Source organism: Vigna unguiculata, chromosome 3 (genome assembly GCF_037176805.1).
Source record: "Vigna unguiculata cultivar grain cowpea cultivar isolate G323 ecotype 2 chromosome 3, ASM3717680v1, whole genome shotgun sequence".
NCBI classification, from domain to species: domain Eukaryota; kingdom Viridiplantae; phylum Streptophyta; class Magnoliopsida; order Fabales; family Fabaceae; genus Vigna; species Vigna unguiculata.
The window spans coordinates 12,757,731-12,901,909 of NC_140794.1; the positions used below are offsets into that span (position 1 = coordinate 12,757,731).

At 31.0% G+C, this 144,179-nt stretch overlaps 12 protein-coding genes, 1 long non-coding RNA gene and 2 pseudogenes across 38 annotated transcripts; 8 read left to right on the plus strand and 7 right to left on the minus strand.

Moving 5' to 3' along the window:
* Positions 1-6,054: 6,054 nt before the first annotated feature.
* LOC114179348 (hyccin) lies at positions 6,055-7,890 on the minus strand. Its single transcript, XM_028065667.2, has one exon. It carries the CDS (start codon positions 7,547-7,549, stop codon positions 6,452-6,454), a length of 1,098 nt encoding a protein of 365 aa, XP_027921468.2. The 5' UTR covers positions 7,550-7,890; the 3' UTR covers positions 6,055-6,451.
* A 5,366-nt stretch (positions 7,891-13,256) lies between these two features.
* On the plus strand, positions 13,257-14,943 carry LOC114176047 (uncharacterized). The gene is made up of 4 exons (XM_028060952.2): positions 13,257-13,536; positions 13,629-13,689; positions 13,788-13,932; positions 14,232-14,943. Exons 1-4 carry the CDS (start codon positions 13,323-13,325, stop codon positions 14,481-14,483), a joined length of 672 nt encoding a protein of 223 aa, XP_027916753.1. The 5' UTR covers positions 13,257-13,322; the 3' UTR covers positions 14,484-14,943.
* Positions 14,627-15,956, minus strand: LOC114176046 (chlorophyll a-b binding protein CP24 10A, chloroplastic-like). Its single transcript, XM_028060949.2, has 2 exons — positions 15,599-15,956; positions 14,627-15,455 (listed from the first exon to the last, which is right to left on the minus strand). Exons 1-2 carry the CDS (start codon positions 15,823-15,825, stop codon positions 14,906-14,908), a joined length of 777 nt encoding a protein of 258 aa, XP_027916750.1. The 5' UTR covers positions 15,826-15,956; the 3' UTR covers positions 14,627-14,905.
* Positions 15,957-51,179: 35,223 nt separating this feature from the next.
* On the plus strand, positions 51,180-52,885 carry XYP1 (Bifunctional inhibitor/lipid-transfer protein/seed storage 2S albumin superfamily protein). Its single transcript, XM_028059796.2, has 3 exons — positions 51,180-51,620; positions 52,088-52,117; positions 52,528-52,885. Exons 1-3 carry the CDS (start codon positions 51,278-51,280, stop codon positions 52,704-52,706), a joined length of 552 nt encoding a protein of 183 aa, XP_027915597.2. The 5' UTR covers positions 51,180-51,277; the 3' UTR covers positions 52,707-52,885.
* Positions 52,886-59,405: 6,520 nt separating this feature from the next.
* On the plus strand, positions 59,406-60,144 carry LOC114176914 (uncharacterized). Its single transcript, XM_028062115.2, has one exon. The coding sequence runs from the start codon at positions 59,489-59,491 to the stop codon at positions 60,041-60,043; it is 555 nt and encodes a 184-aa protein (XP_027917916.1). The 5' UTR covers positions 59,406-59,488; the 3' UTR covers positions 60,044-60,144.
* A 1,337-nt stretch (positions 60,145-61,481) lies between these two features.
* LOC114179324 (uncharacterized) lies at positions 61,482-63,487 on the minus strand. Its single transcript, XM_028065625.2, has 3 exons — positions 63,002-63,487; positions 61,987-62,062; positions 61,482-61,881 (listed from the first exon to the last, which is right to left on the minus strand). The coding sequence occupies exons 1-3, from the start codon at positions 63,299-63,301 to the stop codon at positions 61,757-61,759; spliced, it is 501 nt and encodes a 166-aa protein (XP_027921426.1). The 5' UTR covers positions 63,302-63,487; the 3' UTR covers positions 61,482-61,756.
* Positions 63,488-66,256: 2,769 nt separating this feature from the next.
* Positions 66,257-78,026, plus strand: LOC114175040 (F-box/kelch-repeat protein At1g22040-like; annotated as a pseudogene).
* On the minus strand, positions 70,432-75,235 carry LOC146887480 (uncharacterized). Of its 13 annotated transcripts, none has more exons than XR_014994039.1 (8): positions 75,081-75,235; positions 74,852-74,943; positions 74,661-74,730; positions 72,615-72,787; positions 71,936-72,146; positions 70,922-70,991; positions 70,762-70,832; positions 70,432-70,684 (listed from the first exon to the last, which is right to left on the minus strand). It is a non-coding gene; the product is annotated as an uncharacterized LOC146887480 (long non-coding RNA). The 13 variants fall into 13 exon arrangements; XR_014994038.1 differs by having other exon boundaries at positions 72,615-72,805; XR_014994033.1 differs by having other exon boundaries at positions 71,936-72,473; positions 72,615-72,638; positions 74,840-74,943.
* A 1,056-nt stretch (positions 78,027-79,082) lies between the features above and the next one.
* LOC114176320 (BRASSINOSTEROID INSENSITIVE 1-associated receptor kinase 1-like) lies at positions 79,083-84,287 on the minus strand. Of its 2 annotated transcripts, none has more exons than XM_028061327.2 (11): positions 83,745-84,287; positions 83,498-83,630; positions 83,309-83,380; positions 82,377-82,520; positions 82,028-82,099; positions 81,873-81,944; positions 81,668-81,744; positions 80,987-81,121; positions 80,550-80,891; positions 80,047-80,441; positions 79,083-79,737 (listed from the first exon to the last, which is right to left on the minus strand). In XM_028061327.2, exons 1-11 carry the CDS (start codon positions 83,839-83,841, stop codon positions 79,417-79,419), a joined length of 1,860 nt encoding a protein of 619 aa, XP_027917128.1. In that variant the 5' UTR covers positions 83,842-84,287; the 3' UTR covers positions 79,083-79,416. The 2 variants fall into 2 exon arrangements, with proteins under 2 accessions (XP_027917128.1, XP_027917130.1); XM_028061329.2 differs by having other exon boundaries at positions 83,813-84,286.
* Positions 84,288-88,037: 3,750 nt separating this feature from the next.
* Positions 88,038-95,009, minus strand: LOC114175041 (BRASSINOSTEROID INSENSITIVE 1-associated receptor kinase 1-like; annotated as a pseudogene). The gene is made up of 13 exons (XR_014994028.1): positions 94,727-95,009; positions 94,482-94,614; positions 94,290-94,361; positions 93,958-94,032; positions 93,557-93,670; positions 93,405-93,476; positions 93,116-93,192; positions 92,417-92,553; positions 92,169-92,320; positions 89,526-89,715; positions 89,185-89,194; positions 88,711-89,098; positions 88,038-88,165 (listed from the first exon to the last, which is right to left on the minus strand). The product of XR_014994028.1 is annotated as a BRASSINOSTEROID INSENSITIVE 1-associated receptor kinase 1-like (transcript).
* Positions 95,010-97,506: 2,497 nt separating this feature from the next.
* Positions 97,507-103,351, minus strand: LOC114176318 (BRASSINOSTEROID INSENSITIVE 1-associated receptor kinase 1-like). Of its 9 annotated transcripts, none has more exons than XM_028061324.2 (11): positions 103,068-103,351; positions 102,473-102,605; positions 102,327-102,398; positions 101,939-102,082; positions 101,681-101,752; positions 101,510-101,581; positions 101,114-101,187; positions 99,959-100,093; positions 99,528-99,869; positions 98,672-99,066; positions 97,507-98,127 (listed from the first exon to the last, which is right to left on the minus strand). In XM_028061324.2, the coding sequence occupies exons 1-11, from the start codon at positions 103,168-103,170 to the stop codon at positions 97,819-97,821; spliced, it is 1,851 nt and encodes a 616-aa protein (XP_027917125.1). In that variant the 5' UTR covers positions 103,171-103,351; the 3' UTR covers positions 97,507-97,818. The 9 variants fall into 9 exon arrangements, with proteins under 9 accessions (XP_027917125.1, XP_027917124.1, XP_027917126.1 ...); XM_028061323.2 differs by having other exon boundaries at positions 102,327-102,410; XM_028061325.2 differs by lacking the exon at positions 103,068-103,351 and adding an exon at positions 102,799-102,912 and having other exon boundaries at positions 102,327-102,410.
* Positions 103,352-110,367: 7,016 nt separating this feature from the next.
* On the plus strand, positions 110,368-114,180 carry LOC114178706 (beta-xylosidase/alpha-L-arabinofuranosidase 2-like). The gene is made up of 7 exons (XM_028064761.2): positions 110,368-111,110; positions 111,390-111,677; positions 111,762-111,931; positions 112,277-112,374; positions 112,502-112,852; positions 112,954-113,364; positions 113,459-114,180. Exons 1-7 carry the CDS (start codon positions 110,688-110,690, stop codon positions 114,028-114,030), a joined length of 2,313 nt encoding a protein of 770 aa, XP_027920562.1. The 5' UTR covers positions 110,368-110,687; the 3' UTR covers positions 114,031-114,180.
* A 19,071-nt stretch (positions 114,181-133,251) lies between these two features.
* Positions 133,252-138,105, plus strand: LOC114175630 (uncharacterized). 2 transcript variants are annotated; one of them, XM_028060396.2, is made up of 3 exons: positions 133,252-133,424; positions 134,344-134,498; positions 135,511-138,105. In XM_028060396.2, the coding sequence occupies exon 3, from the start codon at positions 135,848-135,850 to the stop codon at positions 137,759-137,761; it is 1,914 nt and encodes a 637-aa protein (XP_027916197.1). In that variant the 5' UTR covers positions 133,252-133,424; positions 134,344-134,498; positions 135,511-135,847; the 3' UTR covers positions 137,762-138,105. The 2 variants fall into 2 exon arrangements, with proteins under 2 accessions (XP_027916197.1, XP_027916196.1); XM_028060395.2 differs by having other exon boundaries at positions 133,367-133,545.
* Positions 138,081-141,648, plus strand: LOC114175632 (uncharacterized). 3 transcript variants are annotated; one of them, XM_085671009.1, is made up of 5 exons: positions 138,081-138,252; positions 138,554-139,171; positions 139,887-139,922; positions 140,975-141,031; positions 141,109-141,648. In XM_085671009.1, the coding sequence occupies exons 2-5, from the start codon at positions 138,563-138,565 to the stop codon at positions 141,418-141,420; spliced, it is 1,014 nt and encodes a 337-aa protein (XP_085527135.1). In that variant the 5' UTR covers positions 138,081-138,252; positions 138,554-138,562; the 3' UTR covers positions 141,421-141,648. The 3 variants fall into 3 exon arrangements, with proteins under 3 accessions (XP_085527135.1, XP_085527136.1, XP_085527137.1); XM_085671010.1 differs by having other exon boundaries at positions 138,107-138,248; XM_085671011.1 differs by lacking the exons at positions 138,081-138,252; positions 139,887-139,922 and having other exon boundaries at positions 138,276-139,171.
* A 168-nt stretch (positions 141,649-141,816) lies between these two features.
* LOC114175631 (FAD/NAD(P)-binding oxidoreductase family protein) lies at positions 141,817-143,636 on the plus strand. Its single transcript, XM_028060399.2, has one exon. It carries the CDS (start codon positions 142,154-142,156, stop codon positions 143,585-143,587), a length of 1,434 nt encoding a protein of 477 aa, XP_027916200.1. The 5' UTR covers positions 141,817-142,153; the 3' UTR covers positions 143,588-143,636.
* Positions 143,637-144,179: the final 543 nt, after the last annotated feature.

A 144,179-nucleotide genomic window follows, 5' to 3' on the forward strand; every position in this document is an offset into this window, starting at 1 on the left:
AACTAAAAAGTTTCATTCATAAATAGTATTGAAGACCCATCTAAAATAGCTAAGCAAAGAGTAGGAGAGTGAGAATGATAGAAACTTTACAGCATACATAATCACTTTAAAGCCAGAAACTGTACCCTACTCTACTCATCAACGGTATAAGGTGTCAATGACACTTGCATGAACACGCAAAGACAAGACAAGACTCAAAAGAAGCCTCCATTTGAGAAATTTCTATGCAGACACAGACACTAATAAAATTTATATGGTGAGAAGAACATCGTAATACCCTGTGAGTTATAACTTGGCACTAACACAAAAAAGCGTTATAACGTCACTCCTATAACGTCTGCTAAAAAAAAGTCCAACTTTAAAAATGACCGGTGGCATTTTTGTAAATTATCGGACTTTTTTAACGTCTGTCTATTCCAGGTCAGACGTAAATTAACGTCTGTCTGTTCCAGATCAGACGTAATTTAACGTCTGCCTAAAAAACCCCGACGTCATTTAAAAAAGGACGTCAGACTGGTTTTCCCCCGACGTCACTTAACGTCGGACTCCTTCACCACTGACGTTAAGTTTTACTTATCTCTACGCGAAACGCAGAAACCCTACGCTGTTTCACTGTTTCCGTGAGCGTTTTCCACCGGCGACCCCCATTTCGACTTTATGTAGGTGAGTTTCGAACGTTTTTCACCACCAAACTTGTTAGGATTTGATTATGAATTGATTTTAGGCATTTTGAACCGAATATTTTACGTTTTCATCTCCATTTGCAGCGTTTTGAGATTCGTCTCACTTGCTCTTCATCCCCATTTGGCTAACAGCGTGTAGAGACCTTAAAGCCACCTTCTCCAAGTTCGTCTTTCATTTGCTAGAAGGGGTTAGTTTTTCATTTCTAAATTTAGGGTTATTACTAAATTGAGCGTTAATTGTGATTACAATGGCATGATGCATATTGTAGGTAATTCTTTTCATATGTGTATGATTATAAGAAGTGTACCAAACACTCTCATGTGGATTGCCTCCTTTTAGACTTTTAATTATGCATGCCGTTTGAAATTGAAATTGAATTAATAACCCGTGTATCTAATTTGGAGGGTAAATGAGCGTGATGTGGTGATCAATGTTGTGAACTCCATACGAAAATGAGTCATAATGAATTTAGGGTGGAGTGAATAATGAAGGATGACTCATTCCATGAACTATAAAGTTTATGTTTTCATTACATGAGAGTTCTTAGTATTTTTCTTTTTTATGAATGATGTTGAAGTGTTTACATTTCTTTAAACTGACCTCTAAGTTGCCTTGGAGTAATATTTAGGTGGTCACTCCTTGATCTTTAATTCTCCATTAAGAGGGGTGAGTGAGGTAAGGTTAAATCAAGGACCTCAAAACCAGCAAGTAACTGAGGTAATGTTCTTTTTCATGTCTTTTGTTTCTCTTTGGTTTGATTTTGTTATGAGACATCTCTTGTAATCTGCTAGAGTTATTTTCTTCTCTCGACATAAGATTAAGGTGATGGCATGAGGATAACAAATACCTAACAGATTTATGTAGTATAAACTATCATAGCTATGCAATATTGTTGTACTCATTTTTTTTAAAGTACAAGGCATTTGATTCAATGGCTTTTTCTAGTTATTGATTAACTAGTAGTTATGGAATATAGAAGTTAATACTCTTAAGAAAAGCGTTTAGAAACTATTATGGATTTTTTCTGATTTTCAGGTGTGAGAATGTTGTAAAAACAACAAAACTTAAAAAAAACAGCACTGTTTGACGTCTGGTAGAACCTTGACAGACGTTAATTAACGTCTGACTCTCCTGGCCCCGACGTTAATTAACGTCTGACTCTCCTGGCCCCGACTTTAATTAACGTCTGACTCTCCTGGCCCCGACTTTAATTAACGTCTGACTTTCCTGGCCCCGACGTTAATTAACGTCTGCTCTCCTTTCCGACGTCAATTTTGACGTCACCCAATACGACGTCGGTGTTTGGGCAGACGTCAAAAACCGAAAATATCAGACGTTAAAAGCCTTTTTTGTATTAGTGCATGGTTCTGTTCATGATGAAAGCAAAACACTTTGACAGAAGTTTGTTGCTTTTGCTCATCATCACATCTTCCAAAGTCTGCACTTAATATGTGGGCAAAACACCATTTTGGATTCTAATGATTAAGAAGTAATTAAGGTTGAACTGTGATGAAAGCCTAGTCAAGTCAAGGATTAGGGAGAATTATAAAGACAAATTCCATTGAACTATCAAGAAAATAGAAAAGTGGAAGAGGATAAGAATATGGAGAAGACACCACAATCAAGAATAAATCTCTTATTATCTACGCAACTGCATTTCATTGTTTATCATTTAACATTATTTTTTAAATAGTTTATGTCAAATTATTTACTTGGAAATTCTTTCTCATCCATTATTACTAATTTTAAAGAACTATCCAAGATCAATTGTGCTTTTCTGAGAAAATATTTGAAAGAAGTTTTACTTGATGACATTGGGTGATATGTCTATAAATAGATAAGGAATCTCAAAGAAAACTCAACATGATACAATAATCACTTAAAATCTCCCTAAAGACTTTGGCCAAGAAAATTATTGTTGCATAATTTACTTAAAATGTATAAACACAAAATGTTAATGAGAAACTAAGTCTTTCGAATAATAAAAAGAGACTTTAAATAAAAATATGTATATTTTAAAGAGACTTTAATATGTAGACAAAATATGTAGACAAAAGAGACTTTAAATAAGATATAAGGTACACACATTCTAAATTTTAAAGAATTTTTCCAATTAAATTTATATTTAAATATTTTAATACACTTTTAATCCAATTGCCAAATTGACATGCCGGGATACTAACTGACTTAATTTGATTTGTCATTTTCTTTAAAAATTTCATATGAAAATATTTTATCTAAATGAGAGAGTAGTTTGTTTAAGCTTATATTTAAATGAATTATGATACATCGATAATTTAACATGGGTCATGTATTTATATTTAATATTTTATCAATATTTATTAATGGAGTATCTAATTCATAAAATCGTAGTAGTATAGTACAAAAAAATCTTTGAATAGTAACCAATTTTAATGACAAAATATAATTATATATTTAGTGACCAATTTAACTACTAATTTAAAAACTTTAAATAATTGACAACTGAAATAGTTTCAAAAAATTATAAATGATCTCTAAATTGATAATTAAAATATTTTTTATTATAAATTGGTTACTAAATTGCCCACTAACATTAGCTACCAAGATTTTAACTATCAAAATAATTAGTTTCTAAATTGGTCACTAACATTAACCACCAAGATTTTGGCTACCAAAATAATTGATCTCTAATTAGGAAATTTGTCTTTAACATATTATCTATTACTCAAATTTGTCATTATTTGAGAGTTTTCTTATAGTAGTATTTTTATGATAACAATAATTTATATATTTTTATGTTAACAACTTTAATACATATAGTTTAATTTGAATTCAGACAATAACAATCATATATTTGTTATATTTTTAAGAATTATTATACATTTTAATATTCATATATTACATATTTATCACGTATTGTATTATATTATTTTTAAAATAAACATGTCAACATATTTATTTATCACGTATTGTATTATATTATTTTCAAAATAAACATATCAACGTGTCAGGTACATCATGAAATTAATCCATATAGGATATGTTTGGTTTAGCATTGAAGAATTGATTCTAACCGAATCAATTATCCAATACAGAAGCAATAATTATTTGTTTCTCTTTCAACTAGAATTTTTTTAATTTTTAATTAATTTTAAAAACTAAACACTGATTTTTGTGATAGAAAATCAATTATAATCAATTTTACTTCAATTCAACACATAACCAAATATGTGCGTAATAAAGCCGCATTCAAACCTTCAAACCAGTTAAAATTTCACACCAATCCATATTTTGAATTTTAATGGTCTTTGAGCCAATCTTGCAAGATTTAGAAATAACTTAATTAATATTCTTTTTCCCAAGAGGAAAGAGAATGATATCTGAATGAATATTTTGGTTTATTAACACCTAACGTATAACTTTTTTTTTCAGAATAATTTATAAGCTTTAGAATCAGAGGGACTAACTTTTTTCTTGTCCAAACCCTGTCAGCAAACCAACTTATTGCCTTTTGCAGGTCGCAATTAATTAGCGTTAGTAGTCAAACCAAAGGCTTACTCAGTTTCAAGCTACTAATCATAAAAGATAAATTTTAAATCTAAATAATGAATGTTTTTGTTTGTCAATCTTCCATTCCCTTCCCAATTACAAACGATTCGCTCACAAAAAGGTGGAATTTGGATCAAATGAATAATTTGTTAGAAGTGGACCGAATGAGTGGGTCAATTTGCCACAAGTTTCATTGAACATGTTACATATTTTGAACTCATCAATATCCGGTACCTTATATCAGAAATGATTGAACATGAAATATTTTTATACAGCTAAATTATATATTTTCCATCCTGAAATACAAATGCAAAGGAACATATCAGTAGCAATTTTTTTATAAATAAGTGAAGGATTGTTCTGTTTATCTCATAAGAAATTTTGATATTTTACATATTTGGTGTACAGCACAGCACTAGTTAGGAAGATTTATTTGATAGAAGAAGGATGAAAGAGGTAACGGGTACTAAATAAATGGAGGCAAAAAGGCTATTATTTTAACAAACTAAACATTTCAGATGATGATTATTGAGCAAGAGGAAGGTGTGGAGGTGTGTGCTAATATCCGACACAGGCCAAGAATATGGCCAAAGTAGCTCTTACAATAAAGACTGCCATAATCTTAACCTCCTTGAACTAGCTTTTGGGATAAGCTAGGCCTAATCCGTTTCCAATATATAATTTCCTTGTCTACAACCACCACATGCTCAATAACTCCATGCATGGACTGACTAAACTTTAGTTTATAACGAACCAAGAGATCGTATAAAGTAAAGATTATCTGATAATACATAAGCACCGAAACATTATCTGATAAAAAGGACAAAACTCTGAAGTCTCCTTCAATGATAGACAAAAAGAATGAAAAACATTATTTTGTACCAGGGTTTAGGAGCCAAATTACATTGCAATACTGAATACAAGAGTTCATCAATCTAAATATAACAGGGTACCAGAATTGAGCATATGAAGTTCCTAGTTGCAGCACAAAAAACGGTTGTAAAACTGATTACTCTCTTAAACTTTGACACTTCTAAACCTACAATCGCTAGACAGTAAGGAGTTCAAATTATCCTAGGGAGTATCATTCTACAAAATTCTTTCTCTCATTTCTTCTAATGAGTACTACTATAGATTCATTGACATTGTCAAATGTAACAATATCCTAATGGCAAGAATCAAACAAACTCTAAAAGTTATTTTTTCCATATCCTGTTAGAGCAGAAAATCATCGGTGGTACTGTATTTTTTTTAATAAGATCATATCTATTAAATGATATCCGGATAATATCAGAAATTAGAGGTAAATTTGAGTACACAAGTAGTGCCCAATCAGGAAGAAGCAGGGACAGAACAGAAAATTTGAGATTGCCTACTCTCTTCCAAACCAAAAATAATCCCAAGATTTTCTTATCCTGTTCTGTTCTCTCGTCACTTTTATTTAATTCCTGCATTCTAACCAAAATGCCCCCTTGCACACCACATACCCTGCTGCCGCATGTGCATCAAGCTGTTAAGTGGTAAGCGAGGTCACAGTTCCCTTGCTCCCACGAAGGGGATTGATTCCCTTCTAACTTTTCCTTTTATCCTAGCATAAAATACATCCCAGATTTGATGCAAAAGAATCTTAAAAGACAACCTATGATACCAAAAACCAACAGCTGCAGCAGGAAAATCGTATAACATAAATGATGATTCACATATAATCTTCTAATTCTAGGCATAACTGACACTGTCAGCATAAATTGAATAATACCAGATTACTGAGCACAGGCCATCATAATAATCAAAGGTACAAACTGAAATCTCCAGTAAAACCAACCGCAAGAAGATCACAACTCATTTGTAAGACCCCATTAATTTTCTTCAATCTTCAGAGAGTACAGCAATAAGCCAAAGGCAAGAAGCACCACACACACCACATTGAAATTACAAAATTATGATCAGACAAGCCACACACACACGCACACACATCCGAAGCACAGCATAATTCCATCAAGAAAGTCAATACAGCTACCTAATCACTCGGTAGGAAAAAATAAATTAACATACATGTATAACCTAGAAGAAGCAAAAAGAAAACAAAACAAAAATATAAAAAAAGTCGGCAATGCAGCTATGATGTTTCTATTATACAAACACGAATTCTGCTTACAGTATGAAGAAGACCTACAGTAATAGTACACAGCAGCAACGCTTATCCTTCTCCTCCTCCTCCTACTACTCATCATCATCATCACTTGGAAACCAAGAGAATCTCAGGCTTCTTGACCTTGGTGGGTGTGTTGGAATTGGAGTTGGAACCAGCATTAGCCTTGGCAGCCTCAGCGGTCCTCACATCGAGCTGAATGAGACTCCTGGTGGCGAGAATGGCCTGCGGGACCAAATCATGCGAGGCACGAGCGTACAAACAGCGGACCGCGAAGGAAGCCGCGTCCTTCACGTCCTGAGAGTTCAACGGCCCCAAGAGACAGTGTCCGAGGATTCTGAGCGAGGGTTGGAGAATCTCCCAGGGGAGAGGGATTCTCTCGCCTTTGGCGTCGCGAATCTCGTTGTGTTCAGGAACCGTGGCGTCGTCGAACTGATTGCGGCAGGGGCAGGGGGCGGAGCCGGCCCAGGCGGCGGCGAATTGGCAGAAGTCGAGCTTGGACCAGGCGGGCATGTGGGAGATCTGGGAGAAGAAGGAGTGGAGGGCGACGCCGACGATGGCGGGGCGTTTGGTGGATTTGACGCCGAGTTGGGGTTCCAAGGGAGGGGAGATGAGGCCGACGGAGGGAGGGGTGAGGGATTGGGGTTTCCGGAGAGGGGCGTGGTAGATGGAGGGGTGGGAGAGGTCAGGGATGGTTACGAGGAGGGGTTTGCCGTTGCGGGATCTGGTCTCGGCGGCGTAGAGGGCGAGGAGGACGGCCTCGAAGCCGGCGAGGGAAGGAGGCTCAGGGGAGTGGATGCGGGAGAGGTAGAGACCGGTGAGGAGAGGGACGAAGGAGAGTACGACAAGGCGGAGATGGGGGTCGGCGGAGAGGAAGGTGTCGTAGAGCCAGTGGCAGAGGGGGTCGGAGTGGGAGCCGGAGAGGGAGGCTGAGACGGCGGAGTAGGCGGCGGAGGAGGAGAGTAGGGAGAGGGCGGGGCGGTCGGAGTCGGCGAGAGAGGAGAGGGGGTCGTGGGAGGAGGAGGGGAGGATGGCGGCGAGGGCGTGGATGCGTGAACGAGCCTTGGACACTGACTCCCACCAGGAGTGCATTGGGTCGGTTGAAGGTTTCTTGGGATCGGTGGTGTTGGGTGTGGGCATGGACGAAGACGGCGACGACGATGAATCGCTGCGGTGGAACTCCATGCTCCTCTCTCACTCACCCTCACACTCGCTCTTTTCCTTCTCTCTCTACAAAGCAACTGCCACACCAAAACCCCTTCATCCCTCTATTTAATACCCACTCTCCAATCAAATCACTCATCTTCTCAACTTCCCTTTTCCTCTTTCATCCTTCTTCTATCATATCATATCACACACCGTAATTCAATTCAATTTTCCATTTCTGGGATTTTAGATTTTCGTATACAAAGTTTTCAAATTTTCATCATATATTTTATGTTCTTTTAAAAAACAAAAAATATGATCCTAACTAGATTAACACTCCATTTAGAGCAGACAAATACTTACTGAATCAAGTAGGTGAGTGTCTGTTTCTAGCTTTGTTAATCGAAGTGGGGTTTGTGGTTGAAGATTATTAAGGCTGCTCCAACTTTGTACCACTCTTTAATCTAATGTCAGTTATATTTCCCTTTTGATGTAGAAGTAGTTGGGAAGAAAGGTTTATCTGAAGTTTTGCTGCTACAAGTGATTAACAGTGGTAGCTAATTAGTCAAATTGAGTATGCAAGTTCAAATGAAATGAATGAAGATTGTTTGGTGAATTCCTTCAAAGAAGATTCAATGTGTTTGAATGGAGGAGGTTGATATTTGGTGAGCTATTGGTTAAATTTCTACTGTTGTTGTTGTTGTTGTGATTGTGGTCATATCTGAGATTATAGATGATATTTCAAACCATAATTGTAATGCTGTTTGGACGAAGGAATAAAAGAAGAGGGAGAAACGAAGGTAAAAACGAGGTTTGTTTAAATTGATAAAAGAATAATGGTATTGTGTCAATCAAATATTATGATCGACTAAATTTATGTGAATTAATTAAATAATATAACAAACTATCGAAATATTTTCTGTTAAAAATTTAATAATAATGAGTATGAGTAAAAGTTGATATATGATTAAACAAATAAAAAATAATATAAAAAAGTTTATTTATAAATTAAATTTATTCAAATAATAAGTCATATATAATTTTTGTTCGCATACCAAATTTAAAAAATTAAAATGCAATAAAATTAATTTATGTAACATCACATTTAATAAAATAAGGGTTAAATATGTTGTTGGTCGATCAAGTTCTAGTGAAATTTGAAATTAGTTCCTCTTCAAAACTTTCGAACAATTTAGTTCTTCTTCTTTAAAAATACGTGAATTTAGTCATTTTAACTAAATTTTGTTAAGTTTATCTAACGTTTTAAGCGCATTTCATGATAGTATTTGAATTTTTCACACTGTTTGACACATTTTCGCTTTAATGTTAACTCAAATATTATCATAAAATGAGTTTAAAATGTCAAATAAACTTAACAAAATTTGGTAAGAAGGACTACATCCACACATTTCTAAAGATGAATGACTAAATTGATATAAAGTTTCGAAGAGGGACCAATTCCAAAATTCACTGAAACTTGAGGGACCAAACACATATTTAACCCATAAAGTAATTACAAAACAAAACATACCATATTGATAAATCATAAGCATAGAGTACTAATATGTAATTATTTTATTACAATCATCCAAATGATATATTGATATATAGATTTATACATGACAACTAAAGATTTAGAGTTATGAAAAAGATGTATATACACGTGAATTCTAAACACAAGCTAGTCACCTCATCCTCTCCATGAACAAGTCCAACTACAATTTTCTCATCTACTCATATCAGCAAGTGATCATTGCAAATAAAAATACAAGACAAGAGGAACACAAAGAAAATGGTAAGAATGTACAAAAAGGTTAAATCATTTAAAAAAATAAAATCAATTGATCATACACAGTCAATCATAAAGTCATGAAAAAATACTATCCTAGTTCATATGAAAACTCATATATGACTCAATTATTCGGATACATGCATTGATATGCGATTCTGGCAAGTTGTGCACTTGTGGTGGCCTCTACTACTATATAGAGTCATTGCCAATGAATTTCTGATGAAAGCTTGACCACACATGATGCCATGGAAGCTTTCCCAAGACGGATCACAAGGATCATGACTAAAGGGGAGACTTCTAGTCCTTCATCTTTATCTTTATTTTGCATTTCATTATTGTGATTTCCCTAAGTTAACTTAATCTTAGTTGACTTGTTGACCTTTGGCTAGGTTTGGCTTGTTGACTAGAGTTGACTTGACTTAAGCCAACATGCTAATCTATATTTATTTATTTTTGTAGGTTAATTAGGATTAAGAAGCATGGGATAGGTGGTACAACACTATTGGAGAGTGGAAATGATGTGGAGCCTATGTGGAGGAGAGAGGAAAGACAAAAGGTATAAAGTAAAAGCAAAATGCAAAAGCAAGTGTACCATGGTGGTACATTTGGACCACATGGAGGCTTCCTTGGTCAAGAATCCTCATGGAAATGCACATAACATTCCTTTTGTTGCACCATTTTGACCTACCTTCTAGAATATAAGGTTTTCTATTTGCTAAGTCATCCTTTTGAACTTATGTATATTTCCTAGAGGCCCCTATAACTCTCTATATAAGGGATGCTCTTTAGCTTGTAAAAGGGTTGATAAATTTAAGTATTATACACTTGTTGTTCAACCAAAAACCATGAGCTTCCTCCATAGGGGTGGAGTCTTCACCTTGGCCTTATCTTGCCTAGCAAGTGGTGACATTCCTTCACTCATCTCTAGAGTTGGTTAGCCTTATGATCCCTCTATGAGTGACATGCTTCACTTCCATTCTTATCATCTTCTATGCTTTCCATTTTCTAATTTTTTTCTCTTATTGCAATTCAGTTTAAATATGCTTATGTCCATTTTGTTTCATTTCTTGAATTAATCCATTTCTCTCTTTTTCTAGAACCATTAGAAGTGAAAATTCACATCTAGATAGCTTGTTATCCTAATGTCCATTGGGGATCTTCTTTAGGTTTTTTTAAAGAACTCATCACCATATTCAAAAATATAAAAGGAACCAACTCAATCCTTCATCATTTGGTATCTAAAGCCCAAGTTATCTTAAATATGGTGTTTTTTTATGTGCTAACCATTGTTTTCTTATGTTATGTGCTTGGTAGACCTCTCAACATTCTTGGTGTTTCAAGTGGTGTGAACAAAATTTTCCACTTCACAAGAGGGTTAAGTATCTAAAACCTTGTCTTCTTGATGTATGTTGCTTTGTGAAGTGAGAACATGAAATTTGGTGCTTCTTTTATGTTTGACCAAGAGCTATCCTTGATGTTACCATGCCAAAAAAATTTCTTCACATCCTAAAAAGTGTCTTTAAATGTGTTTAGTCTTGTTTTGAGTCCATTGTCATATGTTCTTCTGAAGTTTTTTTTTTTTTTGTTATTGTAATTCAAACTATTTGAATATTGCATGAACTTTATGTCTTGTTTGGAAAATTTTGTTCACACCATTTTTTTATTATTTTCCTTGGTGTATGCATGATTTAAGACTTGATATTACATGTTCAAGTATTTTTCCATAAAGTCTTTTAATGTGTTTTTCTTGTGTTAGTCTTGTTGAAAGTTTTTGTCTCAAATTTTTCCCACTTTAGAGTTTAGCTTTCCTTGTTTTGTGCTTTTCTTGCTTGTCACTAAGTGTTTTTTTGTTTTGTCTTAGTAGTTTTCTTTTCTTGAAACTCCTTGAGTGTTATGGTCGAGTCACTTTGCTTGCTTTTAAAAGATTTTTGGAAAGTTGGTAAGGTGTTTTCGTCACTCCTTTGTGGACTTTGAGTGCTAGCCTTGCCTTGTTTTTTTTTTTTTGGAATGTGATCTAAACACTTGGGTGACTATTTTGGAAGCATGTTCGTCTCGGGTTTTACTGCATTTTAACCACTAATTGCATCTTTTTGTCTCCACTTTGAGCTTGTTTTTTAGGAAAGATGAATTTGGATCCCATAATGGAGGAAGAAGAAGAAGATGAGTCACCTTCATCATACTCTCCTCCAATTATGACGCCTATTATCCAATCAAATGACGACAAACCCTTGCTCACATCCTTAGGGAAAGGGAGATTAGTAGAAGGAAGACATTTGACCAACTAAGGGTGGATAGGAGACAAAGTGAGATCATGCTTCAAGAGCACATCCAGATACTTGAACTTAGAGAATAAAAGAAGAGAATGATGAGGTCTTCATCCGAGAGCTTTTATAATAGTGAAAGGAGGAGAAGAAGGCACAAATTTGATGGTGGAAAAGTTTGAATCTATGTTTTAAGTGATTGGGTATCGATTTTGAACTCTCTAAAACCATTTGGAATCAATAACACTAAAGGAAAGAAGTCCAATTAGTCGATTGCACATGATCAATTTTCCCCCAAATTGATGTTTCTGATGCACTGTCGGGCATCGTTATAGTGTTGTGGGACGATAGGCTACTGACTTGGTGTCATCGAGCGCCACTTCTAGACCACCATGCGCTATAAGTCAGTGGGCACCACTTTTCCAGAGGCGAGTGCCACCCTATTTTTCTATTTTGTGCCATATTCAGAAAAATGAGATTCCTTATTTGTTAACCATCGGATCAAGCTAAAATTTTGACAACTGACCCTAAACACATGATTCTTCACTTTTACTGGTGGGATCTTTGATTTCAGGTCTATAGTTAGACCAGTTAATTTCTCATGTTTGCATTATACTTTAGGTTTATTTTTTATGATGGATATTCCTATTTGATAAGTTAGTTGGTTCTTATGTAATGTTGTGGTCTTGGGTTGATCTTGATATTAAAGTACGTGGTTTAAGAATGATAAATGTGTATGATATGCAGAGTAAGTCATGTTAAGGTGTTGAAATGATGTTATTTATAATATTTGAAATCTTGATAACTCATTTGGGAAAGTTATATTATAATAACGAGTAGTGTATAAAGTGGAAATATTGGTGAAAATGATTGTGAATTCTGTTCTAAGAAAGTGTAATGTTACTATAGTCTTATCTTATAAGACTGCACTAATTTACATTATACATTGGTTTATTTGTCTTGTAAATATTTATGATGAAATGTTTTATTTTAGTAGTATTAAGCTATTAAAATAGAATATTACATTAAACTTATTCAATATATATTCAGAAAACATTAATCCTCAAAATTATATCAATCTTAATTTATTGAATATAAATAATAAATAAATAGACTTTTATTTTTATAAAAAATATATTTCTAAAAACATTTTTTTTTCTAAAAACTAATTTAAATAATAAGATATTTACATAAAACAAGAATGAAGGAGCACTTAGTTTTTACAGTTATAGTTGAACAAAAAACTTCCAACCATAAATAGCCTCCATTAGCGGTTGCATTTGTGAGATTGTTAATTCTAAATATTATCCCTAATTCATATAAGAACCCGGCCGATTATTTCTCCCTTGATATATCCCTAAGATAGATAAGATTCTATTTTCTCGAATGGTTCTGAATTAGACCCATTAAATTCTGTCTGTTCTAAAAAAAAATTTTAAATGAATACACACTTATTTAAAAAATAAAAACATTTGCACATTTATTGAATTTCTTTAAATAAATAAAAAATACAAAAGATACTTCTGAATTGATCTCATTTTTTAAAAAATTCAAAATTAAATTTGTTGATAAATAACTTAATTTCATTTTTGCATAAAATACTCTTTTAAAATTATCAAGAACTCCCACATCATTTCCGAAAAATAATTAGATGTTCTTTTTTTAAATTATGATTATCTCCACGCCCATATAACATCTTACGTAATAATCAATACATATCACACAAACATCATTTACATTTCAGAGCCAAGCTCAAACAATGACATTCTGTGCTCTTTCCAACACCTTCATCTCTCCCTCTTTCCCAGTCTCTCATCCACATCGATCCAAATTCTCATCTCTCAGATTTTCCATCTCCAGATCTCAGCCTCTGGCTACCCAGTTGAGGAAAACGATATCAGCAACACGCTTTACAACGTTTTGTTCTCTGGATGCTGCAAATGCTCCAAAACAAGACACCCCAATTGAATTCAGTACGCAGTTTTGGTTTTTTCTCATGATACTTGGATTCTTTCACGTTCCATTTTCTTACTCGCATGCTTTTTGGATTTTGCTGTTGTTATAGGGTACCCTGCATTTCCAACATCGTTGGACATCAACAAGATTCTGGCAATTCTGCCACACAGGTAAGTGTTGTTGGGTGCATCCCTTGATTGTGCCTTTTGTGTTTGCTTTATTTTCTAAACCAATCTTCTTTGGTGTTTTTGGTGGGCGTGTCATTCAGGTTTCCATTTCTTCTAGTGGATAGAATGATTGAATACAATCCTGGAGTTTCTGCAGTGGCCATAAAGAATGTAACAATAAATGATAACTTCTTTCCTGGACATTTTCCAGAAAGACCAATCATGCCTGGTGTTCTCATGGTTGAGGTGAACACTGTGCTGATTCCAGGGCCAACCCTCTCATATTCCATTTATGTGACTTGTCTTCTGGCCTGCATTCATTTTATTATGTAAGTGCAAAATTCTCTGTTTATAATCCATGGATATCTGTTTGTTTGGTTTCAAGAGCTTATGTTGCACTTTCATTAGACTTCTAGCTCATATACTTATATTCACTTTCCTGCTGCATAAGATCCAATGCAACTCTTAGAAACAGATTTTTTGTTGAGATTCATAACAAGTGTGTGTTATATTCTAAAGGTTCTGTTGAATTATACTTGATGCAGGCGATGGCCCAAGTAGGTGGCTTGGTTATGTTGCAGCCTGAAGTTGGAGGTTCCCGTCAGAATTTCTTCTTTGCTGGAATAGACAAAGTGCGATTCAGAAAGCCAGTGATTGCAGGAGACACATTAGTTATGAGAATGATACTTAGTAAACTGCAAAAGCGATTTGGAATTGCAAAGATGGAGGGGAAAGCATATGTTGGAGGTGAAGTTGTGTGCGAGGGAGAGTTTTTGATGGCTACAGGAAGTGAATAACTAAGACAAACCCACCCCAAAAAAAAAAGTTGATTCTGCTTCACTTCTTTCGTGTTTCAGGTAGTTCAACCTTAGATTATTTTTTTATTGAAGAACATGAACACCATTTGAGTCATTCGATCTATGTACTTCTCAAACACAAATTTCATGCTAAGCATTTCTCCTCATTCCAAATAAGTACCAAGATAATTACTGTCTGAAGTGACAAGTAAACCCAACTTGCAATTTTCACTCCATCTGGTTTGGAAATGAAATATAGATGCAAGTAATTCATATAACTGATATCATAATATTTATAATACACATACATGGTGAAAACATCCAAGATTAGAGGATAGAATCTGAAACATCTCAAGGGAGAAACTTGGCTCTATAGAACAATGATTGAAGTTGTCTTGTCTCCCTAGTGTACATTATTTTGTTTACAAGCCAAGAGCGCCAAGGGGAGTCTTGCCCTGTCCAGCTTCAAAGTAGAAAATAAGCATAGCCAACATTGCAATCCTGGCATGCTTTATCTCAGCCAATTTGAGTCTCTCTAGCTTGTCTGCATCAGGAATGTAAACACCATCCTTGATTGTGCCAGCAAATCCCAAAGGGTCAAAGAATTTTCCCCCAGGGTAGCCTTGATCACCAGTGGAGTTGCCAAAGTTCTCAGCAGTTTTTGACCATGGGGTAGCCCATTCCACTGACTGAGAATCTGGGTTGAAGAAATCCACCCATCTCTTGCTCTCAACCCATCCCATTAGAAGCAACTGGGTGCCCAAAAGAGAACCAAAGGAGAAAGGAGCAACAGCATTAGGATCAGCTCCAGCCTCAAACCATGCAACTCCACTCCATGCCTGCCCAATAAAGATGCCAACAACTGCAGCCATCGCCCACCTCCCATGAATCAGTTCAGCTTCTCTATACCATTTCAGGAATGCTGGGTCTTTCCCTAGTCCCAGAGGGTCGAAACCATAGTCACCTGGTAGCCTGCAATTGCAACATTCAACACCAAATGAATCCACCAAAACAATGTTGACACTTTTCCGAATACTCTTTCAACTTTTCCTTTCTCAGCATTTGTGTTTCCAACAAAGAATGTAAGAAAGAAAAGATAAATTGAGAGGACTTACGAGCCATCAAGCCATTCTGGGTCAATGAAATTCCCACCACCTTTTACAGCAGGGATCCATGACTTCTTTGGAGCAGCAGCTACTGCTACAATAAGTCTTTTAGGAGTAACAGCAGCACCAACTATGGGTCCAATGCCAGAAGCAAGCAAGGCCTCACTCCTCTTTCCTCCACACAAGAACTGAGATCCAAACCTGTTTAACACAGCACCAGATGTTGCAACTGCCATATCTCTCTTTTACCTTACTATTGCTTACTGGTGGAAACTGAGGTTAGTTTGGAGTTTTGCTTGCATGCACATACTGATATGGTGTTTATATGTGACGTTGGAGAAAATCTGAGGGAACTCTCAGAGGAGGCCAAGTAGGCCAATGAAATCTGTAGAACAAATCTCAAACTCTCATGGATAGATTTTGGACTAATAGGAACTTGGTCTTCATCCCCTTCCCTTTGTTTCATGCACCCACGTGTATCACTGCTTCACCACATATTGTATTTGGGTCCACTTTATATCTTATATATATCTTATAATATATATGGTGTCCATTATCTACTCATGAAAACAAAAATTAAAGAAATGTTCAATCTCACATTAATATAGAATTAGTTAACCGATGTTAAAATTAACCAAAGCAACCATAAAAATATAAAGACTAGAAAACCAAGAGTATGAGAAATGTAGATAAAATCACAAATCAGATTATTACTGTGGAGTGTTTTGAAATGAGTAGTCCACAATAATCAATTTTGGATTACAGATTTTACAATGCCTTCCAAAATCGAAATCTTTATTTTGAACTATATTTTTTTGGTACCCTTCCGAAATATAACTACAAAACTTTTAATATGTTTTAGATATCATCTACTGAAAGTCTACTGCTTACAAAGTTATTTTCATCATTTCACTAATCCATTCTTCTACTATTTTCTTTTGGTCGATATTCTACTATTTTCATTCATGGCTTTTACTTCTTGCACCCCTCGTGCATCTGCTAAATTTTTAAAATGATAATTTTATCCTCCGCAAAGGTGACCTTCGGATTTCTTATTTTGGAAATTCTTCAGAACAAACTTTCCAAAATTTTTGAAATAAGATTTCTGAAATGAAATTTTTGGAACACATCCGTATGAAATGCGTTTTAGAAAAAGTTTTCTGGAATACATGAAATGCATTTTGAAAAGCTTTCGGAAACGAGCTTTTTCCCATATCTATTAGTATGAAAATGCGGTTAGTAATCGTGGGAGTAGAGGAAGCAATAGCCCTCATCCATTCTATCACTTTCTTTTATGGGTTTTGTATTATTTACCAAAAAGTTAATATGTTTTTTATCTCTTAATTTTAGTAAATTTTGGAATTAGTTTATTTTAAAATTTTAAATTAATTTAATCCTTTATCTTTCAAAATACGTGAATTTAGTCATTTTAATTAAATTTTGTTAGGTTTATTTGATGTTTCGTACGCATTTCAGGATTGTATTTAAGTTGTTTATACTGTTTAACACATTTTTACCTTACTGTTAAGTCAAATATTATTATGAAACACGCTTGAAATGTCAAAGAAACTTAACAAAATTTGATTAAAAAAATTAAATCCATATAGTTTGAAAAATGAAAGACTAAATTGATCTAAAATTTTAAATTTTCGAAAACATATTTAATCCTTTACCAAAAGAGGATGAAAGCTAAATAAATTAAGACTAAACTTGTAGTGTTAAACTTAAGTTGTTTCAGTTCTACTTACAATAACCCAAACGCTATGTAAGTATTAAAATTTAATTGTTAAAAGGTTTTACCTTTTAAAGGTTAGCTCATTATGATATGATCTGTAGTGTGTTAAAGAATTGCGATATTCTCTCTAGTTAATATACATTGTTGGAATAAAAACTAATCAACTAATTATCCCACTGAATTAGGCATTTATATTTTCCGTTATTTTTATTATTTTAATCACTGGATTTGATTTAAACATAAATGGGTAGGATTTATTAAATAATTCTGTTTATGATGAACAAGAGAGGATCCAGAGATATATTTGTAATGCAAAAAAGTGTATTATTCGTTCAATCATTTCAAATCAACAACATTAACTTTTTTTTTATAAGTTTTCTTACCTTAGAGAAGTAAAGTTCGAATTTCTCCTAAGAAATTAAAAGGGTCGTTCTTAAACGCTCCTCTTTGAGATAGTTTTTTTTTTTTCTTAAAAGTCGTATAAATATAAATGTAAATATAAATATAAATATGTACAAATTGTTTTATCTTTGTTATGAGTATCTTGTATTTTATTGTAATGAATTTTAAATCAGTGTGGTATAAGTTTGCAAATATTTTATGTTGGGTGATCGTGATTAGGGCTGGGCAAAAATAACTGTACTGAAATGAACTACCAAAAACTGCACTGAACTAAAAAACAGTTCGTATGAACTGCACTGAACTCTGAACTGAACTGTTTTTCTGAAAAATAAACTGGACTGAACTGCACTGTACTGAACTGCACTGCACTATAATATGAACTGTACTGAACTGTTATAAACTGAACTGTTTTATGAACTGCACTATATTAGAACTGAACTGCACTATTTTTTAACTGAACTGCACTATTTTTTACTGAACTGCACTATTCTTGAATTGAACTACACTAATTTTTAACTTAACTACACTATTTTTGAACCGTTTTTGAATAGAATTGCACTGATTTTGAATAAACTTCACTATTTTTGAACCGAATTGTACTATTTTTGAATCGAATTGCATTGATTTTAAACTGAATTGCACTATTTTTGAACCGAATTGCACTAATTACATATGATTGTAATACGCAATAATAATATAAAGTTTATAATTTGAAAGTGCTTAGGAAATAATACTTGAAATAAGCCTCATACTTCAATACACCAAAATCAAAATATTTATACATCTTAATACATAGGTTCTTCAGTAGGTTCTCCCATAAACAACATCAAAATGTTAATACATCTTAATACATCTTCAATCATCTAAATTAATTGCACTTGAAGGTCCCACTTCGTCTTGAGAAGTTATATCTACAAAAAAAAAAATATATTTTTTAGGCTTTCATATAAAGTATCAACCAAAAAATATATAAAGTTTTCATATAAACTCACCTTGCTCAAATTCATCAAGCTCTTTAGGATCCTCATCAAAAAGTATAGAGAAAGGTGTTCCTCTTAACCAATCTTGTGTGCAAACAAGTACTTCCACTATTTTAGGCGTTAGGCAACACCGATAAGGACGAACCACCCTTCCTCCTGTACTGAATGCACACTCTGATGCTACGGTAGAGATAGGAATGGCTAACACCTCTCGAGCCATGTTTGCAAGGATAGGAAATCTAGTTGAGTTGACCTTCCACCAATGTAAAACATCAAGCTCAACTGATTTTGTATAAGGTTCAGGATCCTCTCTCAAATATTTATCAAGCTCTGATATATAATCAAATCTACGTCCTGTAGCTCTTAGGTAGAAACTCATGCCATGAGGATCATCATCTTCATCATCTAGTTGGGATTCTTGTTGGCTACTTTGAGAACCCTCCTCAATCCCTTGATATTGATCATAAAGTGCTTTTAAAGATGACAATAATTTTGATTTCAATCCACTGGCCATGCTAGATTCAAATATATAGTCAATGAAGTAATTAACAAAATCCAACTTACTCCTAGGGTCAAGCACAACAGCAATCAATAATAGTATATTAATTCCATTGGGATTTCCCCAATATTTTTCATACTTACCCTTCATCCTCATTGCCATCGATCTTATGCTCACATCACTACTCTCAGAATATTGTCGAATCTTTTTACCAATTCCAAACACCTCCTTCATATACATATGACTAGTGACATAAGAAGAACCAGAAATGCGCATGGTAGAGTCATAAAACATCTTTAAGAATGGTAGAACAGACCTCGCATATTCCCAATCCTCTTCTAATGGCACACCACTACTTTTGGCCATTTCAGCACCAAATTTCTTATCTTGCATATCTAGCAAGACAAATGCATCTTTGTACTTCAAGCTTGCCTTTAACATTAGATAAGTTGAATTCCATATGGTTTCAACATCAAGGCAAACAAGACCTTTATAAGAAATTCCCTCTTGTTCAACACAAGCCTTGAATCTAGCAAATCTAGCTGGAGAAGATTTCACATATTTAACTGCACTTCAAATTTTTGAAATTGAATCCTTTATCTCTTTTAACCCATCCTTCACAATCAAACTTAATATATGTGCACAACAACGCATATGAACATATTCTCCCTTTAAGACAAGACAATTCCATGATAACATCCTTCTTTTGAGGTATTGGACCCCAACATCATTTGCTGTAGCATTATCCACAATGACACTAAGGACTCGCTTCAACTCCCAATTATTCAAACAAGCCTCAACATGTTTAGCAATGAGCTCCCCTGAATGACCTGTTGTTTGAGAAAAATTCAAAATTTTCTTATGAAGCTTCCAATCATCATCAATAAAGTGAACTGTTAAACTCATGTAGTTTAGGTTTTGGATTGAAGTCCATGTGTTTGTAGTTAAGCAAACCCTCCCACACTGCTTTAATAGAAAAATTTTCAACTTTGTTTTTTCCTCTTCATATAATTGCCACATTTCACGCCTTAATGTAGTGCGGGATGGGACCTCAAATCGTGGTTGCAAGGACCGTACAAAGTCACGGAAGTCTTCATCTTCCACAAATCGAAAAGGAAGCTCAGATTTCACAAACATCTTCATCAACTTCATTCGAGATGCATTCTGGTCAAACTTAGAAATAGTTGGTGAAGGGCCAACACTAGCCCCTTCTGTAGTTGATGATGACAGTTTTTGCCTTTTGAATGCTTCTCTATTAGGATTTTCCTTGCATCTTATCAAATGATTCTTCATCCCACTTGTTCCAGCCAATATTTAATCAAATCACCACAGTAATTGCACTTAGCCTTCTTCTCAGAATAAGGTTTTTGTTTGGTAAAATGCCCCCACACATCTGACCGACCTTTACTATGCTCAGTTGACGATGTAGCCATACAAGGAGGTAAAGGATCAATCCCAGAAGTAGGTGGTGTGAGAGTTTCGACAGTTTCTAGCAATGTAAAATCCATCTGATCCATGTGATAATTAATGAGGGTTTGGGAACCTCTAAAGCTAGAAGTTACCCTGCTACAAATAAAAAACAATGCTACTATGATTAAAAGAATTAATTTAAAGACTTTGATTCTAGTAGAAGTTGTATGTTGTAAATTCTGGGGTTTAAAAGCTTGGGGAAGACGGATGTACCGCCTGCAACATTCTTTCTCATATCAGGACCTTTTTGATTTGTGGTTAAATGAAAAAAAATTATTGGTTTGCATTAAGCAAGAGCAAAAGTATGGAATCCTTCTTAACAAAAGAATAAGACAGAGAACAAGGGAGAGAGAATCAATGGAACAAGCTACATGATCCAACATATCTACAAGGGAAAAAAACCCAATCATAAAGCAAGGAATTTGGTTCACCTGAATTCTCCAATTTCGCTTTTATCTCTACAATTTTTGTTGCCTCCAATACTACACTTAAGACAGTAGCAGTTCCATCATCATGCTGAGTTCTTATATTCTCAATCAATGCCTACAATATGCATAGAATATTTAATTGTAAGCTTCTGACAACAATACGCAGACAAAATATTAAAAAAATAATCTCAATCAATTCAACACAATAGCTTATAAATATGATATCCATGAAAGCTTTACAAATAGTTAGATTCTACATACAAGAGCAAAAGTAAAAGGTTTTACGGTTTTGGATGATTTTTAGATGTGGTGTTAGAAATTTAATGAGTTAAAAGTTTTATATTGAACAAAAATGAATATGATTAATGTGTAAGTGAAAAGAATTGTTTAAAGGTTTTGGATAATGATGGTTTTAACTTTTAAGGTTTGACTAAAAAGTGATCTTATGATTTTATATGAACTTGTTTACTGTTAGAATTTCTCACATCCGAATGAAGGAATAATATATAACTAGAAAAATCATAAACCTATTATAATTTATAATTGAATGAAAGAATTTCTCATATGTATATGTATTCTATATGCCACACGTACACTAATAGTTAAGCTTACAGAGTAGTTAGTCTTTGACAAATTAAGTCTTTACTGTTAATCCTACTGCAAACTAATAAACAGTACTAAAAGTTACAACAGCCGAAACAGCTATTAAACATTGAATTATATAATTTTTGCCTTGCATCTAATCCTAAGCTAAAGATTTGAATTTCTAATGCTTCTTCACAAATCCGTCCTACTAAGAATTTAAGTTAACTACATGTAACTACTACTTGTGTCTTAAGTTTTCAATATTACAGAAACTTTCAACATAGCACAAAATCTATGATACAATTAACAGCAAATGAAATGTTGAATGTAGAGGGAATGAGAGCAACAGAACATGACAAACACTACAACCAATATCCCTGCAAGAGAATTCTAGAAAATCTTGATCAAACAATAAACAAGAAATATGTCAACAATATACCTTTCGAGACACCTTTTTAGGAGTTGGGTTAGCTAATCAAGCGAAGAAACCAGAGAACCTTGTTCGAATTTGGAATTAGATTTTGCAAACCCTTCAATTTTTGATTGATCCTACTCCTCCTTTGCTCTCAACAAACCCCGCACCAAACATAAAAGCCTGAAATGAAAATTACTCAACCATGAACAAAAGCCCAAACCCAAACACAAAAAAATAGCCATCATACAGTAACAAAACCAAATAGTTTTTTGGAGTTGCAGTTACATTTATTCGAATCTAGCAAATTCATGACAAAATAAATACACATATATTACAAAACTAAATACTACCCATTCCCTCTTAAACAATTCCCATGACAAAATAAATACACATATATAAAATGGATAAGAGAATTATCGAATGTTAAGGTTAGGGTTTGAAAAATACCAATTGATGCTCAGCAATAGTGAAATTAAAGATGGCAAGGTTAGGAAGAAAACCTAATAGAAGTATGTCTCGACGACAACAACAAGGAAGGCAATGAAAAGCTCTGTCTCAACAGTGGTGGTGAAAGAAGCGCAAGAATGGAGTGTTTCGTTACCTAGCTAGAAACAGAACACAAACACGAACGAAGAAAACTTGAAAAAATTATAGATGGAATTCAGTTTAGTTCAGTGTCTAATTAACTAATAACAGTGCAGTTTTTTAAAACTGAACTGATTTATGATTCAGTTCAGTTAACTATATAAGTAGTTTAGTTATTTTCAATTTTTTACAGTACAGTTAACTGTAGTTTAGTACAGTTACAATAACTTTGCCCAACCCTAATCGTGACTAGGGTAGGAGACATAGACATATTTTTCCACCGTCGGATACAATTTTACAGTTGTTATTTTTGTTTCTAATTTGATGGCTGAGATTAGTTCGAGAAATTTGAAAATACTTTTAAATATATATTAAAATGAGGTTTAAAATGTAAAGATTAAAAAAAAGGTTTTATTTGGTAGTTTCCAATTGCATCTCTATCTATTTTAATGTGCAATCCTAAGTAGTTCTATTTTTCTCCATCAATCTTCTTCTTCCTAAACTAATATGCATCCCTCTCTTCTCTTCTTCTTCCTACACCAGTCCCCTGCCCTATTCTTTATCTTCTTTTATATGTTTATTCACAAATTATTCCCAATTACAAATAAAAACCCTAAACTAGAAAATAGATTTGAAAATTTGAAATTTATAGGGAGTCCCAATTGAAAATATGGAGGTGCAAAAAGAAGCTGCCCCTTATTTTGGTGTACTATGTTCGCTTGTCCTTATTGTTATATTTTTAGTCGAGCCCATAGTACATCACTAAGCCCAACCAAGTGAAAAAAGACCAAAACCATGACTCGTAAATCCTTACTAAGCTTAAGGGCCATAGCACTCTTTCGAGCCCATAGTACATCACATTATCATTGGAAACTTCCACACCTTGCATAACATGACTTATCAAACAAAGAATACTACAAACATTTATTCTTCGTGTCTTTTAAGTGTTTTATATTAGTCATAAAAAATAGTTATTTGAGATGTTGAGAAAGGTGATATTGCCAACTTATTCACAAATTATCTATTAAATAACATTTATTACATTTCATCTACTTAGTTCTTTAATAAGATAAAACAAAATAACTTTTTCTTTTTCTTTAAAGGTAATTTTCCTTGAAGAAGCAAGAGAAAGAAAATAGACTATATTGGTTTGTCTCAACTATTGAGACTGTTTTTACTTCTTTTTCTAAACAACAATCCCAAATATTCTTTTTATGATAGTTTCTTTAGGCTTTGTACACACTCCCAATAAATAAAGAGAATATGTTAATACCCAATTCATATAAGATAAACAAATATGAAATATGAACTTATGTTTTTTAGCAAAAACACTAGAGAAAATATAATACATGGTTTTCCAAAGGTTGAGTATTATAGATATTCACAAATAGATAGGTGGTTTCGTATATTCTTCATGATTATAGTATTTTTTTTATATATATAAGTCTTTATAAAGATAGTTAAGAGAGATATAACATAAAAAGAAATATATAGTATATATACTTCAAATTATATTTTAGATACTTGAAGTTAATATATAATTATAGTTTAATGATTAAATTATAAAAAAAATTACAAAAAAATAAATATTGTGTCGTATAGTTAAAGGTAATTTCCACCAATATATTTAATTTCTCTTCAAATTACAAAAACAAACATTCTTTTTCTGTTAAACACAAAAAAAAAAAAAAAAATACTACCTACCAAACTCTACCATTCCTATCCTTGATCATAAGTGTTCTGAGTTGTAACCGTTTAAACATTTATGCAATCGTAAATGCTTCACATTTAAATAACTCTATTTTACTGATAAAAAAAAAGAGAAAATCCTCCATTTATTGTTAAATTGAGATAAAGTCATAAAAAACAAAAACATGTACAACATTTTGGTTCATTACATAACTAAAGATTTATATGATTATTTCCACCGAAAAAGAAAATAGTTCATAATATTTAGCAACTACATTATTTGGGATAAAATAGATTATCACACAAATTAGAATTCAACAATAGGGATAGTTTGACAAAATTTAAGGGACACATTTCTTTTTATTTTTTTCAAAAACATTTGACAACTATGTAACGGTCATAATATGCCTCTCAAATAACATTATTCTTGAATTTCAGAAATCACCGATTAAATTTACACTTGCACAAAAGAGAATGAGACCGATAAAGTTTTCGATATCATCATTTGGTGAGTGCAATGGACCACATCTCAATTCTAAAAATAAAATAAAAAACTTTTGTAAGAAAAAATGATTAAAATAATCAAATACTTAATAACTTTTAAACTATTCTATCCCACACTTCTCCCTTTCTCTTTGTATCTCTCTAGTTGGAAAGCTTATTGTAAAATGTGTTTTAATATAATATGTAAAGTAATAAAAATGGACCTATCATCAAACTAATACATCATCACCATCATCTACTCATGCATGGTTTGAAAATGAAGAACTAAGCCACATAATTTGAAGAATAAAATACACAACAAGAACCTTTGAACCTTTGAACCTTTCCCATGAATGATTATGGGAAGTTGCCGGTTGACAATGAAACCACTTATAATAACACAAACTCCAGCTCCTCCAAAACCCTACTTAAGCCTTTTTCATTTTCTAGCATGCATCAATGTCTACCTTTGTGTCTGTTTTTTTTTTTTTCTTTTGCTTTTGGAGCCACACAACACAAAGACACAAGGTATAATAATAAGTGTTGTGTGTTTCCTTTTGGCGAGGATGGTGGAATTTGCTTCCATGATTGTCACTAATTTTGCCTGTGCTTGTGATTCCAAATCATTATAATCATTTGCATTCTCGGACCCAGTCTCATAATTATGTGCATCTCTGCTATTTTTTCAAACACTTTTGAGTCAAAAGTTTTCAAACAAATCAACTCAGAAAAATCACCAAGTAATTACCTTTCCTTTTCATTCTGTGCAGAGTGTACAACGTACTACAAAATCTCTTATAAACCATGAAAGTCATATTCAACATATTTGAAGTTTGAACTTTCAACGTCTTTCCCTTCTTTCTCTCCCTCCATCTCTATCACTTCTGTTTCATGTCTTCGTCAATTTCTCTTTTTACATATATAAATATCTTTCACATTAATAAAAATACGAAAAAAACTCAGACTTTAAATTTAATTTAATTTTATAAAACTAGATTATAAGGTGAAATTAGCATATACTATAACTTCGTTGTTTTAGTTAATATGAAATTTTCAAGACACACGTAAGTTTGATGAAATCCAATCATATTAATTAAATTTTAATTTATTATAAATTTATTTTATTTCTAATTAATGTGAAATCTTTAACAAAATTTAACAGAACTTGATATAATTGAAGATGGATGCACAACTAACATGGAAAACATTTTAATTAGGACCAGACCAAATTATCATTCATGTTGAAGATCATCATCATATATTTTTTTTATTTTCAACAGAAGAACGTTATAGTCCTATTTTTCTGAAGTTAATGTGTATATATTATTCAAAAGTAATGTTTTTTTTTTCTCCTAATGTTTAGTTTCAAGAGAAAGTCACTATGTAAACTAATATCCCATAAGTAGTATTGTCTCTATTTAACTATCGTTTGAGGTTCTTCTGAAAAAATAAAAAGTGTTGTAGAGTTAAAAAGAAGTAGACAATGATGTGATTGTGATTGTGTCCTTGTTTGGAACGAATTCTTGAACTGTGGCAGTGGAGAGTGTCGAGGATCAAGAATGAATCCATCATGGTTTTCATACTTTGTTTTCATAGGTAGCTTTGAAATTTTACATTAAGTTTTGATGGACATAATAATGATATTCATAAGTAGGGACAGGGATTTGGTTGGAATTTATGTTAGTTCATGTTGTTGTTTTTATTTCTATGGGGCTAATTAAATAATGTAACTTTCACAACATTAATTCGATAACATGTATGGTTTCTGGTGTCCAATAATAATAATAATATATTTTCTCTTTGTAAGAAAAGATGTATATTTATTTTCAATTACATTAAACATTAGCTACACCTTCATGCTTAGCCTTGCATTTAGATAGTAAATTCATATATGTTTAATTTAAATTAATTTTCTTTTAGTGTATTAAATTTTAATTTATTTTTATTTTTATAAAATGATATAATTATTACTAAATGTAAAAAATATTTAAATATCCAAAAATTGCTAATAGTTCAAAAATATCAATATTTTTGATAATTTTTTTTAGTCAATTTTAATTGATGCTATTTTTTAGTTAAAATTTGTCAAGATTTTTTCCATTGATATTAGTGAAGCTTTTTTTTACATTGACATTGATTCGAAATGTTTTCAATTGATCTTAACAATAATTATTTACAGTAACATCAATTGAGATATTTTCATGTTGTTGAGTCTATTTTGTCGACTTTTTGGTTAATGACAGTTAAAAGATTTCTTTTGTTGATATTGCCCAAAAACAATCCTAGTTAATATTTCTTGAAAATTTTCTCAATCAACATTAGATAAAAAAAATCCTAAAAATTATTGACATACATCAACAAAAACATGACCACGACTAATATCGAAAAAATCTATTTGAAAAAATTTATCTTCATAACATTAATTGATAGAGAAAACTAATTAATATCGAATAAAAATAAAAATAAATTATAACAAAAAAATTAATCTTAATAAATTAAAAAAAAAAATTACTCGTATTAATACGAAACCTCAATTCTTTATGAAAATAAATTATCTTCCTGTGATAAAAAAAAAAAGGTTCTCATTCAAAATCACTGCCTTGATAATTTACAGCTCCATTTGAAACTTTCACTTTTTACGAATGTCCATGTCATAAATTTACTAGGTAGAGAACACGTTCTCCTCTACTCAATAAATAATCAATTCATGAACTAATTAAACACACTTAATTTAAAAAAAAAAAAACAAAAACAGTAATTAGAAATTAGAAATTACAGAAGACAAAAAGTAGGAAATCTGATAAGAAAAATTACCAATTTTAATCAATATGTAGTATCCGGGGCCATCGCCAAACACTACCATTTTTAATTTTAACTCCATCTTTCACGTATTATATGATCAAGTTTTCATCTAATTGATATATTGTATTTGGAAGTCCCACATTGCTTATAAATAATGTTAGTTTTGGTTATATAAGTGAGAGAAACTTTTACACTATGAACCAACTTTATAGGAATGGCTTATGTTTAATTTCACTTCTTAATATCATATAAGTAACTATCCTAGCGGGGTTTGGGGGATATGGTGTGTCATTTGACTTGATATTAATGAGATTAGTCTAGACATGTGCTACACCGATCCACCAGAACCGTTAGGCTAGGTTCTATACAGTTGGTTTTTAAGAACAAAATAGACGACATATTATTCTTTTATCTTTTTTATTTGTGAGAATTATAAATTTCTCTATCAAGGAGTTTTATAAGAAGTTAACAGTGATGGTTATCATAATTGTATTTTTGTTTGACGTAAAACTCTAAGGTTTATACTTACATTTTCTTTTTGTCTTGTTACGTTATTTCATTCTAACATTTTGGAGATGGAAACTTAAAGTAGAGAATGGTCTAATATTGAACTTGATGTGTTTTTCCTTTGATGATGTTAAACCGTTGAATCAAAGTTAATTTGAAGATTTTTTTTTATATACACAACCAATATGATATTTAAATTTTAGTCGTTAGACTTGTTGAATTCTTCAATTAGATTATTCTTATATCTAGAAGGGTTTGCAATTGAGTGAGAATATTGTTAAGTTTGATAATTAAATTTAAACTTCTATGTTAAATTAGCTTGGATAAGAGTTTTATATTTACCGTATATCTATTTTAATATGTGAAGATGTTTCGTATAATATTTACAATTTGATTTTCAAATACATTCCTAATACCAATAAAGTTTAGTTTATAGAATTCATTTTACTATATATCATTTGACATGTTAGACCAATTCTACTGTTTGTCTATGTCTAATTTAAAGGGTTAAATATGTTTTTGGTCCCTCAATTTTTAGTCAAAATTGGAATTAGTCCATCTTCGAAACTTTGACACAATTTATTCCTCCAACTTTAGAACTGCATGGATTTATTCCTTTTAACCCAACTTTATTAAGTTTATTTAACGCTTCAAACACATTTCATGATAGTATTTGAGATATTTACAGTGTTTGACACATTTTTGCTTTAGTTTTAACTAAAAAACTATCATGAGACGCATTTGAAACGTCAAATAAACATAACAAATTTTGGTTAAAATGACTAAATCACGTAGTGTTAGATATATTTTAATACAATTTAAAAAATAAATAATTAAAATAAAAAAACTTATTGTTACTTATGTTTTTATAGACCGTTAATTTATGGGTTAATGTTTTTTATGGCTGACGACTACATTTTTATTGCGATTTATTCCTTTGTCTACCTTTTCTACCTATAAATACCACTTAGGTGCATGGGAAATACACAACGACAAAGAATAACACACACTAGAGTTTTATCCTATGTGTTCTTCTTTTCTTCTTTATATTATCTTTATGTTATCTTTAAGACATTCGTGTTCATAAGGTTCGAAGATCATTCGTTGCATTTGATCGATCTGACGGGTTGTTGTATCTTGGGAGAGAAACACATATGATTTGAAACACATATAATTATGTATTTATTTAGTCTTGTACAATAGGAGTGTTTTCTCTATAAGGATAATGTTATGGATGTCTCAACCGAGGCTATTTCTACTTCTCACCTCATTTATTTTTTATCTATTATTTATTATTATTATTATTATTTTATTATTAATAGTATTATATATCTAATTAATATTCTTTGATTCAGATACATGTCATTATTATTATTGCTCTAATAATTATTATTATATTATTTCATATTTTGATTATTACTAGTAGTATTATTTGAGTAATATTTTTTAACACAATTTAAAATATCCCTAAACTTTTCTATATTTCAATTTTTCTTAAACATCAAATAATTCACACCAAGTCTATTTTTTCTCAAATGGGGAACAAAAATAGAGAACAAAGTTAAATTGTTAATAATGCTATTTATTGATAAGCTTAAACATGCCTGAATTTATTGTTTATAAAGAAAATAAGCCCCAACGCACAAAAAACGACATAGAAAATTATGAAAAACGAAAAGAAAATCATAATGAACTTTATCCATCAATGACAAGATTTGATCAAAGTTTCTATATAATGGAGATTTTATTTATAATTATATTTTAAATAAATAACTAAAATAATGAAATATAATTAATTGATTTAAATATTTTAAATTTATTTTAATATATTTTTATTCTAATTTAAATTTGATTTTAATTTAAATTTTTTTTTATACTAAATTATTTTTTAAAATTTATTTTATAAATTATTTTCTTAATATACTAACTAGTGTACACACATGCGTTGTCGCACCTGTGTGTACGCATTTTTTAAATATGTCTGATATTATATTAGTAGATGATGATAATGTAACGTTTTTAAGTTAATATATAAAATAAAATTATATTTATTAAAAATAAAATGAAATATATCAAAAAAGATGAGAAAATAATTGTTGATAAATAAAGAAAAAGAAAACAAGCAAAGATAGACGATTTTGTTTTAAAAAGTTTATAAAAATAACAGTCAATTTTCAAAAATTTAATAAATAATTATATTTTAAAGGATAAATTGAAAAGTTTAATAAATAATTATATTATACTAACTATTTTTAAAATACTAATTATATCCTTTAAAATATAATTATTTATTAAATTTTTGAAAAATGACCATTATTTTTACAAACTCTTTTTTTATTTATCAACAATTATTTTCTAATTCTTTTATATATTTTACTTTATTTTTAATAAATAAATTTTATTTTATATATTAACTAAGCACTACTATATTATTATTATTTATTAATATAATATTATATATTTAAAAAATAGTTACAAACAGTCGCGCCTTTGTATGCTACTTAAATATAAAGTATTTATAGTAAATCTTATACGTGTTCCCATGCCCACTAAGTCGTTTTTGCGTGTCCGCGCACGCACGCGCTTAATGTGGTGAATTTGTGTGTACACTGTTTGGTTTGGTGTGAATGCACAATCTCATCATTCTTTGTGTGGCTATGCGTGTTATAATGCATTTTTTCTAAATTCAACTCTATTTTCTAAATTATTCTTCAACAAAAAGATGAAAATATATGAATCACTCCTACTTTAAGAGGAAATTTGACACAAACTCTCACGCATCAAAATAATTTAAAAAAAAAAGTTAATTAAACCAAACAAACCTTACGTATTTCACTATCTTTGGTTTCATCCCTTTTCAGTAAAAGGGCTGTTTTTTAATTTCAAGTTTTTATTATGTTCCATTCCTAAAACGCAATAAACATAAATGAAAGTATTTGTATACAGCTTCCTCCTGTTCTAAATTTGAAATACACACAATCTAAAAATTGAAGAAGAATAACAAAATCCTTATTTTAAATATCTTATATGAACAAATTTATTTTACTATTAGAAAATGTCTTATTAACAATTAATTTTAATGAGTTAAAGTTGTTAGTCATACTTAATGTTAAGAAATAATTTTTGACAAGAAGGTTGGCTAGAGATTCATTGTAAAACACTAGCTTTGTTCAGTTGAAAATGAGAATACTGGAATATTTTTTGATTTTATGGATTTTTTTCATTACATACATAAGGGAGGAGTCGTATGCGATGTAAATCTCACATACAGTTCTGGAATGGAGATTCTTTGAACCGAATGACGATCGTAACAGATGTCAGCTCAATCTGAAGGAAATTATGCAGAAGCTTTATAGAATTATTATGAGGCTATGCGACTGGAAATTGATCCCGACCAATTTAGACATTAATTTACAAAATAAAAAATTATTGGTTGGTAAAATAGTCACTATAGTCATTGTAATTGATCTCTGAATTGGTTTCTAAAATTTAGCTACTAAAGAAAATTAGTCACTAAATATTAGATACCAATGTTTTTGCGACCAAATGAATTGGTTTCTAAATTAATCTCCAACTATAATTTTTTATTCATAATAGTGACAATTTTAGTAACCAATAATTTTTTATTTTATTAATTGGTATCTAAATTTGGTCACTATAGTGACTAACAACTTTTTTACACTAAAATTTGTTGTTAATGAGACATTTTCTTGTAATGTTTTTCAAGATTTTACATTGAAAATATAGTTTTTTTTCTTTTTTACATATAATATAAGGTGGTACAATTTTAGAATAATTTAACTTATTAAATTGGTTTAGTATATTAAAATAAAATTTGACTTATTGTAGTAAAGTTCAATTGAGAACACAAAGAAGATTGAGTTCCTAAGATATAATTAAATTATTACTCTTTATTTTTGTGTTTAGATGAGATATTTATGAGATTAGTTTCATTTATTTGGAGAATTTAAATTTTTTTGAAGTAAAATGATTTGTTTGGACAAGAAAATTGAAATTGAAAAAAATTTAATAAGGTATTTCAAATAACTAACATAAAATATTTTGAAATTTTCTCAAAAAATAAGAAAATTGAAATTCCACAAATTGTGGAATTCTTCATTGGTTACGATAAAAAAGTTCACATGTCCAAAAAGTCGACTCATATTAACTTTTAGCTCAAATCAAGTTGTCTTGACATCTAACTCGGTTTGAGTTAACACGATCTTTAATCAAAGTTGGCTCATCTCGGTCTTCTAACTGGTCAACTCAACTCGACCTTCCACCCTAGTCGACTTGGCTCAACCCTTTGACTTGGACTAACTTAGCTCAACCTTTAACACTAAAGGTCGAACCAATTCAGTTCAAGACGAAGATGAGTGAGTCGATCATGGTTGAGGGTCTACACGAGTTATTGTGGTCAAAAGGTCGAAACGAGACAGTTTAAGTCAAAGGTCGAGTCGAATCTGTCCGATCCAAAGGTCGACCAAATATTTTTAAAATAGAATCTTACCTTAAAAGATAAATTAATTTGTTTCCTTCAAACAAGAAAATTGAAATTCAAGATATATCAATTACTCTATCCAAACAAACTATTTAAAAAATAAAAAAGAATCCAATTGTAAGTAATTTAAATACCATGTATTTCAATTTCTTGAAATTGTTAAAATTCTTTATCCAAACAAACTATTTAAAAAATGAAAAGAATCCAATTGTAAGTAATTTAAATACCATGTATTTCAAATTTAAAATTGTTAAAATTCTTTATCCAACACACAAGGTTAAGGATTTATTGATGGTGTATTGTACAAACTTCCCAATAATAAACATGAACTTCTTAAGTGACATTAAAAAACTTAAAACTAGCAAGTAAGTAAGTGAATGTGTATTTTGAAGAAAAGAAAAAACCCCTATTTATATATGTGGTGGATTAGGTAATAAACCCCATTATTTATTAAGAAAACTCCATGACTTGGGGAGGAAACTCCCTAACTAAAGGAGGAAGCAAAAAAGGAGTCGAGCCATTTTAGAAAAGAGGCACAACCAATATCGATATTTTATGTATGGATTTTCCGATTCTAGAAAAGAATGAACACATTATAGAAATATCATTTTGCAATATTTTGTTTACACAATACCTATTATGTCATTTGCTATGAGTTTTTCTTGATTTTTATATTCAACACTATCGTTCTGAACACATGACGTCCTCAACATGAACAAATATATTAAAAATCTTACATCGATTAAATATTATACTAGACAATGATAATATATAAATATAATAATATATAAATGAGACAAACTTTAATAATTAAATCAATTTAGTGAAAAATAATTAACCTTAAATTTAATTCCCACTAATAAATATAAAATATTAAGGTAGACAAATATAACATAAAACTATTAAATAAAATATATTATTTATATAAAAGTATATACAATTTAGCCTCATCTATAATATTTTTCTTATTAGGAGTGGTATGAAAGAGGGGGTAGAAGGTTGATTATTGATATCTGAAATGCATTAGATTCTGGTCATTCATTGCACAATTAATGGATCACATTGGTGACCTTTAGAAATTAGAGGTCAAAGGTCTTCTTTTCCAACAAGTAGGTCCTGCCATGTGGGAGAGTGGAAAATAAGTAACAATTAACAAAAATATCAAATTAAAAGTAGATCACCAGATTTCATTTTATGTGTTGTCAAATTGATTTCTATATATATCATGAAAAAGAATAATAATAATGAAATGAGCCCTACAATTGTTTTTTTGTCAATCAAATTAGGTTATTTTTAGTAAAGAGTGGTTTAAAAAACTATCTCAAAAACTGAAAACTAGTTAAAATATACACAAGAAACTAACTAAAACTAGATAGTTATGTTTAACAAGACTTTCTATATATAACGTCTAATTTGACTAGCGTGTGGTGTTTTCCAACACGTTACTTTTACTTGGAAATCTATTTTTCAAAACGCTAGTTTTTAACTTATAACCATTTTTTTTAATACTTATTCCTTTCTTAACTTTAGACTATTTATTAGATTTTTTTCTACCGAAGTTATATTTGTTTTTTATATATATAACGTTTTATTTTCTTAAAATAAAAACAATTTAATATAGCTATTTATTTGACTCTCATAAATTTATTTTATAGAATTTAGTGCATAAAAAAATATTATTTTATCTATAACATTTATGGAAGGATTTTTGTTTTAATTATTTTTTTATATGCACCACACATTGTTATTTTTAATAAAAAATAAAAATTATTATTACTGTTATCATTATAATTATAAAATTAAGTATACATAATCTTTATAATTTTATTACAATTTTTTTATTTTGTATATAATTTTTAATTAAAAATTATTAAGTTTAAAAATAAATAAATAGAAAACGGTTAAATTTAAAGAAACAGTCACATAAATAATAAAATTGATAAAATAAGTTTTTTAATTTAAATTAACTTTTACTTAAAGGAAATGTGTACAAAAAAAAAGAGAAATATAAACACAAGCATCGTGTATGTATTTTTTAAAATATTTAAAAATTATTTAAATTTTAAAAATAGTACAAAGAGTAAAATTGGAAAAATAAATTATCTATATCTATATATATATATATATATATATATATATAAAATATTATTTAAATTTCAAAAATTATTTAATAAATTCATAAAAGAGTGAATAATTCTTTTATAAATATTTTAAATTATTGTGTAATTATTTAAATTAAAAACAGAATTACTATAATGATAAAACTGAAAAATATTTTTTTTTATTAATAGTTATTTAAATTTAATAAGTAGAAATTAGGAGGTTAAAATTGAAAAAATAGAAGAAGACACTAAAGAGAAGTATTTTTTATATATATAACTAGTTTTTAATTTTAAAAATAAATACGAATAATTTTTTAAATTTTTTATAAATATTTTTATTTATTTTGTAGATAATTAATTTTATTTAAGATCTTTATTTTTGTTAAAAAACAATTAATTTAAAAGAAAAATTAAATGAATGAAACAGTTAAATCTAATAAAATGATTACTTAAAAGATAAAAATAATAAAATAATTATTTTAAGATAAGAAAACAACTATATATTATAAGGCAAAATTGAAAATTAAATATTGAACACCAAAACAAAATAAGATATCTCTTTATACATGGATATAGATAATTACAGATACATAATTATATATATAAATTATTATAACTTTATCTTGTAGGTACTAATCTTTTGAATTAAAGTAATTATTTATAATTAAAAGATAACTTATATTATTAAAAAATATAAAAAAATTGTTTTTATAATTATTTTTTTATGAATGCTTTTTAGAAATAGTGAGACTCAATTATTTTAATATTAAAAGATTTTAGTATAAATATAATTGTTATAAACGAGTCTGGCTTCTTTGACTTCTCTCTAGAGGTTCTGCCTCTCTAGTCATCTCATTGAAGAACCGAGACCATAGGATTGATCCTCTCGGCGAGCTCTTCAAAATGGACTGATCAATTTCTCCGTTCGTGTAAGTTGAGTTTCCGCTCTCTTTTTTAGTCTTTTTCTGTTTTCTGTTGCGTGCGAGCCCTCTTTCGCTTGCATGCGACATTTCAATCATCAGTATGAGTCTCTACTGATAAGTGATCATAACGGTATGTCCTGATCGTTCTTGTGATGTTTCCATGTATAGATAGAGCATCTTGTGGAGTTAAAGGTGTTAATTTTTTAAGGCGTTGACATTTATAAAGCTGTCTAAACAGGATAACAGGTAAGGGAAGCTAACTGTTTTACTTGAATTTCTTATAGAAATCATTCTGATGACTTTGAATTGCATGATTGAGTGTTGTATAAGTGCTTGAACTGTGTAATTGAGTGTATGATTGAATTGTGCTAGATTTCTGGAATGTTGCATGTGAGTACAAATTGGGAATCTAGTATTTTCGCCTAAGCGAGCAGCTCTCACCTGAGCGAAAATACCAAAAACTCGTCCAATGTCTTTGCGCGAGATCTCGTATAGGCGAGCCAGTCTCGCTTAAGCGAGAGTCACTCTCGACTAAGCGAGACAGCTTAGCCTAAACGAGAATTCGCCCAGAGTTTAGGATGTTCTCTGTTTCGAGCCTCGCTCAGGCGAGAATGACTCGCCTCAGCGAGAGAGCCTTTTCACCTAGACGAGACCTTCTAGCTTGGGCGAGAGCGTCTACAGTTGAGTGTTATTTCTCTGTTTCTAATGGATGAAGCTATGTTTGAATGTTAAAATGTAAACTTAGTTATGATATGCATGAATTGTTATGACTAGTAATATGTGTGGTGAAATTGCATGATGTTGGAATATGAGAAGATGTGGTTGAACAAGGATTTCAAGGGAAATTCTAAGAGGATTGTTTTAGTGTATGTAAGGACATAAGGACTCAGTTTTGGTTGGTATCCTGACGCTCCAATAACCATTAAGGCTCATGTAGAGTGTAATGGATTATGTCTTGAGGAGTAGCAGGAGGTCCTAGTATGTGGACCCGATTCAGTCACAGACGTGAAGGGGACTTACCTTGGGAGTGGTTGGGTGATAATCCCTTGTGTCCAAACTCTGCAGAGTTTGGGAACCGTCACAGGTGCACGCCACCAAGAGATCCGATATCGCTTACATAATCCGGATATTGAGTCTAGAGTAATATATATGTACTGTGTTTATGGTGGCCTATGTGATTATGGTAAAAATGATGAAGATTGCATGATTTGTTTATAATTGAATTGCATGATTTTTCTTATCAGATTAGCTTACCCTTGCTTTCTGTGTGTCTGTCTCGTGTTATATGTTTTCCTTTTGCGATTACCACCTATTCGGTGAGAGCAGATGTGGTTGCAGTGTCAAAGGCGCTTCTGGAGGATGAAGAGCCATCATTTTTCTCGTTGAGGAGGAGGTTTCCAGTGGAAGGTTTAATAGTAGTCAGTTTAAGTATAGAGTTTATTAGTTTAGTTTAAGTGTATAAGTGATATACTTTTATAATTATATCTTTTGTAAGACTGTATTAATATATTGTGTACACTGGATTATCTATTTTGGAACCATGAGGAAATTTTATATTTTTATTAGTTTTAAGCTGCTAAAATTGAAATGTTACACTAATTATTATAACAATAATTTTGGTTGTTATGATAAGTGCAAGTGAACAGTTATATGCTTAGACAAAAATTACATAAACTTAAATATATAAAAAGGGAGAAAATATTACCAAGTTATTGGGTGTGATATCTAAAAGGTCTACTCTAGATTATTTGTGATGCTTTTATATTATATTTTTATTTTAAATATTATATTATTAGTAATAGTTATTTTATTGTTTCATAATTATACTTTAATACGTTAATATTGATAGATGGCAGATTTTCTTTTTTATTACATGGTATATGGTAACACTATTTTCAATATTTTATGTCTATTAAATGTTATTTTCACTTTATTTTTAATTTTAAAAGAAATATTGTAAGATACATTAGATGTACACCACATCTTATGACATGGATAGTTCCTCTACCATCAATCTTAGTTACTTTTCCTTTAAACAAATTTTATTTTAAAAGTTAAAATTAGATTTAGTTATAATTTTAATTTCTAAAAATTTAGGGTAAACTGTTTTCCGTCAAATAAAAAGGAGGAAGTTAATCTTAATCTCTCAAATTTGTACTAAAATATGATTTTAATTCCTACATATTAAATTCAAGAGAATAGAACAGTTTAAAAAAATCATTTTAGTCCTATCAATTTAGTGTTTAGATATTAAAATTATCCATCCTGGTTTTATTAAATCATAAAAATCTATTATATATATATATATTACATATTTATTTGTAATATTTTTCTTAAAAAAATTGTTGGTGGAATAGATGTAGTCCTAAAAGAATCATACTACTTTAGAAAATGAAAAGTGTTTTGATTTGGGTGCGCATAGTTGGAAGAGGTAAAGATGACACGTGCACACTTACACTTGCATCGCACTCCATGCAGTGGCCACGTGTAAGTTCCCCTTTCACAGGGAACTTTTCTTTCTCTCTCCACCATAAGTCTCTCAAAAAGTTGCACACTTTTCAACTCTTTTTTTTTTTCAAACTATTTTCAAGAGTCAATCTTTTAATAACCTTATTCAAATCTCCTAAGAAAACACCATCTAATTCAAAAGATAAACACAATAAAATCATATTTATTTATGTATCATTAAGTTGCGTAACAATGTGATTTGCACAATTCAGATTCTATATGTACAAATTACTTTTCTTATGTATTTTATTTATACTTAAATAAAATAAAAAAAATAAACGTCATTTGATTTAAACATGAGTATCATTTATTAGAAAATAATTGTACTTTTAGTTGTATGATATGATTTTTGTTTCCTTATACACTGTTTGCTTTAACTAATTTACTGTAATTGTGAAAACTGATTTATAGATTGTCTGGTATAGTTTGAGCGAAAAGAAAGGAAAAAAGAAGGTTGTTGGTTCCTCACAAAAGAATAGGGTTCTTATAGGACATTCCCAAATCAACATGGTAAAACCTTTTAGTAACTTGTGCTTTACAATAAATTTAGTTTTGAACATATTTTCCTTACGTTAATAATACATTCTATGCAACCAATAGCTATATTGTGTAACATCCCATTTATTTAATAAAATTAAATAAAGGATATGTCACACAACTTAATATAAGAAACGAGAATAAAAGAGTATGAAGTCACTTCTATAGATATCTCAAACTTCAAGGACGAATAAAAGTGGCATACTAAGTAAAGTAAGAGAGTGATAAAGACTTAAACAAATCCCCAGAGAAAACAATACATAGGCCTTAGCCCTAAATGAAGAGCTTAAAGGCAGAAGTCAATCCAAAGGCTAAGCAGCGAAACCATCACCTCCCTGTTGATCACGGGTGTTCCTCGCATATGCTCACATCAACAAGTTGATGATCATCGCAAAAGAGAGTACCACACAGCAGAACACACAACAATAACAGAAGGGTAAGCTAGAGCCAAAAGAAATTTTACCATACAATCAAGATATACTTTCAATGTCAATTATGCATACATCACTCAAGCATGTTATGTTAGAAAATGATTACTCAAATAATACTATTAATAATAAAAATATGAAATAATATAATAATAATTATTAAATCAATAATAATACTAAGACAATATATAAAACAATGAATATTAATCACAGATCAACAATTATAATAACAATAATAAATAAAAGATAAAAGGTAAGGAGTAGAAAATATCCTGGGTTGAGGCACGCATATCGCTATCCTTAAAGAGAAAACGCCCCTACGATACAGGGCTAAACAAATATATCAATACACAATCATATGTGTTTCTTATCATATGCGTTTCTCTCCCAAGATACAACAACCCGTCAGATCGATCGAGTGCAGCGAAGGATCTTCGAACTTATGAACACCATTGTCTTAAAGATAATATAGAAAAGAAGAACAATTTTTAGAGAACTCTAGTGTTTATTGTTTCTATTGTTGTTATTGTTTTGTTATGTCTTTCCCCATGCACCTAGGTGGTATTTATAGGTAGCAAAAGGAGACAAAGAAGTAAATAGTAATAAGAATATAGCCGTTAGGCATAAAAACCATTAACTCATAAATTAAAGGTCTATAAAAACTTCAGTAAGTGTAAAATTTTTATTTTTATTATTTATTTTTTAAATTATAATAAAATATTTCTAACAATCCCCCACATAATTTAAAAAATAAAATAAAACAAAAAATATATTATCTTTTTAAACAAAATATTGTAATTCAGTGTAAGGAACCTTCCGGGTCTAACCCTTATACCTAGTGCTTATAAACTTCCACCCGAGAAAATGCAGAGACTTAATTGCCTTGAACTACATCCCCTTTGACCGGGTTTTAGTAAATAACACATACAATATCAGTGTTCATTATAGGTTCTAATCAGTGGGTGCACGCTACGACCTTGTGTATGTATCTTGTTTCATGAGTGTCACTTAGAGACTTACCCATGTCTCACAATGGCGACCCCACCATCACACTCACTAGGTAAACCCTCAAATGGTGGTTTGTGACTCACACCCCTACAATAATTGTCATTGGGTTTATTAAGAGGTATTTTATAAAATAATGCACATACCTCAACCATTGGGTTTATTAAAAGGTATTTTATAAAATAAGCATAATAATGCACATACCTCAACCTAATTATTGCCACAATTTATAGTACATCTCGCCATAGGAATGAAACATAAAATTTAATCAAATTATTTGGTGTACTTTAGTCAACAACAACTTCGTTGCTACCCATTGAACTCCATTCCATGGGATCGCCATTCATGTGGAGATGGGTGTCCATTGTTGCAACTAATTTATGGGCTATAATCTCATTCCCCTCGACGACTTAAATACTTATTGTTGATGCATCAACTCTTTGATAAGCAGATCTGCAACATTTCTTTCTAACCTGACAAAGTCAAGAGAGATAATATCATGAGTAATTAAGTTTCTAATACATTTGTCTCTCATTCTAATATGTCAATTTTTCATTGACATTTTTACTAGAAACTTTAAATATAACAATTTGATTGTCAGGTTGCTTTGAACAAATGAATAATTTATGCTTACATAATAGATCATGATAGAACAACAACTTTTTAACATATTTCCATGATAGTACATCTTCCTCCAAGGTTAAAACATAACCATAACCAATAGGTGATCTTGTGTCACTAGAATCTATATCCAATCTATATTATCATCTCAAGAAATTGGACATATTGCCATAACTAGAAGAAACGCAAATAATATTACACTAGATGGCAAAATAGTTTTTGAGGTATCATAAACAAATTTAGTCAATTTATTATTTGAAGGAAACATCTCTAAAGATAATTTATTAGTATAAATAACCAAAGATTTTTTTCTTATCAAAAGGTATATTAACCTTTACAAGACACCCCCACACTTTGAAATATTTTAAATGTGGTTCTTTTTTCTTTCATAACTCATAACAAGTTTTATAACAATCTTTTGTGTTCAAAATATGGTAAGGAGGATATAAAATTTCACTAATATAATGTTAGGCAAGCTAGAACTTGTAGAATAACATTTACCATATCAAAGCATAAATTAATATAACAACATAAGCATGAGCTATAGACATCACAAAAAATTATTCAATGAACATGAATTTTATTTATCCATAATTTCATTTATTGTTACCAATAGAAATAGAAACAATTATATACATCAATTTTTAGGCTTAGTTGAAACTAATTTAATTATACCATAAGAAACACATTAATTCATAAAATGTGTTTTCAATCTTCAGCACTATATTATTTTTATTTATTTTTAATTGTAGAAATGAATACAGATGAGTAATCAAAACTAGAAATAACAAGATAATACTTTTCTCTCTAAGAATGTTATAAAAATGATCACTCAAATAATACTATTAACAATAAAAATATGAAATAATATAATAATAATTATTAAATCAATAATAAAGCTAAGACAATATATAAAACAATGAATATTAATCAGAGATCAACAATTATAATAACAATAATAAATAAAAGATAAAACGTAAGGAGTAGAAAATATCCTGGGTTAAGGCACGCATAACGCTATCCTTAGAGAGAAAACGCCCCTACTGTACAGGGCTAAACAAATATATCAATACACAATCATATGTGTTTCTTATCATATGCGTTTCTCTCCCAAGATACAACAACCCGTCAGATCGATCGAGTGCAGCGAAGGATTTCCGAACCTTATGAACACCATTGTCTTAAAGATAATATAGAAAAGAAGAACAATTTTTAGAGAACTCTAGTGTTTATTGTTTTTGTTGTTGTTATTGTTTTGTTATGTCTTTCCCCATGCACCTAGGTGGTATTTATAGGTAGCAAAAGGAGACAAAGAAGTAAATAGTAATAAGAATATAGCCGTTAGCCATAAAAACCATTAACCCATAAATTAAAGGTTTATAAAAACTTCAGTAAGAGTAGAATTTTTATTTTAATTATTTATTTTTTAAATTATAATAAAATATTTCTAACATGTTATGACCTTCCAAAACAATACACTAAGACTCGACTTGACTCATCCGGATACATATAACCTGGTCGGATTCAGCAGATGCTTGCACTTGTGGTGGATACCTCTGCTCACCCCGAGTTTCTCACCCCCGAGCTATGTGTTACAAGTGTTACGATGAATCAATTCCCCCACACACAAGGTTAGCCCTTAATGAGTTCCGGGCCTCCTGCTACTCTCATCACAGGAGTCAGTCCGCTCTAAATGAGACTAACCGACTCCTTAAAGTGTCAAAATGCGATCCTTACCTTGAATCCTTACCAAGTTATATAGATGAGGCACCACCATAGACACCCACTAACATGGGCCATGGAATTACGTCCCGACCACTGAAGTACGACCCTGAAAATCCACCTAGAGATTTCAAGGAATTATGCACTGACCATGAACCAATCATAAACAAACAATTAATATTTAATATGCACATATAAATATCTCATGCCGAACTTTACAATCCATCCCCATTTGTATTCCATGTTGAATCCATTTCATTCATCCTTCCCAAAGCACGAAGGTATAAGTGGATTTCATACCAACACCATGCCATATCCCTCAACTAACTCATCATTTTATTGTCATGAATCATCCCATACGAACATCATACTCACATCATGTTAAAACTCATGAATCTCAAACATTACCATCTCATGCATACAAAGTCACTCAATTCGTAACCCATGAACCACATCACTCATGCATAAACAGTCAGAACATACTTTAACACAATAATCCAGCCATACATGTGACATTCATCCAATTAACATAGAAGAAATCAGAACAAGGTGCATCCTCGCCCAACTCTCGCTCAGGCTGAGGATGCTCACTCAGGCGAGAGGTTTCCCTCGCTTAGGCGGACTCCCATCGCTTAGGCGAGAAGTCGAGGAGTGGAACAGTGACTTCCTGTGAGATCTCGCTTAGGCGAGCCCTCCTCGCCCAAGCGAGAATGCGTCTCGCTCAAAACGGGGACTCTTCGCTTAAGCGACCTCTCACGCAGAAATCTTGGGCGAACCCCTGTTAGTCTCGCCTAGACGAGACAAGCTCGCTTGGGCGAGATTATCATACCTCGCCATTGTTCGTACCTGTATCAATTGTATTTCACACATAAATGATAGTACCAACCCTCCCACGCATCCACAATAGCATACTAGTTCAAGAATCATGAAACACAAGCCAGACAAACGACAAGCACATGAAACAGAAAGGGGTTCTAGCTTCCTTTACCTGGAAAAGCTAGCAGAAACTTCAATACGCAACCGTGAGCACCACAGTTCTACGGACAAACCTAAAACTGGAAACACGATGGAACAAAACCAAAGCAAGATTAATACGGAACCCTAACTAGAATAATAGAAACGTAGCTGGAGAAAGATCAACATTAGCTAAAGGAATAACTTACGTGGAGTACGGAAACGAAGTTGAGCTTTGTTTGATCGAGATAGTGTAAACCCTAGCAGAGCTCTTTTTGGGCAGTGGAGGGAGACAGCTACGTTTTTGTGAATGAGTGAAAGTGAGGGGGTTTAGGGCCAATTAGGTCAGAATTCGCTTTTGGGCCAACCCTTAAGCCCATAAGATTTGGGGCAGCCCTTTACAAAATAAGGTATAATAATAAAAATTATTTGTGGTCCTTACATATTGTGTCAAAAGATAAATGTATGAATCAAGTCAACACCAATAAATTCACAAGACAAATCGATAAATTGGAATAAATGATTATCCTTTTATAATATTTGTCTTGTACATCATGAACTAAAATGAGTGTAATTTCGGTTTGTAGGATAAGACCAGTGGCGGATGATTTTGGGGGCAGGGAGGGGCCTGGCCCCCCCAAATTTTGAATTTTTTTTAATTTTATATATATATACATTATTTTTTTTTTTTGGAAATTTATTAAAACTTTTAATTGTAAGTATTATATTTTAAGTTTTGATCAAAATTAAATTGTGTATTTTTTATTTATTTAATAAAGCACAACATTTAATTTGAATAGATAATAAAGAATAAAAATATTTAGGTTTAATTTCTCTTTTGATCTTTGTTTTTGTCAAAAAATTGACACTATAATTATATTAATTACATCATAAAGCACATCATCCATATTAAAAGATTCAATTTTAATGAAAGAATCATTAATCCGTTTTAAGAGATTTAAAGAAATTGATCCTAAAAGACCAAATTGCATTAGTTTTTAAAAAAATCAAGACAAAATTGAGACTAAAAAATCTGGAGGACGAACTTAACATTTTTAAACAAAAATCATGAATCAAAAGAGTAATCAAACCAAATATTTATTAAGATAATTTTTATTTTCATTCTTATTGTGTTTTTAATTTTTTCACAAATTGTAATCATCTCTCACTCTCATATGTTTTCTCTTTTTTTTTTCTTGAAGAAAAAAAGTTAGACACAAACTCTTTTTTTTTGCTTTCATTTCTCATTTATGCTTTTCTTTCCTTGTCTCTTGTCTCACTTGATAATTAAAACATTATTTTTTATCTCATCAGCTTTTTGTTCACTTTTGTATGAATATAGAAAAAAAATGTATCACGTGTTTTTTCATAACCGATTTTTAATTGTAACTTAATTATAATATATTTTTCTTTTAATAACTACGTGTCTCAATTGTTTATTAGACTATCATAAATAATTTTTTAATATTATTTACAAAAGAAGTATATTGATAAAGAATAAAAGAATAAATTCGTCGTTTAAAAGTGATAAAAAATAAACTATTAATGAAAACAATATAGACTCTACTTCTTCACATATTTTGAAGCATTATACTAATGATCAAATTGTTTAGTAAAGAAGTCATTCTTTGAAACATTATACTAATAGTCAAATTCAATGATCTCAAAATTATATTATTTTAACCTCTCCAATATTTTTTGTCAAAATCCGTCAATGGATCAGACAACGTAATCACACATTCTAATTCATGATTTTTAAAGAAACAATTTTATAGTTATTCCGTATACATGTTTTAATCATGCATATTAATATATTATTATATTAAAATTAAACATTATTTATTATCATCAAAATTATAAATAATTTAAACCCGATCTATTTATAGATATATTAATAATATAATGTTTTAAATATATTGTATTATACTATATAATATAGTTATTTTAGCAATAGTTTTATTATAAGTAATGCATTAATAGATTTATTAAAGTTAATAGTAATAAATTTAAATTAATAAAAATATATTTAAATTATTAATACTAAATTTAAATTAATAATAAATTAAAAATATTTTTAAATTTATTGATGATAAATTTACTAATTCATTAATTGCAGTAAACCATTAAAATTGTTATAATTAATTTAAATTAATAGATTACATCTATTAAATCTATTAATTGTATACCAAAATAAATTTTGAGTAATTATAATAATTAGTGAAAACACATACTATTCGTATGTGTTAATTTGTTTAATGATAATAAAAAATAACAAATTAATAATAATAATAAGAATAATTATTATTAATATTATTGATATAATAATAATTAATTTTAAAGTTGTGTTTACGCATGCTTATTTGTGTGTTTCTTATGTTAGTAAATATATATTATATTAACAAATATTTAAATATATATTATACTAAAATATATTTAAAAATAATAATAATAATAATTTTAAATTTTGAATAGAACAAGGTGAAAACTATTTATAAGTTTAGAAAGTCAATTTATATATACAAATGTAAAGAGTAGATTTTGTAAAAATATAAAGGATATAACATGTTAAAAGGTATAGAGTAAATTCTCTAAAAAATACAAATGATAAACTATGCAAAAATACGTAGAATATATTTGTCATAAATACAAATCAGTGTATAGACATTTGGTCTAATGTGTATTATTAGACTCGTATATTCAATGCATTGACAAATACATCTAATATCAAATCTTAGACTCATCTAATCAGTATATGGACACTCTCATCTAATGTGTATTGTTACACTAATCTAATGTGTATGGATAAACTCGTCTAATGTGTATTGCAAGACACGTCTAATCAGATAATGGATAGAGTTGTCTAATATTAATAGACTCATATAATATGTGTATAAATAAACTCATATAATGTATATTGTTAGACTCATTTAATCAGTGTATAGATAAACTCATCTAATGTGTGTTGCAAAAACTCGTTTAATTTGTGTATGGATGAACACACCTAATGTGTATTATTAGACTCGACTAACTAGTGCATGAAATGACTTGTTTTATGTTTTATGCAAAAAATACTTGTATAATTAGTGCATGGATAGACTTATCTAATGTTTACTACTAAACTCGTCTAATTAATGTATAAATAAACTCGTCTAATATATATTGCAAGATTCACCTAATTAGTGAATGGACATACTTGTCCAATGTATATTAATAGACTCGTCAAATTTGTTTATAAAAAGCTTGTCTAATGTATATTGTTAGACTCATCTAATCAATATATGAAATACTTGTCTAATGTGTATTGTTAGACCGGTCTGATCAATTCATCGACAACTCGTCTAATTAAAGTATTCATAAACTCATCTAATCATTGTATGAAATGAGTCTTCAAATATCTTTTTTTTATACTCTTCTAATTAGTGTATCTACTCTAGATTCTCGTCTAATGTGTATTGTTAGACTCGTGTGATATTTTTTACTATATTCGTTTAATAAGGGTATGAAAAGTATATCTGATGTGTATCTAGACTCATCTAATCCATGCTCATTCAATCAATGCATATTTAATGTATGTTTTTATAGTCATTTAATGACAATATAAATACATTAGTGATATATTTGAAGACAATTAATTTTGTAGCTTTTACTGGTCTTACTAAAATTAAGATTAAATATGTTTTTAGTGTTTGAACTTTTATGCCAATTTGGATTTTGTCTATGTTGGAAACTTTTATACATTTGGTCCTTAAACGTTAAACATAAATGAATATAATACTTTTAACCCAATTAGATCAACTATTCTTGGTATGTTAAATGCGTTTCATGCTAACATTTCACTTATTTACACCGTTTGACATGTTCCCACTTCAATATTATAGCAGTAAAAAATATATTTTTTTATTACAAATATATTTTTAAACCTCTAAAATGAACTATTAAATAAAACGAAAATCATATATAATATTAAGTAGTGTAACTTTTTCCGTTACAAAACATATATTTTAAACCTTTAAATAAATTATTAAATGCAATATTTTAATTTATTTTGTTATAAATTTAATTATTTAAAACTTTATGCCGAGTTTTATGTACATCATTAAGGTTATTTTTTTGTTAGATAAAACTAATTTAATTTTTACAAACTAAAAAGAGGAATAATATTTAACAATAGGAATATTTATATTATTATTTAATATAAACATGATAAATATAATTTTTTACTCATAAATTTTCAAGACAAAATTATTTCATCACAAATATTTTTATATTTTATTATCAATAAACATATATTATTTTTTAAATTTTATAATCTTAAGATATAAAAATAAAATATATTTTCTAAACTCAATTTTATAAATGACTAGGATATTAGATATCATAAAAAGAAAATAAATCCAAGCCCACAAGATTTTAAAACAAAAGTGGACTTTAGATTCTTTCAGACAACAAAAATTTTCGACCTCAAAAATTAAGACTTACCAGAAAACACATATACGGATATCCTCCTCTAACTCGCACATAGAGTCACATATCCTCCTATTCCAAATGACCTTAACTAGACTGATGGATTTTACCCAGAAATGTTTGATTTGGCGGACCTCTAAACCAACTGGTTACGGAGAGATCCTCTTTAACTTGCACATTATATATTCTTTTCATATATTATATTATAATACATAATAGATTATAATTATAAAATTAAATATAAATAATTTTATAATTTTATTATAATAATTTTTCATTTATTTTCTAAGCAGTTTTATAATTAGAAAAATTATCAAATTAAAAAATAGTTAAATTTAAAATATAAATAATCAAATTAAAAAAGCAGTTAAACTTAAAAAACAACTACTTAAAAGATAAAATTTATAAAATAATTACTTTAATTTAAAATAAATTATTTAAAGAATAAAATTAAAAAATAAATGTGAACTCAAAAAAGGAAATTTCATAAATTTATGTTTTCCTGATTTTATAATAATACTTTTATTAAGTGCATTATGTGTACAACATACAAGTGAACTTGACCATTAAGTGTGACTATATTCAGCATATGATATGCTACTCAGTCATTAGACAATAATTTTAAGCTCCCTTCCAAAACAGATCCTCTCCCAACTGAATACCACATCTCCTTGACATTGACATAACTCATTTTCTTAAAAATACCCAATATCTCAAAGTAGCTCCAAGTGTCTGGGTCACATGCCAAAATACTTAAGTCTCCAACATATTACAATGACACGTTCCTCTCAAACATTCCATCATGGTGAAACACCATTTCAAAATGTGAGTCATCCATGTGAACAGATAAATCTATATCTATACAACCCTGAAAAATTTCAAATAACCCAGCCAAGAAAGGAGATATTACATTTCATACCTCTATCACACCGACAAAACAATTTCAAATGGGGGACTACAAGGTGAACACAATTAGACCTCTACTAAAATTAGGGTTAAATATATTATTAGTCCTTGAACTTTGACACAAATTTGGAATTCATCAATGTCTGAAATTTTTATACATTTGGTCATCGAACTTTGAACATGAATGTATATAATTCTTTTAATCCAATTATATCAACTATTTTTTGTGTGTTAAACGCGTTTCATACTAGCATTTCATTTGTTTACACCGTTCGATACATCCCCGCTTCAATATTATAGTATTAAGAAGTATGTATTTCTTTTTATTACAAATATATTTTTTAAACCTCAAACTATTAAGTAAAACAAAAATTATATACAATATTAAGTTGTGTAACTTTTTTCGTTACAAACATGTATTTTAATCCTTTAAATGAATTATTAAATGCAATATTTTAATTTTTTCTGTTATAAATATAATTATTTAAAATTTTATTCCTAATTTTATGTACAGATCATTAAGGTTAATTTTCATTACATAAAATTAATTTAACTTTTACATACTAAAAAGATGAATAATATTTAATAATAGGAATATTTATATTATTATTTAATATAAACATGATAAATATAATTTTTTACTAATAAATTTTGAAGACAAAATTATTTTATTACAATTATTTTTATACTTTATTATCAACAAACATATATTATTTTTAAATTTTATAATCTTAAGATATAAAAATAAAATATATTTTTTAAACTTAATTTTATAAATGACTAAGTAATTATATATTAGAAAAATAAAAAAATAATATATAAAAGAAATTAATAATTTAAATATAAGTCCTTTTTCAACATAATAAATACTTTGAAAATATGTTAAGAAAAATATATATCACAAAAGAAAAAAATAATATATAAAAAATTAATAATTTAAATATTAGACATTCTTTAATATAATAAATGCGTTGAAAATATATTAGAAAGATCTTTTTCTTATTTGAATATAAGGTATTTTTTAGTAATTTATACGATGACTAATTAAGTAGAAGTTATAAAATTTATTATGCACATCGGTAAAAAAATAAATATAAATAAATAAAATTAAAAAGTAAAATAAATGAATAAAAAATAAATTTTAAATGTCAAGTGACTAAAAAATAAATCTTTAAGATATTTGTCAATAAAATAAAAGGTATAATAATTTTTTTTTTAGTATCTTCTTTTCGGATAATAGATTATAATAGACGACTAAAAATTTAATTTTTAATACATTTATCAACAAAATAAAATGTGTAATAAAATAAATTTTCTTATATATTCTTTTCATATATTACTATTTTACACTCTATCGTGTCTGTTTATATGCATTCTATAGAATTGATGATAATAGTATAATGTTATTAAGTTAATATATAAAATAAATTTATATTTATTATAAATGAAGTGAAATATTAAAAATAAAGTGAAATGAACAGAAAAATTAATTGTTAATGAATATAAAAAAAGAAAAAAGAAAAAAAAGTTTTATATAAATTAGGTAAAAGTAACTGTTAATTTTAAAAAATTTAATAAATAATTATATTATAAAGGGTAGAATTGATATTATGACATATAAACACAAAAGAGTTCTTTTTATATATTTTGTTAAAGATAATACATAATAGATTATAATCATAAAATTAAATATAAATTATTTTTTATAATTTCATTATTTATTTTGTTGGCAGTTTTATAATTAGAAAGATGTTCAAATTAGAAAAGTAGTTAAATTTAAAAAATAAATAATCAAATTAAAAAAAAAACAGTTAAACTTAAAAAAACAACTACTTAAAAATAAAATTAATAAAATAATTACTTTAATATAAAATAAATTATTTAAAGAATTAAATTAAAAAATAAATGTGAACTAAAAAACAATTTTCATAAATTTATGTTTTCTTAATTTTATAATAATACTTTTATTAATTCATATAAAATAACTAACATAATATTTAAATTACTACTTATATTTTTTTTATTTTTTGTTAAATATTTTTTTAAAAGGTTAACTTTTCTAAATATATTAATAGTCCTTTTTGAAAAGAAATCAAAGAACAAAATCTTAAATTATTTAACATACCCAATAATTTCTAAATGGAAGTAATATTTAAGAGTTTAATAGAGAAACAAATTAAACAATTTTGAAGAACAAAAGAAACGAAACAACAGGAAGAACGCATTCTTAAAGTATTCAACCTTCCTAATAATTCTTAAATTGAAACCTTTTTAAATAAAAAAAAAAGAAAGAAAAAGAAACAGAATTCCGTTGTGACCTTATTTAACCATCTCCCCACACCCCAATTCCATTTCAGTGTTCCACCTTTTCTCTTCACTCTTCCTTTCTCTCACTTCTCTATTTCCTCACTATCTCTTCATTTTTCTCTCTCCAGAAATGGCATCAAAACTCTCCCTCATTGTGTGTTTCATGGCTCTATGCGCCATTGATCTAGCACAAAGCGCATCATCTCCTCAAGCCCCAGCACCATCTGTAGACTGTTCAAGCCTTGTTCTCACCATGGCCGATTGCTTGTCCTTTGTCACCAATGGCAGCACCATCACCAAGCCAGAGGGCACATGCTGTTCTGGCCTCAAGTCTGTGCTCAAAACTGCCCCTATTTGCCTATGCGAGGCTTTCAAAAGCAGTGCTCAGTTTGGTGTGATTTTGAATGTCACCAAGGCCACCACTCTCCCCACCGCATGCAAAGTCTCTGCCCCTTCTGTCGCCAACTGTGGATGTGAGTAAATTCTGCAACTTTTTTCCTTTTCCCATTTGGGGTCTCTGTTTCTCTTTGCTTTTGTGTTTTTATTTTCGTTAGGGTAGATTTCTCGATAAAGATCAGTGCTTTCGACTTCTGGGTTGGTTAAAGGTTTCATTTTTATGCATGTTCGAGATGGATCGGTCTCATGGTGCCTTTCTTTGTCACGCCATTTGTGTTACGAGCGAGAAACACATCGAGTTAATAATTATTTATGTTATGACTGGATTAGCACAATTTTTGAACTTTTTTTCGATTTTTTTAACATCACCCTATGCTACATCAGATGATGGTGGTGGTACCCGGGATACATAGTTTTTATTTTTTCTGTGTGTACCCTTGATGTTGAACATGGATCTCATTTTTCATACATATCACCCGTTTTTGCAGTTTTGTCTCTTTCTTGATTCATGTCAGTAACCGTGTCTTCGATTGTTTTTTTGCAGTGTCTGAAGCCCCTGCTGCTGCTGCTCCTGGTATGTCACCTACTTACTGTACTCTTTTTCCCTGCTTTATGCCCTTTTTATCCCTGATGTGTGGTTTTTGAAGCTGATTTTCGTTTCAGATTACAAAGCTTCAGATTACAAAGCGGTCACGTGCTTTGTTTTTTCCAGCCTCTTAATTTAAATAAACAAGAGCCATATCTGATTTTCAAGTTTTTGTTTGTTCTTCTGTTGTGTTGTGAATGATGATGATCTAAAGTAAACAATAATTATATCATAGTTGTGAATTCTTATTTTCCCTATTTCTACTTACAAAAATCTGCTTTTGATGCTTTCCCATAGCTGCATTTCTTCTGCTGTATGAAAAATCTTGACCATTTTGATTATTGTGTGAGACTTGAACATTGTTGGTGTTTGTAATTGAGTCATTGTTTTTTTTGTAGCTAATGGGGTCTCTCCAAAAGCTTCTCCATCTCCAAAAGCATCTGGTGCTTCATCTTCCGGTGCTGCACGTGAGGTATCTCCTGCACCAGCACCAGCTAAAGGGAACGCAGCATCATTCCCAATTTCTGCTGGAACCTTGCTTGTTGGCATATTGGTGGCCACATTCTCAGGCTTCTGAAAATAGTTTGGTTCCATTTTAAGAGTAGAGAGAGATGACATGAGGGATTATTACTTTTGATGTTTTATTTTGGTTTTCTTCTCATTCTATGTTTGACTTAATGGTAGATAAAATTCATTCCCTGAGTTGAGACTGTACCCTCTTTTCTTTTATATACAAGTCTGTTTATTCATGTCACAGTTTGATGTTTGTCATGTTATGTTCCTACAGTATTTTATTTGTGCCATTTTATATTATAAGTCATAACATGGTGTGGTGTACGAGCACTACCACTAGTTCCAGTGGACTTATTTTCAATTATGGTTTTCTTAGTCACAACAATCGCTTATGCAAAAACATTTAGTATACGCACACAATGGGTCCTAGTTCGTTGTTTGGTCGAGAGTAAGGTTTGTGAAAGGAGCACCTATTAAAATGGTTTGGTGTTCGTGTCTGTACTGTTATATAAATGCATGTTTCGTTTGGATTAGATCAGTATGACGATAGATTGACTTAACATTGACGTTTTTCAAACCTAATCTGATGTTGTTTTTCACATGTAAATTTTGGATCTTTGTAAGTTTGCGTTCTTAGAGGAGCCGTATAGGAAAAATGTAATTGATAAAATTTGAATGCGATGAGATATGAGTCGATCCAATGAAAATGGGTTGAGATTCTCATCTACTTTATAATTTTTTGTAAGTGTTTTTAATACTCTATTTTTTGAACATGTCAGGTAATGTATGTATATTTTGAAGTCTAAATTTTTTCAGTGTTTCCCTTTTTTTTAGAAGGACATTTTAAATGTTCTAGTTTGCTTATGTTTATTTACAAAGTTCAGTTAACTTCATTTTGTTCCACTAAATCTAAGTGTTGAGAAGTCTTCTAAGTCAAGAGAGAGTACGTAAAAGTTGTAGTATTTTAGAGAGGAAAAGAGAGAAGATTAGATGGTATATTTACTTTTTCACTTTGACCATTGGATCGTGAATTGAAGGTTTTAGAGAAACTATTTTCATAGTTGATCTTTTCTCTTTTTTGTTGTTCGTAACTTGAAAGTATTATTGATTTTTGATGTACGTGTCTGTTTAATATTTTTGTTTTTTAGACATTGAAGTTATTATACACTTTGAAGTCTAAAATGATTTCATCTTATTAAGAGGTGTATTTTATGATGCATTAGTATTTTAATTTGACTCATATTTATATTTAATATTTTAGGATATTATATATTTATTTATAAAATATCCATTTTATAAAGTAGTAAATAATATTTAATACATATAATTTTAAATTTAATTCACACAATAACAATTTTATATTTATAACATTTTGTGTAGGAAGTGCATGTGGTGTGGAAAGTGAGTTGTACAAGTTTTGCAAATGATTGGTGGCATGCGGCGAGGCTTTAGATGGGCAGAAAGGCGTTGTTGCATTGAACTGTTGTTTGCTTTTCGGCGCGTGCTTCGCAAAACAAATTGCTTATTCATAATTGTTGCTGCTACAAATTTCTGTGGCATCATTCTGGAGGCACCAATGTTGTGGTCCATTCAATCAACCACCGCATAAACTATATATTATTTTTACATCAAATTAAAAAAGTGTTACTCATTTTTAAAAACTTTAAAGTTAAAAAAAAAACAGAAGGTTCGTGATGGATTTTATCCATTTAAAGTCAATTATTGTTCTTATAACTTTAATTCAAAAGTTAAACTGAATTACTGACTTCAGAAGAAAAAATGTACTTGAAATTGTCAATTACAAAAATTAATGAAAGTAAAAGAAATTGTTATTACTGATTACAAAGTCAACAAACCAAAATTGTAACAAAATAATTTAAAACTAATCATGACTAGAATTATTACCTTTTAGAGTTAATTATTAACTTTAGAAAATAAAATGTATTTACAATTATTAATTAGAAATGAATAAATTTAATTTATGATAAAATTAAATATATGCCTATTAAATCTAAAGGTAATTATGATTTGAATAAATATTTTCTAAAGTCAATTTCGAATATATATTTTTTAATTGATAATTATTATTTCATTTATCGTTCAAAAATTAAATTTGTTCTCTGTAGTGAGGAGAGAGTCAAATCAGTAAATAATACCCTTTTTCAGAATTTTTGCGATAAGGGTATTTTGAAACAAAAATAAGCAAGCTGTGATCCTTTCTTTAGAACGTAAAATTTTTGAAATGACTACTACTAATTTAAGTTAAATCATGCTCAAATATATATATAAGAAGGTTTTTTTTTTCTTGGAATATAAATTGTAAACTGATGTGCTATGACAAGCTTAAGATTTTGTGGCCCATTTCTTCCCCCACCACCCTATTAACATGTGGCCCACCTATTGAGAGCTTGAGCAACAATTTTCATTGAAGCTAAAATAAAATTTAACTCACAAATTAAATTTATAATATTATATACTTAAAATTAAGTTGCAGAGGAAACAGAAAGTTGATATGCAATAATAGAAAAAATAATATTATATCCATACTTATTTTTATTCAAAATTTGATTGATGAATTAATGCTAATAAAATGTAAATACAATTTTAAAAAATGAGTAGCAATATACGAAGAAGTGTGTATTGGATTGAGTTTATCCAATCATCCAACTTGATTTGATCCAATATAATTATATAGGTTCATTTTTATTTATAATTGAACTAAACCCGATCCAATTTAAACTAATTTAATTTTATTTGTCAGGTGATGAGTTTAGTATAAAAGACCTACTATTAATTTTGTATTTTAGACAGAAATGAAGTATTTAGTTAATTTTTGTAAAGACTATGTTATTTGTTAATTCGATTAATATTTGAAAATTACAACTTCAAATAAAACATGGTTTTCAACATCTTGATATTTTCTTTAGTAGGTTTTTGTTTGTTTTCTTTTATCAGCAAAATCTTTAGTAGGTTGAATAATACATTTCTCCATATCCTTCCCGGCCCAACCCAACCCAAGAGCATTCTTAATATTAGGGTGTCCAAAGTGAAACTATCCAAACATAAAACTGGAAGAGTGAGTGGAGCTTTATGAGTGAATGTATTCCATCTATAACATCTATTAAAATATATATAACAATTTAAAGTAAAATAGATATAATTCAAACGATTCACCTATAAATAAAATATTATAAGAACCTAATATTAATTAAAACTTCAAATTAAAAATATCCTTGAAATGTGTTTATTAATATAGGTGTTAAAGCGTGCTCCGCAGCCCGCTAAGAGAAGGATAGGCTGGATTGAAGTTTTCAACTCTCTAGTCCGTTTTGATCCGATCTGTCTAATCCATCAAATTTGTGGATCAGCCCGTTTTTGATCAATTTTTATTTTATTTTTTAATTTTATGTTAATTTTTTAATTTTTAAAATAAAAAATAATTTAAAACATTAAGTTTTCTATATTAATTTTTGTATAAGTGTAAATATACAATAATATTATAATTTAAATCATTGACACTTAAAAATTAAGTTCCAATTATTATATATAATAGAGTAATTCAACATGTAAATATAACAATTATTTTAATTTATCCAATTAAAGTTATTAATTGATTAATTAAAAACTTAAAAAATATTTATATGATTAAATATGCTCGAAATAATATATATATATATATATATATATATATATATATATATATATATATATATATATATATATATATATATATATATATATATATATATATATATATATATATATATATATATATATATATATCAGAAATAAAAATTAAAAAAATGGCAGGCCAACCCGGGACCGACTTGGTCTACTATTTTTGACCTGTTTTTCAATGACGGGCCAACATAATCCGACCTTATATTTTTATCTATACCTAAAATTAAAATACTTAAATAATTTATAATTTTGATTCCATATTTATCTTTACACATTTCTATTATACTCTTTTTACTTTTTAAATACTTCAATACATTATTTAATGGTACGTTTATAACATCCCATTTTAGTAGTATAAAACAAATAAAATAAGATATTTCCTAATAATATTCAATTGAAGATTAATAGAATAAAAAAAATATATTAATATAGTCCTTCAAAAGTTAAGACTATAAAAATATATTATTTATACAACAACACCAAATTTACAAAATTATCTCTATATCGAACATACTAATTCTATCATTAATATTAACAAATAAACACCTAGATCTTAAAATAATTAAAGGACAATACAACAATTTTGCAAGAAGACCTATTTTTTGTTTGTCATAATCACAATAATAAATATTTATCTAACATAATTTAGATTTATATATAAACTTTAAACTTTATTGTATATAACGTGTAATCATTAAGACAAAGAAAAAAATATAATCAATGTAACATAGTGTTTACTTCATTGATTCTTTCTTAAATCAAATATTATATCTCTTAAATTATATCTGTTATTTAAGTGTTTCCAAAATTGTAAAAAATTCTACTGTGTTTCTTTTTACAACAATTCATTTTAACTAATTTAATTTTTGTAAGGCTTAAATATTATTTGGTTTTTATTTTTGTCGTGTTTGTTTAATGTGGTATTTTTTTTCACGATCAATAAAGTCTCAATTTTTATCAATTTGGTCATTTGTTTGTAATGACATTTAAATACTCAACGACATGTGAACAATATGTATTAGTTCGTGATTTTTTAATTTTTAATTTTTAGTTATTTATTTATTTTTAATTTAAAAAAATTGTCCACGTGTCAATGTCATATCCACATATCAGTTTGTGATTGTGTTCTTGTCTATTGTTCAATTCAGTCCCTATATTCATTATTTTGATTCAATTCAATTTTTTTTTTTATAAATCGAGCAATTTTGCCCCTCTAAAAATTTAATTTTTATATAAATTTTATGTTGATGATTTTATTAAAATTGACATTTTTATTAAATATTTTTGAAATTCAATTTAAATTCTTAAATTTAATCATAAATATTTCTAGAATTATTGTTAAACTAACCCTATGTTTTACATGTAGTAAAAAATCAAACATAAATCTAATAGTAATATTCTAATTATTCCGATATTTCTAAAATTAACATTTAAAGCTAAATCATTTAGTAATTATATTCTATTTAATAATTGAATATAAGAATTATGTTCAATTTATTATTAAATCTAATATTTTATAATTGAATTCAAGAAATTTTTAATAAAAATGTCCATTGTAATAAAAATATCAGTATAACACTTATATAAAAATTAAATTTGATTTTAATTTGAAAAAAAACAAAATTGGTCTATTTAAAAGAAATTAGACAAAATTGAACCAAAATAATGAATATTGAGATTGAATTGAACAAAAGAGACTGACACAACAATAAACTAACACATAACACTAACATACGAAACTTACTTGATGAGCGGACAATTTTTTAAAATTAAAAAATTAAAAAAATTTAAAATTAAAAAAAATCTCATGCATGATTCACATGCCTTAACTATTTAAACGTGATTATAAAAAAAAATCAAATTAACAAAAAATTAAACTTTAATGAACAAGAGAGGAAATCACATTAAATAATAAATGAAATGAAAATAAAAATAAAAAATAGAATTTAAGTCTTTTTTGTAATATAAGAAGGTATTTTTACACATTAGTGTTTGTAATTATTATTTTGAATATTAAATAATTTAAATAGAATTAGACAAAATACCTTTTTTAAATAAGGGACATAAATAAATGATTAAAACTATAAAATTGCATGAATTATGATGGAATATTTCAAACTCTCACGTAATCATTACTAAAAAAATTTATATTTTTTGTCAATTTTGTTTTGAATTTCTTTTAGAAAATATTTATAAATTTTGTTATAAAAAAATATTTGCAAGAAATTACTGTCAATTTTTTTGTAAAATATTTTGTAAAAAATATTTTTCGTAACAAATTTTGTAAAAAATACTTACGAATTTTATAATTTTATAAAAAATAATTATCTACAAAAGAATTACTTACGAATTAAATTTTTTAAAAAAAATAATAATTTTTTTTTTTCTTGTAAATATTTTTAACAAATTTGTAAGAAAAATTTTATATAAGGTGAGAATTTTGAATAATGAAGGTTACTGTGCATAAATTGAACTTACTTAAGTACACAGTTGCACTAATAATATAGCCAGGCGATGTAAGAACTCTTCTAAGTTTTGTATCATAAATAATTTTCAAATGAGAATTTTTTAACTTCTTCAAACACATTAACTAATATTAAACTCAAACTCGACCCTGATTACACCCATACGACACATGTGTCTCTGTCAAGTTGTTTACTACGAAAATTCAAGCTTGACCATATACACTTCATGCAGATATATAATACCTTAATTTATATGAAAGAAAAAAACACACCCTTTTGACCCTACCAGCCGACTGTGCCAAATTCAAAAATAAACATGCACATTGATTGCATCAGTCAAACATGGTTGCTAGCTACACTTTCTTCACATTTTTTTCTTTCTTCATATTTTATACACCAATCATACCCATCTTCCCTATCATCACGAAGCTGTGTCAGAAAAGTCTTGTTTGTAACCTAATACTTTACTTTCCTTTGAATATTCAACGTACGTTCGCAAATAATCAACGTAAAATAATAAAGTAGCTATTATCACGTGTTCAAAGCAGCACCCTGGCCTCTTCATAGCATCACCTAAGCTCTTTCTCAACCATCACAGATATAAATACAAGTGAGTTCCGTATCCGTTTTCCACATTCATCTTCATCACAGATAAAAAATATATCTATAGCTTGGTGTATACATACAATTAACTAGAAAAATGGATGCTCTATCTTTAAGTTCAAGTTCAAGCCTAAGCATGTGCAAGCCCTTTCAGTCTCATGGTCTTCCACTCTCTAAACAGCAAAGAGTTTCCACTGTGAAGTTTGGTAGTGTTTCATGCAGAGCCACAACGCAAGAAAACTTGTACAAGGTACTGTCCGTGAGTCCTGGAAGAGCAACAACGGATGAGATTAAGAGGGCTTATAGATCCATGGCTCTTCGGTACCACCCTGATGTGTGCCATGATCCTTCCATGAAAGAGGAATCTACGAGGCTGTTTGTGCTGGTGAATGCCGCTTACAAGACTTTGTCCAATCCAAGGCTTCGAGAACAGTACGACAGTGAATTGGGTCTGAGAAGCAAAGTCATGAGTGCTGGTAGTGATGATGAGAGATGGGGAAGTGTTAGTGTTTGTAGTGATTTTGAGAGATGGGGAAGTACGTTTCAGGAGGAGGTGATTGAGGTGAAGACAAGGTCTCGTAGACGAATGGGACAAAAGGGAGGATCATCAGCTACCAGAATGAGAACACAAAACATGAAAGACAGACATTGATTTTCCTGAGCCATATATGTAGTTATTATTCTAGTTTTAGGTGTTGATTCTTTCATGTAATCATTCTGATACATATAATAGATAAGATGAATTCCTTTTGATACTCTTGCCAAGTGCTTACGTTAATTGGTTAAATTTTATGCAGTTGGTGACTGAATTAAATTTTTGAGACTTCAACACCATAGTAGATGATTACAAAAAATACATTACATTTCTATAGTATGCAAACAAAAAGAGAAAAAGTTAAAACTTGTTCAAGTTTTCTATAATTCTCTATTCTCTACGAAGCCAGTCACTTCTATATGATGGTTTAAATATCAGATATAAGTTCAATTTCTTGTAATGTTCTGTAATAAGGCATGTAAGAAGTAAAAGTTCAATTAGTTCATTTAGTAGTTAAGTGAAGAAATGTTCAGTTAATTTCCTATTTAAATGGGTCTATTCACAAATTGCTCTGCATATCCACTAAACTATTTCCTTTGCATTCCATGCTTTTAACCCAACTCAAGTTTAAAAAATTTATTCAATGGTTACTGATAATCACTTTGGTACAAAGTCAGGGGAATATTAAAAAAAACACTGCTATTTTTCGCAGAGTCAGTGGAGTATTCTCAAAAAAAAAACACTGCTTTTAACAGAAAAAAATAAACTCTTTCTTATTATTTGTGTCGAAATATTTATAGAGATGCTTGTTGACAGACTTTCAAAACTAAATTAACTGAACATATTAAATGGATTATTCAACAGGCTCAATTCAACCAAGTTAAATCTACACTCTGTGGTCAAATCTTCAGAGTCCTAAAAACTAAGAGGAAACTCATTAGTGATTTCTCATGTAATGTAGTTATGGAGAGGTTGGTCACAAACAATATTTTGTTGTGAAGCAACTCAAAGGATAGCATGTTCCTTCTACTTCGTTTGAATCATTTTATGTTTTCTTTCAATCATTCTATTTATTTGTGTTATTTGTGACTTTTTGAGTATAACACTACACTTCATGTCTCATATGGGTCCATTGCTTAAGTGAGAACTTGATGACAACCTTGGTACTAGGAAAAAAACTACTTCACTAGATCCAAAAAGGGTCTCTGTCAAAAACTAAATTAATAAAAGGTATGGGCAGATGAATTGCTATGCTGCATGGCAGTGACAACATTTTAATACTAAAATTTAACAAAGTTGTCCTTGGTGAATAACTATGACAAGTCTGCGTAACCGGATGAATTACTACGACAAGTCTATTTAACCGTATGAGCAGAAGTGATTATAGTATTCGACATAAGACAATTTAAACAACCGAGACAGACATTGCATGATGAGACTGACACCTTTGTTTTGTCATCTTTCTCTGGTATTTACGGAAACAAAATTGGAAATTGCAAAATATAGTAGTGTAATTTGACAGAAAGAAAGTTTCAAAGTGGAGAAACGAAACAGCTTTTTCTCACAATGGTTTTAAGCATTGCCACTATAATTAGAATGCCATAAAAGAAAAAGAAAGTGCAAGGTGGAATGGGTAGATACCATTAAATGGTCATTGAACATCACCACCAGAACCAAGTCACTCACATTCCCTAATTTTATTGTGTTGAGGACCACCAGGTCCACCACCATATAAAGATGTTAACAAATGAGATGACTAAGGAAATTTTCTAGCTTTTTGACTCAAGCTCTGCGTGTTCTATGTTGCTCTTTAAGGTACTATGAAGTGCTTCAACAAGCACTCCATAACTCTGCCCTTTTCACCTTTGAAATACTCTCAAGAACTGCCACTGGTGAAATGTGCCCCATCACTGTCACCCTCTTCGACTCTAAATCTATACTGAATGATGTAACTCCTGAAATTGAAGGTTCAAAAACAATAGTAAAAAATATGTTAACTACAACCTCAAGTTAAAATATTTTTCATTTAGCTTAACCCCAAATTACTGATGAATAAATACCTTCCATCTTAGACAGATGTTTTTTCACCTTTACAGCACATCCTTGACAATGAATTGCAACCCGCATCACAACCACCTGCATTTAACACCTCAATGATAAAATTTCAAATATGATTGAGTACACGTGAAGTGTATAACATTGAGTTATCGTATGTCACATACAATCATAAAGAGATTTGAATATGAGATTCCATTATTCCGTTCAAAATTTATTGGTGAGTGTGACCATATGAGTCTAGGACACAAACCTTCCTCGTTGGAGAACTAGAAAGGAAAAAAAAAATAGGCTTTTTATATACAAGTGTTATTTTATGTAGAAGGGACAAAGCTTAACGACGTGGCCTCTGATAATACCATCAATATTCATGTGTATTGTTGCCTAATAAAATTCCCATTTGCATAAAAAGGACATAATCATTCTGCTTTGTCTGTGGAATATATGCATGGGACTGGGTCAAGTAATGTGCATGTGAGACATCTTGAAACCTCTGCAAATGACAAATATTAGGAGGACAAATAATGCAGATAATTTGTTTCCTTGCTGAATCCACCTTACACTAGTGGTTGGTATAGTATAGTCCTACATTTCTCTTAATATAACAAATAATCAATTAAAGGAAAAAAAAAATGGATCAGACTCTAGTGAGTTGTGTTGACCCCATAGCAACTGTAGCTGAAAAGCCATCAACACCAACATTTATGAATCACATCAGTCTACAATCCAAACTCTACCCTCATTTCATATATAGGTTCTTTATGATCATTGTTTGCTTTGTTGATCATCGTATATGAAGTTTTGTCCCACAAAGAAGATTGCTTCAATAACTTAAATTTAAAACTTTGAACTACTATATATACTATTTACTGCATTTCCCAGATAAATTGGTGTTGTGAAGACAGAAAACATGAAGTAGGGCAACATATGAAACTTCGTAAATTTTCAAGATAATAAATTCAATAAAAAAGGAAACCATGTTGCATCTGACGAAGTTGAGGAGAAAAGTAACTAACTAACCTGAAAGACATTATTATCTGTGTGTGTTTTGAGAAGGTCCTTTGGTTGATTTTTGGGTTGATCTTGATCCTGCATTCTAAGCTTGATCTTTGGAACTGGATTAGAGGTTGGAGGCTCAACAAGTTTGGAGTACTTGGCATAGTTGATCAACCTTGTATCATCAAGAAAAACAGTTCTTTGAAGCCTCTTTGGCACAACCACAGATCGAGGGTCACGAGTGCTCATGCACACAGCTGTTGAAGCCTGAGAGTGGCACATGAAACCTCTTCTCATTTTCCAGTCACTGTTCTTCAGGCTCATCACAACACAAAAGTTTACTACAACACTGATATGAATGAAGAGTAGAAGAATCTGTGAAGGTTTTGAAGGAAATAGAAAAATGGGGTGTAGTGTGCAACTATTATACTATTGCAATGCTAATGCTGGCTTTGTGAGTTGGAAAAGAACAGAAGAAAGACAGTGACACACATGGTGTCATTAGCTAACAATATAGGTTACTGTGGGTGTAGAAACAATTTTGGCAATTTATCTATTATGCATACACATAGGACGTACAAGGGTCCAAAAACATGTCCTTGTCATTGATTAATGCCAAGAAATTGACCATAACCTTCTTTTGCTATGAAGAAAAAAGACATCGAACAGAAGCAAGTTGATTCACTATGGTAAAAACTAGACAAAAACATAATGAACATGGGGTTTTGTGTTTACTTTGCCACAAAAAACAATACTTTGACTGCATAATCAAACCGGTTTTCAAAAGTTATAATAATGGATACTGATTACAACGTTTAACTATTTCTTCAGTTATTCACCTGCACTAACGTAAGAGAATATTAACAGCTTAATTAGCTCGAGAAAACTAGAAAAATATATCCTTTATGTATTCTGATGAAAAGTCGTCTCTAGAGCAATGTATTTTTGGTTGAAAGATCACACACTAATTTTTTTATTTTTTAAATAAGGATCGATTTTAGTTACTAAATATAATTAATTATAATATAATAATCAATTTGAATATTAATTATAAACTTAAAATTATTGATAAATAAAATAATTCTAAAAAATTATCAAAATTTTGACATTAATTTTAAATTAGTCTGAAAATTGATCTCTAAACTCATGTTTAATCACTAAAATTTGTCATTCTTTAAAAGTTTTACAGACGAAAGAAATTCAAAATTGAACCGGTCAAAATGAACTAACTGTGTAAAGGGATTGGATTATGAATTATTGTATAATTGAATATATTAAATTTATAGTAGTGGTTTAACGGTAATATTATTAATTGCGTTCAGCTGTCATAACCTAAGAATAAAAACAAGTATGGAAAAGTAACATACAACAATTATACAGCAGTAAAAGTCAACTAATTTAATTTTAATTAAAGATTTTATCTCAGTCATTTATTATTTTTAATTTGAAACGTTATATATATATATATATATATATATATATATATATATATATATATATATATATAAAAGCATTAAATTGCTTTTTAATGACTATGTGAGGGAAATATTTTAAAAAAATAAATATAAAACATGAAAATTCCATTGAAACTTTTTATTTATTTATTAACATTCAAATGCTAACCTGAAGAAACAAATATACCATTTTAATAGAATTTCAAGTATTTTAGATAAATTTTAGAAAATATCTTCTTATCTTTTTCTAGAGTGATGATTCTCATTTAAGGCAGACTATCCTTCATAAGAATTTTTTGTTTGAAATTTAAATTTTGAATTGGTGTTTCTACTCTTTTGTCCTTATTCTACTATTATCCACATCTTATTGTATATACCTTATTTATCATATACTATTTCTAAATACTAAATAATAGTAAAGTTAAATTGGTGAGAAGTAAAATTAAAAGTATACTCAAAAGTGGAAATTACATGACGATCTACGACCCTAATCGGAGGGAAGTTAGTTAGTTTTTAACTTTCACATATCAAGAAAAAGAAAATATATCATTTTCATAGTCTTATGTCTTTTTACCTTCTGTCATTTAATCATTTAATTGACCAGTTATTGTAACTTTTACTCCATTTGCAATTCAATTTCCTCAAAATTATACCCTCCACTATTTTGTTTAAGATAATCGGAATAACTTTTTTATGTATATCGAAAGGCATGAAGATATGAAAGCTAATAAATTTCAAAGGCATTCTTTTTCCTACTTGATGCCTTATTATTTTAGGTTTTTTGTTGGTTAGTTTGAGGGTGCAATTAATAATAATGGAGTACAGGAAGAAAAAGCCTTATACAATTGAATAATGAGACGACATTTAAGTTTTTTGGGCTTTTATTTTACACTGTAGCAGAAAACTAAATAAGGGGTGAAGTAAGAAGGTGCTAGGTTGCAATAGAAATTTCACAAATTCTTTTTCTTCACATGTCACTACCCCATTTCTCCTTCCCTTAACTCCATAAAATTCAAAACCAAGTCTCATCTGCCCCCCATTTTGAAGTTATCAACCTACAAGATAGTTAGAATAATAGTTGAAGACATTAATAGATACTCAGTTAGTAACTTCAATCATGTAATGATGAATGTAATGTGTAAGTTTAAAATATTCATATGATTTGAATTAAAATGATATTTTATACAATTGGATAATGAAAATTATACTTTTAACTTTTTTAATATATCTCACTTAAATTCTTAAATCTCTCTCACACAGATTATAAGTTCAAAATTTAATATAGCATATTGCATAGTAGATCTATGTTACATATAAATCTATTCTTTTGTTGTAGAGTAAATATGATTCTATCATTGCTATTTTTTCTTTTCAAATTTGTCCAAGGCATCAAATTCTTTATGTATATATAAAATTTTCACTTTTTAACTTTTTTGCAGTAGATTTTGTCATCTTTATTCACCCCGATGTTTGATTAGTTGTAATATGTTTATATTAAGGACAATGATATTATGATTCTCATTTTTTGACTCTCATCCTTTACTCCTTGATGTGATTTAATGTGAGCTATTGATTAATATACCACCATATTTTCTTTTGAAAGAATCAATGGTCTACACTATACCACGTTAGGAAGTAAAAGATGAGAGTAAAAAAATAAAAGTCAAAGTATAATTTTTCTTATATTAATTATTTTTTCTTGTCAATTATTGTTGTATTCATTCTCTTAAAATTATGAACTCATCATAATTAAATTATGTTTATACATATATATATATATATATATATATATATATTTAAATTTCAATCTCTAATATCTTTTTTAATGTTTGCTGATAGGTGGGTAATAATTGTTTTTGAAGCAAATGTTGAAGGTATTTTAAGAGGAACTATGATGAGAAATAAAAAACTTTGCCGACAGGTTATGTGACATAACTAATACTCTATATGTTTTATCAACTCTTATTAGTAAGAGACTATTTGTGTTTAACCATTATTGCACTTGAATTGTTGACTAACTAGATGTGGTATTCAACTTTGATACTTGTAGTTGAATGATAGTTTAGTGGACTAAGTTGAATTCATTAGTATATAACAATTCAGTTTGAACTTTGACATGATGCCCAAATTCCTCTTATCAACGAGTTTTTGCACAAATTAATTTTTTATATTATGACCTTTTTTTTAATTGAGATTGAGTTAGACTTAAAACCTATTTCTAAGAGATTCACATGAATCCAATTTTTCTTTTGCTACTCTTTGAAACAAGATTTTGGTAGTTATGTGATGAATTTGTAATATATATAGAGTAAGAACTAAAGGTGAAATGAATATTTATATTTTAAATTTGTAATAAATAATTTAAATTATAGTAAAAAGTAAATTTTAATGCAAGACTGATTTCTCTCTTTCCTTTCTGATGAGATAATAATACATATTCTAGCTAAAGTTCCTCGAATTTATTATTTGAATATGAAGTTAGTTTGTTGTGCTTAGAAGGCAACCCTTGTTAGCTCTAAGCTATTTAGTGTGAGAAAAGGTCTTGGAACCATGGAAGAGTGGCTCTACATTTTGACGAGAGTGAATGATGATAAGCTTTATGGTATGCCTTTGACCCTCTTTCTAGAAGACGACAAAGGTTGCCTCCAATGCCTAAAGTGGGGTTTGAAGATGAAACAAAGAAAGGTTTTATTTTCTTTCCCCTTCGGATGTGGAGCATAATGGGTTGAAGTATTATAATTGTTGATATCATTATGATCTGGCTGGGGACGAGAGATGCCTGGGAGGACTAAAACAAACTTAAAAAATGAGGTCTTTTATTTAAAATTTATTTTTTGAGCTTTTTTTTTTGTGCAAGATTATTTATTACGATGTCATAATTAATTTCATTTAACATTCATTACTTAATACATAATAAGGTTAATCCATTTAATCTTTCTTGAGACATTGTTGACCCACATATATTTTTTAATTCATTTTTCTTATCTATCTTCATAAATTTATCCATAACTCCTCTTTTTTTGAGTTTTTGAATAGTCTGATCCAAATTTTCCAGTTGAAATATCTATATATTTTTATATGAAATAAAAAAATTATAATATATAAAACACTACTAAAGATAAGTATATAAAACGAATGAGTTAAAAAAAATAAAACCCGATTCTGATTGTCGAGAAAGTAAACTTGATAGTAGACTTATAGTATCTTGAATTATGCTTCAACTAATCTATTATCCACCAAAAGACTAAACCTTAATCTAATTAATAATTTTGTAGGAAAATTACAATTCCTTGTCAAGATATATGAAAAAATTTCTTGAAACACATAAATTGAAAAGTACCCAAAAATAAAACTAGGCAAAAGAAACACATTTCAAATTCTAATACCACTAGTGTAGGAAGGCCTTTTGATAACGATTATTTTTGTTATTTTGCCCCAGTTCTAGAACCAAGGCATATTACGATGAGGCCAAAAAAAGTTAGCTTTTTGCCTCGGGTCTCAACTGAAGCAAAAACTTCATATTCTGTCTCGATTCTGCTGAGAACCGAGGTCATATGTGCCTCTCTGTATTTTCAACATTCCATCTTCTCCACTAGAAACCCTAGGCAACCATCGCCACATCCGAAACTCACCACCAAAGATCCGCAACCACCATAATCTTCTCTTTCACCGTAAGAGCAATTCGTAAATTACGCCACCACCATGGAACCTCCATGTTCTTCATACACGAAAACGTGAACATCACACTTGCATAAACGCGAACAAACATCAACAATCTACAACAAATCACAAACCCTAAATCGCACATCCTCCCCAAATTGTGAAACTACCTTTACCGCAAAGATAAGTTTCTTCATGATGTCGCCACCTACACGTCTTGTCACCATCAACGAAAGATTTTCATCCATGCACAACACCAATATGCCATGCATCTGCAACACAACAAACTCACGCCCACTTCGCGAGCCCCAAATCGTACTTTGCCAAGCCAGAACACGAATGAGCCAAACATCGAGTACTCACGATTGGCTCGAGCTCAACATCAGCAACAACAACAGATGTGAGTGGCTAAGAAGAGAAAACGCATGTACGAGGAAGAAGAAGAAAAAAAGTAATTTACGATTTTTGAACCCTAACGAACCTTATGGCCTCAGATCAATTTTTAACCGAGACAGAAAACAATTTTTGGCACCAGTTCAATTCCACCCGAGGCCAAATATCACTGCCCCAATGACATTTTTGAAATATTAGCCAACTTTTAGACTTTGGGTCTTTAAAACCAAGGCATATAACACCTTTTGGCACCGGTTTTATGAGAACTGAAGGAGAAAGATGTTTTCTTCTTTGGGTATATGTTGAATCGAGGCATAAAAGTTGGAAAAAATTGTAAAAATGTTACCGCGTCATTTTATGCTTCGGTTAAGTGATAACCGAGGCCTATAACGCAGGTTAAAATGGCAAAATTGAACTAGTGTACAACCAAAACAAAGTAAAAACAACAACACAAATAGAAAGAAAAAACATACTAACCATAAATGAGGATGAAAAAATTGGTACACACAGACAATATGAAAATATTAAGGAATGTAATATGATAAAACCTTAAAAAGAATAAAGATAACTAATCATTATCTTTTTTGTATAAAAATTATAATTTACTAAATAAAGGTTTTAACTCATCAATTATCATTTTTAGTACTAATAAAAGTTAACCGACACTTATAATAATTAATTAAATTTTATTCTTAAACACAAATTTATAATTAACTTAATAGAATTATATTAGTAATAAAATATTTTTTTAAGGCCTTCTTATTCTTAAACATAATTTTATAATTAATTTAAGAAAGGTATATTAGTAAAAAAAATTGAGGCATTTTTTCTTAAACATAATTTTATAATTAATTTAATAGAGAAATATTAGTAGTAAAAAAAACAAAATTTTGAGGCCTTTTTTGTCTGTAGACCTAAAACAAGTGCTTTACTTGTTTTACCTTTGAGCTTGTCTACTAGAATTGGATGCCATTTTGTCGTTGTTCCATAGGAGCCTTTGATGATAGTAGGAGGATTTTCAAGAGCTTCAACAATGAGATTTGTTTGACAGTATGATCCCATTAAAAACACCTGGGCCAAAGCTAGTTCAATGTCAATTGGTAGAACCTATTCCAAGACAATTATATTAAATAATAAGCTCTATGTCATTGGTGGGTTACAAGGGGTCATAGTGGACTAAGCCCTCTACAATCGGCAGAAGTGTATGACCCTCATACAAGTATGTGGTCCCAATTACCTAGCATGCCTTTTGCTAGAGCTCAAGTGTTGCCTACTGCCTTAGGAATGGCTTCATACATGGGAAGTTATTTGTCCCTTAAAGTTTGTATTGCTGATATGTTATATTTTTTCATATATGATATGGGTTATAGTCATAGGCATGTTTATGGATATTCACTACAAAAAAAAATATTTTTAACGTAGGTTTATTTTTACATTACCCAGGGTTAAAACCTCTACTAAGTTCTTTACCCGGGGTTTCGATTTCCCCCGCTAAACCATCCCTGGAGAATGTGTTAGCCGGGGTTTTTATGAACCCCAGGAAGCACCAATCAATAACGGAGGTTTTTTATCCTCTTGTATTTAACATAGGTTTTAAAACCTCAATTAAGTTTTGTGAGTTTAAAACCTCAATTAAGTACCATGAATTTTGAAACCTCCATAAAATACTATGGGTTTTAAAACCTCCATAAAATAACATAGGTTTTAGAACTCCCATAAAATACCATGGGTTTCAAAACCCCCTAAAATACCCTAGGCTTCAAAACCTCCGTAAAATACTATAGGTTTCAAGACCTCCGTAAAGTACCATAGATTTTTAAATTATTATTATTATATTTTTTTACTCATTTATCATTTATGTATTCATATATATTTTTTCAATCACAATTATTTACATTTATTCTATTTTTTTAATCTATATTTAATGAAATTATACATAAATAGATATAAACTCATCAAATTGATAAATTATTTATAGATGACTAAATGTATATCAAAGTATAACAAATATACGAATTCAAATTCAAATTCAAGTACAATATTAGTCAGCAAAAACTATCATGAAGTACTGTAAGGGTTCTCAAAACATAAAATGGTTCAATTAACTTCCACATTATATTATATTCTTCAACTATCACATATGATTTTCCTCATGTCCAGAACTTGTTGTATTAGTTGGCATACTTCCTTGATCAGAAACCTACAATATAAATGTGAATCATAATTACAAATGTAAACTCTGAAAAATAAAAGAACTTATGCAGTCTTAAACATTACCGGTGCAAGATTGAACATAGTCAACTCATGAGGCAATATTAACATCCTTAGCTCTCTCCATAAGGTAATATCTGCATAGTCATCAATCTAGCTTAGTAAATTTGAAGATATAAGATGGTTTACACAAGACAGAGTAGTGTGTTTATATTGGGATACATACCTACGTTTAAGAATCCTCCTTTGTTGAAACAAGTCTGTCACCATTTGATTTTCATTTGCATCATATCTGACTAAAACAACAGAAATCATAATAATTATAATCATGATTCAGAAAGAAACCTAAAGTAGAAAATAAGTTGAGAAGTTTTTTCATTTCATATACATGTTATACAAGTATAAAGAAAAATTAAAACAGAGTAATAATTTCTGGGAGATTAGCTTCCCAAAATATACCCTTTTGTTAGAGATGCCGTATAACACATGACATGTTTACCAACTACTTTCCTCGTGCCATTTCATGATAGAAATACATTGTAAAGGATAACATAAATTTAGTTCAGGTGGTGATGATAGGAACCATACAAAATTATAGTTAACATAAGCATATGTTTAATCACATCATTGAACTAGAAATCAAAATTCATAAGCTCAAAATCCAATACCACTCATAATTGGCCAGATAACTTTTTCTTTAGAAATATAAAGGGCAAGATCGTGAATCTCACGAAATCGCAATCCTGCCACCAATCCAACTCACATATATATATTTATTTATAAAGTAAATTAACAATTTCACTTAATAATTATGACTGAAAGGTTTAAAAGTTAAAATTAACAAAATCTTATTTAACATGAATAATTTTCAAAAAAATCAAAGGAGTTAACTAATTTTACTATCTATGAAAAATCACGAAAAGAAATATTCTTAAAATGAAAAATAAAATATAAATAAAATTATGATACTTGAATGACCTTAATTTTCTGTTATCATCCTTGTTTTTTCATTTCCCCCCACAGTTTCATTTCGAGTGAATGCTTTTGGTGCATTGAAGAGCTAGTGAACCCACTCTTGGCACGAGATCTCAACTGCTACACTCTGCCTCTTCCTCAAGTCCAGTAAATACCAAACCCTCAAAAACCAAATGCTAACAATCCACAAAAGAACCAACTACACTTTCTACTTCTGAATTGAAAATCAAAGTTCAAGACGTTATATATAGATGTAGTTACTCACATATGAGAAATATATCACACTTTGTCATTTGACTTTGCCATGGCTCGGCCACTTGTAATGATCCACCCTCTACCAACCATTTCACATATTGGCTACACTGTGATGACCCTTATGGTGTGTGCCATTGCATTGCTTATGTGTGCTTCTCATTCTCGCAAATGGCGGAAGTGGGCCTCTTGCTATGCCTTTGGAGAAGAACCTGTCATGTAATCTAAACCTAAATAAAGTTAACCAAATTGAATGAAACTATTTATTTGCATGGTGTGCATGTGTTTAAATAAAATCACAACACTATTGTCAAATCAAATGAATAACCTAGCATGAAGCCATTAATAACAATTATCCACAAAAAAACACTTTAAGAAATGAAAATAGGTTTTCTAGAAATTAACAAAACCTTATACAGCTTGGATAGGTTCAACCCAAGCTACAAACCCTATAAATCACTAGAAAGCATAGGTAAAGTATTTATCAATTCAAAATCATGATTATCATCTGGTGTTATGTCTTTGGCGTATGTGTCAAACAATTCCTTATCCTGAAAAGAAAAGAATGATACTAATGGATATAATTGTGTCAAACAATTCCAGAAATAGTGTATTGCATAAGATAAATGCAACAATGAATCAAGTATGATAAATGCAACTAGATATTAGTTAATGTAATGTAACAGATATACCTTCCATGCTTTTGCAACAAAGATCTGTGAACAAAATGAGTAGGATTAGCAATTAGGACCAAATCTACAGTTTGGCTCATGAGAGCATCAAAGACTTCTTGGGGAGTCTTCTTTAGTTAAGTCACAAGCCTCTTCAAGGTCTCTTCAATGTTTGACTCTGTCATGGCAGAGTTCTCATATGCAAAATCAAACTTATCAACAAATCATAAAGTCAATCATTTCTTTTATTTCATCATACACCACACACATATAAATACACTCAATTTTCTTCTACAATGTTTGACAGAAAAACCATAGATTATACATGTTATCTGGTCTAAGAGAATCTTAGTCTGAAATGTAGTAATGCTACCTAATTTTCTAGTCTTATAAAGAATTCTGCGAGGAGTCTGATACTCTACAAGGAGTCTTTACATGAGTGTTTATTAAAAAACCCTTGAGCACTTGGATATTATTTTCTTCTGTTTTCTTCTCATTATTTGCAACTGCTACTCTATTCATATGCAACCACACCCTCAACATCAATCCTCCTTCTTCAGCATTTTATAAATCTACAATATGCCCGAAGGAGGACATCTTCTATGGCACATCTAATGTTGATGAGTCCTTCAGTTACTATTCCGAAGAGCTTCATGGTTCTTATTTTGAATAGTGTTCAATGGTTAGACTTCCAATAAGAGATGCAGAGCTTGTACCTAACTCGAATGGAAGCCTCTTTGACTATGTATCAGCTGATATTCTGGTTAAAATAGATGTGTCTGGTGAGTGTTCTTCTTGTTACCGTCTTAGACGAGGCCAATGTCAACTTGACAGCCAAGGGAAGTTCTTATGTATACAAGGTACCTTGTTTATTGATGGAAATAATTTGTTTCAACTAGCTCCTAGGCTGATGATTTATCTCTCGTAATTCTGATGTGGAATGAAGAAACCTGATCTAAGTATATCTAACTGGTTAAGTAATGAAACAAGCACTTAAGGATCCAATATGAGTTCTCACTTTCTCATGAAGTTTAGTTATAAGAAATGGTTATTTAACCGATCCAAGTTACCACTTATTTCTACTTAAGGTTTTATTGTTATTTGTTTTTGTTTAATTCCTATTTTTTTTTCATGTTTTGCAGAGAAAACTAGTAGAAAGGTGAAGATAGTGGTAGCAGGTACAACTTTTTCAACCCCTGATTCTCTCTGCAGTGATTTATTTAACTTCGAACACAAAAGTACAACATTTTGTAAATTATTTGTCAATCTTGTATCATAGCAGGTTAAATATCTTCACTGGTTGATGGAGTTTTCCAATATAAGTTCATCTTATGAATATGATAAGTGATTAAATACAGAAAAAAGATGTAGATGTATGGTAACTTCCTATAACAAAAGTAAATAAATAAACAATCACCTGCAAACAATCTCATATGAAAATAAACAAAGCATCATGGATGGTATGTTTTTTTCTTATTTTAACTCCTTACTGTAATAAACCTATAGCTACATCAGTTGCTGGAGTATTGGGAATTTTGATGGTGTTGGCTTGCATCTTACGAAGATACTATTTCCACAAGAAGAACCCCATTTACATAATGATCGAGAACTTTCTGAAACAACATGGACACCTTTCAGCCAAAAGGTACCGTTATATATATATATATATATATATATATATATATATATATATATATATATATATATATATATATATATATAAATTGAAGCCATTAAGTAATTTTTTATTTAACAGGTAGGTTTCATACCAGTTTATAAGGTGATTGAAACTATTGAACTTATGCATTCATAATTTTGCTTCAGAGGAGTAATCACCTTTTGTTCTCGTTTCAAAAGGAAAAAGCAGAAAAACAACTCTTAACAAATATTACAAGTATCAACGCTCAACCAATCAACCAAAAACTCAATCCATGAGTGTAAATTAAAAATGAAATCCACAAGCAGATTATAAACTAAATCCAGAAGCAAGAAGCAAAACAATTCTACTACATAACAATTCCAGTTCAAAGTAATTAAAATCTGAGAATATTTATTCAATAAACTCACCTTACGAGACCGTCTTCATTAAATCACGAATCAATCTTTAGCTTGACCAACCTTTACTCGTTTTTCGTCTCTAAACCACAAGAGTTCTCTGTTTAGGTTAGTGTTCACAGAGGCTTTTTATTTACAATTAATCAATCGAGGGTTCTAGTAAAATGTTACCCAAAGTGTGATAATCTAACCTTACAACTCACCACCGGCACTGGGAACGAAGAATGGGGATGAGATGAGTGCTCTGTGCTGCTGGAAGTCGTGAGTTTTTCTTGGTGAGAGATGGAAAACGAAACTGAATGAGATGAAAATAAAAGCATGTGATGAAATCGAAAGAGTAATGACACGAAATTGAAAGCAAAGGAAAAATTGAAAGCAAGGAGAACAGTGGTGAGGCGCAATCGTTGATCGATAACAAAAGTGAAATCTAACCTTGAGCGAAGAGGAAGAAATCAGACAGAAGAACAGTTCGTATTCTTCCTGGGCACTATGATTTGAAATCAGAGAGAAGAAAATTTGTTGGAAGGCACGCGAATAGAGATGGCAAATAAACCCGTGCCCGTGGGTATCACCCGAACCCGTCTCCGTTTTGACGGGGAATCTCCGCTTTGACTGGGTATGGATATGGGTAATACCCGAAATTTTCAACTGGGGATGGGGATGGGGATATATATATATACCCGCCCAAATACCCGTCCCCGCTTAAATTACTAAACTATTTATAATTTATTAAATAATCTAAAAAATATATATAAATAAATAATATATTTACACATAAAATATAATATAATATAATATAATATAATATAGTATATATACATATAAATAAAATATACTTTTATATATATATATATATATATATATATATATATATATTTACACATATACATGTAAATAATATACATGTAATATAATATAATATAATATAATATAATATAATATAATATACATATAATATATATACATAATAATATAATATAATATATATAATATATACGTATAAAACAAATTAATCATTTAACTAGTGAGATCTTTTATAAACAAATTTATAACATGACAAATGTATAAAAATTTAAAAGAAATATATATATATATATATATAAGCATAAAATATCTACGCATATACATATAATATATATACATAATAATATAATATATATTATTATATTTATATTATTATATAATATAATATAATATATACTTAAAATAAATATATATCTATAAAAATATATATATATATATATATATATATATCCACACATATAATATATATACATAGTAATAATAATATAATATATAATATAATATAATATATATAAATAATTATATATATATATATATATAAACATAAGATATCCACACATATAATATATATATACATAATAATATAATATAATATATAATATAATATAATATAATATATATATATATATATATATATATATATATATATATATATAACATATTTCTCATTCTTTTTGTTTTTTGTTATACACTTTGTTTACTCTCTCAATTTGATATCCTATCATGGTGGAAAACAAATGAGTTAAAGTTTCCAACCCTTCAAGCAATTGCAAGGGATGTTTTAACTATTCCAATAACAACTGTAGCTTCTGAATCTGCTTTTAGTACTGGTGGTCAGATATTAACTTCTCACCATAGTCGACTTCATCATATTACTATAGAGGCTTTGATGTGTACAAGAAGTTGGATATGAAACTCAAACCATCTAGGTAAGTTACTCAAATTTATTAATATTTTTTGTTAGTATTTTTTGTGAATTCTCATCTAATATTCTACATTTGGTGTTTGTAGGTGTTAAAAAATTAAAAGGAAAAGATGTTCTCATGAGTGAAAATGAATCTGATGAAGAAGGTACATTATATTCTAGTAATTAAAATTTTCAATTTCAATTATTATATCATATCTAATTTTTCATTTTTTTCTATGTGTAGGTGGATCGAATGCAAATGAAACCACTGATCATTTGTAAAATTAATAAATATTTTGGTTATTATAAAATTTTAGTAATGTGTAATTTTTTAGCTTTTATATAATTATTTGAATTTTATTTAGTTGTTATTTGATACTTTAATTTGAGATTTATACTATTATAATATTTTTCTTAATATTTGACATCATGAAAATCAAAAAGAGTATGTTATTTTAATATTGAATATTTTGATAGTACCATGATTCCGTTGGTGTGATTTTTAAATTTTTTTTATAAAAAATATTTAATTGATATATGGAACAATAAAAAAATGGGTATGGGTATGGGTATAAGAAAATACCCGTTACGCGGTGGGGATGGGGATGGGTCAAAAGTTGTATACCCGTTGGGTTTGGGGATGGGGATGTGGATGAATTTTTATTATGGGGATAGGGATGGGATCATGATACCCGTACCCGCCCCGCCCCGTTGCCATCCCTACACGCGAAGATGATAGATGAGACGTGAGCCAAGTTGCTTCTCAGTTTTTGACTGAAAATAAAAAATAAATAAATTAGAAACTAAATTTTGCTGAGGTTTCTTGAAAAAATCCTGGAACTTAAGGAGGTTTCTAAAACCTCTGTTATGTTTATGTTTTAGTAGGGGTTATTACAACCCCAAATAATAAACCTCATAAGCATGTTTATGGATATTATTATGGTCATTGAGAGATTGTGGTTTTATATGATTATATGACATTAGTCTTACACATATAAGACCTTAGACACCATTTTTACACCAAAACCTTAAGGCAATGTTGTTATGGGTCTTTATTCTTATATAGTGTTTAACTTTATCTTTTCTATCCAATGTGGGACTTTTTTTTGACTCACACTTGGACTATTCCCAACAATTGCTGACCATTTTTTTCATTTTCTGTTGATGTTGGGTATGAAATATATGATCCAAATATAGATTCATGGCTTCAAATGCCAATCAGCATGGGTGAAGGTTGGCTTGCAAGGCAAGCTGGAACAAAATTGAGTGCTACCGTCAATGATGATCTATATGCACTTCATCCTTCAAATTCGCTTGACAGTGCAAAGATAAGGTATATGATTATGAAGGTGATACTTGGAAAGTTGCAGCAGTAGATTTTCCTATTCATGATTGCATTGATTCAGAATCTCCTTATCTCTTGGCTGGTTTACTTGGAAAACTTCATATAATTACTAAAGATGCTAATCACACTGTTACACTCTTTACATGCTAACATGCAACATGAACATGCTGGGTCAACTTTCTCTCAATCAATGATCTCTTCACCAAATAACTCAATCACTGAAGATGTTGAATCTTCTACACAAGGAGAATTTACGAAGGTTCTTGCAACTAGGAGTGACAGATTTGTTGACTTAGTTAATTATGAATCCCATAAAATTTGAATTTTATTTTGGGTAGACGTGGTTTACAGTCCTCTTGTGGCTATGGTTTCTGAGCGTAGACGGGGTAACATCACCGCTTTGTAGCGTTTGGCCACTTGTGATACTTTTAACGAGAGAAGTTGGCAGTAGAAACAAACACATATAGGATGTCAAAAAAATCTGTATGTGCAATAATCCGCACATAAAATTTATAATGTGTAAGAAATGGATATTGTAAATAGGTATTTGCAGGTAATAGGAGTAAGGATATTTTTAATACCAGCATGTAATGGGGTGGATATGAGTATCATAGTACCCATACCCGTGGATTCCTGTATCCGTTATATTTTAATATAAATTAAAAAAATTAAAAAAACATGATTAAAACATTTACACATTGAAATTGAATGGTTATTTATTATCAATTGGTTTTAAAAAATCTCTATTTCTTTGTAAACTGTCATCCAATACTATTTAAATGGATTATCTGCACTTTGTTTAAAATTGATAAATGTTATGCATTGTATTTTTATTTAAATTTACGGTTAAAATATATTATTAAATATTAAATTTTTCTTTTGTAAACATCTGCGAGTACACGTGGATGTCAAAAAATATATAGATACCCGTATAACGAAAACCCACATAGATATGAGTACGAATATGAAATAAATGTTTATTCATTGGATAGGGTATAGGGGAGCTACCACCCATATCTTATTCACCTGACATCCCTAAACACACCCCTTATACAGGCTGTTAATGTGATTCATAGTTTCATTTATTGTTATCTATTGGACTTGGTTTTTACTATTCACCTTTTTGAATGAAAACACACATACGTTACCGACCAATTTAATATCTTTGCAAATAAAATTGAAGGGAAAGGCAAGAACGAAAACCAATTCGAAGTTTAACGAAGGAGAAAGAGAAATTTCGCTGGTTAGAAACAACTTTATATCCATTGATTAATGATATAAGATGAGGAGCTTTAGGAAAAAAAGGGAAGAAAATAAATTTGTATTTATAATAAGAAGCATTTGAATTATTATACTAAATGAGTTATTTACTGAAAAATAGTATATTTAGAGAGTTTGTTAAATACTCTATTAGGTTCTCATATTTCTATAAAAAATCAGTAGGGTAATATGAGATACAATGAGAGAGAGAAAATAGTAGAGAAAACAACCTAGACCCTGCTACTAATAGGTATAACTCAACATACAACTTTTTGATAAAGTCTATTCTAAGCTTATTTTGAGTTTATTCTAATATCATCAAAGGGTTTCTTATGCACTCTTCACCACTGCGTGATACACTAATTATTTGGTGCATTAAACCAACATTTACTTTGTCTCTTCCTTTGATATAAGCTTCTTTCACTGTTAACAAGTTTCTCTGTATCCAAAAATCATCTTGGCCCTGACAGTTCATCTGGGGTAATATTTGAAGATGAGTCTAATAATGGCCAATAAGCATGGTGGAGCCTAGAGGGATCAAAATTTTGTTGGATTATATCCTCTTTCTGCCACCATTTTTCCCATTTTTCTGCCAAACCTTCACCCTCTAGCATTCTTACCACCTCAGACATCTTTGGTCTTTCGAAAGGGGAGCTTTGTGTGCATAGCAAGGCCACTTGGATTAACTCTTCCACTTCCTCCTCCTCATAATTTCCATCCAAATCTCCATCCACCAGTGTCTCCAACCTCTTCTCTTTCAAAAGTGCTTTCACCTGGGACAAAATTAATGTCATTTTCCAACAAAAACCATTAACCATTGGTGTTAATTTCAGTGCATAGCTAATGCAACAACAACAAACTAAACAGCTACTAGGAAGATGAGCCTCTAGAATCTGAAACAGAAAAAGGAATACAAAGCAATTCTGTATTTTGTTTCAAAGCAAAGGTAGTTTTACAACAAAACAAAAACCAGAAGAAGCAACAAAGAGAGGTTTCAAAACATCAACCAATATATAGAAAGAATAAACGATAGTGGAACAAGAAGTACAAATACCATAGTTTTTTGCAAACAAAATACCTACCCAATCGAGCAACATGACATCATCATCATTGGCAAGACGTGCTAAATCAAAAGCCCTCTGTCCAGTTATTAGTTCAAGAAGCATCACACCATATCCAAAAACATCAGTCTTCTCTGAAGATTTCCCAGTTGAGAGGTACTCAGGTGCAATGTGGCCTATAGTACCACGTACCGCAGTAGTAACATGAGTATCTTTGTAATCCATAAGCTTTGCTAAACCAAAATCTCCAACAACTGCTTCAAAGTCCTCATCCAACAATATGTTTGCAGCTTTCACATCACGATGAATAATCTTTGGATCACAATGATCATGCAAATATGCAAGTCCCCTTGCAGCTCCTAGAGCAATACCCTTCCGTTTAGACCATTCAAGTGCTGCTTGTGCTTCTGGACGATCTACATAAATACAATATATATATATATATATATATATATATATATATATATATATATGCATAAAAACATTCTTAATTTGAAAGCATATTGAAATTGTAGTAAGGGTACCTCGTAAACATGAAGCTACACTTCCATTAACCATGAAAGGATACACAAGCAAACGTTCAGTAGGTGTCATGCAAAAACCATGCAGGCGAAGCAAATTTCGATGCACAGCCATGCTGATCATTTCCACTTCTGTTTGAAATTGCATCTCCCCACCCTGTGTTCGTTCCTCTTTAAGTCTTTTCACTGCTACAAGATCTCCATTTGTTAAGCGTCCTTTATAAACCTTGCCAAATCCACCTCTACCAAGAATGTTTTTGTTGTTAAAGGAATCTGTTGCAACTTGAAGTTCACGCAGTGAAAACCTTCTAAGCTGACCAAGGTGAACTTCAGGATCTTCCTCAGCTGCCAGTGAAGAACACAAGAAAAAATAAATAAAAATCAGTCATTTATGCAGCTTTGATCAGTAAGTAAAACATCTTTTCTTTTAACCAACGAACCTGCAACATCAAAGAAAAAGTCATGTGGTTTCCTTCTTTTACAATAAACAAGTGTAATCACAGGAGCTGCAAACAACAGTGCAGCACCCACAGCAACTCCTCCAGCAATGATTCCAATAACACGATTACTGTTACCTACATTGATTAACAGAATTAAATGGGAAACTACAACTCAGTTCCAAAACTTTGCTTCTTCCCGTAGAATAGTATAGGAAAAAGTTCAATATTATTATTAATCCCGTTTTTTTCTATCTAGAATAAACCCTCTGCTGATTCAGCAGAAGATAAGTTCATCAGCACATACACCTTAAGCATGCAGAGGTTATGCTTAAGGTATTTACACCATCAAAGATCACTGTTTAGTAACACTAGGTTTGTCTTTCCAAAAAAGTTAAAACTTGTCAGAATGAAAAAATTCTGTGGCAAAAATCATTTAAAATTACAGAATAAGCATTTTGAAAATACCATAAACCTATCAATGGTCAAAAGGGTGAAGGAAATATTTGATGTTGGAATGGAATGGAATGGGTGCATCATGTTAAAGAAACGTAAATGAATACTACCAGAATAACTCAGAAGGCATTTTTATGAGTTATATATATTTTCACCTTAAATTTTTATGTCAGGTTATTCTTTAAAAAATTAAATTCATTACTAACCACAAAACATATACCAACAAACCTGAAGGACTTGGTGGTGGTTCGGCAGTTGGTGGAGATTGAATGGTTACATTTTTCAATAGTGGATTACCCCTAAAACTGTAATGACAGATAAATGGGTGAATAAAATTTTGATATCTCATCCCTGATAATATTATAGTAAACTAATAGTAATAGTGTGGTTCTTTCAGTGTGCTTATGGAAACAGAAATTTAAATTGTACCAACCTGATGGGAGTGAAATATGAAAAAGAACCATTGGTTGGGACATCTCCTGTTAAGTTGTTGATCGATAAATCACTAGATTCAATAACCATGTGTCAGGTAACACACAAAATAACACAGTGCTAGGATAGCAATATAGACATAGGAGTAAAACTCACAGCACTTGCAATTTATCGACATTGGTCAGACTCACAGGAATTTTTCCTGACAAGCTATTATTGTTGAGACGCCTGATTCAGGGAGCAGATCCATTTAGATTTCCAGATAATAAACTAACAACATAAGAGTAACGAATGACTTGATTTTATCTTGTATAAGAATCTATGTCATGTGATTATGCAGAGTCATTTTTCTCTGTAGCAAGAGGATGTGTTGGAACTCAAATGTGATTGAGGAATATGTAGGAATATAAAACTTATGAATGCGAAAAAGGAAGAAACAGAATTGAAACTGATTTACATAAGCTTTGCAGATTAAAGATATGAGATCAAGGAAAGCATTTCATACAGGAAACGTAATTTTTTAAGGTTGGCTAATTCGTCTGGAATGAGACCAGTAATTTTGTTCGAGTAAAGATCCAAGCTCACCAAGTTTGTCAAACTCCCAAGCTCAATTGGAATTTTCCCAGTTATATTATTACTATAAAGTTCCCTGTCAAAAGAAAGATATTCAGATTTGGGCAGAGAAAAATCTAGTGAATAACTAAAAGTTGCATAAATAATCTGAATCAATGCTATGCCAGGTTAGAATATATAATAAAATTTAATATGATAAAAATATGTGTGCTATGCAAACACATAAATCATCTTGAAGTCAAATAGTATCCTTTCACATCATCTATAGATGAAAGATGTTCTACTTTAACTGTAGATAATATAGCATTTGATTGATGTATAGCTTTCTAACTGATAGCACAACTACAAAGAATAAAGATATCCAAGAAAGAGATCTTTAATCAAGATGAACACCAACCTTCTATTATTAGCTCTATCTTTAGTCTTATATATCTTTACTCCATGCAACAGAAGCTAAATTAGGTTTAGTACATTCCATAACATACTTAAGATTGTCGACTACTCTAGTATAAGGAATATGATTCACACTTCATCACTCCCATCATTTGTAGGAAAGGTCTGAAGCTAAAAATGTGCAGAAAAAAGTGTAGAAACATTTCAACTTTCAAGAAAATTTTCAGCATATTACTTTTTTGATAAGAAGACTCTTCATGCTTGACTGCCTCTGTGAGTCTTCAAACCAAGAATTTTCATAGTTGAATCCGGTTCTTTCATTTCAAAACATATAATTAACATAAAGTAACAAGCATATAAAGAACTGTCAGGAATTTTCTGAATGATAGTTATCACATTGACTTTTAGAATAATCTTGCTTAAAATCACATCTGATTCAGCCATCAATATCATATCCATTTCTTAACTTACAAGTATTGCAAATTTGATAGTTGACCAAGCTGTGCAGCGAGCTCACCCGAAAGGTTTGCATTTCCAAGATCACTACCCAACAAAAGAAAAGTGGTTTTTCACTGTATGAACACTCTGTTACAAGCCAAATAATTTGAGGACCTATGATAAATTTCACAAAACTACAAGTAAAAATAACAGATATCTTACACACGGATCACGCTATTGTCATTATTGCAAGTAACATGAAACCATGTGCAAGGATTGACAAGGGTAGAATCCCAACTTTGAAGAACATTGTTAGGATCAATCATATTGCCTTTCAATGCAGACAGGGCATCACCTGTCATAGAAGTAATTTTCAAGTTCAATTAAACACACTTCATATATTGAATAGACAGGAGTAGAAAAATAAAAATGGTGTGGAAAGAGTAAAAGAAAAAAAGTAAAAATTCACCTTCTTGGTTTCCAGAAACCTTGACCATGAAGTCAAGAACCAAAAATGCAGAAAGAAGAAAGAAACACCTGAAAGATGAAATCACTTGCTTCTTCATGTTGCCCCTTCTCTTCACTCATGCACATGCACTTGAATATCCCTCATAAAGAGCCCCTCTTAAGGGCTAATTGATCTCCGTTATACCCTTCTAGCCCATAAGCGAATTGACCAAAAGAAATCTGAGTCAACTCAGAGTTACACCACCACTAAATTTTCCAACTTCTCCTTTTCTTCTGTCACTTCTCACAATGGAGCTTGCTAGAATAGAATCTCATGTGAAGGTCATCAATTTGAAATAAAAAAGCTAAAGGTAGCAACAACTTCAAATAAGAAAGAGTGAGTGATTATGGAGCTAGAATAAGTTGGGATATGGAGGCAAGTCAATGAATGTTGCATTTTCTGGCCGAGAAAGTTCTTCTTTTTGTTATTCTTTTCTTAATTTCATGAAAATTGTGATGAGAAAATGAGTTCCAGATGAAAATGACATTGATGGAGAGAAAATATTGCAGGTGTTAGAAGTTTGAATAGAGAAGTATGAAGAAAGGGTCAAAGACGCGCCCTTGGAGACTTAGGATGGTCCCCACGACACTGCCCTGAGCATACGAAGATGTTTGTGCATAATTAATTGCCACATTTTGTTTTCCTCTGTTTATTTATTTGTGGTCATAAACGGAGTCAATGTAAGCTGTTGCTTAATACACTTATCAGCTAATTCAGACTTCTTTTACTTTGACTTTGACTCTCTTTACTGTATTTTTTTATCATTATTATTTTGACTTAGGCTTTGTAGGTTGATGAGGTTAAATTATCCTTTCAATGCAACCTATATGCCTCGAGTAAAAATATAATTTTTAATGAATTTTACTTTTAAATTAGAAGACACTCTCCCTAATTCAATAATTTTAGAAAATTGAAGCAGATTATATTTGAATTATTTATAATTAATTTTTCTTTATTTTATTAAATAATTTATTTAAATAAAATAATTTAAATATCTTATATTTTAATTTCTTATTTAGATAATGTAGTTGAACTTTTCTTATAAGATAAAATTTTATTTTAAAATTATTTATTTTAATATATATAATTTAAAAAAAATATTAGTCAACTTTAAATATTTTAGTAATATTCGGTAATTCAATTTTAAATATTGAATAATTAAATTTTTAAAATTAAATAATTTAAAAAAACAAATAAGAGATAATATTTTAAGAACCTAGAAAATAATTTAAGAGTAGTAGTAATTTTAAAGAAGACAATCAATTATTTTATTAATAAAAAGTCAAATTATAAATAGAAATTTTATTAATTGATTTTTCATTTTATAAACATTACGATCTTTGTAAAATTCTTTTCCAAAACTTTCCTTTACCTTCTTTCTAAACTTCTGAATCCACGTTCTCTTTAAACTTTTGACTCCACTTCTTATCTCTCTGATGAAACTAAGAGGGAAGTAACAATAGAGAACTTTACACATTTGACTAATCATAATTAAATATAGGACAAGTTCACTAGTTTTCTATTCTAGAGTCGTTTTAGAGTTTGAGGTACATGTGGCTATATAATCTATGATGTGTCTCAAAATAGTTCAAAGTAAATCTATGTGTAGTTGTGATCATGTTGATGTGCTCAATTATGTGATTTGATGTCTATGTAAGTAGTTAGAACATTTTGTGAGGAGTTACAAATAGGAATAGTGCAAGTTTCGGGGAGTTTAGTGGGGCTTTTATTCTGGGTAAGGGAAGCTTTTTATTTCTATAATTGTTTTAGTTTTGATGAATTTGAATTGGTCTAATTGATTATCATTTAGTTGGTTTTATGAATTATTGATGCAAATGACTTGTTAGGACTGATAAAATGTTTGTGGAATCTTTATGATAATTGTCAAATTATTTGTTAGCGTTTGATTTGGTTTTGTGATGCAAATTGGTCTAGTAAAACCCTAAATTTGAGTATAATGCATCAAATTGATAATTTGGTACTATCTGAGGAAAGTTTTAACTAAATTAGATTCATTTTTATGCTAGAAAAATGGTAAAATATCTCAGATAGACTCAAGTGATCAATCTGATACACATGTTAAATTATGAGCTTTTGCTTTAGCGTTGGGCGGAAACTCAATACCATTAGACGTTATAGGAGAAAAATGATTAAAGTGAGCTCCAAATAAAGTTTTAGGCATTATATAGGTATTGTTGGTCGCTACTTGAAATTTTAATTATAGAGAGCTTTAGGGGCCTGAGCATTAGGTGTTAGGCAGACGAGAATATTGGTATGATGGGCATGATTTGAAATTTCGATTCTAGGGAGCCCTCAAACTTGTTTGTGTTAGGTGCACCTTTATTCTGTTGGGTGGACTATCGCTTGTGGAATGACTCACTAGGCGAGAAAAAGGTGGCTCTGAGTAAAAACTGGTTTTGGGTCTTCAAAAAAGTTTCTTAACTGATGAAAATGGAGATGTGAGAAATTTGTGGTGATGGTGTTTGTTAGGTTGAATAGAGTCTGGGTTTGAATGCCAAAAATCTTATGGGAAATGAGATATAAAGATTTTATGATTGTGTGAATTATATGAATATGGTGATTTCTAAGGAGAAGTGTCATAATGTATAGTGTAGTGTATACATTGGTGTAAGGATTCTAGCATGAAGTCATCTTAACTTTACTAAACTCAGACTCTTATAGAGAATGAGGTTTAGGTGGTGAGAGTTGAAGGATGTTCATTGCCTGTGAAATCAATATGAAATAGTGTCGTGACCTAAAGGATTTATAAGAATTAACCTTGTCATGGTAGATTTGGGCCAAGTGAGTCACAACGATTATTTTGCTTGAATCCACTATAGATAAAGATCATGACAGGTTCAAGACTTTACATGCGCACCAACACTCTATGTATACGTCTTTAGAACTAAAGTCTTATAGGTTGATTTATGTGTGATGTTGAATGATGAGTTGAATGAAATGTCTATTTGAAACATGAATTATATGATATGAAATCTATACTAGAACTTTATAAAAATAAATAAGCTTACCCTTGTGTTTTGTATGTGGGTTATTATCCACCTTCTATGATCATGTGATTCATGTGAGCAGAGGCTAGTACATGAGACAATGAAGCTTAGTAGTAAAGTTTATGAGAAGATATGAAAGTGGTGTTATGATTTGGATGTTACACACACAAACACACACATACATACACACGTGTGCGCACGCGCGCACACACACACATAAAATAATCCAATAATAATATTTTGAACTTCCTTTCTTTTGAAGACCTATTACAATTTAGGGGACTCTAAATGTACTCTTTATGTATAGTTTTGGGATGTTCTAAATTGCCTTATATTATCTATGTAATAGTTTGATTAATATCTTTTATGGATTAATCTAGTCATTACAAATACCCTTATATATTAATATTGATTGATTTCATAAAAGAAATATAATATTATTTACTACTTACTTTATTTAAGAACAATAAAATCATTTAATTATAAAAATGACAATTTTAAAATATTACAAGTAACCAAATACCATGAAATTATTGTTTCAACATGTGGGACTACATCTCTTTTACACATCTTAACATCTTCGTACACTAATCTACTTTTATCCACAATCCATTAGAAATTCTACGATATTCCAATACAGAAAGAAACATTATTTCGTATTAAACACTTTACTCTCAATGTCACAGTTGACAATAAAATCCTTCTTTAATGAAAACATGTAATTTAAATTAGCTCATATATGCTTGAATCACGAGAGAGATCAAATATATCACTAAAATTATATATTCTCCCTCTGCAGTACTTACAAACAAAGTATTTGCACTACATTGTTCGTATTAGCAACAACCATGATTGTGACACTACTTTAACTTTGTATCCACACTTCATGAAGAACCGATTCAAAATGTAGGAGAAACATTAGGTGAACATGCAGTGAAGGAACAACGATCAAAGACTAAGGAATATTTAGACATGAACTTCAATTTACCACTGCAAGGCACAATAATTATACGGTGCACTAAACCAACATTTTTTAGCTTTGAGTAACTATTTGTTTCTACAAAGACCATCTAGGACCAGACAGTTCATTTGGTGGACTATTTGAAGTTGATTCGTAAAGCAATGTAGAGATTGAAGGGGTTGTAATTTGTTTGGATCATATCGTCTTTCTTCCCCATTGATCCCACTTTTCTTCCAAACCTTGGCCCTTTAGCATTCTCGCCACTTTAAACATCTTTGGTCTATCCTAAGGGGAACTTTGTATGCATAGCAAGGCCATTTGAATTAAATTCTCTAGTTCCCCTCATCATAATTTCTCCGTAAATTTGCATGCACAAGTGTCTTCAACTTTTGCTCCTTCAGAAGTGCTTTCTCCTGGGACTAAAATAATTTCTTGTATTTGGCAATAAAATCCATTGGTCATTGGTGTTAACATCATAACATACTTGATGCAATAACAATAAATTAAACATCAACCAGAATGATTAGACTCAATAATTTAGGATAAAAACAATAACCAACTCAATTTTGTGTGGTATTTCATAGGCAAGTTATATGAAAACACAAAAATAGAATAGGGAACAAAAAGGTTTTTAAATTTCAAGTGGGAATGTAGAACAATAACAAATAAACAACTAGGAATTAATTATTTTTAGTGCCAAAATATTTCCTTCAACAATTGGATTTCCTTCTATATTGTACATTTTTCCCATAATACTTTTTCTTTTTATACAAGCAGACTTTAAGTCTAAATGAATCTTGCAAAATCTCTTTTTAAGATGACGTTTCCACTCACTTATATACTATAAATTTGCTTTATCTTTACTCGATGTGTGATTTTTAACACTTGGTAAAGTACACATCGCTACTAATTGATCTAGTGATAATAGCATGTCTTAAGTAAACATAATAGTACCTACCCATTCAAGCAACATAACCTCGTCATTAATGGCAAGTCGTGCTAAATTAAAAGCCCTATATCCAATTATTATCTCAAGAAGCATCACATTATATCCAAAAACATCAGTCTTCTCTAAAGACTTTCCAGTTGGGAGATATTCATGAGGTGCTATGTGGCTAATTGTACCTCGTACTGTAGTAATAACATGAGTATCTTTGTAACCCATTTGCTTTGCTAAACAAAAATCTCTAACAACAACTTCAAAGTCCCCATCCAACAAAATATTTGCAGCTTTGACATTTGGACGAATAATATTTGGATCACAATGATCATGCAAATAAGCAAGCTCCCTTGCATATCCTAGAGCAATATGCTTATGTTTTGATCATTCAAGTGGTGTTGTACTTCTGGACTATGTACATCAATACAATATATATGCATAAAGAATTTTTAATTTGAAAGCATATTGACATTTAACAGAAGAAATTCTAGCATATTTTTTGCTATTTAGCAATAAAGTTGATTTGGATTCTCTATTTTGACTAGATTAAACGATAAGGTCAAGCAAAATAGGATAAATGTGTAAACAAAATTCAATTATACAGGATCAAACTTAAGCTTCTGATATAACATATCAAACATGTATAATTTTTATTTACAAAGAATAAGTAAGAAATCTTGCAAGAAATTTGAAGGGGAAAAATTTGCATAGCAACCGTAAAAGGATATATACTAGGTTTTTTTTAACTTGAGAAAAACATATAGGTAAATAAAAAAAGGTTCTTTTCAAATCACATTAATTATCTCTTTGGTAAAGTATACTAGTAAGGGTACCTCGTAAACATGAAGCTACACTTCCACTAACCATGAATGGATACACAAGAAAACATTCAGTAGGTGTCATGCAAAAACCATGTAGGCGAAGCAGATTTCAATGCACAACCATGTTGATCAGTTCCACTTCTATTCGAAATTGCATCTCCCCACCCTGTGTTCGTTCCTCTTTAAGTTGTTTTTGTATAAACTTGAATTTATTAGTCGATAATTAGTCGTTGTAGGTAGTTAATGTACTAGCCGTTAGAGTCTAGGTGCTTAATGGGTTAGTCGTTTATAGTTTTTTTTTTGTCTATTTTGAGTACAATGGTCAAAAAATTGTAGGTCTATAAATTGCATTGTAGGTTGCATAAATAAAACAGCAACATGAGGTGAATCATTTTTTTTTTCATAATAAAGAGTTTGTTGTCTATAAAGTGGTATTAGAGCCAGTTAGCTTGAGTGTCTGAGTGAGAAAAAAAAAGAGCTAGAGAAAGCTTGTGTTTGAAAAAGAGAGTGATAATGGTCAGTCTTACAAACAATGTGTCCCTGCCCAAGTTGACAAAAATGATTAACTATGACAATTGGAGTCTCCAAATGAAGGCCCTCCTTAGTTCCCAAGATAATTGGGAGGTGGTGGAAAATGGTCATGAAGAGTCGGCAAACACCAATAATTGGTTGAATACTTAGTTGAATGCGTTGAAAGAAACACGTGTGAAGGACAAGACAACTCTACACATATTGTATCGAGTTGTTGATGAGTCTGGCTTTGAGAAGATTGCAAGTGTCAAATCTTCAAAAGAAGCATGAGATATATTGGAGAAAGCATATAAAAGGGATGACCGAGTAAAACCGTTCTGACTTCAAACACTCAAGGGAGAGTTGGAAAGCATGAAGAAGGAAATTGAAGGAGTACTCGGGTACTTAACTCAGGTTGAAATCGTGATGAATTAAATTAGTAGAAATATAGAGACGTTGCCTGCTAACCGAGTTGTGGAGAAGATTTTGATGTCTTTGACTAATGACTTTGAGAACGTGGTGTGCGTGATTGAAGAATCCAAGAACTTGTCAATGCTTATGGTTTAAGAGCTTGTCAGGTCCACTTAATCATCTACTCCAAATGAAGGGAGAGGCTCACAAAACTCAAAGTAGAGGATGATACCAAAGAGGTAGAGAAAGTGATCCTAATGATAGAAGCGAAGGACAGGAAGAAAGAACAATCTGGTCAATAAAATTGGCACAGAAGAGAAGAAGGTCCATGGAAAAGAGGTTGGACGAACAACTCAAATATTGAGTGCTTCAAATGTGGCAAGTATGACCATTATGCAAAGGACTGTTACTTAGACAAGTGTTTCCGGTGTGGTATGGTCAGACATTTTACAAAAGATTGTTAATTTGAGAGTAGCAAGGAAGAGATGATCAACCTCATAGATGATATTGAAGAAGAAACGACATTGTTGATGATGTCACATAGCTCGAAGGCCGAGCACATGAAACTAAAGAACTCAACAAGACAACCAAGTAGGTTGGAGAGGTTGCCAAGACATGTAAATAGCCCGGACAAATCGGTGGAGCATGAGGCCAGCTTGGGTAGTTGGTTAAGCGTTTACATAGCTCAGTTAAGTCAGTGGAACAAATTCAGTGCTTGGATAGCTCGGTGGAGTAGGTGAACAACTTGGAAAGTTCAGTGGGGAGCCTAGGTAGCTCGGTGGACCATGCAGATATGTCAGATAAGTAGCAGGACCAAGTGCAGGAAAGCTCAATGGTGCATTTGTACAATTCAGATAGCTTAGACATGTGGCAAGATGAGCTTGTTATCCAAAGGTTAGAGATTGCAAAAGGTGGTTTGCAATAGATAATTGAAAAGGAGATTATAGGCAATGAATCTTAGAACAGACTTAGAGAAAAGAAAGCAAGCTTTGCATAAGTAACGCTTGGAACTTGAACAAGATATTTCATGATTACAAGAACAGTTGCATGCTGAGAAGGATTTGAGAGCTGTAATGGAGGTGTAAGATGAGAAGTGGCAACTTGCAATAGATGAGGAGATCTATGTGATTGAGTGCAACAATACATGGGAGTGGTCCAATCTCTCTAAAGATCTTGGTCTGTTAACAAGAACCCGATAAGTAACAAGTGGGTCAAAGAGAAGAACAAGTCTACTACCAAGAGTGCAAAGAACAAGTCGACTACTGAGAGAGTAGAGAACAAGTTGACCACAGTGAAAATGAAGTACAAGTCGGCCATAGGAAAAGTGAAAACGAAGTCAACCATGAAGAAAGCAAAGAACCTAGCTAATTATGAAAGGAGCAAACATGGTGTGAGAGGAGTTATTGCACGTGGGAAGTCAAGATGAAGAACAAAAGAACTGAGATGAAGAACAAAAGAAGCATTTAAGTTTAGAGGAAAGTTTTGTTGAGTTTACTACAAACTTAAATGTATTAGTCATTGTAGGTAGTTAATGTACTAGCTGTTGGAGTTTAGGTACTTAATGAATTAGTTGTTTATAGTCGTTTTTGTCTATTTTGAATACAAGGGTCAGAAAATTGTAGGTCTATAAATCGCATTGTAGATTGCGTGAATAAAATAACAACAACAAGAGATGAATCAAGTTTTTTCACAATAGAAAGTTAGAAAGTTTGTTGTCTACATTTTCACTGCTACAAGATCTCCATTTGTTAAGCGTCCTTTATAAACCTTGCCAAATCCACCTCTACCAAGAATGTTTTTGTTGTTGAAGGAATATGTTGCCACTTGAAGTTCACGCAGTGAAAACCTTCTAAGCTAACCAAGGTGAACTTCAGGATCCTCCTCAGCTGCTGGTGAAGGAAAAAAAAATATCAGTCATTTATGGCTATCGAATGCAACTTTGATCAGTATAAGTAAAACATATTTTCTTTTAACCAACGAACCTGCAACATCAAAGAAAAAGTCCTGTAGTTTCCTCCTTTTACAATAAACAAGTGCAATCACAGAAGAAGCTGCAAAAAACAGTGCAGCACCACAGCAACTCCTCCAGCAAAGATTCCAATAACACGGTTATCATTACCTAAATGGATTAACAGAATTAAATGGGAAACTACAACTCAGTTCCAAAACTTTGCTTCTTCCCGTTTAATAGCATTGGAAAAAGTTCAACGTTATTATTAATCCATTTTTCTTATTTCTAGAGTACACCCTCCTCACACCAGGCTTCTCCCTCTGATCATTCAGCAGCAGATAAGATCATATGCACATGCACTTTAAGAAACTATACACTTAAACATGCAGAGGTTATGCTTAAGGTATCTACACCATCAAAGGTCACTGTTTAGTAACACTAGGTCTGTCTTTTCCAAAAAGTTCAAACTCGTCAGAATGAAAAGATTCGGTGCCAAAAATCTTTTAAAATTACAGAATAAGCATTTGGACCATGAACGTATCAATGGTTAAAAAGGTGAAAGAAATATTTGAACTTGGAATGGAATGTGTGCATCATGTTAAAGAAACGTAACTGAATACCACCAAAATAATTCAGAGGGCATTTTTAAGTTATATTTTTTCATCTTATATTTTTATGTTAGATTATTGTATAAAAAATTAAATTCATTACCAACCAGAAAACAACAAACCTGAAGGAGTTGGTAGTTGTGCTGCAGCCGGTGGAGATTGAATGCTTGTAAATTTCAATAGGGGGTTATTAATAAAACTGTAATGACAAATAAAAGGGTGAATGAAATTTTGATATCTCATCCCTGATAATATTATTAGTATATATAAATATAGTAAACTAATACTAATAGTAATGTGTTCACATAAATATGATGGGATTCTACTGAACCAAAATGGTTGTTGGTGAACAAAAGTAGTGTGGTTCATCAAGTATGCTTATGGAAACTAACAAGTTTAAATTGTACAAACCTGATAGCAGTAAAAAGTGAAAAAGAACCATTGATTGGGACATCTCCTGTTAAGTTGTTGTTTGATAAATCACTAGATTCAATGACATGTGTCAGGTTACACATAAAATAACACAATGCTGATAGCAATGTAGACAGAGGAGTAAAACTCACAGCACTTGCAATTTATAGAGATTGGTCAGAGACATAGGAATTTTTCCTGACAAGTTGTTATTGTGGAGACGCCTGGTTCAGGGAGCAGAGCCATTTAGTTTTCCAGATAATAAACTAATAACAGAAGAGTGACGAAACAAGATAACAAAAGCAATCATTAAGTAGCAAGTGTAGTGAGTGTGTGCTAGTGCTACAATAACTTGATTGTAAGTTGTATAAGCATCTATGTCATGTAATTATGCAGAGTTATTCTTCTCTGTAGCAAGAAGATGTGTTGGAACTCAAATGAAGATCGAGGAATATGTAGGAAAGCAAAACTTATGAATGCTAAAAAAGAAGAAACAGAATTGAAACTGATTTACATAAGCTTTGCAGATTAAAGATATGAGATCAAGGAAAGCTCCAGGCTCACCAAGTTTGTCAAACTCCCAAGCTCAGTTGGTATTTTTCCTGTTATATTATTACTAAAAAGTTCCCTGTCAAAAGAAAGATATTCAGATTTGGGCAAAGAAAGATCAAGTGAATAACAAAAAATTGCATAACTCATGTGAATCAATGCTATGACGGGTTAAAAATTATAATGAAAGTTAATATGGTAAAAATTTGTGTGCTATGCATATAAAGAACTGTCAGGAATTTTCTGAATGATAGTTCTCGTATTGACTTTTAGAATAATCTTGCTTAAAATCACATCTAATTCAGTCATCAATATCATATTCATTTCTTAACTTACAAATACTGCAAATTTGATAGTTGACCAAGCTGTGCAGCGAGCTCACCCGAAAGGTTTGCATTTCCAAGATCACTACCCAACAAAAGAAAAGTGGTTTTTCACTGTATGAACACTCTGTTACGGATCAAATAATTTGAGGACCTATGATAAATTTCACAAAACTACAAGTAAAAAAAATAACAGATATCTTACACACGGGTCACGCTACTGTCATTATTGCAAGTAACATGATCCCATTTGCAAGGATTGACATGGGTAGAATTCCAAGTTTGAAGAACATTGTTAGGATCAATCATATTGCCTTTCCATGCAGACAGGGCATCACCTGTCATAGAAGTAATATTAAAGTTCAATTAAACACAGTTCATGTATTAAATAGACAGGAGTAGAAAAATCAAACAGGTGTCGAAACAGTAAAAAGAAAAGTTAAAACCCACCTTCTTGGTTGCCAGAAACCTTGACCATGAAATGAAGCACCAAAAATGCAGAAAGAAGAAAGAAACAGCTGAAAGATGAAATGACTTGCTTCATGTTGCACCTCCTCTTCACTAAATTTTCCAACTTCTCCTTTTCTTCTGTCACTTCTTACAATGGAGGTAGATAGAATAGAATGTCATGTGTAGAAGAATTTGCAGGAGTTAGAAGTTTGAATAGAGAAGTATGAAGAAAGGGTCAAAGATGCGCCCTTGGAGAGGTCCCCATGACATTGCCCGGTGCATACGAAGATGTTTCTGCATAATTAATTGCCACATTTTGTTTTTCTGGGTTTACTTATTTGTGGTCATACACGGAGTCAATGTAAGCTATTTTATTTTGCTTCTACACTTATCACCTAATTCTTTAGACTTCTTTTACTTTGACTTTCCGTCTCTTTACTGTATTTTTTTTATCATTATTATTTTTACTTCTGCTTTGTATGTAGTTGATGAGGTGAAATTATCCTTTCAATGCAATCTATATGGCTCAATATTGGAGAGAGTAAGTGCATAATTTTTTTTTTGGATGAATTTTACTTTTAAATTGGAAAACACTCTCCTTAAATCAATAATTCTAGAAAATTGAAATAGGTTATATTTGAATGACCTGCGACTAAATTGTGTTTACTTGAAATATCTAATATTTGAATTTCTTATGTAGAAAATGTATTTGAACTTTTTTTATAAGATAATTTTTATTTTAAAATTAATTATTTTAATATATAGAATTTTAAAATTAAATTATAAAAAATATTAGTAAACTATATTTAAGTAATATTTGGTAATTCAATTTTAAATATTGAATAATTAAATTTTTAATATTAAATAATTTCGTATAATTTTTAAAACAATAAAAGAGGTAATATTTTAAGGACTTGAAAAATAGTTTAAGAATAGAAATGATTTTAAAGGAGTTGAAAAATAGTTTAAGAATAGAAATGATTTTAAAGGAGATACTCAATTATTTATTAATAAAAAGTTAAATTATAAACAAAAATTCTATTAATTGATTTTTATTTTATAAAAATCACTATTTCTTTAGAGTCTTTTTCAAAAACTTTTCTCTATTTTCTCTCCAAACTTCTAAATTTACTTCTGATTTATTTGATGATCAAGAACAACTCATGGAGTCACAAAAGAAAACTTTACACATTTGACTTACAAAAATTAAAAATAGGATAAGTTCATTTAATTTGTATCGTAGAATCATTTTAGTGTTTTAAGGTACATTTGACTCTAGAATCCATGCATGTCAACTAATCATTTAACAACTTTAGTTTATTGTTGCTTACTAAGGTTTGTCATTAAACACATCTCTTCTAACACTTCTTTGATTTCATTTTCATCAACATTTTCACCAAATTAATACATGTGTCAATTACTTAAAAGAGTCAACTAAATCTTTTTTTTTTTTCGAGTTTTCTCTTCTAGAATTGTGTACTAGTATAACTTGAAGATTGTCCTTTTCTTTTTGAGTTAGAGTTTGGTTTCTCCAAATTTATAGTAGCATTGAAACCCTTCAAACCCACAAAATCTACTTCATTTACCTCACTACTCATGACGTCATCAACATCCGTAACAATTTCAACTTCATGATGATGACTTTGTCTTTGGCACACAAACCCACTTCATCATACTGAAATTTTGAATTACTTTGAATTGAAAATTCCTATCCTCCTTATGTGACTTTTTAAAAACACTTAATTAAATAATAATACAATTATAATATTATTTTGAATAATGAGAATACAAAAGACTATACATTAACATAATCCTTCCATGCATTTTCATTACCAATTGTAATCGTATGTTTGGTTCCATCCAAACCAAATCCACTCTAAAGTATGTCACTAACAATTATACGATGATCTCCAAAATTTGATTCAATTTTTAACATACACCCAAGTGACTTTGAATTTGAAGTTGTTAGATAACACACATATGTAACATTATATGCAACCCTTTTTTAAGCTTTGTGGTTCTTATTGTCCAAGTTTCTTTGATTTCTTAATACTTCAGCTAAGACACACTTTATCTCAAGATTCCATAAAAATAACCTTTTGTTTCCTCGTTTTTTCTTTTTGTTGTGTTTTTGTTACTCTCATGTGTTTCTCAACCTGCACATAACAAACATCACATGTAGCACACTAATATGTTTGTCTAGCACTACTAACTCGATTAATCTAATTTATAATCTCCCATGCACTCAAGAATGTTATATGTTTGGTAGAATTTGAAGCATGTTTCCGATGTATTGCCAAATCATTTAGAGTAAGAACAATATTCTCCATGGTCTCCTTTTGCATAACACTTATTTCCAAGGTTTTGGGGACCCCCTTTCCTGAGGTCATTGTAGAGCCTATGCTGAAGATCCCTTCATCAAGCATGACAATCCTCTGAGTTTCCTCTCCCTTATGATAAAATATTTCTGAAAGTGGTGACAATTTTTCTCTCCTTAATAGGGTTATACTTTGTTTTATGCCATGTAGGAATTTGAAGATTATTCCTTTTTACTGTTTCAACATACAACACTTCATCTCTTTTACATATTTTAAAATCTTGGTATACTAATCTAGTTTGATCCACAATCCATTCAAAATTATGATATTCTGATACAAAGAAAAGCATTATTTCGTATTAAATACTTCGCTCTCAATGTCTTAGTTAACAAAAATATCCTTTTAATGAAAACATGTTATTTAAATTAGCTCATAAGCTTGAATCACGAGAGAGATCAAATATATCACTAAAAAATTATATATTCTCCCTCCCCAATACTTACAAACAAACTATTTCCACTAACTTGCTCGGAGTAAACAACAACCATGACTATATTCTACAACCCACAATGACTAGTTTCAAGTTAGACATAAAAAAAATGACACTATACTTTAACTCCGATCAAAATGTAGGAGAAACACTCGGTGAATATGCAGTGAAGTAACAACTATATTTAAACACGAACTACAATTCACCACTGCATGGCACAATAATTATACGGTGTACTAAGCCAACATTTTGCAACTTTGAGTAACTACTTGTTTCTACAAAGATCATCTAGGACCAGACAGTTCATCTGGTGCAATATTTGAAGTTGAGTCGTAAGCAATGTAGAGATTGAAGGGGTTGTAATTTTTTTGGATCATATCCTCTTTCTTCCCCCATTCATCCCACTTTTCTTCCAACCCTTGGCCCTCTAACATTCTCACCACCTCAGACATCTTTGGTCTATCCAAAGGGGAACTTTGTGTGCATAGCAAAGCTATTTGAATTAACTTCTCTAGTTCCCCCTCATCATAATCTCCTTGTAAATCTGCATCCACCAGTGTCTCCAACTTCTGCTCCTTTAGAAGTGCTTTCACCTGGGATTAAAATAATGTCATGTACGCCAATAAAATCCATTAGTCATTGGTGCTAACATTAGCACATACTTGATGCAACAACCATAAACTAAACAACAACCAGAAAGATGAGACTCTAGAATCTAGGACAGAAATAACAACCAACTCAATTTTGTATGGTATTTTCAAAGGCTAGTTATATGAAAACACAAAAGTAGAATAGGGAACAAAAGAGGTTTCTAAACTTCAAGTACGAATGTATAACAACAATTAAAAAGACTAGGAATTAACACTTTAGTGCCAAAATATATCCTTCAACGATATGATTTCCTTCTGTTGTACCATCTCCAATCTCATAATACTTAGTCTTAAAAAATGAATTTTAAGCTTAACTAAACCTTACAAAATCAACTTATAAGTTAAGGTGAAGTTTGCATCAATTGATATACTATAAATCTACTTTATCTCTAATCAATGTATGATCTCCAACACTTGTTAAAGCACTTGTGGTTGGTAATTGATCTAGTACTAATAGCTTGTCTTAAGTAAACATAATAATACGTACCCATTCAAGCAACATAACCTCATCATTAATGGCAAGTCGTGCTAAATTGAAAGCCCTCTGTCCAGTTATTAGTTCAAGAAGCATCACACCATATCCAAAAACATCAGTCTTCTCTGAAGACTTTCCAGTTGAGAGATACTCTGGTGGTATATGACCAAGTGTCCCACGTACAGCAGTAGTAACATGAGTATTTCTGTAATCCATAAGCTTTGCTAAACCAAAATCTCCTACAACTGCTTCAAAGTCCTCATCCAATAATATATTAGCAGCTTTTATATCACGATGAATAATCTTTGGGTTACAATGATCATGCAGATAAGCAAGCCCCTTAGCTGCTCCCAGAGCAATACGCTTCCGAACTGGCCATTGAAGTGGTGGTTGTGATTCTGGTCGATCTACAAAATAAAATCAACATACAAAAAACATTACAATTTGAAGGAAAAAGAAAAGCCTGCTGAAATTTAACTACAAGAAATTTCAATTGCTTTTGCACTATTTAGCTGCAGAGTTTATTTGTATTCTCTTTCAACCACATCAAATGATGCGGTCAAACAAAATTGGATAATTTGTGAAAAAAAGGGCACTGACAAAGGATTAAATTTAAGCAACTCATATCTCCAAATTGTTGAGTGAATGTGCTCCTGCTAGATATAACACATGTCTGACATACACAATTTTTATTTCACAAAAAGTAACAGAAACAAAGTTGAAAGAAATTTGACATTAAAAGTAACTACCACAAAAGGACATTTAAGATAAAAGGTTTTTTACTAGAGAAACAAGTTGAGATAAATTAGTAATAAAAGCAATGCATGTCACATTAATCTTCATCGACAGAGTAGCCTAATAGAGGTACCTCGTAAACATGAATCTACACTTCCATTAACCATGAAAGGATACACAAGCAATCTTTCAGTAGGTGTCATACAAAAACCAATCAGGCGAAGCAAATTTCGATGCACAGCCATGCTGATCATTTCCACTTCTGTTTGAAATTGTTTCTCCTCACTCCGGATGCGTTCTTGGTTAAGTCTTTTTACTGCAACTAGATCACCATTTGTTAAGCGTCCTTTATAAACCTTGCCAAATCCACCTTTACCAAGAATGTTTTTGTTATTAAAGCCATCTGTTGCAACTAGCAGTTCATGCAGCGAAAACCTTTTAAGTTGACCAAAGTTAACTTCAGGATCCTCCTCAGCTGCCAGTGGAGGACACAAAAATTAGATATGATTATCATAAACAGCTTTAATCAGTGTGTATACCATCTTTTTCTGCTAATACACCAACCTGCAACATCAAAGAAATCATCTGGTGGCTTCCTTCTTTTCCAATAAACAAATACAATTACTGGAGCTGCAAACAACAGTGCAGCACCTACAGCAACTCCTCCAGCAATGACTCCAATAGATCTGAAACTATTACCTACAAGGATTAACAGAATTAAACGGGAAACTTTAACTCAATTCCAAAACTTTGCTTTGCATTGATGGAACAAAAAAAGAACTTGACATTATTATTTACTCCCTTTCTTGTATTTGACAAAGGGTCACATAATGTTAAGATACAGACAGAAAGCAAAAGTAGAACCCCAAATGACTGAAAAATATAGTGGTGTTCTTCAAACAAAAGGAACGACTAAGTACAAAATTGGAAACTCTTTTCTCACCCTCTCCTGTCATTCCACCCTCCTCTATCACTCAAATATCTCCCTTTTCTCCCAATAGAATGCTAACAACATGCAGCACCAAGTCAAAGAAACCCTTCCCCAGCCCCCACTTTTCTTTTTTTCTGGGATATACGTCCCTACAAACTGTAGTCTTCTCCCTTGTTGACTCAGAATTAGGTCACACATTCACCTTAAGAAACTATACATCTAAGCATGCAGAAGATGTTCTTATTTAGGTATCTACATCGCCAAAGATCATTGTTAATAGCAATCAACCTGTCCTTTTCTATAAACTTAAAACTTCTAAGTATAAAAAAGTTCAGCCACGGAAATCATGCAAAATTACATAGCAAGCATATGGGAAAAAGCCGTGCAACCTATCCATTATCAGTACCTCCATTTCTCTTTGCCTTTTGGCAGCAGAGGGTGAAGGAAATGTTAGTAATATATGGAAAAGAACGGAGTGAATTCAGCTTGTAAAAACCAAATGTAAATACCACCAAAATTGAAAACCTTTTACATAGCATTAATTTGGAGTTCGATGACACGTTTTTTGAGATTTTGATTAGCTTGGTGGTTTAAAATGCATGGACCAAATTCTAGTTGGCCAAGTCGTGTAGAGTTTGATTGCTGCTCCAGTCTTACAATTTTAAAGCAAAGTTGATTTGCTTTTAACTTTTTGGTTGCAAGACAATAATCCGAAGCCTAGTACTTTAAGAGCTATATTCTTTGAAAAATTAAATTCATTGCCAACAATAAAGCAAATAATAACAAACCTGAAGGATTTTGTTTCTGTGCAGGGGGTGGTGAAATTGGAATGGCTTGCACCAAGAAAAGATTATCGCTAAAACTGCAAAAATGGATTAATGGGGTTAATAAAATTGTGATGTAAGGTTTATCATGCCACTCGAACAATAGTATGAAAATGATACTTTCTAGATACTCTAAGATTTTACTTTTTCTTGTTTGTTAAATCATGTTAGAGAGAAACCTTTTGTAACATATAGGCTACTACACTCATAATATTGTAAGAGACTCTTCTCTGTTTTTTATTTCTCTGGCTTTACAACCTTTAATATTTTTTTCTGATTTTATAGCATATGGCTATTGGCAAGTGTTGGAGTGTGGTTCTCCAATGAGCTCATCAGAACAAAATTCTTATTTGTACCAACCTGATGGGAGTAAAACTTGAAAATGAACCATTGGCTGGGACATTCCCTGTTAAGTTGTTGGACGATAAGTCACTAGATTCAACAATGATCATGGTGTCAGGTTATAGACAAAATAACACATCACTAGCATAGCAATGTATCTAGACATTTAGACACAGGAGTTAAACTCACAGAACTATCAGTGTATCAATGGTGGTCAAACCCATAGGAATCTTTCCTGACAAGCTGTTTTTGTTGAGGCGCCTAGTTCAGGGAGCAGAGCCATTTGGTTAGCAGATAATAAACTATTGAACACAAACAATGATTAAGTAGCAACTGCAGTGAGCGTGTGCCATAATGTTATGAATGCTAAAAAAGAAGAAATAAAAATAAAATTTCATTGAATAAGTTTTGCTGAATAAGATATAAGAAAAGGAAAGCATTTCATACAGGGATTCTAGTTTTTTAAGATTGGCTAATTCTTCTGGAATTTGACCAGTAATGTTGTTCGAGTAAAGATCCAAACTCAGCAAGTTTGTCAAATTTCCAAGCACATTTGGGATCTCCCCAGTTATGTTATTGTTATAAAGTTCCCTGTCAGGTCAAAGGAAAATATTTAGATTTTGGCAGAGTAATGAGTCCAGTGAATAACAGAAAATGGCATTACAGGTAGTGCTCTGAGAGACACAGTTACCGCATTTACTTTTAGAATAGCTTTTCCTAATAATACTAGTTTCAGCCAACAATCAAGAATTACAAGAAATAATTGATGAAATGTCAATAAAAAGAAAAAAGTAGTGTCATGCAAAATCTGTTCAGCAAAGGAGGCACAACTTACAGATATTCCAAATTTGGGAGCTGGCCAAGCTCTGGAACAAGTTGACCCGAAAGGTTTGCATTTCCAAGATACCTGGCCAAGCAACTTTTTTCACTTTTATGCAAAATCTTTCATAAAACCACAAGTAAAAATAGCAGATATCTTACAAATGGGTGACGCTTTTTTCATCGTTGCAAACAATATGAAACCATGTGCAAGGAGTTAAAATATTAGGATTCCAATTATCAAGAGCACCAGTAGGATCTATCATATTCTTCTTGAATGCAGTAAGGGCATCACCTGTGTCATAGAAGTAATATTTGAGTGCCATTACAAATGTACTGAATATATTAAATTGACAGGAGTAAAAAATCAAACAGGTATTGTGCTGCTTTTAATGAAATTGTGTGAAATACAGAAAGTAAAAACATGAAACCCATGGTCATCATCAATAACTCCCAAGCATAACACCGAAACATTTTCAGTTTACAACCTACAAACAGCCCGAGCTAATCATACATGTCCTCTAAATTGGTTTCAATTTATCCTCTAATTTTTGCGTTCTATTTAATTTCATAGTTTGTGTTTTAATATTGCATACTCTGTTATGCAGAACTTCTGAACCAATTCCATTAATGAACAAAAGCCTAATACTATGAGCCAAAACAACAGAGCTGAAAAGTCAACAACTCATAAAAGAACAGAAACAGGAAAACAAACAAAAACAACTAATTGAAGCACCAAATAAAAACAAAACGTCACCTTCTGCATTTCCAGAAACCCAGAGCACCAAGTGAAACACCAAAATTGTCCAAAACAGAATATAGAAGCATATCAAAGATGGAACTCGCTTCTTGTTGTTCATCCTCTTCAATCATGTACATGCACATGCACATTAATATGAATATTCCTCTCAAGTTCATAAGGAGATAGACCTCATTGACCATAAGATATTCATTGCATTAGCAGTCAACATAGAGTTGTACCTATCACAACTTAGAAACAACAATAATTAGCCTACGATTGTCCCCACCACCATGGCCTCTGCACACTTTAGCTTCTTATCATTCACACACTTACTCAACCCCAAGTCTTGCTTTTTGCATTTTTCCAAATTTAGCTTTTTGCTTTTCTTTGGCTTAATAATTGTTTAATCTCTTTAACTACTTATGTTGTTTTATTTTCCTTATTTCTTTTTGTTTGGGGATCACTTTTTCGGGATTGTTCCATAATAACAGTTTGCTAACTAGATTAATAGTAGCAAAATTAAATAAATAAAGGGAGAGGGCGAGAAATTTTACCTACCCTCCTCCAATATAACCAAATTTAGAGTATGTTCGGATTCAACAATAGAGTAGTGAACTTGGAATCAAAATTGATAATCAAGTATTATTTAATAAGCTTAATGTATTTTCCATTATTAAGCTTCTAATTAGTGTTGCGTTAAGCTCCTATGTGTTTAAAAAGTCTACTCTAAAGTCCAATTTATCTCACTTAGCATAAGTGGCGAGGGTTTTCTTAAGTCACAACAAATAGATTTATTTTTACAGCCTTTGAAGAGAGAGAAAACTTGTTGCAATATCATGATTATGGTTCTTTATCCTGACGGTTAAAATTGTCATTTTTTTTTCATGTTAGTTATTAGTTTTGTTAATAAAGAAAATTGAACTCGTAATCATTTTCCATACTTTATCATTAATTTTGGAAGAACCATAATCAATATACATAAAAATAATTATATTTTATCATTGTCTATGATACAATCCAAATAAATACATAATTTAATGTAATTATAATAATAAAAGAAATGGTATATATCTATTTTTTTTGTACTTTTAAATTATTGAAGTCATCAATAATTAAGTTAAAACTAAAACTTTCAACTATATATTTTCTTATATAAATGATTATATTATGTGCATTCCATTTTACTTCACAATATTGTTTTGATTATAATCATTACAAAAAAAAATGTTCAAGTAAAATGTGTTTCCTTTTCTTATCAAAGATTGTTATAGTCTGATGGTTGATAAATTTTTTAAATTTAAATAATTGAAAGCATTAACAATAAAATATTGAAGTTATTCTTAGCTTTAATAAGTTTTAATTACTGTCGGTTATAAGTGTTTTATATGTATAAATACTTTCTTTTTACTTTTGTACAACAGTAATACAAGTAGTAAAATTTTTTCTTTTCGCAGCTTCTCATTGCTTTTTTTTCCCTATTCTCTGTTTTGCTTCTGTATTCACACATTTCCTCTCCCAAGACATCAATTGTTGATCACTATCATGAAGATGAAATTCTGATAGTTATAATTTTAAATTAATTTTTTATTGAACATGATATTTACAATTTAGTTATTAAATTATTAACTAGTAGTAAGTAAAAAGGTGATGGTAAATGCTATTACCTTTCTTTATGTTTTTAAACTCAATAGTTATTTAAGTTTTTTATATAACAAAAACAATGTTTTGAAAACTCTTATAAAATCCGTTATTGCTTTTCCATCATTTCTTTCAAACCGTGTAAACCAACTTTATATCTCTAAGATTTTAGTGGGAAAGTTAAACTCACAGCATCTCCTACCCTCTCTTCCAACTTTTACCATTAGACTAACCTTATAGCTTCGATATCTGTAGAGTTTGATTTTGTGATGTGCATTTTTTCTTCTCACATTTATAAGTTTTTTCACGTTAAAATTATTAGTGTTCTCCTTTCATGATTATTGTTATCATTTTATATTGTTGTTGTTGTATACTTTAATATTTTTCTTTTTTTGTTATTGTTTCCCATCGATTGGAGATTAAAAAGTATATATATACAAAAGAAAGTAATAATTTAATTTATTATCTATATACAATTATTATCATTTTAAGTTCTTACTAACTTCTCACCGCAACTCATCTGATGATGCTTCCTTCATCCATTGTGAGGTGGTAAAACTTTACTCCAAAAAAACTTGTTGATAGGTAAAGTATACAAGGATCGAATGAAACTTTTGAGTCATGGTAATTGTTGTAAATGTGGGTTTGGCTTAAATGAAAAGAAAAATGGAAAAATATTAATAGGTTGTTCATGTTCAAAAAGGTTACTAGTTGCATTTACACTCCAAACATTTTAAGAACACTCCAACAAGAGAATAATGATCGTAGCAATTTAGATGACTGGTTTTGTAGACTTTTGTTTACAAGTTTTAATTCTATTCTTGGTAATTCATCAGAAAATAACTTAAACACGTATACTAATTTTAAAAAGACTAATTATTTTTCATTCATAAATATTTAGGAAGAAGTTTATTGAGGCAACTAGAACTATAAATTGTTTGTGAGGCATGACTTATTTTATTTTCCCGTCTATTGTGATTCATTACAATTTTATGTATTCACTCCAAACCTACATAATTCCTCTTTTAAGGGTTGTTTAGTATGAAAGGGAAGAAAATTGAACAATTAAAGAATGGAAGGTTGTTTAATATGAAAGGAGAAAGAAAATGTAGAAAACTAGTGGCTCATTCTTATTTTGGTTGCAAAACACAGAAGAAATGTGTGAGAATGGTAGACTATTAACACAATCAATTATTTTATCTCTTCAATAAAATGAAAGTATTTGAAAACAATCCTAGGATTAATTATAAGAGTTTTATAATCTATTATATCACTATTCACTTTATTTTACAGAATTTATTATTCACTTTATTTTGATTTTGGTCTAGCCTACTTGATCTCACTCTCAATTATTTGATTAATTGGGTTATATGTAGCATTAATATCCCAAAAATAATAGGAAATATGAGTTGTTGATTAATGAAATGGTGGAACCCAACAACTTTAGCTTTTTATAGTGGACTCTCTTTTACATTCTTCCTCACTTTTTGTCAAGAACCTTAATTGAAATGTCATTATTAGTCATTTCTCATTAATCTCTTTTACCTATAATAGCAACAAAGGAGAGTATACAAGTCCTTTAGCTATTAACATTGTTAACATTAAGATGGATGTAGTAATTATGGGGTGTAGGAAGCAAATGACATAACAATAGGACTCTTCAAATGGACCCTAACCCAATGATTTTCGCTTTTGGACATTTGCACGGTATCAGGCAACTTCTTTATCGATGTGGGGCAACGACAACTTGCCAACGCAAAGTTTGTGAAACTGTGAAATTTCACACCAAATATTCACACATAATCAGAAATTAAGCTACTCACAAATTTAGTAAACACCAAAATACAAAAATAATGCGATAGAATCAAAAGGAAATAAAGATTTGCAACAGATAATTGTCACGAGTATAGATAATAAGTAATTTTTTTAAAATGGATAGACTGATATCGAGTTTGAATTTTCTAATATATTTTTTTGTCGCGTCTTTAAAATATTTCTGTGACTATTAATTTTAAAGTTTTAAAATATATTAAAATTAATTTTAAATTATCAAAACAATATATTTTTAATGTAACAAAAAAAAAAACAATACAAAATACTCAACATAAAATCTGTAGTCACAGTTGGCATCCGTATAAGTAAGTGATTTTGAGTAAAAAAGAAGAAGCAATTAATTATGGAAGTGAAAAAAGAGGAAGAAAGTTGAAATTGAATGAGAAGTGGGTGATCATGAATTCTAAGAAACCTTTATATGGTTCAGTGCCAACTCATATTATTCACAAACCTTCACAATTATTATACACATGAATTGCGCCCGTGATCCACTATTTCCTTTAACATACATACTACAAACACAATGCACTATCATTATCTTACAAACGGATTCTATATTTCATAAACAAGATAAACCTAAATTCTTTCTTTATTTTTTTCCCCTAAAAAGTTTGAGCATTGTAAATATGTTTTCTTGTTTAAGAAGGGATATGTGTGTGTGTGTTATTTTGACAAAATTTATCTTCAGAAAATTATGTCGTTCATTTATGATTAATTTGATTGGTAGTGTAATAGTTTATGTTTTCCATGAATAAAAGTTAAAGTCATCAAACAATATATATCCAAATAATTGTTTAACTTTCCTCATTTTATCACTTTGGAGAGGAAGAAAATTTATTTTTTTGTTTCTATTAATTTGTTGAGAAAGGAGAGGATGCATATGTAGATTCCACTCACTTTGTCTTCTACTAAAACAAAAAGAATTTTTTTTTAAAAAGCCAACTAGACAAAGATAATTTTCCCAAATTATCCTTTTCCCTTAAATAGAAAAATGGTGAGAAAATTAACTAGACAACAAGATGTCTTCTCAAATTTCTCCTTCCTATTTACATATCCTTTCACTTTTTGTTTTCCCATAAGCATAATCAATTTATATATATATATATATATATATATATATATATATATATATATATATATATATATATATATATATATATATATATATATATAATTCAACACATCGTACCCCATTTATATTATGAAATTTTGTAGGGAAACACTTAATTTGAATTGATTAAAAATTATAAACAGTATACTATAAATATTAGTTATTAAAGTTTGAAAAAAAAAAACTAGAATGACATAAATCAAAGTTTAAAAACCAAAAGAATGTAACTAAAGTTAGGTGAAAATATATATATTCTTGAAGTCCACTCAAATATGGAAATTAATCCAATTATGTGTGAACAGATTGGTAACCTTAAAGAGGGTTTTCTCATTTTCATCATAGTGTCGCACTTTTAATTATAAATAATATCGTAAAGCTTAGCCCAAGAAGAACAGAATTAAAAAGAAACACTTTAGTCACTCTTAATTCAATAACTCTTTTTGAAAATCAATCCAAATGAAAATAAGATTAGTGTACAGTTTTTGAAGTAGACATTGTTGACAAAAAACTGAAGACAGCCTGTTACCTAAGAAATAAGAGAAAAAAAACAAAAGAGTGTCACGTGTGGAGTTTAATTATGCTCATGCATTATAGCTCATATAATACAAATACTTTATATTAGATGCTTTTTGAGGTTTGTCCATTGTCCCTTCAGATAATGTTATTTATGATATTGCTTCATATTTTCTTCTATACATTTTTTTTTTATGTTACTAGATACATTTGAATATATTCTTTAAAAAAGTATAATTTCTTAATTAATGTATTTATGGTACATGTAGGGTGCATATAACAGAATCAAAACTTGTTGCTTTGGAAAATGCTAAAACAAAGGAAGTATTGATATTTATTAATCTTTTAATCAGAACAGATACTTTATTTTACCAAATAAACATACTTTTAATAATTGTTTTTCATATTAAAAAATGATATCAAATTTTGACTTATTGGGTTATTATAATTGATTTTTTATTTTGACCTTAAATCCTTTAATTGAATGAAAGGTAAAAGATGGATTGGGATGTGTGATAGTTCATAAGCTGCAGAAAATCACAAGATTCATTTTTTTCTATCAAGTTGGGTGACAGAGAGAAACTGTTTCCAATAGCTTTTATCTGTTTTCACTTTTGTCAATTTGGCTCACCCTTTCATGTATTATGTCACAGATTGAGTTTCTGAGAAAACATCATAGAGATTTTTTTGACTAATTATATACAGATTTTGGAAAAGAAAAATCTTTTAATGTTGCTGAGATCAAATTTAAATCATTTTTACATTATTTTTTATTTCTTTTATCCATAGACCCAAGCTAGCCGTCATAGTTCCTCACGTGAAACACCATTTCGACTGTAACACTGCTCACTGCTCACTGCTCACGCACTATTCCAATTTTCGATAAAAAGAAAAACAAATTATCTTCCCACAATCATCATCCATGTGAAGATATGATCTTTTTTTCTCATATTTTTTTTTTTCATCTTCACAATTAAGGTTCATGTTATGAGTGATTGAATAAAAAATACAATTTTTTTAATATATTTAAAACAATACTAGATAAGCTTATATTAAAAATAAAATATAATTGATTTTTCAAATATTAAAACATATATTACCAGTTTTTTTGTAAACAATATGTTCGAGTGAGTACAAGTATGTACTGAAGTAATTATGGATTATTTGATATATTTTTAAAAAGAGTGAAAATTTTTTTTCAAATTGCAATAAAAATATTATAAAATTTTAGTAGAAAAAAGTATGTTTGAGAATGACACTAAAATAATTTAATATGCAGAATAAACTAAATTAAAATACGTAATCCTGCTATAGAAAATTTAATTAATTAATTTAATTTATTATTTTTTTAAATATTTTTAAATATTTATTTTATTACAATAGAAATATAAATATTAATAAAATGTCAATAATATAATCAATTATATAAAAATAATTAATTATATTAAAACGTTATGATATGTAATAAAAAATTTACGATACAATAATAAAGATATATGTTGTAAGAATTTAATAGATTATATTTTTAATATAATTTATTATGTATACCTTTTTTATGAAACTTATTTTTTTATTTTTGGTGTTTTCTAACTTTCTAACCTTTTTTGTTTGTTGTACTTCATTTCTTGACCTAATTTTGAAGCAAACAAGCCCTATATGAGTGTCACTCAAAATATAAATATGAAATTCACACCTAATTTTAATATGCTACAGTCTAAAATACAAGTTATTTATTTATTTATTATTATTATTATTATATTTGTTTGTGTCAATTACATGAATGACAATCATCAAGTGAGATTCTAGATCAGATAGAGACATAAGAGTGTAGAGTTCTTTTATCAATTCAAAAAGTCTCAAAATTCCTTTTTGTCCAAACATAAAAGTTAGTACTATCTCCACCATAATCAACTGTACAAGATCACTCCAGGTCAGTGATTTAATTTAACTAATCATTTTCATTTAAGTACCCAGTTACATTAAATATCTAAAAGGAGAAATTTATTGTTCATAATAATTTTGTATATTCAAAGAAGATGAACATCCATAAATGACAGTTCCTTACCACAAAAAGTGTTTTCACTTTTCATCCTTAACTTTTACAAAGAGTTATTTACTCTAACCCCTTTTGTGTTTGGTTTTGTTGAGATTAACTGAGTAGCACAGTGTGTAGATTCGGTGGGATTTCCCATGTTATATGTAGATGCAAGTGGAGCTTCCAAACAAAGAACACCTCCTACCTCTGAAAGGTAGAAAAAGGTTGGTTTTTCACGGACTGGATTAAGCTCCATGTCTTGCTGAGGAGATTCCTTGGTTCATTGCTTTTGTCTCTCTGCCAGAAAGCAGCCCCATTTAATAGGTCACTCCTTCTTCCACATCACGGGCCACTAAAATACAACAACATTTTTATAATACCATGCATGAATGATTCATGTATATGATATGGTAGTATACTAGACACAGTCCTATATTCAACCACATTCATTCATAGCAACAAAGATTGTTAAAGTAAGACACCCTCTTCCTCCAAGGCCACAACAATGGCCTGTGCTGGAAACAAAGTCTATGTTTTGCTGAGTTTCTTTGTGACAACGTTGTTGTTGTTGAGTTGTGATGGTGTTTGGGGGCAGACATCTGCGATCTTTGCCTGTGATGTTGAGAAGAACCCTGCTTTGGGGGGTTATGCGTTCTGTGACAAGTCTTTGGGGGTGAAAGAGAGGGTGGCAGACCTTGTGGGGAGGTTGACATTGCAAGAGAAAATAGGGAACTTGGTGAATGCTGCAGTGGATGTGAGTAGGCTTGGGATTCCCAAGTATGAATGGTGGTCAGAAGCACTTCATGGAGTGTCCAATGTTGGTCCAGGAACGCGCTTCTCCAACGTGATTCCTGGTGCAACCAGTTTTCCCATGCCTATTCTCACTGCAGCTTCTTTCAACACTTCCTTGTTTGAAATAATTGGAAGGGTGAGGCTTCTCTTGCTACTTTTATCTTCTAGCTTTCGCTCTTTCACTGGTTGGCAAATGCTGTTAATTTGAGGTTTGAGTTAGTAGTTCTTTCTTTGATGATTCTAATAAACGCCATATAGATGCTTGTTGATTCCATTTGGATATTTCGCTATTGCTGCATTCACAATGCAGTTTGATATTGATTCACAATGTAGAGTTCATGATGTTTGAAAATATCAAGCACTGTAGTACAGAAAAGGGTCTCAACTATGAAGTAAATGGGGTATTTGATTTCAGGTGGTTTCAACGGAAGCCAGAGCAATGAACAATGTGGGGTTGGCTGGTTTGACATATTGGTCACCAAACATAAACATATTCAGAGATCCAAGATGGGGAAGAGGTCTGGAAACACCAGGGGAAGACCCTGTGCTCACAAGCAAATATGCAGCAGGGTATGTCAAAGGTCTTCAACAAACAGATGGTGGGGACCCCAACAGGCTCAAGGTTGCTGCTTGTTGCAAACATTACACAGCCTATGATGTTGATAACTGGAAAGGAATTCAGCGTTACACCTTCAATGCTGTGGTAATGATAATCTACCTTTGGTCTAAAACTCATGCACAGAATCATTTTCATGCTTCTTTATGGCTTGCTTCTTGATTTTTTTAGGTGTCAAAGCAAGATTTGGAGGACACATTCCAACCACCATTCAAGAGCTGTGTGATTGATGGCAATGTGGCCAGTGTGATGTGTTCCTACAACAAGGTTAATGGAAAGCCAACTTGTGCAGACCCTGACCTCCTTAAGGGTGTTATCCGGGGTGAATGGAAACTAAATGGGTACTTTTCAGTCTAAATCTTAGTATCTTACCCTCTTGCTCCCATTTTGTTTTCATTTCTGAAATATTTATATTCTCAAATTATTTCTCACTTTTGACATTAACAGAGTATTGATTAAATTTTCCAATAGGACCCAAAGAGATAAATGTACCAGTAGATGTATCATTGTAAATGTAGAGTATGATTCTTTAACATATTTTGGTTTGATATTGATCTTAACATGTAAATGTAGAGTGTGTACTTCACCTTAAACCACAAACAAAAATGAGCCAGAGGGAGTGTATAATGATGTTTATTTACCATCGTTGTTGTCTGAGAATAATATGAATATAATGGCCCATGCAGATATATAGTTTCTGACTGTGACTCTGTAGAAGTGCTTTACAAAGATCAGCATTACACCAAGACACCTGAAGAAGCAGCAGCCAAATCCATTCTGGCTGGTAGAAAGACTACATAATCACATATCTCTGTTTTTTTACCAGACGTTGAAATTCTTGAGTGTCTTGTTTAAATTTACATAAAAAATTCTTTTACTTATCTTTGCTATATGCATATTTTGATTAACAGGGTTGGACTTGAACTGTGGAAGATATCTTGGCCAATATACAGAAGGTGCTGTGAAGCAAGGGCTTATAGATGAAGCATCCATTAATAACGCTGTCTCCAACAACTTTGCCACATTGATGCGTCTTGGATTCTTTGATGGTAACCCAAGCAAGCAACCTTATGGAAATCTAGGTCCAAAAGATGTCTGCACTCCAGCAAACCGGGAACTTGCCCGTGAAGCTGCAAGGCAAGGGATTGTGCTGCTTAAAAACAGTCCAGGATCATTGCCTCTCAATGCCAAAGCCATTAAATCATTAGCAGTTATTGGACCCAATGCTAATGCCACAAGGGTCATGATTGGAAACTATGAAGGTATCAAAATGGACCACATTGTTTGATGTCAGAAGTTCAAGACTTGCAATCTTCCCTTTCAGCTTAAGATCACAGTTAACAAGTTCCTTAAAATTTTGCAGGCATTCCATGCAAGTACACATCACCCTTGCAAGGCCTAACAGCTTTAGTTCCTACAAGCTATGCTGCTGGCTGTCTTGATGCGCGGTGTCCGAATCCAGTACTAGATGATGCCAAAAAGATTGCAGCCTCTGCAGATGCCACAGTGATTGTAGCTGGTGCAAGTTTAGACATAGAGGCAGAAAGTCTAGACAGAACCAACATTCTTCTTCCTGGACAACAGCAACTTCTGGTTACTGAAGTGGCAAAGGCATCCAAGGGACCTGTGATTCTTGTCATAATGTCTGGAGGAGGCATGGATGTGTCCTTTGCCAAAACCAATGACAAAATCACAAGCATCTTGTGGGTTGGTTACCCTGGAGAAGCTGGTGGAGCTGCCATAGCTGATGTGATCTTTGGTTTTCATAATCCAAGTAAGTCACTCAAAAAGGCCACTTTGGATAAACTAATCCACAAGTTACAGTCTTTAGTTTGAGACTCATTGATGCTTATGTTTGTTTGATTCAGGTGGTAGACTACCTATGACATGGTATCCACAATCATATGTAGAGAAAGTGCCAATGACCAACATGAACATGAGGCCAGATCCTGCCACAGGTTACCCTGGTAGAACATACAGATTCTATAAAGGGGAAACTGTTTTCTCATTTGGGGATGGTTTAAGCTACTCAAGTATTGTGCATAAGTTAATTAAAGCCCCTCAGATGGTGTCTGTTCCCCTAGCTGAGGATCATGTGTGCCGTTTCTCAGAATGCAAGTCACTTGATGCTGATGGTGAACTTTGTGAGAACTTGTTCATTGATATCAACCTCAGGGTGAAGAACAAGGGGAATCTGAACAGTGGTCATACAGTGTTTTTGTTCTCTACTCCCCCTGCAGTGCACAATGCACCTCAGAAACACTTGCTTGGTTTTGAGAAAGTTCAATTGATGGGAAAATCAGAAACACTGGTTAGGTTCAAAGTAGATGTTTGTAAAGATTTGAGTATAGTTGATGAACTTGGCAACAGAAAAGTTGCCTTAGGACAGCATCTGCTTCATGTGGGGAATTTGAAGCATCCTTTGAGTGTGATGATTTGAAATAAACCTTCAAATCTTCAGCACTCAATCCTTTCTTTTGTTCCTTTCGGGAAAAATTTAAAGGGGATCAGAAATAAGTTTGAGGTAATTGTAGCAAATTCTCTTATTTCTTCTTGTTCAAATACAAAAATTTGAAATGCTTTCAAGGCACTGTGATATTTGTTACAATTTTTTTTATCAGCACTTGCAAAGTTTACATGCTTGATGCTTGGAATCAATACTAAAGAAGTTTCACATTCATTTCTTCCATAGTAGGAAGCTTTTCATTAGTTTACAAGATAGTATCTTACTTTTACTTAGGACTATTATACTTTCATCAACTTATTTTTGATAAAGTTTGACAATGTTTATTCTTCGACACACAATTTTTTTTCTTCCCTTTTCAAGTCATATCAAACATTTTTTTATCCGTTTAAACGCTGCCACATATGTATTATCAAAAGTTTATCGACCAAACTTTGTTAAAACATAGTTTTCCTTTTACTTATTAGTTTTCTTACAAGTATTTTTGTCATGTATATGCTTTGAAAAGTTTAAATTTTTATGTTTTAGTTTAGGTTATGTTAGAAATCTGAATTAGTCTGACAGAGTTTTGATCTATTAAACAAAATGTTATTTATGTAATTTAATAAAAAATATTTTATTTTAAAAGTAATATTTGTTAAATGTTACAAAATATTTATATTAGTAACATTTTATAACATTAAAATGATACTAAAAATCTTTAGTAACACTTTTAAAATGTTGTTTTTTATTGAAAAAAATAGCTACTGGCATTTTTATAATGTTATTTTTCTCCTGAAAGATGTTAGTGAAAATACTTAGGAACATTTATAAAATGTAGTGTTTCTAATAAAAAGAATATTACTGAAATTAATATGTAAAAAATGTTACCAAAAATTATTAGTGAAACAGGGTGTATACCTACAATTTAATAACATGTTAATAAATTATATTAGTAATATAAAGTATATACCTTCAATTTAAATAACAATTCTCCAGTAACAAGTGAAAAGTTCATCCATGCTTTTCTTAACAAATTCAAATAAGATATAAGTTGAAGCCCACCAAACAACAAAAACCTGAAAAAAGAAATCTTCCTATATCTTCAGCATTCTTAAAATAACAATTTTATCCTTCTTTATTTCATATACTTGTTCTTTTTTGTAATAAATTTTCTGAATCTTTTAGAATATGGTTTCTGAAATATGATTTTTGTAATAAAATTTATATTTTAGAACGAGTTTTATAAAATGAAGTTTTTGGAACAAACTTTTCAAAATGTGTGATATTTTCTAAAATGAATTTTTTGAAACGAATTTTTGGAACATATAAAACATGTTCTGAAACATGATTTTTAGAACAAATTTATGAAAAAAGTTTTCTAAAACACATTAAATATATTTCAGAACAATTTATTTTTTTTTCGGACAGAAGTATCATAATACAACAAAGAGGATATTTTATTTTATTTTTTATGTTAAAATGGGGTGCAGGAAGAAAACGTGGAAAAATCAGCATACCTAATTATGACCTAACCCACCACTTTCATATCAGCCAGCATAGCATGAGAGCTTAATTTAAGAATCAACACAGTCAAAATATTGTAGTCACCTATGGACCCTCCTTTACACATTCTAAGGCTTAGAATGCAAAATGCATAATTTTTATAAAACCTTCTTTGTTTTCTTCTTGCAAGAATCAAATTTATTCTATAACTTGTAATTCTTTATGCTCTCAAGTTGATTTATCTTTTACATAAAAACCTCACTTTTTTGTAAATTTAAACTTATTTATGTAATATCTTACATAATGTTTTAAACGGAAACTAATCTTGAGTGTGCTTCCCATTAGAGAATGACAAAAAAATTGTAAATAATCAAATACAAATTTTAATTATACATAATTTCCTTGATTTTTAATGTCTTTATTTGATATGTATTTTAAATATTTTAATTGTAAGAAAATTTGCAGTAAAAAAAAACTGAGATTTTTTTATTAAATTCCAATACAATATTGTCAAATTATCAACATATCATTATCCTATTTACTAGAGTTGTCAAAATGAGTCAGAATATGTGGACTAACTTGATCCTTGGACCGGATTGAGTTGAAATTTTTTTACAAATTTCAGTATGAATTAATTTTTTACCAGACCTATGAACCCAGCTCACTCGACCCATTGGGTTGGCAACTGCAAACCTAATATTTTTGTGATTTTAGTTTGTATTTGAGATTGAACATTATTTTGGATTGTATTGAAATTTATTTAAAATTTAATCACAATTATAATTTAATTTTTTTTACACTAAAAAAATTATTATTTTTTTAATTAAGTGAGTCGACAAACAAACATATTTAACTCACCAATTTGTGATGAATTGGAACAGGTGACCCGTTTTGACAACTCTAATATTTACAGAAAAATATATTATTTTTTTTCACAAGAAATTCGTACATTTCTAATGTTAGTATGAAGTTATTATGCATAGAAAATTAAATTTTATTGAAATTAATAAGTTGTTTTACTTTTACTCCAATCTTATATTCTAATTATATTGCAATATCCTTATTTAAGTGAAATTAAGAGAATGGTATTATTTGGATATATTAGCGAGTTATTTCTTATTTATAAAGTTTGACTAACCAATTTTTGAGTAATAATTTTTATTAGGATCACCTTTTTATTTGCATTTAATAAGATATCTTAATCAAGATTTTAATGGTTTATTATAAAATAATAAATAGGAATAATATATATTAACATAATAGAAGAATCTTTTTATCATGAGGACCAATCTTGATCAGAATTTTTGTACAAAAAGTAGAAACTAATGAAATGTTGGGCATTTTTATCAAAATCTTTTGTATATACATGGTCACAAATCTTAATTACATACTTAAAAAACTTGTTATCCATGATTAAGTTAAGCTTAAACTTATTAATAAATTTCACGATACTTTGATGATGCAATGAAACACTTCAACTTAAAAAAAAAAAAAAGCTTGTCAATGAAGAAAAAGAAAACAATTAAAATCAATCCTAGAACTTCATTTTTTCAAAGATAGTGACAAATAAGTGTGGTTATATTAAATATGTGTTAACTAATAATTAGTTATTGGATTTCCTTGCTAATGGCAGTTAAATATGATTAATCAATGTTGTTAGTTGAAAGACCTAGAATTGCACAAACCTCCACCACAAGGTGGAGCTTCCTATAGTAATGCTAATAAAATAATAATCTCAAACCTAGCTACTTCACCTTCTTTAATTAGAATCAATCATAGTCTAATATCACCAACTTGTTTTTGTCTAATATGTTTATTTTAGAAACAATTTTTTTCAATCAAATTTTGGTGGCAATGATATCATTGAGTGCAATCATTCACTAAATTACTACCACTTTGCTATTATTTATTGGCAAGAAAATTAGCTTCATTTTGAAATATTTGTTGTTAAAAATAATACCAAGAAAATAAGAATGTGACAATTAAAATGTTTTAACTAAATAAACTTTGCTTAAACCATTCAAAATATTGATATATTTTTTTGTTATCCAACTATTTCACACTTCTTTTTAATGAGATGGCAAGAAATAAAAATGCATAACTATATGATATATGAGATTGACTTCATTTTATAAAATAACTAGACATGTTGAAACAAAAAAAAAATGAAAATGTAAACGAAAATGACTATTAACTTTTGTGATTTAAATTTGTAATAAAATATGATAACGAAGAGAAGGTGTATAATTTGGTAAATGTAGTATAAGAAAAGGGTTTGCATGGTTGTGATTAAATTTTGTGATGAAATTTGTGAAAAATAATGGCTCGTTTGATATTCGAAGGGACAATGAGAGTTTTAAAATTTTGTGTTGTAGTAGAATAAAAAAAGTTGGGTAAATAATATAAAGAACAAAGGCTTGCTTTTGGTTGACGCCAAAAGGCAAGCTAACGACGTGTTCAGATCATTTGCTGACGGTTAACCTAACATGATTCCTTTTGGATTTTTCTATTACTTTATTTAGCATCACTGTTGTTTTCTAATTTTAACCAAACTTTAAATTTATTATTATTATTATTAAAAATCATGTTTAAGTATTATTAGGTATCATGACATCTCACTTAGAGAGACATATCAAATTACATCATTTATTTGTCATCACATAAAAATATTATTAAAAAAGAAAACTATAAGAGGATAAACCAAATTTATACACAAAAAATACATAGCAAACTTTCTTAAAAAAAGTTAAACAATTATAAAGATTATGCTTATCGTGAATTTTATTTTTTAATTTTAGTGAAGTCAATTTATCTGCATAGTGATTTATCTATAGGTATTTTATTTTTTTACATATAAGAACATTTAAACATCATTCTTTTATATATCTCTAAGTATTTTCTTCATACCAAGAAACATTTTGAGAAACATAATTTTTTTACACAATAGTACATAATCACTTTCCAACCAAACACATGTAAAGTAAGCCTCATGAGAATGTTCAATAACAAGAATAACTCATAATTCTAGATTACAAAGAATTTTGCACCCAAAAAGTAAATAGTATAAGCTAAAGCACCTAGTCACATGAGTATCAACAAGGCACTCCATGGGGACTTAATCAAAATAACTATATGAGTCATAGACAACCATTACAAATATGCACAAATGTCTTGTAATTTGGACAAAAAAAAAATTATGTTGAATGGAATCCTCTTTATTCTTACACAGAGAAAACATGGAGCATAAATTCAACCATATACGATATACCTCTTTATCAATCAAAAGCTTTTCATAAAACTTGAGGGAGGAACATAAGTATACCAAATTAAGAATGAAAGGCTTTTTCACAAATTAGTTTCCCAAAATATTTTGGAGTGAAAACAACACAGAAAAAAAAATTAGCTGCATTTTGATTCATAATACCAAAATCGTAAAAAAATCAATTAGGAATATCTTCAAAGGAGGTCACTTTAAGATTGTGTATAGATTGCAACTCAAATATCCCACTTACAAAATAAGCAAAATTCAAACAGAATTATTCCAAACTTGAGAAGCAGTGGCAAAAAAATATAATAGAATACAGTATAAGAAAATATTTTATTAACAACCAATTTTAGTAACCAAAATTTGTTAGTTACTATAATGACCAATTTATATACCAATTTACAAAATAAAAAATTATTAGTTACTAAAATAATCAATATTATGAATAAAAATTATAATTGGTTGCTAAATTGGTCACTAATTAATTAGAGACTAATTTAGAAACCAACTTCTTTTGATAGCAAAAATCTTGGTAACTAATGTTCAGTGACCAATTTCCTTTGGTAGCTAAATTTTATAAATCAATTTAAAGACCAATTATATTTTTGTATTTATAATAGTAACTATTTTAGTAACCAATAATTTTTTATTTTGTATATTGGTATCTAAATTGGTCACTATAGTGACTAACAAGTTCTGATCACTAAAATTGGTCGTTAATGAGGCTTTTTCTTGTAGTGATAACATGAGAAACACCTACATGGAGAGAAATGCATCTAAAAAAACACCATAAATCATAAATTATTTAAAAAATTAATCATAACATCATCACCAACAGTCCAATAAGTATCATAAAAATCTCTTATTTCATGTCAAATAAGTGTTTTGTCTCCTCCACACTTATTTCAAAAATTATCCTTGATGGACTTATTTTGAGGAGAAGGCAAGAAAAAAATGTGTGACTTCTAACTCAATATGACCATATGTTAATTTTTTTTTCTTTAATTTTATGAAGTACAAGTCACCTTGTTCAATTTTATTAATTCTTAAATTTTTATTTTTAATAGAAATAAATATTTTTAATTTTTTTCTATTTATGATGAAAACAAAAAATAAATATGCATATATTTTAAAATTTTCATCATCAATGCTTTCAAAATAATTTAAATCTGACCTTGTTTCCCTTTTTCAGCAACCTTTCCTATTTCTCCAAAGCCATGTCAATAATCACATCACCAAACTTTATGTGCGGAAGGTGTGGCTTCAACTCAATTTGAGCATCATCAAGTGTATTGGGATGGTTAACAAGATCATTAGTAATTCTTATAATCTCTTCTTATGAGAAAAAAAATTACACATGAAGTAGTTGACTATGTTACTTCATCATTGACAGGTTCAACAATAACTTTAGTGAAATTTATATGTCCAGAAGTAGACATATTAGTGTAAGTATCATCATATCTATTAGAAGATATAATAGCGTGATGTGATCCTGTTGGTTGTTGATTTGATCTTTGAATTTTGTTGTCGTTCACATCAGTTATTTGTTGTTGAATTTCCCAATTTGCATTCATCATTTGCTTTATTTTAGAGTAATGCTCGGTCGTCATTTTTGTAATCTTTTTTCTAAAATGGTCTCCCTAGCTTTGTCATTTATTAGTTGACTTGAATCATTAGACATTTGTTCTCATCTAATAGTCAACTTTAGAAGCATATATTCTATGTCGTGTTGAGAACCAAATGGAACATATAATAGTTTGGGTGAATACATAGAATATGGTTGTTGTTCATATTTCAAAAAAAAAGATGATCTAGGATGTAGATCATTTAGTTGATGTATAGTTAACCTACCTATATCAAGTACAGACGAAGGTGTGAAATGTTTTTTCCGATAACCATATAAATCATGTGATTGTTGTGGATAGTAAACAAAATTCATTTAAAAATTACATTGTTGTTGATTATTTTCATATGAAAAATTATCTTGCATTTTTGAAAGAGGTTTTTTGAAAAGAAATAAGTTGAAAGATTCTTAAGTATAATTTTAGGAAATAGAGGTGTGTCTCAATAGACAACTTAAGTACCTTATCTTACCTTAGCCAAAGTGTTCCCCAACTAGTTTCACAAACTTTCTAACAAAATTCCTCAAACAAAAATTATGATAAAAAATAAATAAATTTACCAAATTAAAATAATAAAATAAAATAAATGTTATAAAAAATTATTGTTTTTTCCAATCATAACCCTAAACCCTAAACCCTAATCTTCAAGAAAAACTAAACAAAAGTAACACATTTCTAATCCTAATACAAATTCAATAAATAGAATAAAATCAACATCAACTAAAATAGAAAGAAAAAGATAGTAACTAGAAATGAGAATAAAAATATTGGCACACATGGACAGTATGAGATTCAAGAAATAAAATTGGTCAAAATCTTCAAAAGAGAAACTTTGGAATAGAAGAAAGTTGGACATGGAAGGAGTGGAATCGGTATTTGACAAGTTACAGATAAAAGAAGAAAATAAAATTAAAATTTAAGTCACATAAAGATAAAAAAAAAAGAATCAAAATTAAAGTTATATAAACACAAAAAAGAAAATCAAATCAAAATTGAAATCACATTGAAATAATAGAAGAAAATAGAATCCAAATTAAAATCACATAAAAATAAATAAATAAAAATAGAATCAAAATTAAAATAAGATAAAAAATAGAATTAAAATTAATTACATCTTAATTTTTCTAAAATAATTTAAATATCTAGCACGTATAAATATTGCAATATAAAGATAAATATGAATAAAGAAAGCAAAATTGAGCTTTAAATTGAATATTAATTTGCAGGGAGGATTGATTCAATTCGTGACGAAATTAAATTTTTCGATAATTTTTGAAAGTTTTCTATTAGTTTAATCTCTAAAGGAAAAGTTTCCACTGGATAAATTCTGTTTAATTTTATAGGAATAAAATAAAATAATTAACTGAAACAAACAATTATTAAGAAGTAACAAGAGGCATAAAATTGATAAATAGCATAAGAAAGGTATAAAATTAAAGAATATTATTGCGAAGGATCTAGATAGATTGATTGTTGCGCGCGCATCAGAGCTACACATGGGCATGCCCGCAAAGTACAAAGTACAAAACAAACACCAAAGTACTCTATATTTCATCATCATGACGTCATATTATACTTTCATGTCATTTCTCTCACAGGATCATCACAATAATTTATTATAACAACAATAAATAGTATAACAATAATAATTAACGGTGGGGACCGCGGGTGAGGTTCTGGCGTCACCAACGGATCTCCTTAGAGACTGCCCCCATGTGTCGCATTCAATTATTGATACCTGCATCAGCCTCTCCGTGGGCGCCACGTGTACACAGCCTTAGATTTTGACACCAGAAACGGACCCACCGTGCATTTACGGCCGCACAAGCACACGCATCCCACACGCTCGAGACGCAGCGTGCACAGCAATGCGTTGAAACATTTGAGGGTTCAGTTAGGAGGCGCTTCGGCCGTTGATTCCGATCAGAGTCTCTTAGAGGGATTGTGGAAGTGCCACGTGGAGAGGCTTTGCAAACAATTTTTGGTTGGATGGATCTGATTGTAGTGACGCTGTTCTTCTTGGATGCAGCGAACTGGCGATGAAGCTTATAGTTAATATAAATAATTGTCGTAGTTAATGACGTGGCGTGACATGGCTCGGCTCAGCTTCTCTTGGCTTAACTTTACGAGAATAATAATAAAAAAAGCAATATTTAACTATATTAAATTATATTTAAAATGATAAAATAAACCTAAACTATGTAACCACGACAATATAAAATTTATATATATATATATATATATATATATAGAATTATTTGGATACAATAAAGTAACGTGACTTACATAACATTAAATAAATATAGAAAAAATAAAGTATTATTTTAATTTTGAGTAAAAATTACACTTCATTTTCGTGAAATCCTATTACAAGGATGCTTACATCCTATTTCGTTTCAAAATAGGTATTTACTTCATTTCCTCATATTTGTAGTACACTGACATTCTCCTTTCATTTTATTTTCTGTTTAAATTCTTTCATTCTTATATTTTGAAAGTTTAATTTTTAAATTTTTGTTTTATTTTAGTCAATATAATATATTTAATTAAAAAAATGAGTGTCACTTTATGAAAATTATAAGCGAGATGAGTATCATTTATTGAAAACATAAGAAATGTCAATATTTATTTAAAAATAAGAAAGAATGTATAGATATCATTTTATTGAAAAAACATAGAGTAGGTTTGTTTTAAAATTGGTGGGCTCATGAATGTCCTTTAACATAATTTTAAAGTTATAAGTCCCTTTTTCCTAAATTTTGTTTAGGATTCCTATTATACTCATAACATCAATTAATCATTTATTACTTTGTCGGATTTAAAATAATAGGCTTAAATACCTTTTTGGTCCTCATTTTCGTAGTGTTTGTTGCGGATGATCCTCATTTTGACAGAATGTTTAAAATGGTCCTCATTTTCGCAATTCGTGTTTTATTTGGTCCTTTTCTGTAACGCCGTTTAAATTATTAACGGAGCATTGTATATGTGACACGATTTGTATTAGGGTATGTTATGTGTACTGTACAGGTGTGGTAGTTAGATATTTGAGGATAAATAAGTGAGCTAGGGTTTTGGTAAGGAATGTTTGGGCAGTTGGTGAGTTTTGACAATCTTGTTCCTCCATTCCCAATTGGTGTTGCTGCAATCTTCTTTTTCCTGCAATCCCATTATATAAGTATGTTACGGTCCCAATCTTCTTCCTTTACCTCTGGTTGTAATCTTTGGAGGCAACCGTGATGTATCACTTCGTGCACTGTTGGTGGTTCAACGAGAAATGGATTAACCCCAGTTTGTAACTATGGAAAGATGACAACTTTGAGGATGGCAAGAACTCCAAAGAATATTGGTAACAAAATTTAGGTACAATCTATTTTTATTTTTGTGTTAATAATAAATTGGTTTTAATTTTTGGTTTATTGATTTACAGAGTGGTGGTTCCAATAATGTGGTCTGCAACTTTTTTCAAATGGTGAAGTTGATGAAAAGGATGTCATCATCATGACACAAATGAGGCAGATTAATGATTTGGAGAAGTCATTCAAGGTTGCTGAGAAGAGGCTGCAATTAGTAATAAGGTTCACTGATGTTGTTATTGTGTATTATTCGTATTGTTATTGTGTATAATCTTTTAAAGTCCAATCTGTTTAGTACTATTGTTAAATGAAGAAATGAATTAGTTTGATTATGTTGATATTATTCCCAACATGTTCAAAATGACATCTTAATCTGAGCATTGAAGTAAGTGATATTGATCTAAGCTTGGGAAAAATTAAATTGATCTAAGTCTGGAAGAAGTTAAATTCATAACATTAATTCTTCCTCATCAAAATGCACTACATATGTTTGGCAAAAGTGAAATTGAACGAAGTTTAAGGAAAGTCAAAATGTAGTACATCAATAATGAATTCTACATCAGTTGGTGCATTCTCAGCCGTTGGTGCATTCTCAGTAGTTTGGGCATCTGGTGGAGTCTCAGCAGGTGTTGCAGTCTGCTCATCCATAGGCTTATCTGGAAAATTGTTCCTGTTATGTCCAATCTGACGGCATATGCTATATTTTTTTTTCTATGACCTCCTTTGCTGATTTGTGTGTTATCCTTTCTCAACTCCCACTCTTCCAACCTTCTTTTTTTGTTGGGTCTTCCTGGTAAGATCCTCTTATGTGGTGGATGGACAAACAAACCCCAAAATAGAATTACGAAAATCCTAACCCACGAGCAAACACAACCCAGAAAACCCTAAACCCACTTACCTTGTTGATCATGATTAACTGGAAAATTGAAATGAAGAGCGCAACTGCAATCCAATGATGAAATGGCAAGTATGAGCTGCTTCCTCTGCAAATCCGAGCTCAAGAAAGACGAAGATGAAGAAATTTTCCTAATTGCAAAATTTCTCCTAAATTGAAAAAATTAACGTTAATTAGCCATATGTACAGTACACGTAACACACCCTAATACAAACCGTGCCACCTGTACAATGCTTCGTTAATGATTTAAACGACGTTACAAAAAAGGACCAAATAAAACACAAATTGCGAAAATGAGAACCATTTTAAACATTCGATAAAAATGAGGACCATTTTAAACATTCTGTCAAAATGAGGACCATCCGCAACAAATACTACGAAAATGAGGACCAAAAATGTATTTCAGCCGAAATAATACTATAAACTTTGTTGGATTTTAGAAGTATATAGATAAGAGAAGTTAATTGTAACATATAGTTATTTGGATAAAAGAATATATGTGTGGAGAACATAAGGATCATATAAGTATGTTATACTTATGACTAAATTGAATCATATAAAATTATATCTCATTGCTAATAAATTCAGTCCGTTAATATGGTGATTATCGTTAAGTTACGAGAATAAGTATATGAAAAAATGACGGTTTTGTATTGGATGTTTGCTGGGTTGTGTTTCTAGTAAAAAAAAAAATATTCTTGGGATTGATATCATTTAAGTAGTGAAACATTATTGAAGTAACATCCAAGTAGTGAATTATTATTGCATGCAATACTTAATATTGTCCAAGTGTTAGCATAGATGATCTAGCAATGATGTTATAATTCCAGCAATGACTTGAAGATGACTTGAGTGAGAGAGAGAGAGTAGGACAAGTTTTCAAACGAGAATGAGTGAAAAACAAGTGATGCAAGACACTTAAGCATTGAAGTGGTCATAATGCCACTAGTACAACGAAGGTTTTTTATGCTAGTTAGAAAAGACTTTCTATACTACCTATGGACCAACATAGATGCAACCAATATAGAAAGTTTTTGACTTTCTATGTTGGTTTTTTGGACCTGACATAGAAATTATACATTCTATGTCGGTTAGGTTATAAGAAAGTGTGATTTTTCTACTTTTTGTTCTTCTTGAAGTGTTCTTCAATCTTTGTGATGGACTCATGCAGAAAGATTCGGAAAAGTGGGAGAAAGGCGTCTTTTCACCGGGTGAGGGCTTGGAGGAAGAAGTCCTTGATTAGTTTGTGGTTAGGCTTTGTTCTGTTGAAGTATTCAAAGACAGTGAACTTGGTGGAGCGCATGAAGGTGTCTTCAAGGACATTGAGCTTTTGGACCTTGTTGTCAAAGAGTACAAAGAAGGAGGCGTCGTCAAGCAACATGATGAGACTTGGGTTGGAGAAGATGAAGGACCCCGACGACATGTTGGTGTGAGTGGCAGTGGAGTTGTGACGATAAATTTTGGAAACCTAAAAAAAATTGATTAAGTGAGAGATATAAGGAATGAAGAAAATCTTAAATGTGAGAAAAACACTCACTTGCAAAACGAGAGAGTTGCAAGAGCGATAATGACCTAACTAAAAAAATAATTTATCAAAATCTAATAAAAAATTGAGAGACGTAATTACTAAAAAAATATATGATAATCAAGTCACATTTAAGAAATGGTTATGAAAAAACATATAGTACATAAATTTTCTTTTATATTCACAAAAAATAACTATACAAAAAACTCATAAGATGAAAAAAATAAAATAAATATCAAACTAATATTTTCCTATTAAGAGAAGGGAGAGAGTTACTTTTTTATCTTAAAAGAGAACGAATGAGAACTAAGAGTTAGATAATGAATTTATATCTAACTTTCTATTTCTTTTTTAAAACAAAAGAACAAAAGAAAAAATGTAAGAGAAATAAATGAATACAATACGTGAGAAACTTAGAATCGGAAAGAAAGAAAATATCTCAATAAATTTTATTATTCTTCATTATGTTTAATTTTTAATTTTATTATTTATTAATATTAAATATTATATTTAAAAAAAATTTCAAAAATTAAAAAAAAATATTTTTTAAAAAATTAAAAAATCTTGGGGGCTATGGTTCCCTTGCGGACCTTCAAAGGTCCGCCATTGGCCACCACTCCCACTTATTATGGCAGTTCTTGTGATAACTAGGTAAAAAGTCTTATACTTTATCACAAAATTATTACCGCTCCAACTTACTGTGTGAGTTCTAGTTATAACTGATAATGTTTATTTTTATCTCTTTTTGTATCTTTATCTTGTATATCCTAAGTTTAGTGTGTTTTGGTTTGTTTTTGTTTTGTGTATTAGTTGTTTTATGTTTGGTTTGCCTCTAATATCTCTTTTAAGCGTGTTAAATAAGTTAATAGGAAACATTTGCGGTGGAGGAAAACAAACAAGAACTCAAAGGAGCATGATCAGACAAGATAATATTGATTTTGAAGCAAATACTCGCGTCGGACGCCAATGAAATCACGCCCAGTGTAACATCTCAAAATTTATACCACAATGTTTTCAGTATGCTAACATCTAAAAAAAATATATTACTTTTTATTTATGTTATATCTAATCGAATAAACTATGTATATTTAAATATAAAGATTATAAAAATTTCTAGGATAAAATAAATTGGTTAAATAATTATAATAATTTTTTGTTCGGTTATATAAATCTCATGTATATATAAATAACTATGCGTTATGATTCATATATGGGGTTAATTAATAATTAAATTAAATAATAATAATATAAAATAACTATAAAATATATGTATATAATAAATATATATTAATGGTGAATATTAAATAGATAAACTACATTAATTATAACAGTATGGATGAGTATGGATGATGTACTTAGATACATCTAAATTATTATTATTCTAAAATAATAATAATAATAAATAAAATATCAAAATATATGTATAATATTTAAACGTATATATATATATATTAATATCATAATGTTATAAACATTATTTAATAGATTACATTTACGTTTTAAAATATATGTATATATATAATACAAGTTTTTCTCTTAGAGTAAATGATGCAGGACAACGTTCACTAACATATAGAATTTTAATTAATAAGATTCTTATTCATGTACTACAAGATCTAAGATAGGATTGAGTGAGTTTAATGATTGAATCTTCAATGCCTCTATATACAGAGGATAGTGGAGTGAAAACAATAGGAGGGAAAGCAACGAGAAAAAAAAAGAAAATGTGAGAGCGAGAGAAGCACATTAGATAAAAGGAAAAACGTAATTGTAAGACTCAAAGGAGAAACAAGAGTTGAGATCTTTTTCAATCTCTGAGGTAAGGGAAGGAGACATTTATCATTCTATCTTTTGACTTTTATTTTTCTTATCTCCTCATAATTATTTTTATATTTACCTTTAAGTGAGGTGTCCCTAACCTCATTTTAGTTTATATTTAGTTCTCGTTCCTACTTAGTTATTTATATTCATCTCCAGTTGTGCACCGATCCTATTTATTCAATTTATATTTATTCTCATTTACTTATTTATATTTATCTTTAGTTACGTACTAGTCCTGTTTATTTATTTATATTTATTTTAATTATTCATTGATCCTATCTATTTATTTATATAATTATATGGTTTAATATTGAAATAAAATTTATGATAAATAAAGATTTGATTATTGTAGTTGGAGGTATGACCTTGGGGATTTAAATAAGTTAGTATTACTCAAGATGACATGTTCTTGAGTTACTCTGTTGGCCATGAGCTCATTTATCTTGACTAGTCACTACAAAATTAATGAATATCTTTATAAAGTATGATAAAATCCAGTTTTATGGATTTGGGAGAATTTTCATTTCATTTTATCTTATTATGATATGTTATATATTTTTTATGTGATATTTGTCTCACTTTCCTATCTTATGATTGTGTATGAAAAACAAAATTTTATAACCTTCTCATAGATGGTTGCTCCCAACATGCCTAATCCTTTCTTCGCTGACATTGTGGTTGTTTTCTCGGGGAATGCATGACAAACAAATGCAGTGAATAATTCTGTAACATTTTAGGGAACGAGAAACTCTACCATTACTTTTCTCTCTGCCCCAAACACGATTATCATCGAAGGACAAATCAGAGTTACCTTTTATTTACCCCCAACAGTCTAAGTGAACCCTATCCATAACCTTTTCCCTCCACCTGTTTGAAAGCCAGTAAATGAAGGGGAAACTGTAAATAAATAACACTTTTTTCCTCTTCTAGTGTAGGAAATATAAGATGTACTAAACGATGTGGGTATAAGATGCATACAGTATTGTAAATATATATATATATATATATATATATATATATATATGAATATTTTAAGTATAATTAGATATCATTGTATAATTTTGCCTCTAAATTTTATAAGTATATTGTAAAAAAAATAATAAAAGTAATCAAATAATTAACTTTTTTTTTGTCGTCACACCCAGTGCTTCAAATACATAATGTTGTCAAACTGTCCAAGGCTGAGCGGTGAAAAATTGGAGCTGAGCGCCATAAGGCTGAGTGGTGACGAATTGGGACTGAGTGCCACAAGGCTGAGTGTTGGAAAGTGGGGCTGAGCACCATTAAATTCGTAAATCCTAGCGTTGAGCGCTACTGAGACAAGACTGAGTGGTGACGCGCTGACATGTTAAAAATGAGTTTTTAATCTTGTTTCTCGCAAGAGTTTGGACCATTCCTCATTTTTTATGATAAAGAAACACTTTTGGGTTCTTGGAGAGCTTTTTGGAGGTTCCTAGGAGTGTTGGGAATCTCTCCATCTCCTCCTTGGGTATTATCCTCCATTCATGGTGGTTTTTCCCCCTTTTTAGGGTTGGAAAGGAAGATGAGTTGCAAATTGGAGATGGAGACGCGAATGAGAGGCACAATTGGAGCATGGAGCAGTTGCCAAGAACCTTGGGAGAGGGCTTGCATATTCTCTTTGGTTTTCATTTCTTCCCTATCTCTTCAATTTGTAAAACCTAGGTTCTCCACCATGGAGAGCTAAACCTATTTGTTGAGATTAGATGTAATGAATTGAATTCTTGTGTATTGTGTGATGTTAATCCATATGATTTTCCATTTCTATGTTAGTATTTGATTTTCATGCTTAATGCTTGCTTTTGTTTGGCCATCCATGGATGATTTGTGGTTCTTGAGGTGTTGGAAATTGTCTTTTGAACCTATAATTGAAATTGAATGCCTAATGAAGCTTGTATCTAGGGATAGAACATGATTCATTAGTAATCTTAAGACTCTTGAACTTAATGCATGATTTCACTTGTTGATGATTCAAGGAATTGGAACTTGAGGAGTTATCATAGACTCAAAGTTGCTAGGAATAAAATTTGAGTATTCTTGTGACTTGATTTTGACATGAAATTAGAATTGAGATGTTTGTGAATACATGAGAATAAAGTGAATGAAATCTAGTCTTGACAATTGTATATAATTTATGTTAAATTTCTATTGCACACCAACTGTTTAATAAAATACCAACATGAGTTTCTTTGTGTTTTTGTGAGCTTTGTTGTCTATTTGAATTGTGAATTGTGAGATTAGTCATATGTTGCAAAAGTCCATGTGAAGAGAATCATATATTTATTACGTGATACGTGCGACCGGTACACTTACCGTTTTCCACTAACAATAACCTACATAGAAAGTCGTGTATAACCAACATAAAATCCAATTTTGAGCTAATGTGTATAATATGTCACTCAAACACTTATGAAGCAAATTAAATTAATAATTTTTGAAATTGTTGGGTGATACAACAAATAATATCTCTCAAATTTAGAATGACACTTATGCAATAGTCAACTAAGTGTTGGACGAGTACGTGAGCAAGAAAGAAAGAAAACTAATTCTTACATATATAATTTTTCCACTCAAGCAATATAAATTTACTTTAAGTGAAAAATCTTACCTCAATTGAGGGAAACAAGGTTACTTGAGTGATACAAACTTGCTCAAACTACACCTATTTGATGGTAAGAGTATGTTGGTGATGATTATATGATGATACATATGTTTATGTGAGATTGATGTGTTAAATGTATTAAAGTTATCACAACGTAAGTCGATAAGTCACCTTGACATAGGAATTGAAGATATTTTTTCTAAGTTGAATGTTCGTATATAATAGAATATGCTTAACAGTACGATTTGTAGCATATCATTATTCCATTGATAACTCATGTATTGTTGGATTGAGGTGATTACATTGTAATTTTTGTGTGTGAATATGTTTCTATATTAAGAATGTGATGGAAATAATATATGCATATATTTATACGTATATATATATATATATATATATATATATATATATATATATATATATATAAATAATTTACTATTATGTATTTGAATATCTGTAAATTCTTATAATTATAGTTTGTATGACACTAATAAATAATGTTGTAAGTAACCATGAATAAATAAATGAAAGTCAGAGAGATATTTTAATTTTCATAGTAGTTTGGTAATTTGTAGCTATGTTTATATAGCTAGTTTTGGAAACTTAAAAGTTGCAGTGGTTTATACATTAATTATACAATTAAGAGTACTTGCCCTATCTATACGTTTTAACATCGTACTGATATAACTAGATTAAATGAGACATAAAAACAAGCATATATTCTTGCTTTCATGTAAAATTTGAAACATGTTAAATTAGTCCCGAAAAAGTTTTGTATAATTTTTGTCTGTATAATGTTTTTAGTCACCCTTAACATCATAATTGAAAAAAAAGATAAAATTAAAATCGGTTTTAACACGTGAATTTACCATGAAAGTGATTTTAATTATAAAAATTTCAAAATACATATTTCACATTTTAATAAGTTTACGATGTAAACTTATTTTACTTATAAAAACAATATTTAATTATAGAGATAAAAAAAGTTATATTTTATTTCTAAATTAGAATTATTAATTTTAGAAACGATTTAATGTATAAATTTATTGATCGATTTGATGTAAGTTTATTTAAACTTTGGAGCAAAGTAGTTGAATTACAAATGATATATTTTAATTTAAATTATTATTATTATTTTGGCTTTATGTATCATATGGGATGACAACAATAACCGAAAAGAAAACTGGTAAAAAATAGTGAGGAAACGGAGGGTAGATTTTTTTAATTATAATAATGGTAAAAAAAAGTTAACACTAAATACTAAAATTATTTTTGAAACAAAAATGTTGTTTTGTAATAATTTTAAATAATTAATACATTTAAATCATTAATCATTAATGGAGTTATTTATAACGTGACAGAACAATAATTTATTTTTTTTAAAACATAAAAGTAAATCAAAGGTTAAAAGAATGTAAAAAGTTAAACTAAGCCTAATGAAAAATTAAAAACTAAAGTAACAATCTAGTCATAAATATTTCACATTGAATATCATGTAGAAAGAGTAGAGAAATATGCTATAATAACACATTACTATTTGTCATTCAACAAAATTTATGTTTAATTAATTATAATAAAATGTGAGATAGATTTATCATATATAATTTTAGAATAATATAAAATTAATCCAACCATGAAAGGACGTGTCAAAACTTCTGTTACCAATGTGTGCACGAAGGAAGATAAATACGTAACAGAAGAGTTAATAAAATAATTTAACTTCTTTGAATATATATTAAAAGATAGAGTATAATAAATAATTAATAATAATATCATAATATTTATAATGAATTTAAAATTGAACCTATGGCTATTAAAGATGGTGAGGGATAAGGGTTTTTGTGGGATAATAGATAAGAATCAGACTCCAACCAATTGGGTATTTTGGATTTTAATGGTGCGGGGAACCAACTAGTAACACTCATTCTCTTTAACATGTTATCTTAAGGACTAACTCATCTTTTCTATAAAGCTTCATCCAACACTCACTATCACATGTTACTATTACTCTGTAAATACCTTTTCAGATCAAAGAAACATCAACCCTAATTTTTTCTTCTCATCTATTATTTTAAATACTAAAGTAATGCAACCATTTTTCATAAAATTTATTAAATAAATATATTTATAATATGTTTCCACAGTGACCTTACTTAGCTGCCTAACCCAAAGCTGGGGCTAACTTAGCTTCGCGTCGCATCAAAATCGTTGATTTTGTTTTTTTTTCTCAAATGTTTTGACTTGTTTTCACATCAAATGCATCAATGGTGTCTGATACGGTGGGTGGCGAAGGGTGGTTAGCGCAGGAGATTATTTCTCCAAAATTTGTTCGACTTTGAAAGACACGAGCGTGCCACGACAGCTTCTGCTTCTTCCACTAACCCAAGACAAAACACAAAACCTACATTGGAATGTAAAAAGACTAAACCACCCTTCCTTTGGACCGCATAAAACGCTGACTCTGGGGCAAGAAAGGAATTTTCACCTGCATCCCTTTCGACCAAAAGTATGCATGCCCAGCCAGCATGTGACGCTTGTTCTTCCCCCACTTGTCAAGAAGGACAATTTTGTCATTATAACCTTCGATATTTATTAGCTTTGCGTTCTTGCTACTACTCGCCCAAGAAAATTTGTATACATAAAAAAATAAATAATATTAATAAAAATAAAAAAGAGCCGCCTCTACTTTATTTATTAGCGGGGCTTTATTACGTAACGAGTTTCTATTTCTCTGTCTGGCTTGGCTTGTGTTGAGTTGCTCTTCTTTCTTTCGTCAATGTTTCGGTATTTCCTTGTCTTTACTGTGTCTTCTCTTCTTCCGATAGTTTTCAAGGAGACAGGTTTTCAGTGGTTCTCAGATCTGGAAACTCTATTTACCTTCCGTCTAGAATTTTCTGTCCTCTCTGTATGTTTTCGGCTTTCGTTTCTCTGTCTCAATAATACCCTGCTTCTGTAATTGAATTGCTCAGTTATTCGGTGATTTTTTGTATTTTTATCTGTGCCTCTGCTTAATGCTGTCGGTTGCTGCTGCTGTATTTAATTACTGTTTTTCATTTTTATGGTATGGTTTTTGAGTCGGAGGATTTGGTTGTGTGTAAGATGGCACTCTTTCCTGTTTTTGGTTGCAGAATTTGCCAGATTCGGTTATAGGGGTCGCACTCTGTGTTTGTTTGTGTTTTGCTTGTAATTTCTGATGCTTAACTTTCGGGAAAATATGATAATCTTCGATCTATCCGTGTTAATCTTTCCTTTGTCTTGTTTTAAGATGTGACTATGATGCTGGTAAATAGTTATTCTTCTAGTTTGTTGATTTTTCTCTGCATATCCCCTTGTCATTTTTAAAGATTTTTCTTCTTCTTTTTGTTATGTTTAACTTAAGATTCAACACAATGTGTGAGTTTGGTGTTTTTGTTTCAACGTAGATCTACTATTCTGCATATGGCCCTGTAGCCTCAACTCTTGAAGTCATCATGTGTGCTTATTGAACGCTTGTATTTTTTTTTTTGGACGCGATGTATTATTGCACATATATGAACTGGTTGTATATCTATCTTATGATGTTTTCCTGGTTGAACAGTTGAATCCTATAATTGATTTAGCATTGTCTGGTATGCTGGAGTTCTGTTCTAGAACAGAATTCGTAGTTTTTTTCCCCTTCAAATCTTGTGGTTTGAATTGCTTGTTATGTTCAAATTTTATGCAGGAGCAGCACTAGTCATCTTTAGCCTTCTCTTGTATATTGGAAAGTTGGCCTCTGCTGGACTTTTTGTGAACAAATTCATTTACTGAAAAGACTGTATGACTATGGAGTTACATAACAAAATGAGAATGGATCCTAGCCTTATAGAGTTGGCGAAGGTCAGTGAACTCCTTATGATTTTTATTGTTTCCTTTATTTTTTCGTTGTTCCAATATTGTTATTTTTTATTTTTTCTCTTTGGTTCTGTTTCATGTCAAAGCTATATTTAATATAGATTTGAGGTTCTTTCCGTATGTAATGAATGAACTTGGTCTTCTATATCCTGATCTTCTTCCCTTTTGTTTTTTCTCTTCTAAGATTTCTATATTTTTTTTTGTACACACTACTGATTTTTTTCTCATTTATTCTTGACAGTAAAAATTTCAATCTTTTTGTCTGAGAATGTTTATTACAACTTCATATCTCTTAATGTGCCTATGATCATAGGTTAGTGAAACTCAAGACGCTTCCCATTCATCTATATACTCTCAGACCTTCTAGATTCATGCATACTCAAAGAGCAATGCATCTGAAATTTCAATATTTTAATCATATCTAACAGATCGAATTCCGTACGTGTATCCCGTGTGAAGGATGAAAGTGTTTTGATTTTCAATTATCTTCTTGGTTTTGGATATTTAGTGTTAGTTAAGTAAAACCTCTCACAATCAACTTCAGGTGTGTCAAGGATGAAAGTGTTTTGATTTTCAATTATCTTGGTTTTGGATATTTAGTGCTAGTTAAGTAAAACCTCTCACAATCAACTTCAGGTGTGTCGCTTAGACAGCCTTTCCTGTCTTTACAAGGTTGAATGTTGGAGGACTGCATAAATAAACAATCTTTGAACTTGTTACGCAATGTATATCTGATTCACATATTTTGGTCAGCTTGATATAATAAGCCTATATTTATTGTAGTCTTCCCCTAATTTTACTACAGTATTTTGTGGATAAATGTTATGCTCATGTTAAGGCGAGACCTGAAAACTTGACATTTCCTTTTTTTAATCACATGAACCCTCTCAATCATGGCGGTGAAGGGTGATTTATATGGGTGCACTGCGGGTTAAAAATGACTTGTTCTTTAAGTATTAATTAATTAATTAATTACTTATTTCTTTGTTTCTGTCAGGGTTAATGAAGTTTAATGATTTATTCACTGGGAGCACGAAAAGCTCCAGAGAACTCCTTATTTCAGTATTAAGCAGTCTTATCAAAGGTTTCTTTCCAAGAGATGTTATAAGATATCAACGGTTAAATTGAGTTTATTGAAAGATTAAACTTGTCTGGGATATAGTGAAAATGGACAGGTCAGATACATCTGGTTTTGTAAGTGGTGGAAGCTGTATATTGGAATTTGTCGTTCTACTAGTCTTAAAGTTCTGGTTGGTAAGTGAGTATTGTGGTAGTATGTGGTGAACTGTTCTGCTGCTTCAACCTTCTGTAGCTGTAGTATACAACATCTGATAATGGATTTAAACATGAAAGCTTTACTGTCTCCTCATGATGCTGAACTCAGGAAAGATGACAACTTCGGCGATACTACATTATGCTTGAATGGCATTGGTTTTGGGGAAACAAATAAGGCTACTTATAGATCTAGTGAGAGCAATACTGGGATGAAGTTTTCCAATGCTTCTGATGATGGCTGCAGATTGGTTTTGGGATTGGGCCCAACCCCAATGGCATATGACGATGGCTACAACAATTTGGGTTTTAGTGCAAAAAAAAAGTCAGCGAATCTTTTTCCTCAGCACGTGCCATCTGAATGTGACTCAGTTCTTCAACTTGGCCTTTCTGGTGTAACAAATGAGGCATCAAGTGTACTTGACTGCTCAGGTTCAACCGAGACTGATGTGAACGTGTCATGTTTCTCAAGCCAAACGTCTGCAGATAATTATTTTTCTAGGATTCCTGTTGTTGATGAGGGCTCTACCTCAGCAAAGAAATCAGGTGGCTATATGCCATCACTTCTTTTAGCTCCAAGAATGGATATTGCAAAAAGTTCGGTGCAGGTACAACAATTAACTAATGGAACTAAACCTCAATTATGCTCAGAACCATCCAGTGTTGTAAATTACTCAATTGATCCTGCATCTGGGCCCCAGGCTACAGGGATAACTTCAGAGACCCGAACAAGCAATCCTAAGAGATGTAGATTTTTTGGCTGTACAAAGGGAGCGCGAGGTGCTTCTGGACTTTGCATTGGACATGGTGGTGGACAGAGATGTCAGAAACCAGGATGCAACAAAGGTGCTGAGAGCCGAACTGCTTATTGTAAGGCCCATGGTGGAGGGAAGAGGTGCCAACACTTAGGATGTACTAAAAGTGCCGAGGGAAAGACAGATTATTGCATTGCGCATGGTGGTGGTAGGCGATGTGGTTATCCCGATGGGTGCACAAAAGCTGCGCGAGGTAAGTCCGGACTTTGCATTAGACATGGAGGGGGTAAGAGGTGTAGAATAGATGGTTGCACTCGGAGTGCTGAAGGGCAGGCTGGGTTGTGCATATCTCATGGGGGTGGGCGCCGTTGTCAGTTGCAAGGATGTACAAAGGGTGCACAAGGGAGCACTATGTATTGCAAGGCACATGGTGGTGGGAAGCGATGCTCATTTGCAGGGTGTACCAAGGGTGCGGAAGGAAGCACCCCACTGTGCAAGGCACATGGTGGGGGAAAGCGCTGCCTTTTCAATGGAGGTGGCATTTGCCCCAAAAGTGTACATGGAGGCACAAACTTTTGTGTTGCTCATGGTGGTGGGAAGAGGTGTGCTGTTGCAGGTTGCACCAAGAGTGCACGTGGCCGTACCGACTGTTGCGTTAGGCATGGTGGGGGTAAGCGATGCAGGTTTGAAGGTTGTGGGAAAAGTGCTCAAGGGAGCACAGATTTCTGCAAGGCCCATGGCGGAGGAAAGCGATGTAGCTGGGGAGATGGAAAGTGTGAGAAATTTGCAAGGGGAAAGAGTGGCCTCTGTGCTGCTCACAGCAGCTTGGTGCAAGAGCGGGAAATGAACAAGGGCATGATTGCTCCTGGACTTTTCCGTGGTCTCGTAGCTGCTGCTTCCACTGCCTGTAGCAGTTTTGAGAACAATTCTTCCTCAGGCGTCAGTGTTGTGTCTGACTCCTATGATTCTATGGAAACTCCAGCACAAAGACACCTCATACCGAAGGAGGTGTTGGTTCCGCTTTCAATGAAGTCACCGTCTTATTCGAACTTCTTGACTGCTAAGAAACCAGACCAAGACAGAAACTGCCATAGCTCCGCCGCAGGCTGCAGCACTGCTCAGAAAGGCCTAGACTTTAATCTGCCGGAGGGCAGGGTTCATGGCGGCGATCTCATGTTGTATTTTGGAGGGAATCTCAAAAATGCCCTTGACATCATCTGAAACGGGATGGAGCTGTTGTCTGCTAGTTGTAGATTCAGTTTAGTGATTAGGACCATTTCCATGATGGAATTGTGCATAAAGCTTTGTTGCTGCTTGTTCAATAACTTGTGTATAGTTGTTGGGTGTTATTAGCCATTAGTCTCTTATTGTTTGTAGTGCTTCCTTAGTGCGATGGCTTTCATTATTCAATGTAAGGTGGCAACGTCAAAACCAAGTCCACTGCTACAAACAGCACCATGCTGTGGCGTGGATTTGCTCCAATCGAATCATTGTATTCTTAAACTTCTAGTTTTAGTTTGTTTCAAAATAAAGGAGTGAAACTGAAGGCCACTATCGCTAATAAACATCTGATTTCCTATCGTGTTTCGCACAGTATAAATAAAAGGTTTATCTGAGAATATATCACATACTCCAATAGCAGCGTCGTCGTCGGCTTCTTCCTCTGCTCTAATGCAACCGACACTGGAACCGCGCTGAATCGCCATTTGTGCGTGTAATATCTCTCCGGTTCTTTTCCTCCATCAGTTTCAACATTTTTAATTATCTTTCTACAATGATTTTGCTCGAAAATTTTCTTTTCAACCAGTTCTTTGAATGATTGAAGCATTTTACTCTTAAGATAGTTTTGATGTTTACTAACTAAACATCGAATCAATTGCTTTAATGTTGTAAGAAGCGAAACTAGCGTTCGAATTAACAACGCACAATCGCTTTAGAAAATCTGTTCGCGTCGTGACTCGAACGAGAAAATTTCGACGTAACAGCTTCCTGTTTTTCGTCATTGAAATACAGGAGTAGGCAATGGAAAACGCATGGAGCAACGGCAAGATGAAGGTCCTGAAGCCGAGGACTTCGAACGAGAACATTCCACCGATGCAGATAGACTCGGAAGAGAGAAGAGGACGCTATCTCCAACCATCAGCGATGAGTCCACGATTTCAACCGTACGCCGAAAACATCGACGCCGGCTCGCCGCTCGCGCGCTACCTGTTCGCCGGATCGCCACTGTCCGGGAAGGTCGCTGCCTCCGGCGAGGCATTCAGTCCTCCCTCGTTCAGCGCGTGGTCCACGAAAGGTCTTCCGTACTGCGGCAATAGTTCGGGGCGGAGCAGCAGCTTCGGCTCTCGAGGTAGGTTGTCGCCGTCACCGCTTTCGTCGATCGAGAACATGGAGGTCGCGTCATTCATGTCGCCGCCGATGTACCGAACCGCGGCGACTGGGGACGACGACGTTCTCGTGATGGATGACATTCTAGTGAGGCCAATGTCCGGGGGAAAGAGTGGAAGGTCTTCATCCTCCTCCGGCCGCGGTTCGTCTTCTTCGTCGTCGGCCTCCAAGAGCGTGTTCAAGACAGATATTTGCAAAGCGTGGGAAGACTCTGCAAGCTGCCGCTACAACTCCAAATGCCAGGTTGGTCTGCATCGTTACTGTACTGTTATGAATTGCAAGATTAGTATATTTTCTCCATCACATATTATGATTATAAGATATGTCTGTAACACGTTTATTTTTTGCTTCCACGAATTTACAAAATTGAATGAAGTTTCTTTTTTCCGCCCCTAAATTTAAAATTAGTCATTGTAATTTAAAAAGTCTGATTTAGGCTTTGTACAAATCTAGTTAGAGATTATTTAATCGCTAAGTCGATTATAGAATACTTTATTTGGATTTTACATTTTTATTCTCAAAATCCTATCACAACTTTTTTCTATATTCATTGACAGATAGAAGTTTTTTACTTAAAGAACTAACTAATATAATTTTTTTTAAAAATTATATGAAATACAAATATCAACATTTAAAGGATAGAAGTAAAATTTACTTTAACATTTAGAAGTATTTAAACTTAAAATCTTGTAGTAATAATGGGAGTATGTTAAATTTTTTCATAGTTTCTTTTTGTATCCTTTTAGTATTGTATTAAATAAAGAAGTAAATATTTTAGAAATATAACGTATACTTAATACTTTCTTTAAATGATATATATAGGAAGATTGGTAAGAAGTTAGAATTATTCATTCGTCCAGTGGTAATTATTGAACACGAGTGCGAAAGCGTTGATTACTCTGGCTGGTGTCAGTGGATTAGAGGACCTTTTATAAATCTTTTCATGGGTTGTTTGAAGGTGACGAAGAGTCTGCTCTACGTGGACGTAGTCAGGGTAAGGTAAACTGTGGTTAGTAGAAGGTTTTTTTTCTTTTTCCTGTTCTCTTCTTCCTCTAGAAAATTATCTACTGGTCTTGTGGGTTTATCTGTTACATAGATGATTCTTTATTGAGCTCGGGTATTTAAATTCTCTAATTTTATGTTTGATTAAGATAAAATCTTTGCCCACTGGAAGAGTAATTCTACTTTCAGGTGGGCTTACATTCAAAGAAACTCTCCAAACCAATTTTGTGTTTTAAAGAATGTGGTTTTGTCCATGCAAATTTCTTGCGAAGTTGGGCAACTATTTTTAATGAAATTGTGAACATTCATCAATAGAGGAGTTTTTTTCAAGAAAAAGAGTGTATTATTATGCTTTCTTTTCTTACTTTTCTTTACCATAACCTCAATGCAACCCGTGGTTTCTTTCCGTTTTGGTTCCCTTTCTAGGATGAGGAATGTCTTACTGTGGCGAACAGTTGAATTCCACTATGGGGTAGTGTGAAAATCTTTGTTGTCACTTCTGGTTACGCATTTGTCAAGTCTTTGGCAGATGTTATACTAGGGACTGTAAATGTGTCTTAGAAGGTTTAATTAATGATCTTTGACTCCTATTATGTTCTGTCGTTCCCAGCCAATTTCTTTCTTTCCTTCTCTGTTTTCTACGTGTACAATTATAATATAAATTGCAGTGACATGAAAAGATAATGATTAATTAGGTGATTATCAATTGTAAACAGGACCCATTCTAAATTAGGTTGAGAATGACATTTTAGACTAAAATATAACTACCCACACTTCAACATGGGATCACGATTTGGACCTGGATAATGCTACTTGGCATGGAACTAAGTTTCGGTCTTAGGAATCTGCTAAATTCTATTGGTCTGGGATTCTGAAAAGTTTAAGGAAAAAGGGTACCAAATATATCCATCGAATTGCATTTTATTGAAAATGGTACAATATAATCTATTATTTTGGTAAAATGCTTTTCTATTCAATGTCAATAGGAAATAAATTGCCCTGTCTTCTGGTTTTTGATAGCTTAACGGTGTCAACATTTTGTAGTTACACTTAAAAGAAGAACCTCAGTCTGGTCGTCCCTCCTCGAAAAGCAAATCCAGAGTAAGCAATACACCAATGAGGTTGGATATAAAAAAGCAAGTATTCAGGAATTGAGTATTTTTTGTGGAGTTATGTAGGCAGAGACAGGCACATCATCATCATCATCATCTGTGAGAGCAGAATCAAGCACGCCTGGCCTAAGCAGCGACATTGTTGAACAGCAGCATGCAGCGGCGGAGTCTGATCAGCAAGGTGCAACTTCCCAACCAACTTCACCCGAATCTGCCAATGACTGGTCACCCCTGGATGATGGTATTGAGGTTGTACTCCCAGGTTCAGATGAAGCTCCATCAAGAGAACAAATTCAAGCTTATATTTCCAGTTTTAAACATAGCCGGATTGCTAAAAGGAGGCTATCGGTATTTGAAGCAATTACCAAGGGGGCTTGATCCCCACCATTCATAAAGCAACACCTCTTCACTGATGGAACATACTATTCTAACTCCAAACCATGCTGTTTTCTTTTTTTCATTCGAATAATTTCCCCCACTTTTTAAATAAATAAAATCATGGTTGCGGGGGCGTACTGGAAACAATAACCGTGGTGACCAGAATACCTGTGTAGTTGTGCATACATTTCGTAATAATGACATGATAGAAAAAAAAATTATCGCTAAGATTTTGTTTTTGTTTTTGATTGAATGCCTTTCTACCATATTTGTTTGTATGGAGTTATGCACAGGGAATTTGATTATTCTTCAATGAGGTATATGATAGGAGCAGCGTTAAATCTAGTCAAAATTTGAGGAATGTCACGAGTTGACAACTGAACTATTAGTGACATTGTAGAGTGGATTCGTCTTATTCACATTCCTAGCAGTGCACAAGAAAATGATTTCATCCAATCATACCATGCCTCGTGTGAAGGAGAAGGGAGCTCAAGGGGAGAATATCGTGACACGTCTTGCTTCTGATATTCTTAAAATATTGAAAAACATACTTTTACTCTCCACAGATAGTATTAATATGTCACGAGAGATTTCATTAATCCACGTAAAGACATGGCATCAACATCAGCGTCTCCACCAAAACTAATCCAAGAGCCACATCCACCAGAATCAAACCCTTATTGTGAAAAAAAAGGGTTTTTGATCATTAACCGAAAACCTTATCCAAACTCCAATGACTACTATCACACTATTTTCCATCCCTTGCACAAACCTCTCCTTCTCTTCTCCTCCAAAACGATTCAGATTCAATCCCCAATCCTCCGCACAACTTTCCCCCACCTCTTCTTCACCTCTGCAAAACCCCTCACTACCCAAAACCGGAGTCATTGTCATCGGCGCTGGCCTCGCCGGCCTTGCCGCCGCCACTCACCTGAACTCCAACAACATCCCCTTCCTCCTCCTCGAAGCTTCAGACGCAGTCGGCGGCCGCGTCCGCACCGACATTGTCGACGGCTTCCTCCTGGACCGCGGCTTCCAAATCTTCATCACTGCCTATCCAGAGGCCCAAAAGCTCCTCAATTACCAGTCCCTGAATCTCCAGAAGTTCTACTCCGGAGCTCGAATTTTCTACAATGGTCAATTTCACACCGTCGCCGACCCTCTCCGCCACTTCTGGGACTCCGCAAAATCCCTCACCAATCCGATTGGATCCCCTCTCGACAAGCTACTTATCGGATCCACCAGAATTCGCGTCCTCTCCAAATCCAACGAAGAAATCTTCGCCGCAGAGGAAGTCCCCACAATTGCTTTACTCAAGAAGCTAGGGTTTTCTGATTCCATCATCGGAAGGTTCTTCCGCCCCTTCTTCGGCGGAATCTTCTTTGATCCAAACCTGGAAACGACATCGCGCCTGTTCGATTTTATCTTCAAGTGCCTCGCTCTCGGAGACAACACCCTGCCGGCGAGAGGCATATCGGCTATTCCGGAACAGCTGGCGGCGAGGTTGCCGACTGGTTCGATCCTGCTCAACTCCAGGGCCGTTTCCGTCGACCTCGACGGCTCCAAAACACCTCTCGTAAGACTGCAAAACGGCGACGTTTTGAAGAGTGAGCTGGGAGTCATCGTCGCAGTCGAAGAACCCGCGGCAATTGAACTATTAGCGGGAAGGATTACTCAGGTTCCTAAGAAACCGGTTCGAAGCACGGTATGCTTGTATTTCACCGCGAACCGGGATCAGATACCGGTTCAAGACCCGGTACTATTTCTGAACGGGTCGGGTAAGGGCATTGTAAACAACATGTTCTTTGCGACGAATGTGGCTCCATCGTACGGGCCACCCGACAAGGCCCTGGTATCAGTGTCACTAATTGGGTTGTTTGAGGGTGTGTCCGACGATGAACTCGTGGGTAAGGTTATTGAGGAGCTTTCGGGTTGGTTTGGGGGCAAATGGGTTAGGGAGTGGAAGCATTTGAGGACCTATCGAATCGGGTTTGCCCAGCCCAATCAGTGCCCACCCACGGATCTGAAGAAAAACCCGAGAGTTGAGTCGGGTTTGTATGTTTGTGGTGATTATTTGACATCTGCCACGTTTGATGGTGCTTTGGTCTCTGGGAGAAGGGCATCAGAATCCCTGTTGAAGGATAGAGCCCTCACTCCCTCCTCTTAAAATTCTTCCACTTTTAATTCCAAACAATTCTTTTCCTTCTGAGTCATAATTATAAGTTCATTTATTTATTTCTGTTTCTTTGGTTCAAATATAATTTTCTTACCAACTCAGAATATAGACGAATGAGTGCAAGTCACTGAGATATTTGTTCAAATATGTATGATTCATGTAATGTAATGTAATTATTGAAATTATAAAATCGAATATTTTTCTGAGATAACTTGTATAGGATAAGGAGAAGCGTTTCTCTTTACAGGAAATTCCAATGATGCAATCCAAGCTTGTCATCAAGGATAAGTAGGGACAGTAACTGGGTCGGAATCAAACGAAACAAAGAAACAACATAAGCCACGTTGCCCAGGGTGCCATGGATTCACTAGCAATAACAGCATATGTTTGACAAAAATCCCACTATGACTTGCTGCAGCAAAATCTAGAATTTTTTTTCGGCAAGAAGTTTTTGTAATCATTTTTTTACCCCAATTTACAAAATTTAGTTTAAATGCGTTTCGGTCACTATTATTATATTAAGAATGACATAGAACTACACACTATGATAAAATAATTTGAGTTAGTCTGTCTTAACTTGGAA

Bases quoted from the DNA above. Each gene is read 5' to 3' on its own strand.
- LOC114179348 (XM_028065667.2), bottom strand. From the start codon at position 7,549: ATGGAGTTCCACCGCAGCGATTCATCGTCGTCGCCGTCTTCGTCCATG.
- LOC114176047 (XM_028060952.2), top strand. From the start codon at position 13,323: ATGACATTCTGTGCTCTTTCCAACACCTTCATCTCTCCCTCTTTCCCA. The intron at 13,690-13,787 runs GTAAGTGTTGTT...CGTGTCATTCAG, and splicing joins CTGGCAATTCTGCCACACAG to GTTTCCATTTCTTCTAGTGG. The intron at 13,933-14,231 runs GTGAACACTGTG...TACTTGATGCAG, and splicing joins CTGGTGTTCTCATGGTTGAG to GCGATGGCCCAAGTAGGTGG.
- LOC114176046 (XM_028060949.2), bottom strand. From the start codon at position 15,825: ATGGCAGTTGCAACATCTGGTGCTGTGTTAAACAGGTTTGGATCTCAG. The intron at 15,456-15,598 runs GTAAGTCCTCTC...TTGCAATTGCAG, and splicing joins CCAGAATGGCTTGATGGCTC to GCTACCAGGTGACTATGGTT.
- XYP1 (XM_028059796.2), top strand. From the start codon at position 51,278: ATGGCATCAAAACTCTCCCTCATTGTGTGTTTCATGGCTCTATGCGCC. The intron at 51,621-52,087 runs GTGAGTAAATTC...GTTTTTTTGCAG, and splicing joins TTCTGTCGCCAACTGTGGAT to TGTCTGAAGCCCCTGCTGCT. The intron at 52,118-52,527 runs GTATGTCACCTA...TTTTTTTTGTAG, and splicing joins CCCTGCTGCTGCTGCTCCTG to CTAATGGGGTCTCTCCAAAA.
- LOC114176914 (XM_028062115.2), top strand. From the start codon at position 59,489: ATGGATGCTCTATCTTTAAGTTCAAGTTCAAGCCTAAGCATGTGCAAG.
- LOC114179324 (XM_028065625.2), bottom strand. From the start codon at position 63,301: ATGAGCCTGAAGAACAGTGACTGGAAAATGAGAAGAGGTTTCATGTGC. The intron at 62,063-63,001 runs GTTAGTTAGTTA...TGTTAAATGCAG, and splicing joins CAGATAATAATGTCTTTCAG to GTGGTTGTGATGCGGGTTGC. The intron at 61,882-61,986 runs GTATTTATTCAT...CTTCAATTTCAG, and splicing joins ACATCTGTCTAAGATGGAAG to GAGTTACATCATTCAGTATA.
- LOC114176320 (XM_028061327.2), bottom strand. From the start codon at position 83,841: ATGAAGAAGCAAGTGATTTCATCTTTCAGGTGTTTCTTTCTTCTTTCT. The intron at 83,631-83,744 runs GTGAATTTTTAC...CTTCTATGACAG, and splicing joins GGTTTCTGGAAACCAAGAAG to GTGATGCCCTGTCTGCATTG. The intron at 81,122-81,667 runs GTTTGTTGGTAT...TAATCAATGTAG, and splicing joins ACCACCACCAAGTCCTTCAG to GTAACAGTAATCGTGTTATT.
- LOC114176318 (XM_028061323.2), bottom strand. From the start codon at position 103,170: ATGAACAACAAGAAGCGAGTTCCATCTTTGATATGCTTCTATATTCTG. The intron at 100,094-101,113 runs GTTTGTTATTAT...TAATCCTTGTAG, and splicing joins ACAGAAACAAAATCCTTCAG to GTAATAGTTTCAGATCTATT. The intron at 99,870-99,958 runs GTTGGTGTATTA...CTCCACTGGCAG, and splicing joins TGATTTCTTTGATGTTGCAG to CTGAGGAGGATCCTGAAGTT.
- LOC114178706 (XM_028064761.2), top strand. From the start codon at position 110,688: ATGGCCTGTGCTGGAAACAAAGTCTATGTTTTGCTGAGTTTCTTTGTG. The intron at 111,932-112,276 runs GTACTTTTCAGT...TGGCCCATGCAG, and splicing joins GGTGAATGGAAACTAAATGG to ATATATAGTTTCTGACTGTG. The intron at 112,375-112,501 runs GTAGAAAGACTA...TTTGATTAACAG, and splicing joins AGCCAAATCCATTCTGGCTG to GGTTGGACTTGAACTGTGGA.
- LOC114175630 (XM_028060396.2), top strand. From the start codon at position 135,848: ATGGATTTAAACATGAAAGCTTTACTGTCTCCTCATGATGCTGAACTC.
- LOC114175632 (XM_085671009.1), top strand. From the start codon at position 138,563: ATGGAAAACGCATGGAGCAACGGCAAGATGAAGGTCCTGAAGCCGAGG. The intron at 139,172-139,886 runs GTTGGTCTGCAT...GGTTGTTTGAAG, and splicing joins GCTACAACTCCAAATGCCAG to GTGACGAAGAGTCTGCTCTA. The intron at 139,923-140,974 runs GTAAGGTAAACT...AACATTTTGTAG, and splicing joins TCTACGTGGACGTAGTCAGG to TTACACTTAAAAGAAGAACC.
- LOC114175631 (XM_028060399.2), top strand. From the start codon at position 142,154: ATGACTACTATCACACTATTTTCCATCCCTTGCACAAACCTCTCCTTC.